Below are 144,179 nucleotides of genomic sequence, written 5' to 3'. Positions count from 1 at the left end.
TTGACCCCAGGCAAAGCCCTTGAACTGACTTGATATATCCAGCATGAAATAAGTGGTCCTCCACTACTCAATGGTCTGAATTACTTAAAATATTTTACCATATGATGCACAGACAAAGCATTTCAGATGTCCCTGAGAACCTCAGTGTTTGTATAATTTTCAATATATTTGTTAGGCAAATGCACAGTGCCAAGACAATTGGCAAGCCTCAGTGTGTTCTGTGTAAATTTGTTGGAGATAAACCACTGGGAAGCTGGTGCCACTGGATGATAGCCCAGTCAACAGCCTACTTCGTCATGGTTGAATGGCCTCTTTGTCACAGTTAATGTTAAGATATGGATACCATGAATCTTCCAGAATCACAGCAAATTTAGTACTGGAGATTCTATCATATATCTCCTGGTCTTCTCTCAGACAGAAAATTGCCTCACATTTTTTATGTTAAAATTCTGTTTTGTATTGGTGGGTTGGAGAGGAGCCAGAAAAGATAAGCTTGATTCATGCAGGAAGTTCAGAAGTAAGCCTTTCAGATAAGAGTGGTCAGAACTAAAATATTCCATTCTGCAATCCATCTCTTGTTTCTTGCAGTTTTATATTCTCTAGTATTTAATGCCAGTGATTGACTCACAAGGGCTCTCTGTGGGAGCAAGTGCTTCTAACACTGTCTGGAAGTTGGCCTATGATGTGCACCACAGTTCTTGTATTCAGAAAGTAATGGAGCTCTTTTCCCAATAGACAGAATCCAAAGAAATACTAAAGTAGTACTAGAGTTCTGTCCTATTTTTTGTTCTTTGTCTTTGACATAAAAGCTTTTGATCAAGCAAGACTTTAGATCTAAAACCCCTTGATAAGTATGAAAAGAAATGCTAGAAGTTACACATTTCATTTCATGATCCTACATTGTAGGTGCTCAAAAGATTCCCTGGAAAGAATTGAGCCTAAGGAGAAGTAGGAACATTGGCATGGCAATAGGAACAAGGTAGCCAGGGGGTTTGTACATTGGGAGACAAATCTCTACAAGTGATCCCTTTTAAAGGCAAATATATATATATATATATATATATATATATATATATATATATATATATATATATATATATAAAACAATATGAAGTACACAAACACAAACAGCTAAACTACACTAATAGTTGGTAAAATAATAAAAAAGTATCTTATATTTTAAACTCTGGTTTTATTCTCTTTAGTAATCAATACCAAAGACAATGCTAGGTCTCATATTTCAACTTTGAAGAAAAATTAAGAGTTTGTTCATTGAAAAACTGATACCATGGTAAAATTGAAGTGATTATTATTAAAATTATTATTAAAATAGAGGTGATTATAATTAGAAGAAGGCTCAATGATCAATTACTACAAGAGTTTAGCTTCGTTGTTGTAGCACCTCTAATGTTTTAATGTAAACTCCCTCCCTACCCTCTGCCATCTTAACTCAAATTGCTAAATGAAATCTGTGCTTCAGTCCTTCTTAAAAGAGGGGACAAAAATATTCACAGAAGAAAATATGGAGAAAAGTTTGGATCAAAGACTGAAGCAAAGGCCATCCAGAGACAGTCCTACCTGGAGATCCAGCCCATATACAGCCACCAAACCCAACCAATATTGCTGACACCAAGAAGTGCATGCTGACAGGAGCCTGATATAGCTGTGTCCTGACAGGCTCTGCCATAAAAACAACAATTTCAACCAAACAGAGCTCCCAGGGATTAAACCACTATCCAAAGAGTACACATGGAAAGACCCATGGCTCCAGCTGCATATGTAGGAGAGGATGGCCTTATTGGGCATCAATAAGAGGAGAAGCTCTTGGTCCTGCCAAGGCTTGATGCTCCAGTGTAGGGGAATGTCAGGGTGGGGAGGCAGGAGAGGGTAGGTAGGTGTGGGAGCACCATCATAGAAGCAGGGGGCGGGAAGATGGAATAGGGAGCTTATAGAGGAGAAACCAGGAAAGGGGATAACAGTTAAAATGTAAATAAAATATATCCAACAAAAACTTTTAAAAAACTGTACCAGATTATCTCATCTGAGTACAAAGGGAGGAGTGAGGATACATTAAGATAAATTATTCCTTCCATACAGACAATAAAAGGCCAGAAAAAAAAAAAAAAACTAATTGACTTAAATGTAGCCCTTAGCTCTATCACTTTCTCTGCTGTTCAGTTTGTACTTCAGCCTTGAGTTGTCCAATGACACAGAATCATCAACAGAGTTGGCCTACTTTGCAAAGTCAGTTTTGTAATAAGAAAAAAAATTCTCAAGTACCTATTACACAAGATGGTAAGTCTAATTATGAGATTTTCACATATATCACTGAATCTCAGTAATACCTTCATAACTTCTCTATTCCCTTCTTTTCACTTTTAACTTCTTATTTTCCTGCCTGAAAACACACACACACACACACACACACACACACACACATACACACCCCTGTGTGAATCTGAGTGCTTTGGTTTGGAATATGAGAAAAAGCATCACACTTTGCCTTTCCTCTATACTATATTACTTTCTCTTATCTCCTTTTCATTATTTCTCCCCTTGCAGAGACCTCTGTTTGTCTACTTGCTTGTCTAGACTCCATATATAAAAGAAAATATAAAATTATTTATCTTATAAAGAGTCTGTCTTAAGGCTGATGACTCATGCTCCAACATTTTGAAGAATGAGGGACTGTCCAGGTGATCAGTGGTCTCTATAAGTTGGTTTAGTTTTGGAAACTGTGTTTTGTGCTTCTCAGAATTTCAGATGATATTAGTCATTCTCAGATTCTTGATGGAACTGAAGATTATTTTAGTCTCATAGCCTATCCAAGCTAATTAACTTTGAGAAAACATAGTCATTTCTGTGATTTGTAAGTGGTAATATTTTGCACAGCTTACATTTGAGAAGAAAGAGTTTTTTTTTTTTTAATTAAACAGAAAGGGTGAAGTGTAGGTTGAGGTCTGTATGCAGGTGAGGCCTGGCACCAGCCAGGTCAAGGCGATATGTGATGGAACAGTAGAGAGTAGGCAGTAGCAAAGCTTTGGTAAGGGGGGAAGGAGAGAAAATAAAGATGGAGACAACAGAGGAGGATGGTTCAAATTAATGTGAACTAGATCGATTTTGTCTTGTTTAGGTGGGTGGTTTATATCTTTATTAGTTAGCAGTGAATTGATTATTTAACATATAAATCTAATTACAAGAGAAAAGAGAAAGAGACAGAGACAGAGACAGAGACAGAGACAGAGACAGAGACAGAGACAGAGAGTCTATCTTAGACTGTGAGCCAATTCAGTTCTGTTTAGGAAATTTCCCCCTGTGCCAGTGAGGTCAAACCTTTTCCCCAAGTTTCTTTTTTTTTTTTTTCTTTTTTCCTCAATTTTATAGGATATTCTCTGTATTTACATTTCAAATGTTATACCATCCCCTGCTACTCTCCTCCTTCCTCCCCCTCAACTTGCTTTCCTGAAGGCTACCTCTCTCAATCACTTTCTCCACCTCAGTGCCTTGGCTGGTTGATGATATTGTTCTTCCCATGAAGTTGCAAACCTTTCAGCTCTTTCAGTCCTTTCTCTAGCTCTTTTATTGGGGTCCCTGTGTTCAGTCTGATGTTTAGCTGCAAGCATCCTCATCTGTATCTATATGACTCTGGGAGAGCCTCTGAGGAGACATCCAGATCTGATCCCTCCTAGTAAACACTTCTTGGCATCACCAATAGTGCTTGGGTTTGGTGGCTGCGTATGGGGTGGTTCTCCAAGTGAGTCAGTCTCTGTAGATCTTTTCTTCAATCCCTGCTCCTCTATTAAAACTTGTATTTCCTCCCTGTCTTGTTTTCCCTTTTAAGATGGACCGAGGACTGGCCTTTCATTGTTTTGAGTTTCATAAGTTGTTCTGTGGATGGTTTCATGGGTAGTCAATGCTTTTGGGAGAGTGGAGGGTGGGGCGAGTATCCTCTTATAAGTGAGTGAATATCATGACAGCTCTTTTGTGACTAGGTTACTTCACTCAGGATGATAGCTTCAAGTTCCATCCATTTGCCTAGGAATTTCATAAAGTCATTGTTTCTAATAGCAGAGCAGTACTCCATTGTGTAAATATATCACAATTTTTGTATCCATTAATCTACTGAAGAATATCTGGGTTCTTTCCAGCTTCTGGGTATTATAAATAGGGCTGCTATGAACATTGTTGAGCATGTGTCCTTGTTATATGTTGGTGAATCTTTGTTATAGGTTGGGCATATCCTAAGCATAAGCCCAGGAATGGTATAGCTTGGTCTTCAGGTAGTACTCTGTCCAATTTTCTGAGGAATTGCCAGACTTATTTCCAGAGTGGTTGTACCAGTTTACGATACCACCAACAGTGGAGGAGTGTTCCTCTTTCTCCACATCCTCGCCAGCATCTGCTGTCATCTGAGATTTTGATTTTAGCCATTCTGACTGGTAAGAGTCAGAATCTCAGGACTGTTTTGATTTGCATTTTTTTAATGACTAAGGATGTTGAGGATTTCTTCAGGTGCTTCGCAGCCATTCAATATTCCTTAGTTGAGAAGTCTCTGTGTAGCTCTGGACTCCAATTTTTCATAGAATTATTTGATTGCGTAGAGTCTAACTTCTTGAAATCTTTGTATATTTTGGATATTAGACCTCTATCAGATGTGGGGTTGGTTAAGATCTTTTCCCAATCTGTTGGCTGCCGTTTTGTTTTCTTGACAGTGTCCTTAGCCTTACAGAAACTTTGCAATTTCATTAAGTCTCATTTCTGGATCCTTGGTCTTAGAGTCTAAGCCACTGGTGTTCTGTTCAGGAAAATTTCCCCTGTGCCTATGTGTTCTAAGGTTTTCCTTATTTTATCTTCTAATAGTTTCAGTGTACCTGGTTTAATGTGGAGGTCTTTGATTCACTTGCACTTGAGCTTTGCACAAGGAGATAAGAAAGGGTCTATTTTCATTCTTCTGCATGCTAACTGCCAGTTGAACCAGCACCATTTGTTGAAGAGGCTGTCTTTTTCCATTGCATGTTTTTAGCTCCTTCGTCAAAGATCAAGTGACCATAGGTGTGTAAATTCATTTCTGGGTCTTCAATTTTATTCCATTTGTCTACGTGTCTGTCTCTGTACCAATACCAGGCAGTTTTTTAAATAACAGCTTGAGGTCAGGGATGGTGATTTCCCCAGAAGTTCTTTTACTGTTCAGAATGGTTTTTGCTATCCTAGGTTTTTTATTATTCCAAATGATTTTGCTAATATTTCTTTATAACTCTATGAAGAATTTAGTTGGAATTTTAATGGGGATTGCATTGAATTTGTAGGTTGCCTTAGGCAAGATGGCCATTTTTACAATGTTGATCCTTTCAATCCATGAGCAGTGGAGATCTTTCCATCTTCTGAGGTCTTCTTCAATTTACTTCTTCAGAGACTTGAAGTTTTAGTCATACAGATCCTTCACTTGCTTAGTTTGGGTCACACCAAGTTATTTTATATCCTTTGTAGTTATTGTGAAGGGTGTAGATTCTCTAATTTCTATCAGTCTGGTGGTTCCTCAGAAAATTGGACATAGTACTACCTGAAGATCCAGTTATCACACTTCTGGGCATATACCCCAGAGAAGCTACAACATACAACAAAGATGCATGCACCACAATGTTTATAGCAGCCCTATTTATAATAGCCTGAAGCTGGAAAGAAACCAGATGTCCTTCAGTAGATGAATGGATTGAAATATTCTATTTACACAACGGAGTACTGCTCGGCTATTAGAAACAATGACTTTATGAAATTCCTAGGCAAATGGATGCATCTAGAGAATATCATCCTGAGTGCTGTAACCCAATCACAAAAGAACAGACATAATATGCAGTCAGTGATAATTGGATACTAGCTCCAGAAAGGTCTGAATACCCCAGAAACAACTCACAGGTCATATGAAGCTCAAGAAAAACAAAGACCAAAAAGTGAAAGCCTCAGTCCTTCTGAGGAAAAATAAATAAGTGTATAGCACCCTCTCAGCTGTGGTACACCTGGACCTTAAATCATTAATTATCCAAGAGCTAAGATAATAATAGCCTTGTGGCAATTTTTGGTATTCAAAAATCATTGTTTAATCTATACACACCACAAAAACTTTGTTTCCATGTTATGTTCTGTTGTACATGTACTTTATGCTTATGGTACCTAGTGGGATTTTAATGCATGCTATCAAACCTCTAAAAGAATTAAGTGCTGACAAAAATATATTTTTATAGCGTTATGCCAAAAAATTTTAAATTAAATAATAATAATAGTAAATAAATATTGTTAATAGCTAAATTACTGTAAATATTGTTACATTTAAATGACAACCATTCTGATGGTTGGATGGAATCACCACTAATTTCAATCTGTATTCTCCTGTGGCTAAGACAGTTGAACATTTTCTCCCAAATAGTTCCTAGCCATTTGCAATTCTCCGTTCTAAGAATTATGCTCATTCAGTGTTCCTGAAAAGGGTTTTTAAAAACTATATTTTTAAAGTTTTGTGCAGACTTTATAGATGCATTGTTGCCACACTGATTTTTAAACCATTGTCTAGGCTCCCTTCTCTTTGCTCATTTTCTCCTTAGCTGTGCAGAAGCTTTGTATTTTACTCAGGTTCCCCTGTCAACTCTTCATCTTTCATCCTGAACTATTGCAATAATTTCCAGATAATCTTCCCCTATATCTGTATCATGAAATACTTTACCTATGTTTTCCTCTAGAAGCTTCACATTTCTATGTGGCACATTAGAGTTTTTAATGCATTTTAGATTGGTATTCTTGTTCAGAGTTTCAGATGTGTATCTAGTTCATACTAAAAGTACATATCCAGTTTTTCTTCTGTGGAGGAGACTTCCCACCCTCGATTCCCTGCAGTTGAAAGAAAACCAGTTCCAAGTGTTTTAGAATCACATACTTATGCTCCCAATGTTGGATTGCTCCAGGTTTAACCTGGGGATTCACCTTTTGGAAGAATTGGCACTTACTCTGATATGTTTCCTACTAAGTCATTTAGTCATCCTTTATTCAAATAGGTAATGCCATTTATAACTTATATAGAAAATATCTGGGAATCTATTAAATCCTAGGTAAAAAAAAACTTTTGTGTTTGAATTAGAATAAAAATTTAGTCCTTTCTTGTCAGAATTCCTTTCTTTATTTTTATAATATACCTTTTACTCTTCAACAATATTTTAGTGTTTTTTAATTTTTATGGGATATTCTCTGTATTGACATTTTAAGTGTTATCACCCCCACTTTCATACCCACTGCCCCTCCCCATGCTTGCATGAAGGTGCTCCCTTTCATAACCAACATCTCCCATGCCAGTGCCTTGGCTTCCTCTACACTGGGAAAATGAGCCTTCACTGGACCAAAGGCCTCTCCTCCCACTGATGCCAGACAATGCCATCCTCTGCTGCATATGCAACTGGACCCATGGGTCTCTCCATGTGTACTCATTAGTTGGTGTTTTAGTCCATGGGTACTCATGGGGGGGGGGGTGATATTGTTGTTCTTCTCATAGGGTTGCAAACCCATTCAGCTCCTTCAGTTCTTTCTCTAGCTCCTCTGGTAGAGTCCCTGTGCTCAGTCCAATGGTTAGGTACAGGCATCCTCGTCTGCATCAGTCAGGCTCTGGCAGAGCCTCTGAGGAGGCATCTATATCAATCTCCTGCCAGAAGGCACCTTTTGGCATCAGCAATAGTGCTTGGGTTTGGTGGCTGCATATGGGAAGGATCTCCAGGTGAGGCAGTCTCTGGATAATCTTTTCTTCAATCTCTGCTCCTCTATTCATCCCTGAATTTCCTCTTGTGAGTATTTTGTTCTCCTTTCTAAGAAAGACTGAGGCATCCACATTCTGGCCTTCCTTCTTTTTAAGCTTCACAAGGTCTGTGAGTTGTTTCTTGGGTATTCAGAGCTTTAGGGGCTAGTATCCACTTATCAGTGAGTTCATACATGTGTGGTTTTTTGTGACTGGGTTACCTCGCTCAGGATATTTTTTAGTTTCATTCATTTGCTGAAGAATTTCAGGAAGTTGTTGTTTTCAATAGCTGAGTAGTACTTCACTGTGTATATGTACCACAATTCCTGTATCCATTCCTCTGTTGAAGGACACTGGGCTCTTTCCAGCTGCTGGCTATTATAAACGAGACTGCTATGAACATTGTTGAGCATGTGTCCTTGTTATATGTTGTTGCATCTTTGGGGTATATACCCAGGAGTGTTATAGCTGGGTCTTCAGGTAGTACTATGTCCAATATTCTGAGGAACTGCAGGACTGATTTCCAGAGTGGTTGTACCACCAACAATGGAGGAGTGCTCCTCTTTCTCCACATCCTCCTCAGCATGGGCTGTCAACTGAGTTTTTTATCTTAGTCATTCTAACTTGTGTGAGGTGGAATCTCAGGATTGTTTTGATTTGCATTTCCTTGATTACTAGACCTGTTGAACATTTCTTTAGGTGCTTCTTAGCCATTCGGTATTCCTCAGCTCAGAATTCTTTGCTTAACTCTGCACCCCATTTTTAATAGGATTTTTTGGTTCTCTGGAGTCTAACTTCTTGAATTCTCATATATATTGGATATTAGCCTGCTATCAGATGTAGTAAAAATCCTTTCCCAATCTGTTGGCTTCTGTTTTCTCTTCTTGACAGTGTCCTTACAGAAACTTTGCAATTTTATGAGGTCCCATTTGTCCATTCTTGATCTTAGAGCACAAGCCAATGATGTTCTCTTCAGGAAATGTTCTCCTGTGCCTATGTGTTCTACGGTTTTCCCTACTTTCTCTTCTAATACTTTCAGTGTACCTGGTTTTATGTGGAGGTCTTTGTTCCACTTGCACTTTAGCTTTGTACAAGGAGATAAGAATGGATCCATTTGCATTCTTCTGCATGCAGATGGCCACTTAAACCATCACAATTTGTTGAAGAGGCTGTCCTTGCTCCATTGAATACTTTTAGCTCCTTTGTCAAAGACCAAGTGACCATAGGTGTGTGGGTTCATTTCTGGGTTTTCAATTCTGTTCCATTAATCTACCTCTGTAGGTTAATCCTATAGGATTAAAATCCTATCTCTGTACCAATACCATGTGGTTTTTATCACTGCTGATCTGTAATATAGCTTGAGGTTAGGGATGGTGATTCCCCCCAGAAGTTCTTTGATTGTTGAGAAAAGTTTTTGATATCCTGTTTTTTTTTTATTTCAAATGAATTTGCAAATTGCTCTGTTTAATTCTATGAAGAATTGAGTTGGAATTTTGATGAGGATTGTATTGAATCTGTACATTGCTTTTGGCAACATGGCCACTTTTAGTACATTAATTTTTCTAATTCATGAACATATGAGGTCTTTCCATGTTAGATCTTTAGCTTCTTTCTTCAGAAACTTGAAGTTCTTACCATGCAAATTTTTCACTTGCTTGGTTTGAGTCACACTAAGGTATTTTATATTATTTGTGACTATTGTGAAGGGTGTCCTTTTCCTAATTTTTTTCTCAGCCTGTTTATCCTTTGAGTAGAGGAAGGCTACTGATTTGTTTGAGTTAATTTTATATCCAGCCACTGTGCTGACACTGTTTATCAGCTGTAAGAGTTCTCTGGTGAAGTTTGTGGGGTCACTTAAGTAGACTATCATGTCATCAGCAGTATATCTTTATCATATGTAATCCTACCCACCCCCCATTTTCCTCACGGCCTTTCAACTCCTCATTTTCACAACAAGCCCCAGACCCTTGACACATACCCCTCCCTTTTTTTTATGTCTTTCTGCTTTTTGTTAATAGTCCATAGAGTTCAATTAGTTGCTGTCTCTTGTAATGCTGACTGAGTATGTTGCTTTGAGATTGTGTGAGTAACCATAGTTACTGTGAGTTCATGGAGGCAATGCCTATTTCATGTCCTGAAGGTACCATTTTTTATTGCTTCTCCCCATCATATGCCTTTGATAATTTTTTTTTGTTCCTCTTCCAGGATGTTCTCTGAGTGTGGTGTATATAGGGACAGGGGAAGCTTCGTACTGATACACCAGGCTAAACCCCCAATGATTCTTAACTGCTTGATTAAGGTGGTTTTTAATAAAGAAACCACACACACACACACACACACACAGAGAGAGAGAGAGAGAGAGAGAGAGTTAACAAATTAGTATAAGTTAGTTTCTTTTAAAAATCGAATCAACATACTGCTGACTGTATTTGAACAATAAAGGAAGCGGGGGGGGGGGTTCAGGGCACAAGGGGATGGATTATCCAATCTGTTTTGAATCTTGCTCCTCTCAAAGGGCTGGAAACTAATCCTCCAGAGACAGAGATGGATGACTGCTTTAGGTTGTCTGTTTAATGATACCTTGATCTTATAAAAATCTAGCCCCTAAATCACTGGGGGCAAAGGGAAAAAGTAACCCCAAAAAAGTGTCTTTTGTAGGTCAAAGTGTATATGCATTTTATGTAACCTCGTATTTGTAATAGGTTGTGTTGCATTGTTTCCCAAGAGCAGTGTTCGCTGACTTTCTTTGCTTCTGTTAACCCTAAATTTATCAGCACCAGATACTAACCACTTATCTGTCGGTATACTAATATGCAAATCACCGTTTCCTTTGATGTTCCTATACTCGTACTTTCAGCCCCTTGACCTCTCTGTCTTTCAGTTTTATACAAATCGGTCGTAAGCAGACTTATTATACCTCAGCTTGACCTCCTACTATACTGAACTTGAGCAGGACCTGAAACATGACATCTTTTTCTAGAACTCTCAATGGCATGAAAAATTCCTGATGCTTCAGATGCCCTATGGCAAATGTTGCTCCCTGGCTTTGCTCCCTCCATCCTACTCCTGTCTTCTTTGACACTTTAACATGTTATACTAACAGTTCAGAGCATCGATAAATCAAAAACAAATGTAATTTTAGCAAAAAATTATTCAACCAGGGCACCTAGTCCAGAATATTCCCAGAGGCCATTATAATATATATTGTAATTTTTATATGCTTAATATTTTTTACATAAGAAACACGTTGGGATACAAATTGGATCACATAAAATACCTTGGTGTGACTCTATCCAACCAAATGAAAGATCTGTAAGACAAGAACTTCAAGTCTCTGAAGAAAGAAATTGAAGAAGATCTCAGAAATTGGAAAGATCTCCTATACTCATGATTGGCAGGATTTATATAGTAAATGGCCATCTTGCTAAACGCAATCTACAGATTCAAAGCAATCTCAATAAAATTCCAACTCAATTCTTCATAATGTTAGACAGAGCAATTTGCAAATTCATTTGGAATAACAAAAAAAACCCAGAATTGAAAAAACTGTTCTCAACAATAAAGGAATTTCTGGGAGAATCACCATCCCTGACCTCAACTTATATTACAGATCTATCATGATAAAAAACACATCATATTGGTACAGAGACAGGCAGGTAGATCAATGGAATAGAACTGAAGACCCAGAAATGAACCCTCACACCTATGGTCACTTGATTTTTGACAATGTAACTAAAATCATCCAGTAGAAAAAAAGACAGTATTTTCACCAAATGGTGATTGGTTCAATTGGGGGTCAGCATGTAGAAGAATGCAAATCAATTTATTCTTATCTTCTTCTAGAAAGCTCAACTCCAAGTGGATCAAGGACTTCCATATAAAACCAGATACACTGAAATTAATAGAAGAGAATGTGGGAAAGAACCTTGAACTCATGGCCACAGGGGAAACCTTCCTGAACAGAACACCAATGGCTTATGCTCTAAGATAAACAATAGACAATGGGACCTCATAAAATTACAAAGCTTAAACATAATGATTTTTAAATACCAAGGTTTGCCACAAGGCTGCATTCTTAGCTCTTGAATTATTAATGATTTAACGTCTAAGTGTACCACACTCTGAGAGGGTGCTATACACTTTTTTTTTCTAAGAAGGACTGAGGCTTCCACATTTTGGCCTTCCTTCTTTTTGAGCTTCATATGGCTGTGAGTTGTTTCTTCGGTATTCAGCACTTTCTGGGGATAGTATCCAGTTATCAATGACTGCATATTATACCCATTCTTTTGTGACTGGGCTAACTAATTCCATGCTACGTTTTGTTTTATATGTACTTTATGCTCATTGTAACTAGTAAGTTTTCAATGCATACCATCAAACCTTAAAAAAAATCAAGTACTGACAAAAATATATTCATATAGTTTTATGCAAAAATGCCTTTAAAATCTGTACGTTTATCTTTGTTTTTTAAAATAAAGTTGTTTAATTAAAAAATATAAAATTGTAAAGCTTCTGTAAGGCAAAGGACACTGTCAATAAGACAAAACAGTAACAAACTGAGGAAAGATCTTTACCAATCTTACATTCAATAGAGGGATTTAATACATACAAAGAACTCAAGAAGTTACACTCCACAGAATCAAATAACCCTAATTAAAAATGGGGTGCAGAGACCATTTGCCACCGGGAACAGCAAAGATCCAGGGACACAGGCCTGGTGAGACTGCGCTGTGAGTAGCCAAACTGCAGAGAGGGCTAGGCAGAGCACGCAGAAACCTAGGCCCTGCAGATCAGTGGAGCCAGAACTCTGGCATAGGAACTCGGGATCCGCCCAAAAAGACCTGGCTCAAAGTCTAGACACACAGATCCACAGTAAGGCACAAGCCCTTGTCAGTGGGATCCGGGGTTTGCTGGAGAAAGATCTCAGAAGATGGAAAGATCTCCCATGCTCACGTATTGGAAGGATCAACATTGTAAAAAATGACCATCTTACAAAAGCAATCTACAGATTCAATACAATCCCCTTCACAATTCTTCATAGAGTTGGAAAGAGCAATGTGAAATTTCACCTGGAATAACAAAAAACCTAGAATATCACAATCCATCCTCCACAACAAGAAAACATCTGCGGGAATCACCATCCCTGACCTCAAGCTTTATTAAAAGGCAATTGTGTTAAAAACCGCATGGTACTGGTACAGAGATAGGCACGTGGATCAATGGAATAGAATAGAAGATCCAGAAATGAACCCTCACACATATGGTCACTTGATTATTGACAAAGGAGCTATAAACATATAATGGTAAAAAAACAGCCTGTTCAACAAATGATGTTGGTTCAACTGGCACTCAGCATACAGAAGAAGGAAACTAAACCCTTTCTTATCTGCTTGTACAAAGCTCAAGTACAAGTGGATCAAAGATCTCCACATTAAACCAGGTACACTGAAACTATTAGAAGAGAAAGTAGAGAAGAGATTAGAACACACAGGCACAGGAGAACATTTCCTGAACAGAACACCATTGGCTTGTGCTCTAAGATCAAGAATGGACAAATGGAACTTCTGTAAGGCTAAGGACACTGTCAAGAAAATAAAATGACAGCCAACAGATTGGGAAAAGATCTTTACCAACCCCACATCTGATAGAGGCCTAATATCCAAGGCATACAAAGAACTCAAGAAGTTATACACCAGAGAATAAAAAATCCTATTAAAAAATGGGGTATAGAGCTAAACAAAAAATTCTTAATTGAGGAATATTGAATGACTGAGAAGCATCTAAGGAATTGGTCGACATCCTTAGTCATCAGGGAAATGAAAATCAAAACAACCCTGAGATTCCACCTCACACCAGTCAGAATGGCTAAGATCAAAGACTCAGATGACAGCAGATGCTGGTGAGGATGCTGAGAAAGAGGAACACTCCTCCACTGTTGGTGGTATCATAAACTGGTACAACCACTCTGGAAATCAGTCTGGCAGTTCCTCAGAAAATTAAATATAGTTCTACCTATATTTATTATTCCACTTATTATTCCAGTTATTCCACTTCTGGGCATATACCCCAGAGACGTTCCAACATACAATAAAGACACATGCACCACAATGTTCATAGCAGCCCTATTTATAATAGCCAGAAACTGGAAAGAACCCAGATGTCCTTCAGTAGATGAATGAATACAAAAATTGTGGTATATTTACACAATGGAGTATTACTCAGCTATTAGAAACAAAGACTTTATGAAATTCCTAAGAAAATAAATGCATCTAGAGAATATCATCTTGAGTGAGGTAACCCAGTCACAAAAGAACATAGTATGTAGTCACTGATAATTGGATACTAACCCCAGAAAGCTCTGAACACCCCAGAAACAACTCACAGGCTATATGAAGCTCAAGAAAAACAAAGGCCAAAAAAAAAAAAAAAAAAAAAGAAAGAAAGAAAGAAAGAAAGAAAGAAAGAAAGAAAGAAAGAAAAGAAAAGAAACCTGAAAGCCTCAGTCCTTCTTAGGAAATAAAAATGTATAGCACCCTCTCAGAGTGTTGTCTACCTGGACCTTAAATCATTAATAATCCAAGAGCTAAGATAATAGCCTTGTGGCAATTTTTGGTATTCACAGATCATTATGCTTAAATGTATACTCAACAAGAAATCTGTTTCCATGTTACGTTCTGTCCTACATGTACTTTATGCTTACGGTAACTAGTGGGATTTCAATGCATACTATCAAACCTCTAAAAGAATTAAGTTCTGACAAAAAAATATTCATATAATGTTATCCCAAAATACCTTTAAAAATATGTATATGTATCCCTCTTTTTTAAAAAGTAAATTGTAAGAAAAAAAAAGAATGAAAATTAAAAAAAACGGGGTTCAGAGAAATAGAATTCTCAACTGAGGAATATTGAATGGCTGAGAAGCACCTAAAGAAATATTTAACATCCCTAGTCATCAGGGAAATGCATTTCCAAACAACCCTGAGATTCCACCTCACACCAATCAGAATGGCTATGTTCAAAAATTCAGGTGACAGCAGATGCTGGCAAGACTGTGGAGAAGAAGGAACATTCCGTTCACAGTGGCAAGCTAGTACAACCACTCTGGAAATCAGTATGGTGTCTCCACCGAAAATTGGACATAGTACTACTTGAGGACCCAACTATAGCATATATACCCCAAAAATGCTCCAACATATAACAAGGACACATGCTCCACATAGCAGCCTTATTTATAATAGCCAGAAGCTAGAAAGAACTCAGATATCCTTCACTAGAGGAATGAATACATTAAATATGATATGTTTACACAATGGAATACTACTTAGCTATTAAAAACAGTGACTTCCTGAAATTCTCAGGCAAATGGATGGAACTAGAAAATATCATTCTGAGTGAGGTAACTCAGTCATAAAAAACACACATGGTATGTACTCACTGATAAGTAGATATTAGCCCAAAAGCTGGGAATTCCTAAGATCAAATGAAGCTCAAGAAGAAGGAAGACCAGTCTGTGGATGCTTCTGTCCTACTTAGAAGGGGGAACAAAATACTCATAGGAAATATGGAGACAGAGTGTGGAGCAGAGACTGAAGGACAGGTCACCTAGAGATTGCCCTACCTGGGGATTCATTCCATACACAGTCACCAAACCAAGACACTATTGCAGATACCAAGAACTGCACGTTAACAGGATCCTGATATAGCACTCTCCTAAGAGGCTCTGCTAGAGCCTGACAAATACAGAGGCAGATGCTGGCAGCCAACCATTGGAGTGTAAAAGGGGCTTCAATGGAAGAGTTAGAGAAAGGACTGAAGGAGCTGAAGGGGTTTGCAATCCTATAGGAAGAATAGCAGTGTCAACCAACAAGACACTCCCCATTCCCCCAAAGAGCTCTCAGGGACTAAACCACCACCCAAAGAGTACACATGGAGGGACCTATGGTTCCAGTCACATATGTTTCAGTGGATGGCCTTGTTCAGTGTCAATGGGAGGAGGGCCCCTTGGTCCTGTGAAGGCTTGATGCCCCAGTGTACAGAAATGCCGGGGCGGGCAGGCAAGAGGGAGGAAGGTTTTTGGGGGAGCACTGTTATAGATGCAGAGGGAGGCAGGATGGGATAGGGGGTTTCTGGTGGGAAACCAGGAAAGGGAATACAATTTAAAATGTATATTTAAAAAATCCAATGAAGGAAAAGAAAAATATAAATCAGGCATCAACCAAGCTACTCTGAAAAAAAATTTTTTTAAGTAATGAAAATAATTTCATTCACAGTGTTGATCCTGACAGTTCTGATATCTCATAAACAACATTGAATCTGTAAAAAAAAAAATGAAACAAACAAAAACCAGGCTTTAAGTTACATGAATTCATTTTTTATTAGATACTCTGTATTTACATTTGAGATGTTATCCCTTTTTCCCACCCCATTCAAATCCCTTCCTCTCCATTTACCTTCACAAAGGTGCACTCCCTTCTAATCACCCTTTCCACACCATTGCCTTGGCATTCCCCTACATTGGGAAAATGTGCCCTTCCTGGGCCATAAACTTCTTCTCACATTGATGCCAAACACTGCTATATGCAACTGGATCAATAGGTCTCTCAATGTGTGCACAAAGGTTGGTGTTTCATTCCATGAGAGTTTTGGAGGGTTTGGCTGGTTGATAATGTTGTTCTTCCCATTAGATTGCAACCCCTTTCAGATCCTTAGGTCATTTGTTTAGCACCTTCATTGGGGTCCTTGAGTTCAGTCCGATGGTTAGCTACATAGTAATTATAGATATAAATGCTTAGAAACTCTGAGAAATGTGAACTTTTTTTAGATACTCCATATTTACATTTGAGATGTTATCCCTTTCCCCCACACCACTTTCATCACCCCTCCCCCACCAATTTGCCTTCACAAAGGTGCACTCCCTCCTAACTACTCTCCTCTTGGGTGTATCTGCTTCTTTTTGTTCTAGAGATTTCAGGTGTGCTATCAAGCTGCTAGAGTTTCTTTCTAGTCTCTTTTTGGAGGCACTCAGAGCTATGAATTTTCCTCTTAGTACTGCTTTTCATTGCATCCCATAAGATTGGGTAAATTGTCCTTTCATTTTCATTAAATTCTAAAAATCCTTAATTTCTTTCTTCATTTCTTCCTTTACTATGTTAAAATTGTTGTAAAAGGTAGACTTATGTTTCTGTGCTTTTCTTCTTTTGGTTTTCTTGCATGATTATTATTATTATTATTATTTTTTTTTTTTTTTTTTTTTTTTTTTTTTGCTTTTCCTTGGGTGTAGTTCTTTCCTTGTGTTGAATTTTTCCATCTATCATCCTTTGTAGGGCTGGATTTGTGGACAGATATTGTGTAAATTTGGTTTTGTCCTGGAATATCTTGGTCTCTCCATCTATGGTAATTGAGAATTTTGCAGGATATAGTAACCTGGCCTTACATTTGCGTTCTCTTAGGGTCTGTATGATGTCTGTCCAGGATCTTCTAGCTTTCATAGTCTCTGTTGAGAAATCTGGTATAATTCTGATTGGTTTTCCTTTATATGTTACTTGTCCTTTTTCACATACTGCTTTTAGGACTCTTTGTTTGTTTTGATCATTTGGTGTTTTGACTGTTATGTGTCAGAAGGAGTTTCTTTTCTGGCCCAATCTATTTGGAGTTCTATAGACTTCTTGTATGTTCATGGTCATCTCATTCTTAAGGGCAGGGAAGTTTTCTTCTATGATTTTGTTGAAGATATTTACTGTTCCTTTTAGTTGGGAGTCTTCGCCCTCTTCTACACCTATTAGCCTTCAGTTTGGTTTTCTCATTGTGTCCTGGATATCCTAGATGTTTTGGGTTAGGAGCTTTTTGGCTTTTGCATCTTCTCTGATTGTTGTGTCAATGTTTTCTATGCTGCCTTCTGCCCCTGAGAGTCTCTCTTCCATCTCTTGTAGTCTGTTAGTGATGCTTGTATCTGTGACTCTTGATTTCTTTCTTAGGATTTCTACCTCCACGGTTGTCTCTTTTTGTGATATCTTTATTGTTTCCATTTCCATTTTCAATTCCTTCATATGTTTGGTTGTGTTTTCCTGTATTTCTTTGAGTGATTTGTGTTTCCTCATTAAGGGCTCCTATTTCTTTATGTATGTTCTCCTTTAATTGTTTTAGAGAATTATTCATGCTCTTTTCAAAGATCTTTATCATCATCATGAAGTATGATTTCAAGTTTAAGTCTTGTTTTTCTGGTGTGTTCGGAAATCCACTACTTACTGTGGTGGAGAAGTAGATTCTGATGTTGTCAGGTTTCTTGATTTTCTTTGCTTAGTTTCTTTAGCTTCCTCTTGCCATCTTGTTATCTGTGATGTTAGGTGATCTTGTTGTCTCTGGAGCTTGTCTCTCCTGTGGGTCTGAGTGCCTGTGGACTCAGGAAGGAGATCGATCCTGGGTGTTTTGTTCTTTGCAGGCAGACAGTGAGTTGTGATGGCAGTGACTCTGTTCTGTCTCAGTGGGCTCAGGTGGGAGAGCATTTGAGAGGGTGTTTTGGGAGCTCAGCTGACGGGCAGTCCTGAATCCTGATGGCCATCACCAGGGCCTCTCTCTGGGCTGGAAAAAAACCCTATCTCAGAGTGCACCAGGTTATCTGCTGCACCCCTCCCCCCAGAGCTGAAAGAACCCTATCCCAGAGTGCACCATGCCATCTGCCGCTCCTCCCTGCCCCCACAGTTCCAGGTGTTTCCTCCTGGGATAGCTGGTGGGGTGTATGGCTGGCTCCCTCTGGGGGACAGGTTGAGGCTGTTCTGGGTACTCAGCATCTGAAGGCAGGTCCGGTGTCTGGACCGGAAAAATGTGAACTTAACTAAAATACAAAAACAATTCTATTTTTCACTTACTGGATCAAATTTCGCTAAAGGCCTGATACCAACTCAGCACCCAAACTTGTATTCCTCGGTACATCCATTTAAATAATCCGTTTGGAGTGACTTGCTTAGCTACATAGATTGGAAGTGGTAGAGGCAGAGTGTGACCTGTGTGAACTGACCTCTACAACGCAGCTTCCTCTTCAGTCTTGTTCCGTACCTCGTGTCCCCACTAATACCATTGCATGTAGCTAAACTGAATGCCATCTGTATAATCACCCCAATAAAAACATGCATTTTGATAGCCCTTGTCATGTGGAGGAGGCATCAACTCTCTGCAGAGCATAACTGCATGTAAAGTCTTTAGATGTGAAGATGTATACAGTTTATGAAGCTTCTTCCCTGGTTATTGTGAGTAGAGTACTAGTGAACATGCATCTATGGATGAGAGTATCTCAGTCGCAAGACATGGAGTCTTGGAGGAGTGTGTCCAGCAGTTATATGCTGAGTCATGTGCTAGTTCTAGTTCTGCTTTTGGAGGCACCCGATTTCCATGGTGACCACACCAGTTTACATTCCCACCAGTGGTGAATAAGTTCTTCTCTTCCCCCACACCCTCATGAGCTTTTGTTCTTCTTTTCTTGATCTTGGTAGCCATTTGGATTAGGGTAAGGTGCCAGTTACCCCTACTGAATTGATGGCCATTGGTGTCCCATAAACGCCCAAGACAGTACGGATTATTGCTATTGCCTCTGATCATCTTCTAGAAATTGATGGCGAGGCCCCATTGCTGAAGACGTCATATACTTGAGTCGTAGGACAGGAGAAATCAAGCTGATACTGACCTGGAGGTGTCATTCCTAGGGACTATCCTTGAGAGTGTTAGAAGGTGCTGTGCACACTACTTGGGAAGTAGGATACAATCATCAGGGTCGCCCAGCTGTGGACTCTGACTTACAGTAACAACTGGTCTGGCACAGGCTCCTACTGCCAGCATAATGTGACCTCTGTGGTTCAGGAATGAATGCATGGTTATTTTTACTGTGAGATTCTAAGAGATCTTTACATATTTTAGATAAAAGTTCATCGGGAAGCATATAACTCACAAACATTTTCTCTTCTTCTGTAGGTTGATTACTTTTCTTAATGCTACTCTTGGAGCTAAAATCCATCTCGATAATTCTCTCTTCTTTCTCTTCTACAGATGTCAGGAAGTGAATAGTTACCTCCAAAAGTTTTATGCTACAGTCATAACTCTCATATCTCAGAGGCAATAGAGTTGGCAAAGATGAAAATGGAGTATATTAGTCTTCTAGCCCAGTGTGACTGGAATCCGCATAAGAGGGAAATGTGGACACACGTGCATTCAGGGAGAATGTCATGTGAATACAGGGGTCATCTTATTACCAGCCCAAAAATACCGGTATCTTGAAGACAGTTCTGAAACTTATCTTTCTCTAGTATCTTCAAGGGGCACCTGTCCTTGCCAGTGCTCTTGGTTTTCTCTATGTACTATGTGGGTTCCAGGGCTTGCTGGCAAGAAACTTTACATGCTGAGCCATCTTGCAGACCCACAGCTTTAAATAGTGTATTTGTGGCATGGTCTCAGTTTTCCTGATGTTGTGATCATTTAGTACAGTTCCTCACGAGGTGGGTAACCCCCAACAAAGTTATTTTTGTTACTACTTTATTACTGTAATGTTGCTACTGTTATGAGTTGTAATATAAATATTTTTGGAGATAGAGGTTTGCTAAAGGAGATGTGACCCAGGGTTAGGGTCATGGATAACAAACAGAATGATGAGTTCATACATGTGTATAGTGTGTGATTATCAAACAGGGGAATTCACATTTTAATCTCCTTCAATTTAAAACATAAAAAATTATACATATATGAGATACAGTGTAATATTTCAATATATGTATATATGTACTTACAAAATCAGGGTATTGTTCCTGTCTTATTACTTTATATTTGAAGCTTTTGTGTGCTCTTACTTCTTCATGACAAGTGTAATAAGTTATTGTGAGTTAGTTGATCCGTTCATTCTGCTTTTAGTACTTACTGCTTTTATCTTAGAGTGCCAACTTCTCTGTTTCTACCTTCATCCTTCCTGGCCTTTACTAGTCACTATTGTTCTTCAGGTTGACAATTTTTTAGCACACACATGTGGAGAGAATCATTTATAAGCATCATGTGTTAATAAAAAAGCTTACCGCCAATGAACTGAGGCAGCGAGTAGGAAATGGGATGTCCGGCAGGGATAAAGAGAATTCTGGGAAATAGAGTCCGTAGAGACTCAACAGGGACATAAACCAGTAGGTAGCTGAAACCAGATTCGGATAAGAGATAATAAGTGAGAGCAGGTTGGAGAACAACCTGAAGGTTATGGCCTAGGCATTTATTAATAAATACTTAGTCTCAGGGTAGTCATTCCGGGAGCAGGTTGGAGAGCAACCTGAGGGTTATGGCCTAGGCATTTATTAATAAATACTTAGTCTCAGGGTAGTTATTCCGGGAGCAGAGACTGGGAAGTAAACCTTGGATTTATTTTTTACAGACACATATATAAGAAAATATTTTTTGTCATTCTAACTTAAATTAGTATGTCTTCAAGTACTATCCATTTTGCTGTAGGTGGCAGGATATTTCTTTTTATGGCCGAGTGATAGTCATTGTGGATATACAGCCCACTGTTGGTGGGTGTCCTGTTGGATTCCTTACTCAATAGTGCAGTAAAAGAGATAAAAAGTAGGTAGGATTTCTCTTCAATATACATCCAGAAACAAGATAGCCAGATCCTAGCGCAGATCTATTTATAGCATTTTGTGGATCTATTTTTTTATAATGACTGTACTAATCTATGCTTCCATCTTTTTGGTTTTATTATAAACATGTTAGTTATCCAGGGTGCTAATATTTTTCATTTCAAGCTATCAATATTCGTACTGTGTTATGTAATTTAAATGTTAGTAGTATTTAGTGACGATTCTGAAAATGGTAAGATGAGTGTATTAGATAACATTGCCCTCCTTCCTCTGATGATAAATAGTAGTGTCATAGGAACCTGGAGCATTGGACCCTGCAGAAAGAGGAGAATCTGTATCAAAGAAAGAAAACAATAAAGAAAAAATAGATTGCAAGAGCAAAGCCTCTGTTTTTTTCCCCAAAAGGCTTTACAAAATCAAATATAAACAGTATTTGACAGAACAAAATTCACTATTATTCATTTAAGATTAGGTGGGATTCTGAAACATGTTCATTTTATTTACTGTTTTCCTCAAAAAAAAAAAAAAAAAAAAAAAATCCTAAAGTAAATGGTCCTCAGTCTCTTTGCTGATATTCCTGAAGAGCAGAGATGAGATGTAAGAGACTGGCAAAGAAATAGGCAAAAATCATCTCTGATTCTCCCAAATTTATGAATGCAAATTGTGAAACACTTTAGCACAAAGTCTTCAGAGCTGAAAAATTTAAAAACAAAACCCAAGAGAATGTGATTCCCACTTAAAAGCGTGACAGACTGCAGCTTACTGGGGAGGCGAGGCGATTTAACATGTGGAGTTTTAAATAGCTCTGCTACTAAGTGCTCTGGCAGCAAAAATAACACCAAAAGAACATAACATGACCTAATAGGGAAGAGTTTCTTAGCTAAGCAATGTCCATGTGAAACAGGCTCATTTGAACAAAATCCATTAATACAAAAGTTCTTGAGGTTCATTTTTTACCTTTGGTTCTGAATTGCTCCGATATGGGGACTAGCCTAAGAACTCAGCCGATCTTTCACACAGTGAAAAGACAAGCAGCAGCGTTGAGATATGATGTCATGACCGTTTGTACTGAGCACAAACAGACCAACTGGAAACCGATGTAAAGATATTCACTGGAAACGTTCCAATGTGGGCAGTCAATTAGAACTCTAAACATTATACTGTACTTTTAAAAAAATATTGTACAATGGTTAAAACGAATGCAAAGACCTGCCTTCCTCACTGATCTTGCGTTCTTGATAAACAATACGCCTTTGACAGCTAAGAGTGCTCTGAGAATGGCAGGAGGAATCTTTATGGAACCCACTGTACTTGTTGCTATTTTAGGTGTGTGGTTAAAGGATTCTCTACAGGGGTGACATCTGAGTTAAGAAAATGACGAGGAAGAAGTAAGCAAACAAAACACCAAGCTGTGGAACAATATGAAGGGTTTGTTTGGTTTTTTTAATAAAAAAAAATGGTTAACAATGCTGAATGAAACCTGGCAACTTCTAGGAACCTTATGAAAGTCTCAGGGGCCTTCAAAGGACGAGAATGTTAATGAGGACCCAGAGTTAGGTAAGGAGTTGAGTGGTTAGTCCAAGTACAGTTGGTATTATTTATAGGATGTTTGTTGTAAATCAGGAGTGGGAAGTAGTGGGTACGATCGACATCTTAAAAATACTGCACTTCGCTTTTACTTCTTTGATCGTAATTTAAATTTCCTTATCGGTCGAACAACATCACTATCTCCCCTCTTTTGCCCGGGATATTTTTTCAAGCTTAGATTTGTTTGCTCGGGTTGACAGCCTGGGAGGAGTATGTGACAGTTGGCTAGCCAGCGAGGCGCAGGCCTAGCCAAGTCGCCACAGGGGCCGAAGCAGTGCGCAGGAAGGAGAGAGGAGCTGTGGCTGCTGGTGGGAGGGACATGGGGCCTTACCGCCGAGTGTTTGCGTCCGGCGGTTGGAGAGGCAAGAGCTATCAAGGGCTAGCACCTCGCAGGCTGCAGGGGACTGCCCCTGTTTGGCACCGGAAACAATGGGGCCCGAGGCAATGCCGTGAGTGTTCCGGGAAGGGGAGACTTGGCTCCCAGCAGTCTAGCCCCGCGGGATCAGGCTACGTGCCCTGAAGGCTGGGAGCAGTCAACTGCTGGCGTCGAGTTAGGACAGGACTGGGCAGGCGGCCTCTCTGCGCACAGCCTCTGCGCGCACGCTCCGTTCTCCCGCAGCCCGCGCCGGGTTTTGAGGTCTGCTCGCAGTTCTAAGCCCGGCCCTAAGCACAGGGCCCCAAACGACTCCCGGGCCCCTCCCTTCCTCTGGCCTCCGGTTTTGCAGCAGCGGCTGCGAGGCGTCCAGCTAATGGAAGGAAGTGCTGCCGACCGCCGCCGCGGGGCTTGCTCCTGCGGTTAGGAGGAGCGCCGTCCGGGACTAGCCCAGCGTAGAGGCCGACGCACCCCGGGCCTCGCTGTGCTTTCAGATCGCGAACTGGGCGACAGCGTCACGGGCCGCATTTCCGGGCTCGGTGCTGGGGGCCGCCGCAGCCGGAGCACAGCCGGATGCTGTCGTAGGTGTACCCGTTGTCCGAACCGTGTACTACAGCTCTGCGGCACAGACAGGCCGGCGGCTCCCAGGGCGCCGCTGGGGGCGGGGCCTGGCCCCGCCCCAGCCCCGCGCGCTTCTCCGCCGCCTCTCGGCGGAGTGGGCCAAGGGTTGGGCGATGATCAGCGTCCACGCCTCAGTGGGTCTTTTGCAGCCGTTGCGAAAACCCGGAACGAAGGTGTTGTGGCCGTGCGGCGGAGCGGCGCCGCCCCTCGCCGCACCTCCCCGGCAGCCTTCCGAGGCCTTGCTGGGCATGCTCAGTCGTCAGGGCCGCTTCAGTTCTCGGAGTAGGAAGCTTCGGGCGCTGGGCCGGTAAGGACCCGCGGCGGGGCGAAGATGGAGCCCTTTACCAATGGTGAGTGGCTGGCCCGAGTCGCGGATTCCTCGGGCTCTCAGGGTGCAGGTGTGGCACGGGGGTCGGGCTGCAGGCATCCCCACTAAGGGTTTCCCAGGCGGGCCGGGGGCGGCAGAGGGGCCGGGGGTGGCTGGGGCGGGCGTGAAGGTCAGCCCTCTCCCGGGGACCAGCGCGGGACCTCCAGGTGAGCTAGTCCGCAAACTTTGGGATGCTTGCGCGGTAGAGGGGGCGGCGGCAAAGTTGGCAGCTGCGTCGGTCCCTGGGGAAAGTGGCCACGGCCGGGATAAGGTGCGGCCCGGGGGGACAGCCGACTGGTGCGGGGAGCGGGGAGCTGTCCGCCCGTCCTTCAGCGAGCTGCCCGCAGGCCTTTCGGTAACAGGGCTGGGTGGGGCCGCGGGGCTGGCAGCGTGATTTATTTAGTGCACCGCAGGGAAGGAAACTTACCAGGGTCTGGCTAGAACTGCTCCGTGCGACGAAGAAGCCGCCCCGCACTGTCCCCTCGTCTGCCTGCTCCTGCTCCGCAGGACGACTGAACTTCTTTTTCACTAGCATTTTCTATAATTTCCCTATTTTCTGTGAAATGCGCTGCTGGGGTGGCTCGTTTTCTTGAGCCCTGCTCTCTGCCCAAAGTAATATGTTCGTGTATTAATACATATCTTCTGTTCATCGTTTCATCTAGGGATATTGATCTTCTAGAGACCCATTGAATATCAATGGTCCCTGTCTGGCTTATATCATAAGGTGGCATGGGGGTGAAAGTCAAAGTAGTCTGTGTCCAGAAAATAGCCACAGCTATGGCTTTTGTCTGGGCTAGTAGTGCTTGAGTTTCAGTCTAGAGGTGAGATGTCTCACCATTTTATGGTGTTTAAATATATGTGTTTCCCATAAGGATATAAAGTAGGAAAACTGCTAATAAAGGGTAGGACTTATTTGAGATTAGAGGAACCACTTTCTAGTCCGCACATAATTGTGTGGTTGGTTACTTCAGGTAGGTAGAAAATCAAATTAGTGGGAGAGAAGCGTGTTACTGTGTGGGTGGGTTGCTTGCTGCTTAAGGAACTGGGCAGGAGGAGGGGACTCCCACTCTATCTACGCTTAGGCCTAGGCTGTACTCTGCTGTGTACGCTAACATTCTTCACCACATTGCGGGCGCTGTGACCTGCTCATTGTGCTCACCTTTTCCCTGATTCAGGACGCTTTATTCTGCCATCTTCCTGTCCACACTGTTTAATTAGGCTGAGCAATGACAGCTTCAACTCCAAATTTCCTTCTCATCCCAGCTCTATTTGTAATTACCAAGGCTCTAAGAATAGTCTGGTAAACTTAGAGAATTAGGGAAGATTTGAACTGAACGGCAGCATACGGACCATCTAGTTTTTGACTGTAAAATATGCTTAAAAGAGGTATAAAATATGCCAAGATTTTTTTCTTCCTTCGAGGCAGAATTATTGGAGCCTCTTTGTAGAGTTTTTAAATATGAAAGTTAACTCAACTGAAAACAATGTCTATACAAGAATGAGTCATTTATTTAGTCAGGCTTGATTTGCTGAATCTTCCCCTACAGAATTAAAGTACATTTTCACACCTTAAAGTAAAATTTTTTCTCCTTCCATAGAATATCCTTCTTTAGATGTATTTACAAATTTTCTCATTTGGCAGTGCCATGGAAAAATCCTAGAGAAAAGAGGCAAAAGTTCAACTTTCATATAGGAAGTTGTATTTCTAATTCTTTTCCATCTAGCAGTTTTTCTCAGTTGATGTTGGAGACTGATTGGCAGTGTGTCATTTTAGTTCATGTTATCTATCCTCCTATAGCAAGGAAAGTAGGACCTACAACATATAAAGTAAACAACACCTTGGATACTGCTGATTTAAGATGCTTTGAAGATTTTAAGGTGGATTAGGTATTTACATTAAAGCTTTTGCAAGTTTGCTGTAGAATGTTTGGTATCTTTATTATATTATATAGTGGAGACAATATTCACTTTTGTAGTTAGGTTTTTGAGTGCAAAACATCCACATACATCCACATGTAGTTCTATAGATATATTCTCTTACAGACTATCTTATCTTCAAATTTATGATTGAAGGATTTATCAAACTTAATATTGGCTTTTGTAATCATTCCTCCTTTAGTAAATCTTTCTCATTTACATGCTCTTGTATGTCTCTGCATAAAGAGGTATGTATAGATGAATAATAAAGTTTCAGTAACTCTGGACCCTAGGCTTTCTTAAAATACTATCAGCATTCGATGACTGATTTACAAGTTTGTAACATAAATGAATTTAGTCTTATCATTCCAACCTTCAGAACTCAGTGATTTCAGAAGCATTTTCTATCCTGTTTTCTGTGAAATGCGCTGCTGGGGTGACTCATTTTCTTGAGCCCTGCTCTCTGCCCAAAGTAATAGGTTCATGCATTAATAAATACCTTGTGTTCATCAGTTCGGTTAATGACTGTTGCAGCCCATTTGAAATTCATGCTTCTAGAAAAGGCCTATAGAGATGGACTTCAGTGCCAGAAATTCCTGTTTGGCTCAGGAAACATTTTCTGCCTTGCCCTTGAGGGGGACTGTTACCACACTGAAAGCTGGGCATCTGGTCTGGCTCTGGTTCTCTGGTGACTTTTTATAGGTACAGGAATGTGTTGACTCGTACTTAAGATTGGTTTGGCAGTAGCTGCTTGTCCTGTAGGCAGGTAGAGACGAAACTTTTAGGAGTATTTATCTGTGAATTTATAACCACCATAGAAAGTTCATGGAAACTATCTAGGTTTTCTAAGAGATGCTAGGTTAAGAGAGCTAATTATTTGCCTTTATCCTCATTTGCTTGAGATCTCTCAGAATAACTTTAATTTGAATTAAGAGATGCTAAAATTTAGGGCTTAATTGAAAAATCTGGTTGAGGAGGTCCAGGGTCAGGCCTGGACATACCTGGTTGCATTTTTAGGACAGTAGAAATATGCATTTCAAGAGGCTTTGGAAAGTTGTCTATTTGTAAACAAATAGATGATTTTACAGACATAGGAATGAGTTAATTTTCTGTTATTATTTAGTATATATTTTGCTAACAGATACTAGTTTTTGGTGTGGTTTAAAAAAAACAAAACAAAACTAGTGGTTGGAAAATCACCAATATATTGAAGTGCCATAACTTAAAGCTTAGTAGAGATTGTCACTTTGATATGAATTTATAGCCTCCACACAAATCATTTTATTACTGTACAGTGGTATATAATCAAACAGGGGACACCTCCTGTCGTTTCAAAATTGTGTATGTTTGTTTTTACATTAATGTCTAGTTAAAAGTGTTTTCCAGCTTTTAGAATGGAATGCCTTCACAACAAATTCTTTATTTGTGGATTGTAAAGCAGTATAAAGTTAGGATGTCAGTTTTATCCTATAGATAACAGTTGTATAGATGTGTATCTCTAAAAACAACTTATGTATGGTGTCATCTCAGAAACAAGAGCTTACCGTGTACTGTTCATATGCTCACTTACAGATATATTTATACATTTCTTTTTGTTCTATGGTGAATTACTTCTTTGAAAGAAAACTTTTAAAACTTTTTCTGTACTGGAATATGAATTAAAGTGTGTGTGTCTGTGTGTGTGTTTCTGCTCCTGCCTTATCTTTTAAATTTCAGATGGGGAAATTTGATACAGAAATTAAAGGTTAGCCAGGAGTGATATCTCATACCTTAATTCCAGCACTCAGGGAGACAGGCAGATGATCTGGGCTGGCCTGTTTTACTAGGTTCCAGGCAGGCAGGACTGAGAAGTGTGAGACCTTATCTCAAAAACTAACAATAACAAAACAGCAACAACAGCAAGGAAATCAAGGGCTAGGTAGCATCCTTAAAAAGGAAAAAAAAAAAAAAAAAAAAAAAACAGATACAAAAGGTAGCTAGAAAATATTAAAGTTTAAGCCAGGAAGCTGTGTTAGCAAATTATTTTGTCTTGAGAAAGAATAAAAAACAGCATATTTTAGAAACTATTATAGCGATAATTGTCATTTATCTGTCTGTGATCTTTGAGAACTCAATCTGAAAGATAGAGAACTAAAAAGATAAGGAGTTATCAGATGAAAAATACAGTGGTGATTTCCTGTTCAATAATTTAGTCACACAGCTTCTTTTAAATGCCCACTTTAGAGATAGGTTTTCTGCTAGAAGAATTTTGTTAAGCATATCATGAAATAGTAGGAGTCCAAATAAGAAATGTAACTTTGCCTAAGATAATATTCTAATTGTGAAAGAAATGTGCAGAATTGTTTTCCTAACTTGTTTTATTAGCATTTGTCACTAACAAAGATACATTTCACTAATGTCACATTATGCTTTTATTAGAAAACAACATTTTTTATCTTTTTGAAAACTTAACCAAGACCACCATGGACTTGAGTAAAGACAGGTCAGGGCCAAGGTTCCCAGCAGTTAGGTTGTGTGTGCTGCAGCTGTGTTCTGTCAGCCACTTGGTGGCTGGAAAACTGCATGAGGCTGGAGTTGAACCCCCACTACTGAGCTTTTTGTAAGGATCCGTCTCCCACCCTCTCAAGAGACACCCTTTCTGTTAATGGAAACCCAGGAATAAGAATAAAATGAAGGAAAGTTTGGGGCCCTTATGGTGTCATAACTCTTTTTATATCTAGTGACCTTTGCAGAAATGTTATGTGTCGCTTTAGTGGAGAGCAGTGAAAGTAATGACAGAAAGTAAGAGGTATTCTGTCCATGGAGGGCCATGCTTAAGAAATGAAGGTGCTGGCAGGAGATAGAAAGAATTTGTTAGGGATTTAACTGTATTGCCTTTTTTTTCTAGTCAGAAAAATTAAGTCACTTTAAGGTAATGCTATTTACTGTCTAGAATATTCTATGTTTGAAGAAAACAAAAGGTAGACAAGAATATAGTCCCTTTTCTACCACGATAGCAGTCTTTCTTTTCCTGTTCGTATTGCATGATTTTTGTTTCACTTTGCTCTTGGTACTTAGGATTGAACAAAGAGCTGCCTGATTTTAATTTCAATCTTAGCATCTAAACTAGGAACCAAGCCATTTACCAAATAAAATTGAGGCCTCCAGTGAAGTTTTCAAAAACTATGGAGTTTTCAGTTTAATTATAAGGGACTGTTTGAAGTTCTTTTCCTTCTCATATGTACTACAGGGTCCTACTGGAGGAGACTTATTGATGGGGATGAGGGAAGATAGAGAAGGCTTCCTCATGTTTCTTTGGGGAGAGCTTCTTCAATTGAGGGGACAGGAGAGTGGGGAATGCAGTGAAAAGTCACCTCCTTAGGGTTGCTGTATTCCATTTTCTTATAGCAAATGATGGCTTTTTGGAAGTGTTTCCCAGGCAACTGCTTCAGGTATCACAAAGGAAATTCCTGATAGCACAGGAGGCTGAGTATTAGCCTTGTGCTCGTGTGTGTGTGTGTGTGTGTGTGTGTGTGTGTGTGTGTGTGTGTGTGTGTGTTATTGTCCACTCTCAGTCACTACTTTATTTCCCTTGAGATAGTCTCTCTTCTTGAACCTTGGAGCTCACTGTTTTCTGACTGGGCTGGTAGCCAACAAATACTGGGGACTCTCCTGACTTCCCTTCTGCAGGGTTAGAGGCACATGGCCATGCCCAGGGTTTTCAGAGGGAGGCGTGGTTCTGCTTCTTTCTACTACTGGGAGCATGGCATTTCTTTCAGCTGAAATGTCTTTGGAAGATTTTAAGATAACTACCAGAACATTCATTACTCAGAAAAAATGTGAGAAAATGCATAGAGATTAGTAGTAGGGACTTGGCAGAGCTAAATGCCTAAGAGACTATTCTTTATGTTGGTATTGTTAGAGTGATATTAATACAGGATATAATGCTCATCCAGTTTTGGTTATCAAAAAACATTCCGTGGTTTGGTTAGGACAAGTTGCTGTGGCTCTTGAGACTGGGCAGGAAGGACTGGTCTGTTTAGACTTAGCAGGGTCCAGTGAGGAGCTTGGGCTGGTCTGTCTATATACGTAGTAGCTGTAACTCTCTGCTCTGCACTGGATGCTGTGTCAGCCCTTGGGATCCTTGATAGTGCCTTCAGTGTCTCAAGTAGGTGGCTAGATTAGGAAAACGGTTTAGGTTGAGCATACAGGATTGGGTGCTACTCCGGGGAGATGAGAAGTGTGTTATTCTGTTATATAGCAGCTTTACTTGTAGGGTGATTATTGACAGGGTTGGTAAATTTTTCATTTAGAAGTTGCATGAAGAAAAATATCATTGAATCTAAATATAAAAGTCTTAAAGTAAGACTTAAAATAAGCTCAGGTTTATTAGGGTGTGATTAGCTTTGCTCCAGTCTAATTGTTCATTGCACATGAACACAGATTTATGTAATTGACAGTTTTAGAAATACTAAAATATTAGATATTAAAAGTACTAAAAACTGAAGAATTCATGCATCTGTTTAGTTTACAAAATCAAATGACAGTGATTGATTAGTTTTTAAGAAATGTGGTTACATTCTTAGCCTTTTGAATAATTATAGTTTTGGTGGATGGGTTAAATAAGAAAACTGGTACACAGATGATTGTAAATTGGTGAGAAAATTCCTGCTTTAGTGGTTTAAGATTGTCATATACTTTGTATTTTATTAGTTTGATGAATCAGATGAAAAATATCTCAAAGAATTATCACAAAAATACTAACAAATTATCTGCAAAATAATTACTTGGTAAAATCTATTAAAGATTGAGCCTGGCAATTTATTCACCAACTGAAATATCTTCTGTCACAAGCTTTTTGTTTATATTGAAATGGTATTAATTTCCCTTATAGATCCCATTATTGATCTTCGTAAGTACATTTTCCTGTACCTCAGCCTGAATTGTACTTTCCCAGGCTGACCTGTAGAGCAGCATGTTTCAGAGCACGTGAAACTCATTGTGAAATGACTCTTTTTTTTCTTTGATTTCTCCACAGTTTTTCTTAGTTTTGTTTTACTTATTCACTTTACATCCCACTCATTGCTAGGTTCCTGGTTGCCCCTCAGTCCTTCCCTCCATGCCTCCCTCCCCTTCTCCTCTGTGCAGGTAGGGCCCTGGGTATCCTCCCACCCGGTACATCAAGTCTCTGTGGGGCTAGGTGTATCCTCTCCCGTTAAGGCCAGACAAGGCAGCCCAGCTAGAACATATCCCACAGACAGAAAACAGCTCTTGGGACAGCTCCCACTCCAGTTGTTCGAGACCCACATGAAGACCAAGCTGCACATCTGCTACAGATGTGTGGGAGGCCTAGGTCCCGCCCATGTGTAAGAGTAACTCTTGAGTCCATTTGGTTCTGTGATGTGAAACTAGCTTTCCTGAGCATAGCCACAACTTCAAAAGGAAACAGTGAAGAAATAAGATAATGAGAAAAGCAAAAATTTAAAACTTAAGATTTTGATTAATACAAGGTAATTACTTTTGGGGCTTAACTTAAGCCCCATGAATCAGTTTTTAAGAAAACCAGACAATTTTTGTCATTTAACTTTGTATCCAATAACTCCATCAAATTTAAGGTTAAATTTTTTGTTTTAAAAAATACCAGGAACTGCTCAGAAAGACTCCCTTCTAGTATAAATTTTAAAAATAATACTTTTTATTTATTCTTTGAGAATTTCTTATATGTGTATAATGTGTTTTGGTTAAATCCCCTTCTACATTCCAACTTTTTTCAGCACCCTCCATCTTCTTCCACCTCATCTCCATAATTTACTGATTCCTGTTAGTGCTGTCCTTATATGCACGGGCATGGCCCTTCACTGGAATATAGACAACCTTAACAGTAGCCATACCTCCAGAGAAGAATGCCCTCTCAGTAGCTCTCAGTTAGCAATAGCTCCTTGTGAGCCCCTCCCCAGTCCAGCTAGAATTTTGACTGTCTTGGCATGTAGCATATCTGCTGTGAGTAACCATGCCATGTCCTGACCATTGTACAGCACCAATCTCAGGCTCTTCTGCTTTTTCTGCCTCTTCTTCTGTGATATTCCCTGAGCCTTGCACGGTGGATGAGAGGTAGATATTCGATTAGAACTGAGCATAGAGCTAAATTTTAATACAAATTCTTGGGTGCTCTTTAATTTTCTTTAATTGGCAAAAATTCTTAGCATTGTATGGTGATTATACAAAATATAGAATTCATTATGATATTTCTCTCTCTCTCTCTCGATGAATTTGCAAAACTTTCTGGGAATTGTGGCCTAAAAGGAGAGAAACCTTACATCTCCATATCTACTTCTGGTGTAAGTAGGTATTTTGATTCCCTTAAGTAGATGTAATGTGAAATTTATTCAGCAGATACAGAACCTGCTTTAAACTTAGATAATATAGTTTCTATTATATCGAGGGTTAAAATATACCAAAAGAGTGGTCTTTATATGACAATATAAAGTAAACATGCTTTATCAGCTGGCATTGGGCTGTGTCTTTCAGATATTAGAGATGCAGACTTTACTATCAGGGGTAGATCAGCTATCTCCTATTTATTCACAGGAAGCTCAGTAAACTGGTTTTACTGATTAATTTGTGTGCATTCATAACCAACATTATTTTTGCTGAATGATGATAAACTTGGCAGGAGCTTTGGCTCTGAATACATTATGAATTTTGTAATTTACGTCCCTACTTCCACCCTGCCATGATTTTGTATATGTTTTTCTGTCTTGCATTCTTTTTTATTCCCCAAGATAATATTTTGAACTTGAGGAACTCAAAGCTAGTGATTTTGACCAGGAAATAAGATGAAGATATATGTTATTCTCCTATAAGTAGTTGGTGGCTGTGCAGGTATGTTTCAGGGGAACAATATAGAAACTGAAGATAAAGAGATTATACCTTTCCCACAGGAAAAGGCATAATGGTATGTTATGAAAGTAGAGATACTACCTGCTTAGAATTTTATTTGCTAAAGGTTTATAAATATTTGTTTGGTTCAGTATAAAAATGTATGTTTATTCATACAGGAACCATTAATTGCATACAACATATAAATACAAAATTTTTGGTTAAGCATGAAATGTATCCTAGGCCTTCAGTGGCTGAGGCAGGAGGATCATCAGTTTGAAGACAACATCCTTCGATCTTGTTTCAAACAAACAAAGCCACAGTTCTGTGTTTCCATTACTCTCATTGTCATCCCACAGTGTTCCAAACATGCTGCTTATTTATCCAGTGTGTCATTTTAGGCTAAGATTACTTAAAAAGAGAAAACCCTCCAAAATAAATAACTTTGTATCCTTTTAATTTGAAAGTTTGTCTTTCCTTTTTCTAGAAACTTCTCTATAGCAAAGGATGTTTGTTTGTTTGTTTGTTTGTTTGTTTGTTTGTTGAAACAATGTCTCTCTGGCACTAGCTAGCTTAGAACTTGATATCTAGACCAAGTTGGCTTCAAACTTGCAGCAGTCCTCCTTCCTGCATGCTAGGATTACATGTGTGAGCCACCACACCCTTTCTAGAACATTCTTAATTCATTTAACTTCCCTTTTCAGTGAACTTCATTTATTGATGCATGAAAAAGAAATAAGAGTGAAAGGGAAGGACCTGACTCCTCCTAGATATAGTGGTGGAGAAAGTTTATTACACTTTATGGGAGAGGGTAGCCAGGGGCAGACACATCTGGGAGAGTGGTCATGACGCTGAACCATGTGGGGAGAGGGGAAGGGAGAAAGGAGACCTAAGTATAGCCGCCAGGAGGCCAAAGGTACAAAAGGGTGCAGGTAACCAAATGTCTGAATTATATAGGGAAGAGCCTCTGGGGGAAGGGCAGCCCAGCCACTGGGCTGGAAAGAAGGTGTGGTATGCCACCCGTACCCTGTGACAGGTAGGGACTGAGGGATGCTAGGAGAACCTGGTGACCAGGTCTGCTCTGCTGTGTTAAGTAGGCATCTCAGCTGCCTGTCTTGGGCTTGAAACTTAACAATTGATCTCTTGCTGTGAGTCTGTGCTTTATAGAGAGAAGACAGTATCTAATAAAGCACTGTCTCAGTGTTTGGGGAGGTTTTTATCTGAAATATTTTCAAAGTTGGGAAGTGAACCAATATTTTCCTTTTTCATTTCTTATCTTGTATGCTCATTTCATGACTAGAGAGCTGTTGTCCATTTAAGGCCTAAGCAGTGTGGTTAAATCAGCTTCTCTTCCTATGGTACTGTGGGGCCTTCTGGGGAAATTAGATGGGACATTTTGTCCTTCATTACAAGCCACAAAAGCAGTTCCAATCAATTAAATTCAGCTTTTAAAGCTAAACTTTCTAGTATTCTACAGAGCTCATAAGAAGGCATGGGGGGGTCTCATACAACCTTTGATATGGCTTCATGAAAAGGTTAAAGAGAATGAAGCTGTACTGTAGCTGTTGATGACAAGGCCATGGAGAGGCGAGGATGTCAGTGATGTATTGGAGAGACAAGTGGAATCCATTAGTTGGTTTTGAGCTAAGGTATGGAACCATGAGTTTTACCCCTGACCTTCCAGGAGGAAAACTTAGAGGACATTATTATCTTGATGTTAATCTAATGATAAAAATCAGTGAACACTTTGAGAACACAGCCAAAATAGTACCTTAGTTGCCATATGAACCATAAAAATAGTTTGTCTGAGTTGTTGAGATGTACATTCTGGTACATGATACTGTGAAAACTGATTCATCACTGAATTTTACCCTGGAGTTTCCATACCTTCCTGCCTTGGGCTTATGGAGTGGTTATATTGGAATAGAGTAGAGGCAGTATATTGGTCTTTTCTCCCTATAATGAAATGACACACAGTGAATGACTTAAACAACAGATTAGTTTTCTTATAGTGCTGAAGCTTATCTAAGATCACCGGTACCAACAAAGTTAGATGACATTGAGGGTTTTCTGTTTTGCTGCAGATACCCATTTTCTTGCTGTGTTCTCAAGTGACCTTCCTTTTGCAGGTGTAGAACAAGCAAGGAAGCTTCAGTGGTTTTTCTTCTTATAAGTACACTATTTCTGTCAGACTGAGAACCTGCTCTCATGGCCTCATTAAACCTTAATTAGTAGAGCACACTGGTGCACACCTGTGAGCTCAGCATCTGACATGAGATTCTCTGCAAGCTTGAGGTCAGCCTGCTCTAAGTAGTAAGTCTCAGGCCAGCCCTGGTTAAATAAGACCCTTGTTTAAAAAACAAAAACTTCAGGAGATACAAAACATTCAATACAAAGGAGCCTTCACTTGTGCATTCTCTCTCCCTCCCTTCACCCTCCCCTCACACACACACACACACACACACACACACACACACACACACACACATACACGAGAGAGAGAGAGAGAGAGAGAGAGAGAGAGAGAGAGAGAGAGAGAGAGAGAGAGAGAGAGAGAGAGAGAGAGAGAACTATTTGATGCATCATTATCCTTGTTTCTATGTCTGTGGGGTTTCAACATGCTGCTCCTTTCCCAGCACTCTCATACTTCCAACTCTCTGTAGAGCACAGATTATCATTTCAAGTCTTAGCCCCTTTCCAGTTTTTTTTTTCTTGAACTATCTTAGTATGATTTTAGTGAGTTAAAGATCTTCATGGCCAAGTATATTTTTCTCCTCTGCATGTTCTAATAGGGAAACAGGAGTGAAGAATTGTAGCCTCTTTCCACCTGGCCTCTTTGTTCACAGAATAATGACCCTGAGACTTAATTATATATGAATAAATGCTTAGCCCATAATTTAATTACCCGTTTATTCTAGTCTAAGCCCCTACACATGATTGGTTACTTCTCAACAGGTTTTTGCTACTGTCTCCAGAGTTTGGGGCAAATCTCCTGCACTTGACTCTTTTCCAAAACCCTCCTCTCCCCACCCCTTGCTGGATCTTCCACAGCATATTTCCTGCCTCAGCTCATTGGCCATAGGCTTTTTTATTGTCAGGTGATGCTTCCATATAGCTCACAAGAGATTCTCTTTACAGAGAATCATCTTTGTCCCTCTGCTCACACATAATGTTCTAGACCTTTAAGAGGACAGAATTGAATCTCTTTTTTTCTGTGTTCTCAGATATCACAAACTTTGCCCTGAGCTTAACCAGGTCAGCTGGACCTGTCCTGTGAGGTTAGACATCACCTAGTTTAGATAACTAATCTATTTTTATCTTGTCAAAATTACAATTCTCATTTGACTGCCTATAGGAAGAGGAGGATATTTTTGTGAGCTATGAGTTAATTTCATCTAAATACCTGACTAGTGTTTTCTTAATATAAAATGCTGGTCAGGTATATACAGAAGTAGTTTTTTTTTTTTTTAATCACAGAAAGGTAGTCTTTTGTCTACCTTCTTTTAGAGCAAATTTAATAAACGTTTACCATGTAAAACTTGCTTAAGTCCAAACTACTAATTTTTTTCTTTATATCAGCAATACTTAGAGCTGTTCCATCAGCCACATGACTACTACACAATGACTTATGAGGCCCGTTAAAGTTCATTTGGTCCCATATAATAAGACAAGATGGAAAGGGTATTCACTCTCTACATTGGCTTCCCATCTAAGGATCATAAAATATGGGCAAATATTATGTTGCCACACATGGTGTGTAGCTCTTCCATTTCTAGGACTTTCAGGAGTCTTTGCTATAGGTCTGAAAGTTCTCACTCACCCAGTTAGATTTTGGTATTCTTTTTTTTAACTAAAATAATACCTTTGTCAGAAACAGATTAGGCCTTAGTTTGCATAAACTACAGTTTATACTCTTGAATAAAGCAAAAGTTAATAAATAATACTTCTATGCTATAATTTAAAAATTATTTTTAATTCAGCTGATTTTCACCAGTATCGATCAGCATATACTTTATATTGTCAAGGTTAAGAAATGCTCACTAGATAATTAAAAATATTCATTTAGGTCTCTGACTCGATAGAGACGTATTATAGCATAAATAATATTTTATTCTATATATCTTTATTAATGTGGCTGCAACATGGTTGTCAGTTTGTGACAGATACTGTGTTATGACATGATAAATTATGGTCGTTGGGTCTGTGAAGTTGAATTTACATTATCAGTGGCTATTCTAAAATTGTCTTCTTTTCTCTTTCTAAAATTTGATGATATGCTAAGCTGTGTTCAGATGTAAACATGTCAATTCTGTAGTGTATATGTGGGTTCTGCTGACAAAACTAGATTCCTATAAGCAGATGATATGCCTGTCCACTCTGATCCAGCCGTATAAAATACCGACTGTGATGTTTAGACAATTAGCCCTTCATTTTGCTGGTTTTATTCTATCAAAAAAACTTAGACACAAATTTTGTATGGTTTCTTTGTGGAAAAACACACACACACACACAAAATAAATTTTTTGTCATCTAATCTTAAAGAGATTATCTAGAGTTAGCCATTTGAACCCTTTGAACCCAAAGATTTATTAAAATGTTAATATGATATGGTATGAGAAAGATTCAGCTGGCTTTTGCTGGATGCAAAGTTTCCGGGATATGGAAAAGGTAAGGAGATGAGTTCTTCGAAGAGCTTTCAGGGGAGCCTGTTAACAACTGATTTTCCCCTCAGCGTCCCATTGTGAACTCCTTGCATCTAGAACTTCTGAGAATTAGTCTGTGTTGTTACAATAAGCTTTTCAGGTTTGTGGCAAGTGTTGTAGCAGAAATGGCTTAAATGTAATATTTTCCATAGGTTCCTATGTTTGAGCACTTGATCCCAGTTGGTGGAAGTTGTTGAACCTTATCAACATGGTGATAGTTGGGGTGTATTAGCTACTAGGAGTGAAGTTGTGAGATTATAGGCTGGCCCCTGCTTGCAGGCCTGCTCTCGGCCATGATGTGAACGTTGTGCTCCAGCTCCCACTGCTACCACCTAGGCTCCCTTGACACAATCTTTTCTGCTCACGATGAACAACGGTCCTGCACAGTACGCCAAAGTTCATGCTCTGTTGTGTCTGTCAGGTATTTGTCACAGTGGTAAGAATAGTAACTACTGTAAGCAGAAATAGACATTAATGCAGACTGCTTCATTGCAGTTTTGATCTGGGTGTGTGTGTGTGTGTGTGTGTGTGTGTGTGTGTGTGTGTGTGTGTGTGTGTGTATCTGGTTCTCTGGTTATTCTGTAATTTTTGTAGGTTCATAGAAAAGTTATCTTCCCTTTGGCATTCTCTCGACACTGTAGCCTGCAGGGCTACTTTTCCTGGTTCTTGTGCATAGAAATATCAGGCTGGCTCAATGAAATTTTACCTAATTGGCACCAGCACATGATTTTGTGACTAAAGCCTGTCCTAAGGGCAGAATGGTCAAAGGAAACGGAACAGCATTAAAGTAAACACTAGTCCTCATGTAGATTACTTTGCCAGGTTTTTTCTCCATTACCTCCTATAAGGCAAAGTGAACCATGGACAGATATGAAGTAATCTGAGGACAAAGTTTGTCTAGACCTTAGGAGTTTTTACCAGTGTCTTAGAGTTGTCTCTTACCTAATTTAAGAACAGTTTTAGGACATTCCCTTTATTGAACTTTCCCACAGATTTCAGCCAACTTGTCAGAATAGATTTCTTTATGTTTCATAAGCTAGTTGAATTACCTAATAGCTATCCCAAGCATGCATGACTAGAAATATCACTTCTGACTTTGGGTTATCACCTACTTACTGCCCTGAACTGTAAGAGGGGAGTTGACCAGTTGCAAATGTGGATATGCTGTGCTAGTTTACTAGTTTTACTAGTTTTCATTGCCACTATGACAAATAATCACAGATGAGAGAATACAATACAAAATTGTTCCCCTACAACTCTGTAGGTCAAATCCATGGCATGTTTTAGCCAGGTGATGCCAGTAGCCACTCTGTGGGCTCTGAGGAGGAACCATGGCCTTCAGTCTCCCTGCTTCCAAAGGCCACTTACATTTCTCTGTTCCTGCTCCCTTTTTTCATCTTCAAAGCTGCAAAAGGCAAGCCGTCCCCTTTTTATATTACTTTACCCTGATCTCTGCCTCTCATCTTCACTGATAAGGACTGATTTGATTATGTTGAGCCCAGAATTGTTTCTGCCAGTGAGATTCCATTTTTCTTCATGATCATTGTACAGTTAATTGAACCATACCCTGTGTTTTGTTGAGGCGTTCTGTATAGGACTGAAGGAGAGATTATGAGTGGGATTATAGTGATTCAGTTTACGTGACACTAATACTTGATTCTTGGTCGCATTTCCCAAATAGCCATGCAATAATGATACTCATTTAATTCAATAATTTGCTGAAATCTTCATTTTAACTTTGGATAATATATAGAGTCCGGGTTGATTTTTGTTGTTGTTTTGTTGCTGTTGGATTGTTTTATTTTTGGTTTTCGTATGGAACTAGGTGTCAAAACCAGAAATTGTGCCTGAAACTAGGAAGATAGAAAATTTCTGGTGATAGAAATTTCTTCTGTATTTAAAATCACAAACCTTATAAATGTCTCTAATGGTAATAAATAGTAATAATAAATAAATAAACATATATATTACTCCAACCTATTTCTTTTAAATATTATTGTAAGTCAGAGATTGCATAGTCAGTTAATATTTTAAGTATAAGAACTACTTGTTACCTGATACTATAAATCCCCTGAAAAATACAACTGTAGTAAAATTTAGTGCTTTAAAAATGTCTAAAATAAAACTTAAAAACAAACCAACGAAACTCTGCTGAGCTTGGTGATTCATAGCGGTATGCTCAACATTAGCAATCTTAGCCAAGGCGAAAAGACCAGAGCGTGAGTCCTGGACTGAGGCCAGCCATGGTTGCATAGTGACTTGAAAGTCAGCCTGAGCCAACAGTGAAATCCTGTCTAAAGAAAACGAAACAGCGAAAGTCAGTGCAGTATGATTTCCTATAAACTTTAAGTTATTAATTGGAACGAGGCATATGAGACAAGTTGGCCAGATTCTGAGGTTTGGCTGAGAAGGACCAGTCCCTGGGTAAGTTTGCTTTTCAGATAGAACACTGAGTTCTGTGTCTTTAAAAGTAACAGTGCAGTCTTTGATTGCCCCCTACCCCCAGTGATGACCATATGTTCAGAATAGTACTTTTAAGAAATGAAAAATAGTAAAGCGTATTTAAAAGAGTTTATAAAGACACTTCAGAATTTTGTGGAATTTTTGCACTTAGAGAAAAATTAAACTACAGTATCTTTTTCAGATACTTATTTTACTGTACCAGGAGTCAGTCAGCAAGTAGTACAGGAGAAGAAGAAACAACAGATAGAGTTTTTCTAAAAGACGTCAACCTGATGGGGTGAGAGTTCTTCAAAGATATGACCTCCCCATCCCATTGTGTTCAGTCTGTTGTTTAGTTTTACTGGTACTTTGACTCTGTTATTTTTATCTTTCTGACTAGATTTTTAAAAATTTATGTTAATAAGTATGAAAATTCACTAAGAGTTCCCATTGCTTTTTTTTTTTTTTCTTTAAGGGGGAATAAGAATATCTCAAACAGAGTGGTAACTTGTAATTTCAGCAGACTTGTTTCTGTTCGTGAGTTCTTGGATACTTTAAAGATATCCTATTATTTGAAAATAATTATTTTGAAAAATATTTGTGATACAAAAACAAATGTCTGCTCTGAGGTTGCTTAACCATTTCCTGTGACTGAGAAACTGGCTGCTTTCAGAATCACTGTGCTGAGTCTGGGGTGGACAGAACTGTTTCACTTCCATCTTCCTGTAAATGTTACCGATACATACACACACACACACACACACACACACACACACACACACACACACACCAGCAATTAAAGAAAGAGATGCTGTGAATTTGAAAGAGAGTAGGGGGTGATACATGGGAAGGATTGGAGGGAGGAATGGGAAGGGGAGAATAATTAGTTAATTATAATCTCAAAAATAAAAATAATTATGAAAATATTTTTGTTTCTGTAATTCTTAGCAAATATCCTTCAACAATGTAATTGTCTTATTCATGAAAGTTTTAAGATTCTCTTTAAAGGCTTATTTAAGATGCAGATGGTTGTTTTCTTATAACAGCACTTAGTTTTCTAACAGCAAACTTGAAGTGTTAGTACAGGAGACACTGATTATTTCCTTCCCTTTCCTTCCTTCCTTCACTCCTCTTCTTCCTCGACGTCCTCCTCTTTTTTTTTTTTTTTTAATTTGAGACAGTCTTTCTAGATCTGCCTCACTCTGCCACTGCCTTTGTGTCCCAAGTACTGAGGTTAGAGATGTGTGCCACCATGCTCTAATTTTTTAATTTTAATGAGAGAGGGAGAAAGTCCATCTCACTGCTTATGTTTGGTAAGATAATGTATTTAGTGGACAACATAAAGAAACATTTTTGAATATCTATGACTAAGAAATGAGATACCATATAAAATTCTGGTTAGGGCTGGAGAGATGGTTCAGTGGTTAAGAGGTCCTGAGTTTACTTCCTAGCAACTACTTGGTATCTCATAACTATCTGTAATGGAATCTACTGCCTTCTTCTGGTGTTTTTGAAGACAGCTACAATGTCCTCATCTACATAAAATGAATATTTTTAGAATTCTGGTAATAGTGCATGACCCTAATCATTAAGTACTTGTTGTGTACTAGGTTGTATTCTGAATGCTTCTGTCTTATATAACCTACTGAAGTGGCTAGTTGTTCCCACTGATTTTATATATTGTATATTATAAAATATGTATCAGTGATGTGTGTGTGTGTGTGTGTGTGTATGCGTGCATATATGCTATTATCTTCCTCCCTTCAGTGTAGGTATTGTTATTGGTACTGGAAACTGAGCTTGGGGGTTTACCCAGGGTTACTAGGAGGTGGCAGATGCCTGGTGCCTGAGAAGTTCTTAGCTCTCTGTTTTTTCTGTTGATCAGTCCAGTGTTATAATGTGAGAGAGCCCTTAGCTGCTCATTATTGTTTGTTGGGTGATAGGGTGTGCTTGTTGATAATGACATCATGTATATCAAATTTCTTAGACTTGAGGATGAAAGCGTACATCTGTACACATGGGTTTTTGTAAGCAGAATGCAAACTGTTCTAATAACAAATGTTCTGTTTTTTTCCTTATGTTTCTGAGCTGGGTCAGTGAGGCCCAGATGTTATTCAGTGTGTTGCAGTCTCAGATGTGCCATGGAACTGTGGATCTGATATGTACAACGTTCTTCAAGTTTGGTCTTAGGGGATGGATTGTTTTGTGAGAATAATTCAGATGCATGTAGCTCAGTGGTAGAACTGTCCATCAGAACATAAAGTCACACTTATTGGTAGTTATACTATATAAGGAATATGTTATTACAGAGCATTTCACAAAATTTATGGCTTAAAACAGCACCATTTTATTTGCCAATTGTTCTTTAGGTCAACAGTTCAGATTTGGTTTACGCAAATGTGTCTTTCACTCTTCATGCCTGAAGTCACTCTTAAGCAGTCATTGGCTGTTGGCTTGACTTGAGATTAGATATTCCTATGGTAGCTTCACTCATGTATCTGGCAGTAGATGTTTGGCTGTGTGTTTTTCATGTAGTCACCCACCCACAAGGAAGCTAGCTTGGATGTTCTCTAATAGAGCTGTTAGAGTAGTAATAAATAGTGAAGTTTGCACAGCCTCCCAAGGCCCAGCATTAAACATTCTGCCAAATCTTTCTGCTTCATTTCAGTGGTTAAACCAAGTTATAAGGACAGAAAAACTTAAGTAATAAAGGTAAGATTCCACTTCCTAATAAGTGATCCCAAGAAAGAGAAATTCATGATTTCTTTCTAGGCCAACAATATTGTCTTTTTATTAATTGACTTTCTATCTTAGCATATTTAAAACATTATTTGTATATGTCTGTCTCTGTCTCTGTCTGTCTCTGTCTGTCTCTCTCTCTCTCCCTCCCTCCCTCCCTCCCTCCCTCCCTCCCTCCCTCCCTCTCTCTCTCTCTCTCTCTCTCAATCTCTCTCTCTCTGTGTGTGTGTGTGTGTGTGTGTGTGTAACATATATCCCTATGTAATTGATACTCTTCTTTATTGGACTTGGTGGAAACATTTCAGACCTTAATAGTTATTGATGATATGAATTTAAGAATCCTCTGGTATAAACTCATCAGTAGATATAACTTTACCAAGCTGAGTTTTTGTGTTGAGACCATGGTTAAAGTGAAAATTTGAAAAGCTAGTAAAAATGTAAACCATAAAGAAAATCTTCTCTTAACATTTTAGATGAAAGTGTACAGACACAGTTGCTATGTTGGTTGATTGACTAAAATTTTCATTTTGTATATGGATCTGCTGGTGGGAGTTCTTCATCTTGTTTGTCCAGGTAGAAAACTTTCTTCCTCTTTCTATAGGAAATGACTTTTTCTCTTTTTTCTCTTCCGTCAGTTTCTGTTAAGGACTGCATTATGCTGCTCCTTCATGTTCTGTTTGCAGGGCTTCCAGGCACTAAAGCATTGTGTCCCACAGTTGGCTTGCAGACTCTCCTTTTCAACTTCAGTGCCTTCCTACATTGAGGTTTAAAACATGTTTCATAGCTGCAAGGTTAAACCAACTAGGAATTCATCTGCTTCTCTCTAGTACAGAGGTATTAATTTTTGCCCATAGTATATAAAACTACAGAAAATAGAACTTAACTTGTGAATAGACTCTTCATATAATACAGTAGATAATTTGCAAGTGGTAGGAAATTTACTGAATCAGTATATCAGTTTGGTAAATTATACTTGGTATCTGTATAATGCTGTCTTCTAGATTATTTTAACCAGAAAAGTCTGAAAACCATGTAAAATTAAATTGTCTTCTTACAGAAACACCTCACCGTTGAGAGACTTGAAGCACCATGGAATGGGGAGGCCTGGTGTGTGGTAGAGTGTGGGGGTGTGGGGACATCCTCTTGGAGATGGTGGGGGGGTGGGATAAGGAACTGTCAAAGGGCAGAACGGGAGGGGGATAATGACTGGACTGCAAAGTAAGATTAAAGAATAAAAAATGCCTTCTCGAAAATTATAGTTAAGACTATAGCTGCAAGTTACCTATTTTGTTGTAAAGGCAAAGAGCATAGCTTTAGGTACACTAGTCCCTAGGGGATTTGGGAGCAACTAAAGTATGAAATGTAGATATTGACATTTTGTAGAAACAAGTATATAAATCCATATCACTGAGGTCCTATAGTTTGTAGCTCTTAAAATAAATCAATGTGTTGGTATTTGTGGGTCCCAAGGAAAAGGCCAGATTTCTAGACTTTGTTTTTTATGAATTTATCTATTAATATAATGCAATTGACATCTTAGTAGTATTTTTTCAAGTAAAGGTATTGGCAAGATAATTATTCTTATGGACATTGAAAGGAAACACCAGTACAGTTGACTGAAAAGTAAAATGGTATATTTATTTACTCACAATTTTGAAATTTCTATTCTAATTATATAAACAACAATGAACATATTACTATTATGAGACTTCATAGTTTTCAAAGTATTACCTTATTTGACACCTTGATACTCATAAATAGACAGGCTAGTTACCCCACTATGCTATACCTAACTCCTAAACAAGGTTCAACAGTTACTGTGTGCTGGAGCCAGAACTAGATTCCTAGATCTTTTATTATACTTAAGGCCCCATAAATTATAACCAACTTAAATGATAACCAGCTTCTAGGAGAAGAAAAGATGTTGCTGGTGATCTCAAGAGTTGGTGTCCAGTAGAGATGAAATCTGGCTACTGCTCATATGCCCTCAAGTATTATGAGGCCTTCTTTAGGGTTTGGTGTTAGAAGGAACTTGCCAGCGTCATAATTAATGTGTGATCTGTCAGGGCCCAAGTATCAGTAAACTAGGTTCAGTCCTTGAAAAGTTAATGCATAGACTTGGATGGTAACCTTCAGTAATGATGACTTAATTTTAATATGTTTGATGCGGCTTTTTCAGGTGTTATTGCCGGCTTCTCTTAGTTAGGCACAGTGTTTAACAAGGTAAAAGACCCGAATCTTTCAGAGAATTACCTGTGAGTGAAGCAAAATGTCTTAAGTACAGTTCACTTCATAGAAACAGTTCCTGTTCTACTGAGCAAACCAGTCCTTGGAATTTCATTGCTCTTACTTCCTTCAATTTTTCATAAAAAGAAACTTAAGAATTAAAGCGTGCTCATTATTTTAGAACTAAATATGGTGTGGATTTTGAACTAATAATCTACCCTAAACTCTAAAAAGCCATATAGACAAGTTCCCTGTACAGTTCCATTGCCCCAGTTTGACAGGTGGTTAGTGGTGTGAATGGTGGGGAGGGAGGTGACTCATGATCCTGGAATGAGTCTGTTGACTCTCCCTGCATCCTACATAGAACACTGGCAGGGCTGTGGGTATAATTAGCACTGCACGTCTAATTATAACCAAAACTCCATGTACAGTGGTTACCAGGAAATAAGCCTGTGCTGGGTAGTCTTTCAAGTTGGCAGGACTAGTTTAGAATAATGTGAAGTTGACTAAAAGTCAAGTCGCTTTTCTCTGACTGACCACTAGGTTTACTGATTCTGTGGAAATCGTGGTTATCAAGTTTTAGGGCCTATAACTGTTATTTGCCATAGTATTTCTACTCTTTTCTTCCTGTGAATTATGTATTTTGTATTTTATGCTATGCTCATTTAGGCAGTAGAGGAGAAATGTCACATAAAGACATTTCTAAAGTTAGTCGGATTGATTTTGAAAAGAAGCTAGACATATGAAAAGATTACATTGGACTGGTGTAAGTAACTGGTGGAGAAGGAGACGGATTTATGGTATGAGGCGGAGGGAACACGAAACAAAGAGGTGCTGTGGCCATGCTCCCTTCAGAGCCCTTCAGAGAAATCAGTGTCTGAGCACCTGTGCATGTGTGTGCTCACCAAATAGATCAGCACTGTGCGTGCTGTGTGCTTTGTGGGATTCTAAAAGCTCAGCGGAAACAAGACCTGGTTTAGGTAGCTCCCATGTCAGTGGTCTCTGAGACTCAGAGCAGAGATACTAGCTGTGGAGATTATACACATAGCTGTAACCTAAACTTCTGTGTAGGCTGGTCATATATCTGCAAAATGAGCCTCAGATGGAGTAAGAATTTTAAAGCAGATGCACACAAATGAGCCCCTTCTCCTTTTCATATTCAGAACTATACAGTTAAGATTTTTAAATGGACAGAAACACAGTTTCCTTTTATGGAATAAAAAGGTACAAAAATGAAAATGAGAGATAGATGGAGAGAGAAAGTGGGGATAGGAGGGTGGGAGGTGTGTTTTCTTAGCTTGGGTGGATAGCAGTGTCACTGCTGGTTCTGCTTGCCAGATGCTTTGAGAGAAGAGCAAATGCTGCCTCAGGCCTAGGGTTCTGACTTGCCTTGGAGCTGCACCAGTGCTTGACACGTGTGGGCCTTTAGGTCAGCTCATAGGACTTAGAAGCAAAGCCCTGCTTGCCTTGCCCTCAGTGTCATGCTTTGCTTTGACTTCCTGTTGTTTCTGTTTTCTTTATTTCCTCTTCTAATTACTAATACTCGATTTACTGTTTTTTTTTTTAACCTCCTTAAAATGAAAAGTTCTGTTACTAGTTTTGAACATTTTTTTAGACATTAAAAAAAAAAAACCTTAGGAATTTTATGTTTTCATTATTTGCTTTAAATGTTTTCTAAATTCCTTGTGGCTTCTTTGACAAGTAATTGTATGAAATTTTTAGTTCTTCAAATATTTAGAAATTTGCTGCTTGAAATTTTGTTTGCTTGTATTATAGAACAGTCTATAAAAGACTGTTTCCTGCTTTAGGGCCAATGTAGTTTAGTGGTAGAGCCTGTGCTTAGCACTTACGAAGCTCTGTGTTTGATCCCTAACACCATTACCACCACCACTGTTACTATTATTACCACCAGCAATAATAATATCAAGTACGTGGCTTTCTGAAATTTACCGATACTTACTTCATTCCATCTTGCTAAGTGGTTCATGTGCATTCTGCATTTGTTTGCCTCAAAGTTCTGTAGATGTCAGTTCAGTAGGATTAGCTAATAGCACTGTCAGTACCTTCTGTGACCTTGTCTTCTCGCCCTGTGAATATGAAGATAAAAGTAAGAGATTCTTCACATTGCTGATTGATAGCCCTTTTACTTTTTGAATTTCATTTTCCTGGTGGATTTGAGAACTCTGTAATAAGGTATATGCATAACTAAGAAGGGTATGTATGTAACATTATTGGATTTTCAGATTGTAAAATTTCTATGCAGTTAACTTGTCTGTGTCTTTAAATTTAAAATATGACTTACAAACAGCGTTTAGTTGAATTTAGTTCCAAATTTAATGTTTAAAATTAGCTTAATTGCACATGAGGTTAAGACTACCATTTTATCATATTTTCAATTACCTTTTACTTTTCTTTCTTATGTTGTATCTTTTGGGTCAGTGAACATTTTTTAGTATCTTATTTTTTCTCTTTAGTATTTTTTCATTTTTTTATATTACCTAATTTTAGTATTTTATCTTTTTTGCTAACTATACATCTTTAATTTTTTTTTCAGTGTTGCGTGGCTAATAGAATTCATTTTTAACTTACTGAGGTCTATGTACATAGTACATTGAATAACTTATTTTACATTTAACCCTTTTGTTTCCTGCTGCTTCTCTCTTGAAGTAACTCATTTGTCCTCCTCAATTTATACTTTAATTCCCTTATTTAGCTTCTTCCTTATTCCTGCTGTTGTCCCACTTCCTTTCCCAATGTCCCTCCTGTAGCTTTTATTTACAAATATTTTAATTTTTAACACTTCTATGTTATTTCTGATGTTTTGTCTCCCTGCACATCTAACATGGCTGATATCACTTTTGTTCATTCTAAGGCATCTGCTTTAATAAGTCCTTTTATAGTATAGAACTGCTTGAGATGGACTGTATCAGCGCTCATCTCTGTTGAAAGTGCTTATACACTCTCCATGTTTCTGAAGGGTGTTGTTACTACAGATGGAATGCAGAGTTGACATCATAGTTTTACTCTTAGCCATAGAAATGCTGTACTATTTTCTGGCCCAATTACTGAACTTAGAGTTGTTTTCTCTTAAGGATAATGTATTTTAAGATTCTTTTGAAGTGTTTATGCTTCTCTTTGCTTTGGGAGTTTAGTGATGAAGGGTCTAGTATGATAGTTTTTGAGTTTATTCTTTTTGTGGATAATCTTAAGATTTTTGGATTATTATTATTATTATTATTATTATTATATAGGAATTTTAACTACCTAGACATTTCTATCTCATTTTCAAACGTGTCTTAGGCTCTTGTTAACATATTATGATATTTGATATTAACCAACAAATATCTGATGGAGCATTCTTTTTTCTTCAACATTGTATCTCTTTGTTCCTTAAATTGGTAATTTTTAGTGGCCTGTTAAAATCATGTGGCTTTTTTTCCTGCTGTTTCCACCTGCTGTTAAGATCTTACTCATTGATTTTTTTCATTTTAATTCTTGAACATTTCAGTACTATAGTTACCCATTAGCCCATTCTCTCTCTCTCTCTCTCTCTCTCTCTCTCTCTCTTTCCCCCTCCTTCTCTCCCTCCCTCTCCATGTACGTACGTGTGTGTGTGTGTGTGTGTGTGTGTGTGTGTGTGTGTGTGTGTGTGTTAGTTGAAGCAGGTATGTACATATGGGCATGTACAGAGGCCAGAGGAAGATGTTGTGTGTCCCCTGTTGCTTCCTTCCTTGTTCCTTTTAAACAAGGTCATTCACTGAACCTGATGCCCAGTTTTTGCTAGGCTGGAAGGGTTTAGCCTATCTTCTCTGCCTGATGCTGGAGTTACAGGAATGCTGGATCACACCCACCTATTTTGCTTAGGTGTTGGAGATTTAAACCTAGGTCTTCATGCTTTTTGTAGCAAGTATTCTTACCTATTGGGCCATTTCCCCCACCTCTTGTTTCTTATATATAGTTTCAGTTTGTCTGGTGAAATTCTGTTTACATAGTACTCTATTCTACTTTTTAAAGCTTCTTTATTTTTTGGGACAAGAAAATTAAAAGTTAAGTATAGCAACTGACTTTTGATTTTTTCATGGGTCACATTTTCTTGTGTGATTGAATGACTAGTGATTTTCTAATTTCACTTGCACAATACTGAAGAAATATCATAGAATTGTCCCCACCCCCACCCCCATGGAGTGTTGGTATTTTAAAGGAAGCTTAATTACTGATCACCTCGTGATAGGCTTAGTTTTATCTCAGGGCAATTCTCAGGTCTTTCTAGTTTAACAGGACTCATTTTCAAATTATTTTTCTCCTGTGGACTTCTGTAGGGCTTATATACTGGCCCTTACTTGAGAATGTGACTTCTGCTCCCTGGTGTTTCAAATTGATGCCGAAGGTGTTACTGAGTTCTTGCTGAGGCTACTAGGTTTTACTGCCTGTACTGTGTGACCTCTGGTACTTCTGTTTCCTTTCAGGAATATTGTTCCCTGTCTATTATGAGCCTGCGCTGATGTGTGCTGCATTTGACAAAGGACTGTCAGGAGATCCTGCACAAGCCTATGTGGCCCCTTGCACTCGGCTCCTTTTCTCTCCTGCTGCAGTCTTTGTCTTCCAGTCCTGTTCTCCTTGGACTCCAGCTTGTCATTCTGCTATTAGAGAATTGTCCCAAGGCAGAGAACAGGAGTCATTTGGGGATCATTACTATGTAGAATAAAGGTCACAGTCTTGTCGTTTGGATTGAGAAAGAATTCACCAAGAAAGGACAGTGCAGAAGTAGACTTTATTAGCCATACTGTGGTACAACTGCAGTGGACAAAATAGCAAAGAGAAACTGTCTAGAGGCTCTTTAAAGGGCCGCTGTTTGTGGAAGTGGGGTTTCTGGTGGGCAGCCAAGCAGGGTTTCAGCGTCACAGTGTTCTGAAGTACCTGCAGTAGGGGCTGACCTGGAGGCAGTGATGGCCTTCCTGAGCCACAGATGTATCAGCTACTTGTCCTAAATTTACAGCCATACTCACCTCTTTGTTTCTTTAAGAGGCCACATCCTTGATTTGTCTGTTGTCTCATATGTGAAAATACTTCCATCATACGTACAAATGACTAGTAGATTATAAGGTATAATCTTGTACTAAACTAACTAAAACTGTGTAATACCTATAACAGTTTTATCTGATTTGAACAGCAATTTTAACGTGTTGAAATAAACTTTAACAGCACTAGTTACATACACTCGAGAATGCATGTGCGCGTGCACACGTGCATGTGTGTGTGTGTGTGTGTGTGTGTGTGTGTGTGTGTGTGTGTGTATGTCTTCTTTTCCTTTCTCTCTTCCTCACTTTTTTCCTTCTTTCTATAAGGTCTTGTGTTTCCTGTGCGAACTTATTATTCCTGGGGGGATCCTCCTACCTCAGCCTTAGAAATAGCAGGACCAATAGGTGTATGCCAGCCATGGCCACTCAGCTTGGAAAAGTCAACCTTGATTCCCCCATGGCAGAATCATTTCTCCATGATCTTCTTGCTTTATATCTGCAGCCATATACTCTCTTTTTCACAAAAGAAACACATTGGTTTAAAAGAACACAAATGGAGTTTCCAACTGGAGATCATCTAGAATATAGCATGTAAATACTTTTCCTTGTTTACAGCATTTGGTTTTCTATCAGTAGATCATGTGGGGCTGATCTCAGAAGCAGAACAATGGTTATTCACTATTATAGCTTCATTTAAATATAATAAGCCTTGTATTTGCCCAAGAAAATTTGTTTCAATTATGTTTTGGGTGGGATTTTATCGTGTTAAATACATGTATTTATGTCATGTTAAATATATTTTATCATCTAAAAATACATACTATTTTATTTTCTCAGAAAATGAGATGGCCATTTAAAGGGATGGTATTTGTGGAATGCAAGCCTCTTGCTATGTTGTTTGTCATGGCTTGCGCCTCTATTACTCTCTTGCTAGCATCCCCAAACACGACCACCACCATCACCCCTGCGTCAAACACTTCCTTTGGTCTCTTACTGTGTCCTCCTGCTTCTGAGGTTTAGGAGTCATGATTTATTTCTTATATGTCTTAATTTTTACCTACTTTTCTATTTTAATTGTGGTAGGCACAGAGTAGGCGAATGCTTCAGGCTCGACCTTGTTCTTGAGTCAGAGCTCTCTGCTCATGTTTCATGGGACCTGTCCTTTTTTAAAATTAATTTTATTGGATATTCTCTGTATTTACATTTCAAATGTTATCCTCTCTTTCCCCACTACCATCCCCCTCCACGAAGGTGCTTATCTCCACGAAGGTGCTCCCTCTCCCAACCACCATCTCCACCTCAGTGCCTTGGCGTTCCCCTACATTGGAAAAACACACCTTCACTGGACCAAAGGCCTCTTCTCCCATTGGTGCCAGACAATATTGTCCTCTGCTGCATATGCAACTGGAGCCATTATTATTATTATATTAATATTATTTATTATTATTATAGTTTCATTCCTTTATTATTCTCCTCGGATATCTTTGCCTTTTCCACTTTTGCCTGTTGTGCTGAGCTTATGGACTTCTTTCTCCTTTCACAGAGGACACTGGGATGTGACATTTCTCAGTCTTCACTTCCAACCCTCCGGGCTCAGTCATGGTAATCTTCCTGGGCTCCTGTTTCCTCTCTTGACCCCTCAGATGCTGTCCCTGTGTTTTCCTGCAGTGCTTCCTCCACCACCACATTTTATTTTTATTTTTTCTTTCCCATAGCAAAGCATGCTTAAGTTGCTTCCACCTTAAAACACACTAACAAAAACAAAGGATTTCACTTTTCTGCCTACACCACATATATTTTTTAATATTAATCCTGTGTTTCTCCTCAACAAACAGGCTGTGCCTTGCTCATTGTTTCTTTGGGAGATTGGAATAGGACTCGTATTCCCGTATTTCCACTGAAAGCTCATCTTCAAAGTTCCTAATTTTTTAGTTGCCAAATGCAAGGACTGGGAGGGGATATCTAGCCCTTGTTTTATCTGACCTTTTAAATACATTTACTGTCAGTTTCATTCCATATAAACCATATGAAAACGTGGTTTCCGGCATGCTACTCTCTTGATACACTTTCCTGGGCTGCCTGTCTTCCTCTGTCCCCACCTAGAAACTGATACTCATTTTCCTTTCTGTGGTTTCAACTACTTGTGTAATTAAAATTATGATTTAATAATCTTAATCATCTGTCTGCATTGTTCTTTTGAGCCCAAGACTTGCTACCATAGTCCTAATGCAGTCTTATAAAATCATGGTGCCTACATTATTGATACAGAGACTAAAAGAATAAGCCAATAAAAGAGCTAACATTAAAACACTCATCTGAAAATGAAGCTGCAATCTCTGTTTTATGCTGCTAATTAAACATTTTTAAGCAGCCATCTGACAAACATTAAATATATCATGGTCCATATGCTGTATGTACTGCTTTCTTTCATGGGTGGGGCACAGAGGGTCAGAAAGAGAGATGAAGAAAAATGCTGAAGGACAAAGTGAAAACCCATATTTCTGATCTCAGGGTCTGGTTTTCATTCCTAACATTCTACTGGCCAACATGGGTTTGTGGGACTTGATAGACGGGGATTAAATCAGGCCTTCCCTGTTTATCCACGTGCACATGGAACCTCACTTTCTATCTTGTGTCTTTTGTTTCTGGAAAGAGGAGGGAAATGATATAGGATATTCATGTGTTTTTAAAGAATGGATAAGCCCAATATCAGTATAGTGTAACTTTGTAATTATGCTAAAATTAAATTGTATTGACATACAATTCAAGACATTTTAAAGTCAAGCAAACCAGGTTTAAAGTGATGTCTTTTGATTGGCCTGTAATAAAAGTAGATTCTACCAGGTTGGTATTTACGTGAAGATAAATAAATAAATATCTCAAAACTGTGTGCTTCTATTATTCAGTAAAATAGAGCAGTTAGTTTGGTTTGCTTTACTACTGGAAGGGTAAAGTTTTATGTAAATATTAATTTGATGAGGTATTTAATAATAAATGTAAGTTATTTACGTTTTGGCAGAGTACAGACTGGATAGTTTTCAAATTTGATGAAGACAGAGTTTATAGTCAATTGTAAAATATTTCTTGGATTTAAGCAGGTCATGGCTAAGCAGCCTTTTTTTTTTTTTTTCATGTCAACTAGTCACAAGGTATGGTTATCTGGGAAGAAAGAATCTCAATCAAGAAAATTCCTCTATGGGATTGGGCTGTAGGCACGTCTGTAGGGTATTTTCTTGTTTGGTGATTGATGTGAGAGGGCCTGTTGGGGCTTGTGCTACCATGGGCAAGTGGTCCTAGAATGTATAAGGAAAAAACAAAGACAAACAACTGAACACGCCAGGGAGATGGAGCCAGTGAGCACTTTTCATCGCCTTTGCTTTCAGGTTCCTGCACTGGCTTCTCTCAGTGATCACGTGTGACCTCAGTGTTGTCAGATAAACACTTTCTTCTGAAGTTCCTTTCAGTGTGGTGTTTTATCACTGCAATAAAAACCTTAAGACAACACTCAGACTCAAACAATTGTGATGGGTCCTAGTTGATGACTGGGAATGCTCTAGTATTAAGTTCTGATTCTACCCAGTGAGACACTGTTACTGACTAGAGCTCATAGTTGTCTGAATCTAGCATAGGGTGAGTTAGACACTTGAGGAGCATAATTTCATCTCTCATAGGAACTTAAACACATCAGGATGATTAAGAATGTATTAAGGTCTTACAAACAGATTTGAATAGTATTTCAATGAGAGATGGCATGAATGAAACGACCACTTGGGTGGTCTGAGTGAGAAATGACACCCATGGGCTTACGATTAGAATATTCAGTCCCCGTATCTTGGTGCTCTTTGGGTGGTCTTCAGGTAGAGCTATTTTCAATTTTCTGAGGAACTACCAGATTGATTTCCAAAGTGGTTGTGCCAGCTTGCAATCCCACCAACACCAGCATCTGATGTCACCTGAGTTTTTGATCTTAGCCATTCTGACTGGTGTGAGGTAGAATCTCAAGGTTGTTTTGATTTGCATTTCCTGATGACTAAGGATGTTGAATATTGAATGTCCTAATTTTTTAGGTGCTTTTCAGTAGCATAAGTTTTGCCAGTTTCAGAGTGGAAAAGTAGAAAATGGTTGGCCACTTTACTACAGTTTCTTTTCTCCCTAAATGAGAAGTGCACAAAAATATGAATGACAGTTAGCTCTTAAAAGGAAATGAATTTTCTTGATTAATGTTCTAGTGAGTTTAGTTACACAGTAACAGATGTGCCAGACTGAATGAGGAAAGAGGAAATCAGAACATCTGGGCAGAGGAACTAAGTAAAAAAGGCCCGTTGGGGAGAGATATAACCTGAGTTGTTCTCAGAGTAAAACAGTCTGCCATGCTCTGAGTACACCTAGGAATAGTGTGAGTGGTGCTTGTAGAATCTGACCAAGGCTTCTGATGTGCACGAAGGTCACTGAGTAATCTGAGGTCTCGCCTAGAAGGGAAGGAGTGTGCTTTGTAAGAACATGGAGTATGAGTAGTGCTTTATTTTGTGAGTTTTCAGTTACCATGTTTTTTATTGAGCACTATGGTTTTTTTATATATTAAATAATGTCAGTTTTGTTCTACTGATGATGAAACCGTGTTTTTACTTTCATTACCAGATGTTTTTTCAATCAAATTGTTAAAAACTCTTACCTTCATTAAATTAACATGAGTAACAAGATGCATTACATTAATGAGAAGATTCAAATTTAAAATAAATTGTTTTAGATCTGGGCTAAAATATACAATTAAATTAATCCATTTGTTTGTTTTTCGTGCCTTAATTTTAATTTTGCCACTTTATAGAACTTTTGTGAAGATTAAAAATAACTGTAAATTGCCTTGTGAGAACAAGGTAAAGATGATTTCAACGTTAAACTCTTGAAATCTCTTAAAGAGTGTGATTTTTCATATAAAATATCGAATGTCCTAATTTTGAGTTATTGGTAGAAATGTAGTATTATTTGTCTCTTTGCTTCCTGAGATCTTTTTTCTGATTCTTGGCAAGTGTGTGTATGGAGGTAGAACTTAGAAAGCCCCCACCGCTTCCCTACCTTAAGACATGCTGGCACCTATGGTGTCTGTTCTGCTTTTAAAGATGGGATCTGTTGTACTTGTGAATGCTACAGAAGGGTGAAAAAGCAGGTGTTTGAACTGCACTTGACCTGTTTTTTAAGTTTTTTGTCTGTGTTTCTGTTTCTTGCCTACCAAAATTTCATAAGTCATTTTCTGCTTTTAGTTTACTATGGGTCAGAAACGTATATTTTCTTGGATGTATATTAATTTTTTAAACAGCTGTGATTTCATAGTACCTTCCTTTATACAGTCTACCCAACATCCTGGCCAACAATAATCGCCCATTCTCTTACCTAGTAAACCCAGTAAGGCAGGCAGACCAGTTTGTGGTCTGTATGGGAGACAGGAAAAAGATGCACACAGACCTCACAACCTAGTTTTGCAAGAATTTGGCCAAGAATTGTAGGCCTCAGGTGTCCAAGCCAAGAAGTAAGACACTGAGTTTAGGTCCTTGCCTTTTGGCCCCACTTGCTCCTAGCTGTTTAGGGACAGACAGAGATGACTAAAGAAATATCTTCTAAAGTCAAGCCAGGGACCCAGGATGTTGGTGATTAAAAAAAAAAAAAAAAAACTCAAGGAATTAAAAATACAGTAAATTTAGTGTTTCTAAAAATACTATATCATGAGCTCACCCCTACTTCTGTCTTATTTTTATTTCTTAATTTCGTAGATCGACTTCAGCTTCCAAGGAATATGATTGAAAACAGCATGTTTGAAGAAGAACCAGATGTGGTAGATTTAGCCAAAGAACCTTGTTTACATCCTCTGGAACCTGATGAAGTTGAATATGAGCCCCGAGGTTCCAGGCTACTGGTGCGAGGTCTTGGTGAACATGAAATGGATGAGGATGAAGAGGATTATGAGTCATCTGCAAAGCTGCTGGGCATGTCCTTCATGAACAGAAGCTCAGGCCTTCGGAACAGTGCGACAGGCTACAGGCAGAGTCCAGATGGGACTTGTTCAGTACCCTCTGCCAGGACCTTAGTGATCTGTGTTTTTGTCATTGTGGTTGCTGTCTCTGTAATCATGGTGATTTATCTACTGCCTAGATGTACCTTTACCAAAGAAGGCTGCCACAAAACAAACCAGTCAGCAGAACTCATTCATCCAGTTGCTACAAACGGGAAAGTGTTTCCGTGGGCACAAATTAGGCTTCCCACTGCCGTTATTCCTCAACGCTATGAACTTAGCCTACATCCTAACCTGACCTCAATGACATTCAGGGGTTCTGTGACAATCTCACTTCAGGTTCTTCAAGACACACGGAATATCATTCTCCATAGCACAGGACATAATATTTCAAGAGTGACATTTATATCAGCAGTTTCAAGTCCAGAAAAACAAGTTGAAATCCTGGAATATCCGTATCATGAACAAATCGCCATTGTTGCCCCTGAAACCCTTCTAACAGGACACAATTATACCTTGAAGATCGAGTATTCGGCAAATATATCTAACTCTTACTATGGGTTTTATGGCATCACCTACACAGATAAAACTAATGAGAAAAAGTATGTAAAACTGAAATGGTTCTTGACTGTGCTTTTCTGCGTGTAACTTCTGCAGTGCAGGCAGGTCCCCCTGTCCACCAGAGATATTTTTCAGTTTAATTTGAATTTCATAAAACCACAGAGGTTTTTAATTTAGAAAGTTATATACAAAGTAGAATGGTAATGTGGAAGAATGTTCTTCTTTTCATGTCTGTAAGGGGTGAGGGAAATGGGCTAATCTGCTTGCAGGCAGGGTTTAAGGAGGTACATACTGAGCTGGAGAAAGAGAGATGAAATATGCATGTGTATATCATTCTTAATGTCCATAATCTTTACTGATTGACTTTAAAATGTCAGTTTGAGTGGAATCTCTAAAAGTGTGGGAAATCCATCTCAGAGGGGGGGGGGGGGAGGGAGGCAGAGAGAGAGAGAGAGAGAGAGAGAGAGACAAGAGTATTCCACAGCCTGTTTGGATGACATTTTATTGTTTAATCTTCATAGTTGTGTCATAAATGGGTTTTATGAAAGTGCACCTTACTATGGTAATGTTGGCTCTCCTCTGTGAACAAAGACCATTCATATGAGCTTTCTTACATAGTACTCTCATAATATTCTGTAGGCCAGTTTAAGAATTATTAACATGACCATTTGGCTAATATATTAACATATTGTTATGTTCAGTGTTTCTTCAGAGATTTTTTTCAAATTTTCAATTTGTTGAAAGAAAATAAATTTTTAAGGGTAATTTTACTAACTGAACATAAAAACAATATATTAGTTCTTTTCTCTCCACTCAAGAGACATATTTAATTAGCTATAGAATGGGTATTTTCATCCTGGCAAGCAAGCACATGCCTTTAATCCCAGCACTCAGAAGACAGAGGCAGGAAGGTATCTATGAGTTCAAGGCCAACCTGGTCTACAAAGTAAGTTCAGGGATAACCAGGACTGTTACACCAAGAAACTCCGTCTTGAAAAACCAAAAGGGTGAAGGGGGAAAGAGAGCAGTTTTGCTTTTGTTAAACAATAGGAAAAATTACTCTTTTTTTCTTTCTCAGTCATCAAAATATACTCAAGTACTAGATTAATTGTTGAGTATAAAGTTGCAGCCCTTTGCTGGGAATTAAGAATCATCAAAAGCTGCTACTTTTTTTTTTTTTTTTTTTTTTTTTTTACATCAAAGTTTACACTGGTAGTTTGAATTTGAAACATATGGTTATATTTTAGTAACCTCTGCCTACTACAAATGCCAGAAAAGTAACTGTCTTTATATATACTTTTAAAATTAATAGCATGCAGTCTGGATGTTTTAGCTGTTGAATGATTATCTTAAATTGGGCACAAATCTGTGATTGAAATGCCAGCCTTGGAAGTTTTTAGCTTTAGTTTTTGGATTATAATCTTTCTTATTCCTAGGAAATACAGTATTTACCACCCTATTTGCATTATACATTTTGTATGTAGAATGATCCACATATATAGATAGAGAAATGATAGATAAACAAATACACATACATACAGTGTATAGAATGATCCACATATATAGAGAAATGATATATAAACGTACATACATATATACAGACAGACAGACACCATTCATATTATGAAACAATGACTTTTAGTTCCAAGATTACCAAGGGCTACACAGAGAAGCCCTGTCATGAAAAACCAAATAAATAGACAAATAAACAAAAAGAAAAACAGTGACTTAGTATTACAAGCAGAACTCTAAGAGAAGCCCCAGAGTTATTTCATCTAATGCGATTATTTCCCTGAAATCGTTGGCCCTAGTGCTACATAGTGGGAAAATGAGTCCTGTGTGGTAGAATCCAGTGATTTGTTTTAGTACAGACTTATAAATTTTTGGCATGGGCTGAGTTATGTTAGAAAAATGTGGGTCTGTGAAACTAAAAAATAGAGAAATTAAAAAATATCTTAAACTAGAAGTTTAGGACAGACAGAACATAAGTTCATTTACCTGCCTGTTAAAGTGACGTTCCCACATGATTGTCTGTCTTGAGAGTAGATACAAGTTTAAGTCATTCTTACCTCCAGGGTGTCTGAAAACTATTAAGTCTAAGCAATGCTGTATGCTTTTTCAATTTTGCTTTATTTTGCTGGAAACGTTTATATTGGCCCCACTGTAATTAGAATAAGTATTTAAACTGAGAGACTAATTAGGGGACGCATTCCTTCCTGCTTCAAAGGGAGCTCTTCATACCACCAGTGCTCTTGATGCCTGGAACATCACAGTGTCTGCAAATGTCATGTGCTTTGATGAGACACTGCTTGTGGTCAGGAAACTTTACCTACTTTCCACACTGCTACCAACATAATCTATGGCTATTTTTGTCTTTGCACTTGTTTCCGCTAGTAGAGGTGCTCATGATCGCCTTTGTGTACAGACATTTCAGTTCTTTTTCTAACGTTTGATGGTTTTTATTACCTGGCCTTTGTTTTCTTTCGTAGCCCTTCTTCTCCTATCATATTGAACTCTCTGTTTCCTACAACTAAGCATAACAGTAGTCAGTACTTAATGGGAAGTGAAGTACTAGAAACTGCTCTGGACATTTTGTTTCTTTGGTCTTCTACCCTGTCAAACTCACTAAGAAATGCTAATATATTCAAACCAGCCAAGGACAAAAGTCCATAAAGTAATAATTGTCTGGTGGGGCTGGCAGGTAGCAGACTGGGAACTCAAACCTTTCCATTGTATTGAACCACTTCCCTGGTTCATTCTTTTCTTCTGCACATTGTTTTTGCCAGTGCTGAGGATTTTCTTACTTCCCAGCTAATTCCTGTTCTGACTTGAGGACATGCTTAGCAAGTGTTTGTGAAAGCAAATGTAGTCACAAGGAAAGAATAGCTATCAACTTTCAGAATAGAGAAAAGATTGTAATTATCTTCAGAATATAGTCTTCTCATAGACTTGTGTGAGAAAGTTGTTATATTACTTTAACAATAACAAAGTTTTTTTGTTTGTTTTGACTTACAATATTAGTATCTGTAGTCAGGTATGATGGAATGCACTTGTAGTCCCAGCACTTTTGGAAGGTAGAGGCAGGAGGGTCAAGAATGTCAGGGAGGGAGGGAGGGAGGGAGGGAGGGAGAGAGAGAGACAGAGAGAGAGAGAGAGAGAGAGAGAGAGAGAGAGAGAGAGAGAGAGAGCAAGAGAGAAATAGAACATTATGGTGTAATTTTTGTCTGTAAATAGGCCTCTCTAGTGTGAGTAATAGGGATATATTTAGACTTTATCCCATTCTGTTTACTAGGTGAAAATATTGGCAGTGGATGAATAAAAGGGATGGATATTAGAAGTACCATGGTTATCAGATGAAGCTCACTTTTTTACTGGGCCTATGCTTATCAGGAAAGGCATAATGATTTTAGATATGGGAGAGAGTTGTAGTTACCTTGTCCTAGTAATAAGCATCAATGTAGAACCACCTAGGTAGTATACCAACATTTTGTTTGGGTTTATTGTAAAGCTTTCCTGGATTCTGACACAACCCTGGGCTTGGTGCAGGTAAACCTGTCTCAGCCATAATCTATAACATATGAAACTGAGATCTAGGTTACAGACTTGACAGAATCATGTGGTTAATGTAGACCCCAAAATCAAGTCTCTCTTTTCTGCTATCTTCTCAAAGTGGAGTCTAAGGAGTGAGGAGCAGAGGGTGCTGTGCAAAGTGCCTGTGAGTAGTATAGAAGCTGCTAGGAGAGAGGGCCCTGGGCCTGTCATTCTGCTGTGTAGTCATACACACCCATCAGTTTTCTCCTGGCTAAATCTGCCGTTAGCCCTTGCTTCTTTTTGTGCTTTCCACATACAGAACTGAATGTCTTAAGGTCTTAACTGCTGCTGTTGTGGTGTGGAAGGGAAAACCATTTCTGTTCATCTCTGAAAAGAGGAACAATTTTTTTATTGTAGATTCAGTGTTGCAAACCCAGATGTTTGGTAGCAACTAATGTCAATCCTGCCGATGGACTTCTGTTAGAAACTCAAGCACCTACTTTGTGAATCCCACCACACTCAGCAGCTGCTCCAGCTTATAGACACACACTGCCTTCTTTCTCAAGTGTACTCTTCAAGTCTCTGCTTTATCAAGTGTGCTTGATAGTCAAGGACCCAATCAGGCTGTGTACTAGTTTCTCTACAGTGTCTTCAACTCCAGAAGAATTTGTTTCATGCTATTTGATTGCACTAATGTGCTTCCACTGTTAGAATGTAGTTTGAAGCCTGCTAGAAGATTCTGTCCCGTCTAGACCTCTGCTCCCTCCCTCTCCATTAATATTGGGTCTTTTAAAGGCTGGAATTGTAATGTGTTTTTCCTCGTAGCCCTAGTATTTGGTAGGATGCCCTGTCTAGTAGGCACTCTAACTATTGGACTGAATTTGCATTTGTTTTTAGGTACTTTGCAGCAACTCAGTTTGAACCTCTGGCAGCAAGATCTGCTTTTCCTTGTTTTGATGAACCAGCACTGAAGGCCACATTTATCATCAAGATCACAAGGGATGAGCACCATACTACTTTATCAAATATGCCTAAGGTACTGGAACACGAGGGTGAAATATTTGGATAGATCTCTTTATCTCCGAGAACAGTTGGCTTCCTCGTCACTGTACTATTGGTAGGGATATTTAGAAACATACGTGTATATGTTGTTTCTGAAATCGTTAAATAAAAATGGAAAGAAAAGTACTTTTGTCAGTCTGAGGAACACCAGAGGAAGGAAAAGACCCTGCAGGACTTAGAATGCATGGGTAGGAGTTTGAAGTATCTTCTTCCTCTACAGTAGCACAAATACTAACACTATGAACTAGTAAAGCCCAGTAAATTACTTGAGACGTAATGAGTTTGTTCTTGTAAGCACCATAGAGACTATGGAATTGTGATCATTGTTAATGTTTTGGTAAATAAAACTTTGGATTTTTGTCATGTGGAAATGGACAAGAACTGGAGCCTCTTTCTTGAGTTTAGTTGCATGGGAGGTCGTAGGGGTAACACCAAGCAGAGGAGTTTTATGCTAAACAGAACCTGGGTTCCTTTTGTGTCTGCCTAAATGGCTCTTTGCAGCCTGTGTGGTACTCCCTAGAACCTGTATAGCTAGAGGTATAGAGTAGCCACAGGCAGTAGGCAGTGCAGTCTACCCCCATGGACATCAGACAGTATGAGGTGGGCTCCTACTTCTACAATAACCTGAAGCAAAACCCACTTTGTGGTTGGGAAATTTTGAGAGTTCCTGGCATGTCTCCACCTTTAGTCTGTTGTCGAGTTCTCTAGTGACTTAATGCTTTTGATTTCACTAAGTTTTCCTGGAGGCCCTCCATGGACTGCTAGTCATGTCAGGGATGTCTTAGCTTCAGTTCCTTCTTGAAATCAATAACCCTCCGGTTATGGAGGTAGGGATTGGAGACGTATTTGAGTTTTGCTACAATTGGGGAGACAGAACAACTTCTACAGGTAATTTAAATATATTGAGAGTCATGTTGAGGGATTCTCATTATTCTCTGTGTCCTCTTAATCAAGGGTAGTAGAAGAAACTAAAACTAATATACTCTAGAAATTTGTGTTGAAAGATTAAAATAAATAATTACTTCTTACATGAATTTTTAGTTTCTCAGTATATGTGCACTGATTTCTTTGATTACAGACTGTCATCTTCCTTTTCTGTTTATTTGGCTATAGAAGTCATCGGTCCCTGCAGAAGAAGGACTTATTCAAGATGAGTTTTCTGAAAGTGTGAAAATGAGCACATACCTGGTTGCTTTCATTGTCGGGGAGATGAGGAACCTGAGCCAGGATGTAAATGGAACTCTGGTATGTTGCTGTTCTAATTGTCTGAAAGTCTGTGTATAGTAAGGTGGTGGTGGTTCTTGGTGGTTGCTTTATGAGTACAAGCTTTTAGATAAGATTCTAACATTTTATATCAGAAGTGCAGCTCTCACTTGACTCCTATTTACTACTGTTCGTTTGATATCCAAGAGTCAATAGTGCTGAAGTTTGCTATCTAATGAGATTTCTAGTAAGATAGCATATTGTGCTAACATTTCTAGAGCTGGACTCTAGAGTATGATGTCAGTACCTTAAATGGCTATTTCACATTAAACTAACACAAAAGGTAAGATTCTCGGCCTGCCATACTTCAACAGTCTTAGTAATTTGTGTAACTGTTGTTATAATGCTGGATTGGCTGTAAAAATGAGATGAATATTCTTAAAAAAAAAATAGGTGCTGGTCTGGAGATCAGCAGTGTTCTTTGAGCATGTGTAAAGCTCTGGTTTCAATCCCCAAACAAGATAGAAGCAAGTCCTGGTTGAGTTTATCCATGGAGAGTGTATAAATTGTTTAATGGCCTAATTTACTTCTATTTCTTCATAATTTATAATTTAATGATGCTTTTTGGTTTTTTGTATTTATGCATAAATAGGTGTTTGATTTGAATTTTTATTTATAGTAGAGTTACACTGACGATACACAAGTTTCTTTTTAAGTACCTACTTCCTTTTACCTTTCCAAACCTGCCACCTCATCTGCTATGTTAACTTCGTATTGTCTGCAGGATTACATTAAAATTGATCATTTTAATATCTGAGACATTTCTTCATAGGCTCAGCTGTATTTTCATTGTTCTAGTGAATTCTTCCATTTCTTCTAGTGTCATAATTTATTATCACATATATAATTCATCCTCATGCATACTTAAAGTTTAAGAAAGAAGTTTCATATAACTTTTTTGGGTGGATGGACAGATGCTTTATTCATCTGTATTAGGAAGTAGCACAGCCTAACAAGATAAGACCATGGTACGGAATCGCCTCTCCACAATTACTAGCTCTGATCTCTTAATCAGAGTTCATTTTAATGCCCCATATACCTAATTTTCCAGTATTATGATATTATATACAGACACACAAAAGAAAAACCGACTACATGTATGAATGTATTATAAGTACATATATGCATAAGTAAACTGCACATTTTTCCATATGTAACCATATTGTTTAATATTTTGCATGCCAAGACATATAATCTCATTTTTAGTGCTATCTAATACTAAATGTTTTTCTTAGATAGCATGAATAAACAATAGTTTTACTATTTTTTTCCTTTGATTTTTTTTTTTTTTTAAATAGGACATTTTCTTTACTTACATTTCAAATGTTATCCCCTTGCCCGGTTTTTTTTTTCTGGAATTCCCCTATCCCTTCCCTCCTCCCCCTGCTTCTATGAAAATGTTTCCTCTCCCAACCACTCTCTCCCACTTACCTGCTCTGGCATTCTCCTATACACTGGGGTACTGAGCCTTCACAGGGCCAAGGATTTCTTATCCTGTTGATGCCCAACAAGGCCATCCTCTGCTACATATGTTGCTGGAGCCATGGGTCCCTCCATGTGTACTTTTTGGTTGGTGCTTTAGTCTCTGGGAGCTCTGGGGGGAGGAGGAGTCTGGTTGATTGATATTGTTGTTCTTTCTGTGGGGTTGCAAACCCTTCAGCTCCTTCAGTCCTTATACTAACTGCTTTATTGGGGACCCCATTCTCAGTCGAGTGGTTGGTTGAGAGCATCCACCTCTGAAATTCTAAATCTCTGGCAGAGGCTCTCAGGAAACAGCTATATCAGGCACCTGTCAGCATGCATTCTTTGTCATCAGCAATATTGTCTAGGTTTGGTGGCTGTATTTGGGCTGGATCTCCACATGAGGCAGTCTGTGGATGGCCTTTGCTATAATCACTGATTCAAACTTTGTCTTCATATTTCCTCTTGTGAATATTGTTCCCCCTTCTAAGAAGCGCTGAAGCATCTGCATGTTATTCTTACTTCTTCTTGACCTTCATGTGGTCTGTGCATTGTTTCTTGGTAATCTGAGCTTTTGGGCTAATATCCACTTATCAGTGAGTGCATGCCACATGTGTTCTTTAATGATTGGGTTACCTCACTCAGGATGATATTTTCTAGATCCATCGATTTGCCTAGGAATTTCATGAAATCATTGTTTTTAATAGGTGAGTAGTACTCTATTGTATAAATGAACCACATTTTCTGTATCCATTCCTTTCTTGAAAGACATCTGTGTTCTTTCCAGCTTCTGGCCATTACAAACAAGGCTACTATGAACATAGTGGAGCATGTGTCTCTGGTATATGGTGGAGCATCTTTTGGATATATATATATATATGGTCAGGAGTAGTCCTCAGGTAGTACTATGTCCAATTTTCTAAGGAACCGGCAGACTGATTTCCAGAGTGGTCTCACCAGCTTTCAGTCCCACCATCAAAAAAGAGTGTTCCTCTTTCTCCGCATCCTTGCCAGCATCTGCTGTCACCTGAGTTTTTGATCTTAGCCCTTCTGATTGGTGTGAGGTGGAATCTTGGGGTTGTTTTCATTTGTGTTTCCCTGATGTCTAAGGATGTTTTAACATTTCTTTAGATGCTTCTTAACCATTCAGTATTCCTCAGTTCTTTGTCTAGCTTCGTCCTCCATTTTTAATAGGGTTATTTGGTTATTTGGAGTCTAACTTACTGCGTTCTCGGTATATATTGCATATTACCCTCTATCAAATGTAGGATTGGTAAAGATCTTTTCCTAATCTGTTGGTTGCCATTTTGTTCTCTTCACAAAGTCCTTACAGAAGCTTTGCAATTTTATGAGGTCCCATTTGTCCATTCTTGATCTAAGAGCATAAGCCAATGGTGTTCTTTTCAGGAAATTTATCACTGTGCCCATGTGTTAGAGGCTCCCCCATTTTTTCTTCTATTAGTTTCAGTGTATGTGGAGATCCTTGATCCTTTGGATTGAGCTTTGTACAAGCTGATAAGAATAGATCGATTTGCATTCTTCTGCACGATGACTGCCAGATGAACCAGCACCGTTTGTTGAAAATGCTGGGTGTTTTTCCCACTGGATAGGTTTAGTTCCTTCGTTAAAGATCAAGTGACTATAGGCGTGTGGGTTCATTTCTGGGTCTTCAGTTCTATTCCACTGATCTACCTGCCTGTCTCTGTACCAATACCGTGCAGTTTTTTTTTTTTATCATGATTGCTCTGCAATACAGCTTGGGGTTGGGGATTGTGATTCCCCCAGAAGTTCTTCTATTGTTGAGAATAGTTTTTAACATTCTGGGCTTTTGTTATTCTAAATGAATTTGACAATTGCTCTTTCCAACCCTGAAGAACTGAGTTGGAATTTAGATGGGCATTGCATTGAATCTGTAGATTGCTTTTGGTAAAATGACCATTTATACTACATTAATCCTGCCAATCTATGAGCCTGGGAGATCTTTCCATTTTCGGAGATATTCGAGTTCTTTCTTCGGACAGTGGAAGTTCTTGTCAGTCAGACATTTCCTCCTCGGTTAGAGTCACACCCAGGTACTTTGTGTGTGACTACTGTGAAGGTGGCATTTCTGATTTTTTTTTTCTCAGCCTATTTATCTTTTTAGTAGAGGAGAGCTACTTTTTTGTTTAATTTTATATCCACCCACTTTGCTTATCCAGTTTAGGAGTTTTCTAGTGGAATGTTTGGGGTCACTATTCTGTCATCTGTAAAGAGTGATATTTTTACTTCTTCCTTTCCAGTTTGTATCCCTTTCACCTCTTTTTTGCTGATTGTACTTGCTAGGGCTTCCAGTACTATATTGAATAGGTAGGGGGATAGTGAGCATCCTTGTCTAGTCCCTGATTTTAGTGGGATTGCTTCAAGTTTCTGTCCATTTACTTTGATGTTGACTACTGGTTTGCTGTATATTGTTTTTACTGTTTAGGTATGAGCCTTGAATTCCTGACCTTTCCAAGACTTTTAACATGAAGAGGTCATATGCTTTCTCAGCATCTAATGAGATGATCATGAGGTTTTTTTCTTTGAGTTTATTTATATGGTGGATCACATTGATGGATTTTTGTATATTGAACTATTCGGTCATCCCTGGGATGAAGCCTACCTGATCATGATAGATGATTGTTTTGATGTGTTCTTGGATTCGGCTTGCAAGAATTTTACTGTGTATTTTTGCATCAATGTTCATGAGGTAAATTGGTCTGAAATTCTTTTTCTTTTTAGGGTCTTTGTGTGATTTAGGTATAAGTGTAATTGTGGCTTCATAGAAGGATTTGGGTAATGTTCCTTCTGTTTCTATTTTGTGAATTTTCTTGATGAATATAAAATGTACTTTCTTATCTTTTTTGATAACTTTTGGTTGAAAGTCAGTTTTATTCGCTATTAGAATGGCAACTCCAGCTTGTTTCTTGGGACCATTTGCTAGGAAAATTGTTTTCCAGCCTCTTACTCCGACATAGAGTCTGTCTTTGTCACTGAGGTGCATTTCCTGTATGCAGCAAAATGCTGGGTCCTGTTTACGTATTCAGTCTTAGTCTATGTCTTTTTCTTGGTGAATTGAGTCCATTGATGTTGAAAGATATTAGGGACCAGTGATTGTTATTTCCTGTTATTTTTGTTGTTAGAGGTGGAATTATGTTTGTATGGCTGTCTTTTTTGGGTTAGTTGAAAAAAGATTTTTTTTTTTTTTTTTTGGCTTGCTTTTTCTAGGGTATAGTTTACTTCCTTGTGGTGAATATTTCCATCTAATATTCTTTGTAGGGCTGGATTTGTGGAAAGATAGTTTTTTGTCTATATTAATTGAGTGTTGTGCTGGATGTAGTAGCCTGAGCTGGCATTTGTGGTCCCTTAGCATCTGTATATCGTCTGCCCAGGATCTCCTAGCTTTCATGGTCTCTGTTGAGAAATCTGGTGTAATTCTGATAGGTCTGCCTTTATATATTACTTGACCTTTTTTTCCCTTTTAATATTCCTTGTTTTGTGAATTTGGGGTTTTGACTATTATGTGATGGGAGGAATTTCTTTTCTGGTCCAATCTATTTGGATATCTTCTGTTTATGGGCATCTCTTGTTAGGTTAGTGAAGTTTTTTTTCTATAATTTTGTTGAAGGTATTTACTGGTCCTTTAAGATGAGACTCTTCACTCTCTTCTATACTTATTATTCTCAGGTTTTATCTTCTCATTGTGTCCTGGATTTCCTGGATGTTTTGAGTTAGGAGCTTTTTGTGTTTTGCGTTTTCTTTGACTGCGGTGTCAATGATTTCTATGGTATCTTCTGCCCCTGAGATTCTCTCTCTTTTTTCTTGTATTCCATCGGTGATGCTTGCATCTATGACTCATGATCTCTTCTGTCTCCAGGGTTGTGTCTATTTGTGATTTCTTTATTGTTTCTATTTCCATTTTTAGATCCTGGATGATTTTGTTCAGTTCCTTCACCTGACTGATTGTTTCCTCTTTATAGGCTTCTACCTATGTACTTGTACTGTCCTGTATTTCTTTAAGGGACTTATTTACGACCTTCTTAAAGTTCTCTAACATCATCAGGAGTTGTGATTTTAAATCAGAATCTTGCTTTTTCAGTGTTTTGGAGTATATAGGACTTGATGTGGTGGGGGAACGGGGTTCTGGTGAAACCAAGTGGCCTTTGTTTCTGTTGCTTAGATTCTTGGACTTGCCTCTCCCTGTCTGCTTATCTCTGTTGTGAACTGGTCTTGTTGATTCTGACAGTGGCTTGATCCTTCTGTAAGCCTGTGCTCTCAGCTGTTTCAGCACTTCTGGGGGTCCAGCTCTCTCCCATCACGTTCTGGGAATAGAGAGCTGTAGAACATAGCCAACCCCTGGCATAGGCGGAAACCGGAAGGATCCTTTTTCGGACTGCTCCTCTGTTCCTGTGTCCTGAGTGCTCCAGGCAGGTTCCTCTTAGGCCAGGAATTTGTGCAGAAGTTCTGGTCTCACCTGTGTTCTCAGATGTGTCAGCACTTCTGTGAGACAGGCCCTCTCCCAGAGGAGTCAGTACAGAGTACTCTAGGCACAGGTCCCAAAATATTTTGTAAGGAATTTTTCTCCTTTGTACATGGTAGTGAAGACCTGTAATCCCTCCTACTGGGGATGCCGAGGCAGGAGGATCACAGGTTCAAGACATGCCTGAAATGCAAAATGAGTTTAACACTAAGCCTGGAGAACTTGATGAGACCCTCTGTCCAAATAAAAAGTAAAAAGTGGCCTGGGGAAATAGCTCAGTCGTAGAGTGCTGGCCTAATGTGTGTACTGTAGTTCAAATCTCTGAGACCACAAAATGGCAAAAGACATTTCTGCCAAGACACATTATTCTCTTTGCTTATTTTCCACTGCTTTATTATTTTTTTAAGAATGAGGTTGGTAGAAATATAACGAGCATGTGATAAATGTGTATTAAAAAGTTAAAAGCACATGTTCTTTTAAGTAAAAAAAAAAATGGAGATGAAAAAAACTTCCAAACCCTTTCTCCTAATTGTCTGCCAGATCTGAGACTAATTGCATCCCTTGGTCAAATGTCAGATTCTTTTATAATCATATCATATTACTTAAACTATGCACTTATATTTCAAATAGAGAAAGCTTAGGTATTTAAGTAATCTGTGTGATTCTATATGATTTTCTCTGAGTGTGTAGCCTAAGGTGAATGGGCAAGGTGAGACCTGAATCATAGTGAGATTGTTTTTATATTACATGATCCGTAAACGCAAGCCAACAACTGAAGTCAATATTTATTTATGAATATATATTTACTGCCTACTGGATGACAGGCACAATAACAGGTAAAAGGATTAACAACTTGGTTTTGTGCTACATATGAGTCCTCTTCAGAGTTCATAAGTAAGAGTCCTTGTCGGTTACAGGAGTGCAAGAATGATCATTACATTAGGGGCAGTGCTTATGATTTGCTCTTAGATACCACAGTATTTTATTTGAGATATTGGGGAGAGCTTTAAAAAGATTAAAACTCTAAGTAATTCTTCTGTGCAAGTATGGATACGAATGACTTTTTCTGTGTGCCTGGAAGAATTATTAGAATTTGTGGTCCCAACAGTTCTTTCTGAGTGACATGTCATTTTACCTGTCTTTTTACATCATGGATTATGTTTCTCTTTAGGTTTCTGTATATGCTGTACCAGAAAAAATTGGCCAAGTTCACCATGCCTTGGACACAACTGTAAAGCTCCTTGAGTTTTATCAAAATTACTTTGAAATTCAATACCCACTTAAGAAATTGGGTAAGAATTAAAATAGTTTCTTTTATTTTTATTGCAATTTAGAACAAAAGATTTTTTAGAAAAAGCTTTGCCAAATTTTTTAAAAGAAACCCAAGTTAGACTTAAAATTACTTAGGTAACTTAAAAGTTTATGGGATTGTAGAAATTTGCTTAAGGCTCTGTAGGGAGTTTGATAAATTCTAACTTCCAAGGAATTTCTGATTCAGATGATAAACGACTTACTGGGAGCCGGAGTCAGTGAGAAGACTGAGGTTTTGTTTGGTGTGACTCTGCTCCTAAAGAACATATGGGGCTCTGACTAGGCTTTGTCTTGCTCACTCTAATCTGGTTCATTGCGAAGGAAATTGACTGCTTTTGTCCTTGTTAGGGGACAGTGGAATTGCTGATTAGGTTTTCCTCAGTGGATATCCAGCATTTAGACCTTTGAAAAGGAAGATTCCTCATGTTAAGGATCATGAAAGACCTTTTACGGGCAGAATGTCTTGACTTGGGGAATTCTTTAGATGAGAAGTTGATCTCTTCTATCTTGTCATGTCCAGATTTGGTGGCTATTCCTGACTTTGAAGCAGGAGCAATGGAAAATTGGGGCCTGCTTACATTCCGAGAAGAGACTCTTCTGTATGACAATGATACTTCTTCAGTAGCAGATCGAAAACTGGTCACTAAAATCATTGCTCACGAGCTGGCACATCAGGTATTACCAACCAGTACTATTATATCTCCCTCCCTAGAGTTTAGTAAATACCTGTATGTTAATAAGCATTACTATTTGGCACTTCTAGTATTACTGTTATATAAAATGACAAGGGGAAGGATTTCACCTCTAAGTCATTTCATGTCCATTGTCTCATCTCATAAATGTTCAAAGGTGGGCAGTAATTCCATTTTACAGGTGGATAAATTTTGACTTAGCTCTACAAAATGATTTCTTCAGACTTACAACTGTGATATTAAGCCTTGAAGAATAACTGTATATTTAGATTGTCTTTTTCATTTTCCCACTGCTGGGACCAAGCCCAGGACTTTGTGTTTACTAGACAGCACTATATCACTGAGCTAAATTCTCTAAACTTGGGAGATCATTTCTTTTTCTTAATAATATATATCTGTGTCATATCTAACAGCTAGTGGCTTCTCAGTGAAACGTAGGATAAAACATTTTCCCTCACACTAGTTTCTCTTATTAAGCTAGAACCTTCTTACTGTGTAGCTCAATTTTTCTTACCTCAACTCAACTCTTGAGTACCACTTCATAGGTACTTCATTTTCTTTTTCTTTTTCCTGCTACAACTATGTTTTCTAGTAATGTGGAAAAAGAAGCTTTCCCAAATAAAGGAATTCTTTGTATAAGATGGAAAAAAATGTTTGTCAGAATTCCCATTTCCAACACATTATCTCTGTTGAGCCCTTGGAATGAGATGCTTTTCGGTGGTTTCAGAAACTAAACAAACAGTATGTGATAAAGACTAGGAAGTGTTGTGGCCAGTTAACTTTGACTCAAATGTCATCTATAGATGACTCTGTGACCCTTGTAAGAACTTCTTGGCAAGCTGATATATCAAGTATATACTTACTGCTATTAGTGAGCTGAAAGAAAAGTGCTCTTTTGTGAAATTTCTTCTAACTCTATAGAGTATGTCTTTTATTTTATCTTCTGTTTAGGGCTTATAACTAATCTTCCTATTAAGCAGATTTTAAGATACTATCTTTTAAAAATAAATGATTGCAACTTTCAAATGTAATTTTTTGGTTTTATTAATAACCTTATTTTTTGCTACTGATGTGAAATAAGCCCCATACCATCTTGACAATTTTGCATATTCCATGACCACTTTTTATTGCAAGTATTTTTAAAGAAGTTTATTTGTGTGTGTTGCCGTAAATATTAAAAGATGGCTTAACCCTTTATCCTGCACTAGTGCCGGCACCCGATCTATGACATATGGCACTGCGGGGATCTCTCACTTGGCGCTCTAAGCCAGCTCTAAGAACTCAGGCGCGGTCACTCTACCGCCCCTGCTGCTTCTGTCCTGGCGGATGCGACCATCCCAACGTGTTGTTTTCACCCCCTTCCCCTTGGTGTGTTGTTGCCAAGCCTTAGACACACACACCCCAACTCAGTGGCAGGCCTTATGTGTTCTGTCACTACACCCTTTGAATTCAATTAAGTAATCAAAGAACACACCAAACTACTCTGATGCAATAGATATATAATTTGCCTACCTAGATAAGTCAAATGATCTTGTACAATTCTATCCCTAGTAAAACATTCATAACAACCTTATTTATAAAGAGATGCACCAAGAGAAACATACACATCTGTCTCCATCTTTCTTCCTCCCGGAATCTCCTCTCCCTTAATCTCCACTTCCTGCCTCCTCTTCCTGTTATTACCTGTATAGCATGATGTATACAGCATATGTTTAAAAAAAATCATACATATTTTAATAAATAAATAAATATAGTCTTTCCTGCTTTTTTTGAAGTTTTTATTTTACTTCTAAAATCAGTATATACAGCTTTTAAAATTCTTTATTTTGGGGAGATAGTTTGTTTAACTTTGATAAGACTTTAATTACTCTGGGTATAATTTCTTTTAAGATATTTTTAATTTGATTATCTTCAGTTATCCTGATAGTGCATTCAATTAAGAAATTCTGCGAATATACATGTCCTGCTGGTTACTAGTTTGTCTCTTACAGTGGTTTGGTAATCTGGTCACAATGCAGTGGTGGAATGACCTGTGGCTAAATGAAGGCTTTGCCACTTTCATGGAGTATTTCTCTGTGGAAAAAATATTCAAAGAGCTCAACAGTGTAAGTAGTGTGTTTCTTTGTCCTATGAGGAGGGAATAGCCACATTTTAAGTTAGTATTTACCATATATTTTCTACACATTTGAGATAATGAAGAGAATGTTTAAAAGCTGTAGTAAAATCAGTAATTCTGGAGACTTGACAGTGAAAGCTACTCTTGCATAGTGATGAATTTCATTAAACATTAAAATGATTATTTTTTTACTGTAGGATGGATATTTTAACCATGACTTTTTATTTTATTAGATGTAGTCCTTTTGTTTGAAGGAATTTTAAATAAAGTTGGAAAATAATAGCAATCCTTGTATAAAAAATTAAATGAAAACTGACTTTAATACTGCTTTTTATATTGTCACTGAGTTCATTCTTTTAGCAGTTCTTAAATAGCATATAAGTTGCTTAAATATAAAAACAAGGGCTGGAGAGATGGCTTAGCAGTTAAGGGCACTAGCTGCTCTTCCTAAGGTCCTGAGTTCATTTCCTAGCACATGGCTCACAACCATCTATAACGGGATCTGATACCCTATTCTGATGTCTCTGAAGACAGCAACAATGTAGTCATTTACATAAGGTAAATAAATATGTAAAAAACAAACAAATTCCTATAGCTGTGTACAAATCAAATATTTGTTTCAAAGACTCGAATACCTTCCTGTTACAGAGAGGCAGTGTGCTGTGAGTGTGTCATTAGAGTTGAAGGTATTTCCTGTACTCAGGGATTTTCAGACATAGTAGGCCAAAATTTGACAGATAGATATTGCTAAAATAATTTAAGTATTATTGGGAAGCTGAAGGGAAGCGCGGAACATGAGCCCCCAAACTACAGAACAGTCTCCCACATAGTAATGTCTTCAACCGTGAAGTTCTGTGACTTACTATTAGACTCCCTACATACATTTTTTAGGTACTTACAAGAAGTAATCTTGAGAGTTTCCAGTTTGACATTTCTGTGTATAGGGCTTGATTACAAATGCAAGCAATTTTTAGTTGAGATACTAAATAGATAGTTTAATGTTTGCTACTTAGTTAAGCAGTGGAATACACAGTTTCACCACTTGGGGGTGCTCAGAACACTTTAAATTCTAATATACATTCCAGGGACACTCTTGGCTGAGCTCTCAATGCTTTCAGAATAAAAGTTGTATTTTATTTAAAGTAACCTTAACTAAAAATTGTATATAGTTTTAATAGAAAATCAAGGTGAGGACCAAGTTTCCACTCCAAGTTTCAATTTCTATTTTAAGAATCTACTTTAATCTTTGTTGAATATTTATCTTGGATATTCAGGTTTGGAATTTGCTTCTTATAGTCGCAGATTCACAATTTTACAGCTGTGCTCTGTCTTGAGAATTCGAATTCTCACATCCCTCAGTTCTAAGTGCAGTGTTAAGTATAAGGAAATGTGTACAATTTACTTCCATTTGTTTAAATGCTGCATTTTAGTGAACCCAGGCCTTTTCATTCCGTAGCAATTTGTTTAGTTCAAATAAATGCTGTAAGTGCCTTTTTATTGGTCATGACTTCCTGCTGTTTTATTTCTTGCTAGTATGAAGACTTCTTAGATGCTCGATTTAAAACCATGAGGAAAGATTCCTTGAATTCATCTCATCCAATATCATCATCTGTTCAATCTTCGGAACAAATAGAAGAAATGTTTGATTCTCTTTCCTATTTTAAGGTATCACTGTGCACAAAGAAATGTACTTTTGATAGAATTCCAACTCATTTTCAGGGTCAGCAAACAGCATGATTCACATTAAAGACTGAAGAAGTGTTGTCTTTTGTAGCCTATTGAAGTTTAACTGTTTAAATTTTAAACATGTAAATCTGTTTAGAGTTTAGTCTTAACTTTTGTGTTTCTGTCTCCCTCTTTGTCATGTGACTAAATGAAGCAGATCTTGTAAGAATTCATCTTTTGAAGTTAGTTTTCTTCATGGATCTATACATAGACTGTGTTCTCAAAAGAGCATCCTGAGCAAAGCCCTTTATTATGGTGCTCAGAATGTAGGCATCTTCTAGAGTCAAGATCACCAAAGAAATGAAGGAAGAAATGTTATTTTAGTAATTGGTGTTACCCTTCAGAATGGAAGCACAGACTGCGGGTCTTGACAGTGGATGGAAAACAGAGGTCCTGTTGGGATCAGACCAGGTTGGAGAACAGAATAGTGTGGGACTGGTGCCTGAATGTTGTCAGAAGGGTGATGTTAAAGCTTATTAGTCTCTTATGTTTGGGTGTCAGAGTCCCTGGATAGTAAATCCCTGTCAGATAGAGAAGAAAATACATTAAGTGAGAGGATAGAACCCAGGCCACCAAAAAGCTCAAAATTAGGAGGTAAATACATGTAGACATGCAAGAGAGACTGTGTGTGCTGAAATAGTAAAACAAAAAACAAAAAACCTGTATGCATGTTGAAGAGAGAATTCAAAGAGCACAGGGAGCAGGGTAGGGCAGAGATGGAGCTACAGTTTGAAGGAAGAACCAGGAGTGCTGATGGCTAGGGCTTATTCAGAGATGGAGCCAGGGTTAGGAAGGTAAGAAAGGAGGCATAAGCCCCAGCAGGGGCTGAGTGCCATAAGAAACCCATGACTTTTTTTTTTTTAAACATAAGGATGACTTGATTCAACTTCATATTTAGAAATTTTAAATTGGATTCAGTTTATAGAGTAGATTCTGAGACCAAAAATGCAACATGGTACTAAAAATCAGACATGCAGTGACAAACATTTGCAATGACTGGTCATAAAAATGGGAGAAAATAGGTCTAAAACTAAATTGAGTTTTTCACTTGAAGGACTTAGTGATGGGGTAAGAGATAAGGAAGGAAGAAATGTTTTCCACATTAAAGCCGGGTGAAGTAAATAATAGTATTTTTAACAAGAAATCAGGTGTTTAATTTGAATACACACTCGTGTGTGCATTCACGTACACACACTAATTTTTCCTTATCTAAAATTTTTCTTTCTGGTTTCAGTAAACTATTATTAGCCATCTTAGGAAAAATACTAAAAAAAAAAGTCCAGAAACAAGCAATCTGTAAATTTTACACTACATGTCATTCAGAGTAATAGGAAAAGCTCACGCTGTCCTGCGTGGGCATGAGCCAGCCCTTTCTCCAGTGTAGCCATGCTGTGTGTGCAACTGTACTTTCATCTCCTTTACCAGATTAACTGGCTCAACTCGGGCTTGTGGCCAGGTATCTTTATTATTAATGATCCCTAATGTTACAAGAGTTATGTAGTTGCCAAAGCAAAGTTATAAAGTGGTTACTTCAAGTCACTAAGCCAAAGTTCTTAACTTTATAAAGAAAGAAAATCATAAGCCCATCTTGCTAAGACCTGCACCATATAGTAAAATATTTTGAAATAGACATTTACATGACCTATTATAGTACATTGTTATAATTACCTTATCATTAGGATTTATTAATATTACACATGCTTTACTTATTAAACTGTATTGTAGGGGAAAGCATTGGATATATACTTTTGTGCTATGTAATCTACTCGGGGGTGTTGGAAATTATCACCTCTGGATAAGAAACTACTGTATTCCAGCTATTTAGTGATTTTTCAGAGATTATAATAGTGAGTGAGCCTATCAGCTGAGTTCTGTGAATCCTTTTAGTACCGAATCAAACTGGAGCTGATGGTAGGAAGTCCCACACAACTTAAGATGGCAGATTGCTTGTCATGTTCAGGCATAAATAAGGTAGGAGCAGATAAGTAAGCAACAGAATAAAGGACAGTAGGATGACATCGGTAGAATTATGAAGTGAAAACATTATGACGTGAAATATATAAGGATGTTTTAATCTAGGTGAAGAACATGTGGTCCGGAAGTATCATGACTGTTTTAAAATTATGCCCAGTGTTTAGCAGCACATGGAGTCAGGGTGACTGATCCGGTAGTTGCCGTGGATGGACTGTGATGGTAATGAGATAAGGTGGAGTTAGCATTTGCTGGTAGGTGATATGTAGAATGTATGAATAGAGTCAAGCATAACATTAGTAGATTTTTGTTTTTTGTTTTTTTTTCCCCTGAGGGCTGGCTAGACCTGACTTCTAGTCCAGGGGTCCACATCATAAAGCAGAGAACCATCTCCTGAAAGCTAGCCACCAGGCTGTGTGTCTGTGCCCCTGTGTGGGCACACACATGAGAAAAAGTTTGCTCTCAACAACTGGAAATTAGAATAGTCATTTACTAAAATGGAGACTACTAGATAAGTAGATAAGGGACAAGGAAAAAACTGAATTTTTTAAGTGTGAAATGTATATTAGATATACCAGTGGAGATACCAAATAGGTAGCTGAATATGAATCTGAAATTCAGAAAAAAAAATCTAAGTATATATAAATCAGGGGGTCAAAGCCAGTAGAGAACAACTAGAAAGCAAATTTAGGTAGAGAAAAAGAGAGGCCCAAGGATTTAAATGGCAGGGCATACTAAACTTTAGTCATTGGAAAAATAAGATAAATCAAGAACACTATCTCAAGGCTGTGTGCATAAAGACTTTCGAACAGGAGAGGGTAATTAATCATATTAACTGCTATTTGTGCATTATTGATAAGGTAAGAGACTTGAGATGATTCTAGAACCAGGAAATTCACCAGGGACCTTGGTTATGACATTACTGGTAGATGATGGTTTGTCTGAGGTTTAAAAGAACATGGGAAGAGGGTAAATGCTGATGCCTCTGCAGAGATTTACTACAAAGGAGGAGCAAGGACTGGCGTGATAACTAGAGGGGTTGTGAAGAAAGAGTGAGTCAATGATGCATACATAGTATATACACAAGTAATATTTGTCAGGGTTTTGTTGATGGGAATAATATTGGAGAAACTTGGTCATGTAGGAAAAAAGCTGGAACTGTTGAGAAAAAGAATGTTTATATTTATAGAATAAATACAGGTATAGTATAAAAATGAGTGTAATGGTAATTACTGATAACCTTGATGACTTGATATTGCTACATTTTTATCACAAGTGAAATGCATTCAAACATTGTGTTTAGTGCTTGCTGATAGGCATTGTAATAGGCACTGTTTCTGTAGTCACATCTCTGAATTGGTCATTTAACTAGCCTTCATTATAAAATAAAAAATGACATATGCTGGAGATAGAAAATAATATCAGTTGCTAATAAAGCAACCTGATTTCTCTCTCAAATCAGAAGTAGCAGCAAACAGGTAGTTGTGTCCTGGTTGAAATGTGATGTATATGAGGGACTGTACTATTGCCTGAATACTTGCAAGCCCAGTTTGGAGTCTTAGTGTTTGCTTGCTCCTCTATACATTCATTAATATAGTACATTTCTTTAGAAGAAGGAAGATCCTGACTGTTTCAGTAGCATGGAAGACTAAAATTACGATGTAATTACTACTACCACAGAGACTTTCAAAGCTCTGATAACTGACTGTGTTTTCTCATTGTATGCACTTGGATTGTGCACTGGAGATGGGGAAAGGGATGCCATATAAATTTGTCACTTTTCTATTGAAAACACACACATTCTGACTGTTTCAGTGCTGACATGGAAACAGCAGAGTACACTGGCAAGCCACAAAGAATGGCTCATGGTCAGTTTAATGTGCATAGGAATCTAACTCCCTTTGTTAATGTTTATATCTTTAAATATTTGTATTTAAGTATAGTCTACATCTATGTACATGGAAGACTAATAATGTACTATAACTATGTTGTATATATGAACTCACGTATTTTAGAAATAATGGATAATCTTAGATTCTTGATTCTCTAGCCTATAATTGTCTGATATTTTCTCTCTCAATGATTTGAACAGGGAGCGTCTCTCTTGCTGATGTTGAAAAGTTTCCTTAGTGAAGATGTGTTTCAGCATGCTGTCATTCTCTACCTACACAATCACAGCTATGCAGCGATTCAAAGCGATGATCTCTGGGACAGCTTCAATGAGGTAAGTAACAGATAATCCAATCCAGTTAACACTTACAGACATGGTGCCAATGAGAGATGTTTAAGAGAGAAAAGATAGAGCTTAGCATGTAAGTGTTTGTTATCAAAGTCAAGAAATGAAAATATTCTTTGTTGTTATTTTAAAAATGTATCTGGCATGGATGGACATATTATTCTATACCTCAGTCTCCATTCCTCTTTTGCTAAAGAAACATTTTCCCCTCAATATTAATGAATATTACTTATTTTTGATACTTTACTTTTTTGCAAAAAGTTATTTTAAAGTAGTTATATTTTCTAGTTTTTCTACCTTTAATTAATGGTTCTATATGGAGTCCTATGAATCTCTTGATTTAAGGGCCCTAATCCCTCTCAGTCCCATATTGCCTTTGAGTTGTTTGTGTCTTAGCTTTTGTTCCACTTCTGCGTTTTAACAAGCAGTGTAATTAGATAGAAGTTATTCTTCAATGCAGTGTGTGAGCCCAGTTTGCCTGTATCCGTATGTTGGCTGCACAGTCTTGGTCGGCTTTTAAGTTTGTTAATCTGATCTAGATTGATAGTTCTTTGTGCTCTGCAAGATCACAGATGTAGATGAAAATCTGATAAAAGTTCATGTCATCTGCTTCAGCAAAACCACATACATGCAAAACAACACACATAGTTTCAGTATTATAGTTCCTGTGTCAAGAACCCTTGTTTTGGGAGAACAAAAAGAAACCAAACTTGTTTTGGATCTGTCTCATCACTTACTCTGTATGTTAGTGTTTCCTACTATTATCTTTCCACCCAGAAGAAGGACTTTCCTACTGAGTTCTGCTTGAAAGAAGAAATAATTTTTACTTCCTAACACTAGTTTTCATTGTTTTTTTTTTTTTTTTTTTCTTGAGTAAGATGTTGGCACTTGAGTTGAGAGCCATCACTTACTGGTTCCCATCACATGTCTTGACATTTGGAACGTATGCCTGCCTTCATCACTCACTGCCAGTAATGTTCCGTCCCAGCCTTCTTTATAACATTATCCCCAGGTCTTTTCCAGCATCCATATCAAACTACACTAGTCTGGTCTTCTCAGACTACTACTTTAAACTCCTCAAAGTATCTTGCTTTTCTTCCCAGCCACTGGACCTGAAATAAATAGGTTGGAGCTATGAGAAAGATAAGATTAATACCTCAGTGGAATTGGGAAACATTGTTTTCTACGTTTATACTTTAAGCAGCATATGGTCATTGAAGTAGAACCTGTCTTGGTGATGTAATAGTTGAGGTTTTATGGTGATGTGGTGGCTTCAGTTTACATCTGAGTAATCCAGAAAAGTGGGCTAAATCATGAATGTAACCTTCCAGCTTTAAAGAGACCATTTATCCTGAACCACTTTTTCATCATTGATACCAGATGTCTTGGAGGTAGTGAGCTTTCCAGGGTCTAAATAATCTGTGGCATTACATTTTAGATTTTGCAGGTAAAGTTTATACATTTTGGGGAAATAAGATCTATGATCACAAAAAAGAACACTGTTGTTCTCTGAGAGACTCAGTTAAGGGAGCAGAGTTTTTGCTGCTGCTGCTGACATTATCTGTCACCCTTTAGCTGCCCAAGTGACTGGGTACTTAAAAGACAGTGAAGACACAGTAGGGGATAAGGGAGGGTGGAGAATTTCTGCTTCTCAGAACTGACGTACAATGCTTCTATCCTAGAATACTTCTCCCTCATTGCATCTTTGTGAAGTGGAGGTGCTGTGGCCAAATGTTCACTTATACCCTCTGTGAATTCTAATGTTAAACTCTACAGGTTAATAGCATACCTGCTGCTTTTCAACATGGTACCCTTCATGCTGAAACCCCCCTTGCATTACAGGCTAGTTTGCTTAAGCAGCTCTGTACTTAGTGTGATGAAAAGTGTGAACTCAACTCAGTATCAATTTTATGTGGTCTTCATGGAATAGATTAAGGAAAAAAGAAAAGGTACAGGAAAATTAGACTAAAACTTTTAAAGTAATTTATCTTTAAGCAAAACTAATTCTTCTTAATTTAATAGGTCACAAACCAAACTCTAGATGTAAAGAAAATGATGAAAACCTGGACCCTACAGAAAGGATTCCCATTAGTGACCGTCCAGCGGAAAGGGACTGAGCTTCTTCTACAACAAGAAAGACTTTTTCTAAGCATGCAACCAGAAATTCAGGCTTCAGATACAAGGTATCATCCAGTTTCTCCCCACCTCCTGTTGCTTCCACCTTCAGATCTAAGGATTTTAGATGTTTGTACCAACATTCTTGTGAAACCCGCTGAGGTCGTCCCTCTCTAGGAGTTTGGAAGCTTTTCAGTTTCCAGTCACTGTCCGAAACCATGTCTCAATATCAGGAAGAAAGCTAACCTCCAGTCTTTTTCTTCTGCAGCCACCTTTGGCATATTCCAATATCCTATGTCACTGATGGAAGAAACTATTCAGAATATCGATCAGTTTCACTACTGGACAAGAAATCAGGTGTGACTATAGTTAATACCTTTCTAATAAAAAATCATTAATAGTGTAATTTTTAAAATTTGAACATAGATTACATTTTCCAGTATGTACATTCTCTGATCTGATGTCATAAATCATCATCCAAAATTAACTGCATTAAGACTAACTCTTTATATGTATAGAATTGTCTTTTAGTTGTAAGAAATAAGGTTTGTAAAGCAAATAAGTAAAAAAAAATAATAATAATTTTAAATTTTAAAAAGGCTAAAGAAATTTTAAAGAATATTTTGGCAATGTTTTATTTTTAGGTGCTAGATAAATATTTTATGCTTTAAAATGAGTAAAAGAACCAGAGCAATTGCTTAAAATGTTATTATCTGCTTTCAAGGTTTGGCTTGGAGCCAGTGCATTTTAACAAGCATTTTATAGATTATTTATATGCATAATAAAGGTTGATTCATGACCTAACTTTACAGTAAAGCTTATTACAACATATCTTGTAAACATGCACATCCTTTGGTAATGAAAAATGGGCCAAGGAACTATGATAACACAGAGATGATAAATCATGGCAGCAACACGGGCTGAGTATCTCTAATGAGCGGCATTAGAACAGTCAGAATACTTCAGATTTTTAGGTCATTTTAGGTTTCAGATTTTCAGATTATGAATGTTCTAGTAGTAAGATCTGTACAAAAGGTAGAAAAGCTACAATGTTTCAGATTTGAAACATTTCTATCCCTAAGTTTTTCAGAAAGTGGTAGTTGATCATATATGTTTAACCATAAGGAGTCCATAAAAATCTATTGAAATGTAATTTCTAACCATTTGTGAGATAAATCTGTATCTACATATATATCCTTTTAATTTACATCCCAAAAGAACATAAAGCTCTTGTATTACGTGAGAATCAGCAATGAGTACTTCAGATTTATGAAAAAGGAAAGTTCCTGCTTAGATTTGGGCCTGTTTTCAAATCTACATTTTGATGGGTGAGTGAAGCCCAGTTGTCTGGTTCACACCATGGCTCTCCCATTTTCATTTAACTAGATTTTAGAGGAGATGTTTGGCCTTCGTGAGCCTACTCTAAAATAGGGATGTAATAAGGATTCTTAGAGTTTATTTATAATGAAGCACCTAAAATAATGTCTGGCACAGGTTAAGATCGTGTTAGACATTATTCCTCATGACCTTCCTAAAGAACCTTTAAGCACAGTGTAGCCACATTGCATAAGCTGTGTAAATGGTCTTCTAATGCCCTCAGAAGCTCACTAGTGCTTGCCTAGCATTTAATAATTTTTCTACTTGAAATCATGTACAATATAATTTCTATATCTTGCCTTTTTAAAAATATATGGTAATTGACATAGCCCTTCATTCTTATATACCCATGATTCATCAGTTGTCATTATTAAATTATTCCCTAATAAAAATATTAGATGGTAAGTTTTTTCCTATCGTATGATTTTTTTTAATCTTCTCAAAATTGTAGACTGTTAGGTTTGTGATTAGGTACTTGACACTAAGTAGCTCTTCCGTGTTAAGTAAAGATGGAGGCAGCCAGCTGCAGTGAACATGCCATTTTGTTGTAGCTTTACCACACACTACAGCAGAGCACTGTGGCCACACAACAATCTCACCATGTATAGTGTTGGAAAGAGAAAGTGATCCCACCATCTCTTTGATTAATGTGTAAAAAGTGTTGCCTTCCCTGGTGAAACAGAACTCTAAACATTAGAAGTTCCTACAATGGTTTTCTGACCCAAAGAGGAATAACTTTCCCTCCAGGCATCTAGCAGTATAGTCTAAATGCAATGCAGCATTTCAAAGGAGCCAAGAAAGAAAATGTGCAAACTTCAAAATAGTATTTAAATTTTTGCTGGTATTAGAAATAGGCAATAAGAAATCTGCCTCTGTCGGCTCTTTAAAAAGCTCTCTTTATAAGTGCGTTTTTGAGATTCATGCTTTACAAAATAGCTCCAACGTTCCTTATTCCTTACAATAGTCATGTCTCGGTTGCTATAACAGAATAACAAAAATTATTTAATGGGGAGAAATATTTACATTAGCTCACAGTATGACAGGTTTCTGTTTCTGGCATCTGGCGGGAGAGACGAAAACCATTGGCAGGTTATACTTTTATGGAGACATTCAAAAGTAGTAACCTTCTTCCTCCAGAGCCTACCTCCTAGGTGCATATTCTCTTCCAGTTTATCAGACAGATAAGCAGTTCTTCCTCAACAATTAGATCCTCTAGCTTAGGACCAAGCTTTCAACATATGACTGTAGAGAGACATGTGTGAGCCATAGCCTGCCTTCCTTCCTCCCCCTCTGTTCTTCATTATTCCCTGTCCCCTCTCTCCTGCTTTCCCTCTCTTCTTCCACCTCGATCTATTTCTCCCCTTCTCACCCTCTTTCCTTCTCCATTCCCTCTTTCTCTTCTTCCTCCTCCTCCTTTTCCTTTTTCCCTCCCTTTCTCTATGATCCTCTCCCACTCTTTCTCCTTCTACGTCCCTTCGCATCTCTCCCTTACCTGATTTTTCTGCAGAGAAAAATTTCCAGCACCTCAAACAGGCCGTGCTTGTGTCTAAACTGTTCTGTGTGTTGTGGTCTCTTGAAGAACACCCTGACTTCCCACTCCCTGGACCCCCTCCTGTTCATTACTCAGCCCTTAGCTAAGCCATGCCTTGATCCACAAAGACCTCTGCATCCCCCAGAAGGTAGATTTCTAGGTTATAGTTTCAAGTAATAGTTTTTACTTTTTATTCAGGATATTCTGTGAATACTGTGTACTTGTGTCCCCCCCCCCCTTGTTATATTTATCTCCCCTTGAGGGTAAATATTGTGATTTGTAAGTCACATTAGTGAATTAGCACGTAGTAGGTGCATAAACAATTACTAAGTAAATAAAATCGCTGAATTATAATGTTGACTATAAAAACTTTTCAAGAAAGAACACTTAAAGCCAAATGAAATGTCTTATTTTTCTTCATTGGTAAAACTCACAGTAAAATGGAATATGCACAGAAGAATATACTTGTTGAATCTGCAGCTGGAAGTGGCCCAAGTTGCTATAATTGTCACTAATAATGGAGTTCCCCTCTGGCTCTTCTGACTTACTTTCTGTCCGTTCATATTTTAAGAGTATACACTGAAACACTCTGCTCGTAAAAGAAAAGGCTTGACCCTAAAGGCACTTGAACCTTCTTGCCCCTGATACCCCAAAAGTAATTACTCTCAACTTAGGTGCAGTGTTCTAGAGAAGATGGCTTTGGTTTCAGCACTATAAGATCCTCTGGTTTCTTAGGTCTACAGCGGTGCTCTAAGTGTAACTTACTAGTTCAGTTGTGTGTTAAGTCCAATTAGCATCTTTGCCACCTTTTACCATATACATTATTTTTGAATAATTGTTACACATAATAACAGGCTAAAGGGAATCATAGTTTAGGTTATGGTAAATTTTACTTTGTCCACTTTACCTTTCTTGTATCTATATTTTATATATTTTTTTAAATCCAAAATATTTAACTCTAGGAGATAATAAATTTTAACTGGAGATGGTATGTCTCTGAAAACGTATGTATGTCACCATGCCAGAAATATTTTTATGAAACTAAAAGGTGTGTCACTGGAAGGAAAGCAATTACAAAGAAAAAGAAGGAGGTGATTTACTGATACACTTTCAGTGCTGTTATCTTATCTCTGTTCCTACTTAATAACACCAAGAGGAGAGGAAGTGATACAAAAACCGAAGGGCTTTTGCAAAGCTGTAGCTAAACTGTGGGATGGTAACCCCTGGATGTCATATTTCCTAATTTTATAGTAAGAATGTATATTTTTATTTGTTTCAGGACCTCAGCATTTCTTCATAAAACAATAGTTGATTTTCATAGCTTATTGACAAACAAAAAGTCATAATTAGATTACTTTGTCCGGGTTTTTGCCATTTAAGATTAAATTGTCCACTCTTTATTTTACTATATAATAGACCGTAAAAACCAAACTGTCAATCGGTTAATGATTATAATAAATTGAAAACTTTTAAAAGTAGTCTCATCTCCATTTGAGATAGCAACCAGTTTTGTCTTTATATATAAAGCAGTTATTTATTGATACCTATGGTTTTGACGTCCTATGTCCTTGTTCATACTAGTTAAATGACACGTCTCCTGTCTCTGCTGTTGGCTATGTTACTAATGTTCTGCCAACTAATAGCAGTCATCATTTGAAACATACTCCCTACTGTAGTTCTTCTCTCTACCATCTTGAGTTGGCCAGGTTTGCAGGATAGTCCATGCCCATCAGTGAAAATATTCATTAATCCACCATTCATTATCCACTAAACTTCGGCCGTGCTTACTGTTCCGTTTTAGTCAGTGGAGCCTGTGGAATGCCTCTTCCCTGGGCTTTATCTTTAACAGCCCCACAGGGATTGTCCTTGCTAACTCAAATGAATATTATTGGTACTTTTTGGATTAGCTAATGATATAATTATCCTCATCAGTTAGAAGCCTGTTTACAATGGCCCTAACCTGGAACCATGACTTTTTCCTTTACTAATACTCCTCAGAACTACATTTTTCTCTGAAAAAAGAGTAACATGAATTTATTTCATCTAATTGATCCTTCCCATCTGTTACTATGTCAAGAATACAAAAGAAATAAATATTGAATCTTTTAATGAAGAAGTCTGATAGTTTTATTAAGACATAATTAGAAGCATTTCCATCTTCAGAATGTCCACAATATCAGAAAAATTAGAATAATAAAAGGAATCAGATAAATTTTAATTTATGCTTTTGAACTTTACAAACTGTAAGTGAAATGTTAAGTACCAGCATACCTTTCATGTTAGAATATGTTTCTGAAGCAATTTGTATGAAAATAATTCATTATACAAGCATTAACATAAGGAAAAAATTTAAATGTTTTAAAACAGGAGCTTGACTAAAGTGGGGCAGGTTCTGACAGGGAAGGTGGCTGTTCGAGCCTTGCCTAGTAAGACAATGGGAGGGAAGGGGTTGAAAGTTAACGTTGGAAATGCAGGATGAACATTAGCACTTGTAGGACAGCTGTAGGAAATACTCATTAATTCAAACAAATATAGCAAAACATGACAGTAAACATGTGCTACAGTTTGAAATTATTTGTTATGACCTTAGTCATTATTTGTTCGTTCCTGTGATAAGGATTTGTAACCTGCCAGGTGCCTCACCGAACCAACTGAGAAGTTACCAGTGAGAGATCAGCAGTAGGGCTGTGCTTGTCCTTAGTTACCAGTGAGAGATCAGCAGGAGGGCTGTGCTTGTCCTTAGTTACCAGTGAGAGATCAGCAGGAGGGCTGTGCTTGTCCTTAGTTACCAGTGAGAGATCAGCAGGAGGGCTGTGCTTGTCCTTAGTTACCAGTGAGAGGTCAGCAGTAGGGCTGTGCTTGTCCTTAGTTACCAGTGAGAGATCAGCAGTAGGGCTGTGCTTGTCCTTAGTTACCAGTGAGAGATCAGCAGTAGGGCTGTGCTTGTTCTTGCACATCTTTGCCTCCAGCCTTTCCACTGTGACTCTTCCACTGCACCCGCCTCTTTGTCAACTTTTAAGAACATTTTTATTAGTAGTTTTAGTATTTAGTAACATAATTATTCATAATTTTAAGCATGTTGAAAATTTATCAGTACCTTTTGTAGTAGATTCCTTGTTTGTACATTCTCTCCCCTTCCAAAATCCACAGGCCTTTTAAACAATTCTCTTAATACATACATATACACATATGTAGGTGTGTGTGTGTTTTTAAAAAATGTGCCACTATCCTGTTATTTTAACTCAAATGCTTATTTTCTGCCTAACAAAACTTTTCTAATGTTTATTTTGATAGCTTTGAGGTGTTTTCTAAACGACTTTATTCTTTACTGCTAAAATAAAAGACAAAGGTTGAGATGGGACATACGTTGCATAGTACACCTACTGTTTTAGCTGCCGTTCCACTCTGCACCCCATCACGCCCCGTCCCATGCATAATTTATTAAAGAATAACATCTTAGACATTTCTCCTTCCACAAAGCCTCTCCAGATTGCCCTTCCAAGTGAAATATTTCTGTATGCTTCCATGGATGTTGTGTTTTCTTTTCCCATCAGTGACACTTTGTGATATTGTATCTAGATGCTCTTAGTAGACCATAAGAACAGGTCCCTCAGTCTTCTTTGTCATCTGTTCTCCTTTGCCTGGTCCTAGAGTTAACCATGTGTGACGAATAAACAATGTTTAAATGAATGAGTAGCAGCCTTTGTTAAAGTAAAACTTACTGTACCAAAGATCATAGGTATGAAAACATAACTTGTTACCTTTGACAAGACAAAGTCCTCTATTGTCTTCTCTTGGTGTTTTAATTTTTCCTCTCCTTTAGATGTCATCAATCTTACAGAACAAGTACAGTGGGTCAAAGTCAACACAAACATGACTGGCTATTACCTTGTTCACTATGCTGATGATGACTGGGCAGCTCTAATCAATCAGTTGAAAAGAAATCCTTATGTTCTGAGCGACAAAGACCGAGCCAACCTGATCAATAACATCTTTGAACTTGCAGGGTAGAGTGTGCTTGATTTCCATTGTTATTGTCATGTTTTGAAATGTTATTGCTGTAAAGAACAAGTCAGAGCAGGCTGAGAGAACAAGTGTATATTGACTGCTAAGTATATTCATTGTTTTTAGAGATTTTATAAGGGATTAGAAACGTCAGCTATAGACACATTGAATAATAATCAGGATCAATACTAGTTCAAGAATAGATACCAGTGAGTAGTATACATATTTTGTTCAGTAAAAATGTAAGCATTATAGCTTCACATAACTTTTTGAAGAAAAAAAAAATCTCCTCATGAAGCCATTAGCTTCTGCCTAAAGCTACTGCTAACCCATAGGTTGAATAGCATCTGTAGTGACTGGAGCCTCCTTATCCATGTGTGAGTTACCTTCCCGACCACCATATACATTATAGAAGCCCAAAGCCAAGAAATGGCAGTGATATTTTGTAGAGTGCTTCAATTTTAGATTGACTCTAGATTTTGAAACACAAACAATACTCATTATTTTCCAAAGTTTGACTTGTGTGAAGTAGCCTTGTTATGTCTTTCATCCATTACTGCTATGACTTTTACAAACTGCCTAGTTAGTTAGTTAGTTAGTTAGTTAGTTAGTTAGTTAGTTAGCTAGCTAGCTAGCTAGAGACAGGTGTCACCATGTAGCCTTGGCTAGCCTGGAGCAACATCAGGCTGGCTTCAGATTCAGAGATCTACCTTTCTTCCTCTTCAGTGTGGGGATTGAAGGCATGTAACACCATACCCAGCCTAACTGCTTGGTTTATAAAAGGTATTCACTGTAAAAAAAAATCACAGTAGTGTTTACAAATAGAGTTTACAGTTTTGCAAACTGAGTTTACAGCAGGGAATAAGATTTGTCTGTTTACTGAGTCAGTTATTCCAAATCAGATACTAATTTAGATAGGGGCTGTACTACCCCCAGTTTTGTGGTAGGTAGAAGAAATTAGTAAATAAAATTAAGCAGTCTTTTTTCCAAGACAATGTAATGTTTTTACTTAGTCAGTGCCAAATAAGAGATGATGTCTGGATCAAAGGTAAGCTATTTTTGTATCTTTCTATTAAAATGCATCTTTACCTGTGATCCACTTAAAATATTTTTACCTGATTCTAACTTTGTCTGATGCTACTGTAAACCTAAGTGTCATGTCTGTAGAACTCACTACTCACTATAAAATTTTCTGTAGTGAAGTTATGTGTGTCTCAATAGATTTACAGTTTGTATTCATTTATTCTATAGCCTTGGCAAAGTGCCTCTTCAGATGGCATTTAATTTGATTGACTATCTTAGAAATGAGACCCACACTGCTCCCATCACTGAAGCCCTGTTTCAGACGAACCTCATCTATAACCTCCTAGAAAAACTGGGACATATGGACCTGTGCTCAAGATTGGTGGTAAGTCTTTCTTCCTTCAGTTTCTCTTGTGGCCTGCCTTTAATACTGTTATTAACAATTCTATTAACATTCCTTTTTTTTAAAAAAGCAGGTAAATTCCAATTCCTTTATTTCGATGGTTTTTATATCTTTTCTTGATCAAAATGCCAATATTTACCATGAAAAGTTGATGAAGCTTTTATATGAAATAGTATTCTTTCAATATCAAAAAAAAAAAAAAAAAAAAAAAAACCCAGACATTTGACTGCTATGAAATAGAGCATCTGAAAAGAAAATGTCCTTGGGGACTCTCTTTTGTTTTTATATAACCTGTCTTGAGACCAGTCACGTAATCTAACTTTTGACACTTCAACAACAAATAAGGTAATATATTAGTTACCTAGGACTGCCTTAATGTATTATGACAAACTTGATGTACAAAAATAGCAGAAGATTATTTATTTAGCCGTTGGAGGCTAGCAGGCTAAGGTCAAGGTTTTGGCAGGGTAGAGTATCTTGTAAAGAATATCCACCACCTATGTTTTTCTTAGTTTCAAGTGAGTACTAACAAGCCTTGGGATTCCTTCCTTAAATTTATATCACTCCTGCCCCATCTCTGTTGACAAGGCACTGTACTGTCTGTGTTTCCATGCCCAAATTTGCCAGTTGTCATACCAGCCTGTAGGTTAAAGCCCACAATTACCCTGTATAACTTCATTTTCACTTCATTATATCTACAAAGACAGTGTTCCCAATTAAGGTTGTATGAAGTGGGGGAGGTGCACTATTGAATGTAGTGTCAATAGTAGCAGATAAGACTAATACTTATCACTCATCTATATCACTCTTGAAGGACTCTGACTTGGAGGGCTTTAAAAATGCCCTAAGGGGAAGCAGAACATCTGCCTACTCTAAAGCTGTCTAGCTAGTTAGTTTCATGGTAGCAGAAGCCCTTCTTCTATGTGCCTTTCTCTGTTCTAGTTAAGATTATTAGTCTTGGGAAGCACTTGGTAATTACCCCAAGCTATCTCTTTGTTGAAATCACAAATTGGATCTTTGGGATATTTTCCTGGTGTTCAACCCATCTTCTGCTGCTTCTTCATCCTGTGGTTTCAGGTATTTGTTTAGAACATACTGTAAAGGAAGATCCAAGGGACTGGTGAGTAAGGGCGAGGATAGACGGCTTAGTGCCTATTTCTAAGACTTGGGCCTTTAGTGCTATAACTCCTTACATTTGTTTTTTTATTAAATGCCAACTTGGCTGTGGGATGGTAAACCATGCCAGAAATCTTGGTGGGTAGAGCAGGTTGAGATCCTAGGAACTTGGAGGATGCACATCTGAGATGGTACATACCTCCCTGCTCCCTGCCAAATTCCTAGCCTGGAATATGTGCCACTATTCCTACATAAGTGCTAATGAGGTGCCTAAAGGCCCTGAGGGTTTAGCCAATAAGCTGCCCTTCCCAGACATTTCTCCCTGCAAAAGGTATTTAATTTCGGGTCCACCCTGAGAACTGGGTATGGTATGCATCCATTTTCCACAGTGAACAACCAGTAAGCAGTTTGGAACCAAGGACTGTCTCTTTCATTGAGAACTGCCCTGTGGAGCATGGAGCAGGCCTTCACCTACTCCGCAGCATAATTCTCCCCGATTCTCTTGCCTCCCAGCCACAACTGCAGCCAAGCTAAGGACCTTCACTGATGAGCAAAGCTGGAGCTCCCATTCCCCCTGGCCCCAGGCTAGTTGCCATCCTCAGCCCTGACTGTTCTCAACTCCTCGTGTCTCATGTCCCACAACCTTGTCACTAGCCTGGGGACCCCGGACACTTTTTTCCTAACAGTTCTGTGCCTGACTTATCTGTGTGGTTTTCTAGCTGCAAATTAGGGAATACCAGCTTCAGCTTTCTCACATCTCACCCCCCCGGAACCCCAGCACCGCCCTGCTGTGGAATTGGAATAAGCATTGTCAAGCTTCCACATTTCATCTCCTCGGCAGCTGTGCCCAGTAGCAGCATAGAACACGGACCCACACTTGGCTTTAATTTATAAAGAGAAAACCATTAAAATTCTTGTTTTAATCATAGGGGATTTTGATAACATCAAAAGTATCAAACCATAAAACTACTTAGGAAGTAGAATGGCAGGCATTTCAAAGCCCTTGAATTCAATATTCAAGTGTATTGGTATTTAATGTTGGTGCCTGATTAATATTTATATCATTATAACCAAAACACATTTATTTTCTCATGAAAACTATGCATGATGTATACATCACTGTGTGAAATGCTGTGGTTTGGTGGGTAGGGTCTGGAGGTATACTTGAATTGTGCTAAACTGTTCACATCTGAAGTTAGTGTCTGGTTTTAGCCATGTTCCTGTTTAATAACTTACAAGTCTGTCATTCTCTTACATATGAAGCATCAGTGGGATAACCCTCTGCAATAAAACTGACAGTTCTCTTTTAAGAAACTTTGGTAACTTAAATAAATCAAAATGTGTGTGTGTGTGTGTGTGTGTGTGTGTGTGTGTGTGTGTGTGTAGCAAAGTGTCAGTTTCATTTTTGAAGTAGTCTGTCACTGTTGCTGCATTTTCTTGCACATACAGTGTTGGTGGCTAACATAGCACATCTCTTTATGCCCTTTATCTTCTTGCCACTCTGTGTGAAATTAGTGCTAGTTGTTTAATTACCTTAACTTTAAAAAAGGTTTAGAAACCTTATGAAAAATATTTTTTATTTTATTTTATAAAAGGAAAAGACAGCTTAAGGCATTGCTATGCTCTTATTAATATAAATAATATTGGAGACATAACCTGGATCATTTATTTAAATGGTCATATTTAAAACATCATATTCATCATTCTTTCAAATATATTTAACATACTGTGGGATTCTCTCTTAATCACTTGGTGTCAGGACTAGCAGCAAACCGTGCCCTTCGACTATAGCGCATGGGTGCTCAGAGCTTGGTCTTAGATCTTCCAGTGTCAGGCTTTCTCTGCTCGTGTGTCTCAGTACCGTCCCCACTGCTGTTACTGTGGCTCTCCACTGAGATTCTCAAAATAGGATTCTAGGCTATAACTTCCCCGCACATTGTGTCTTGGTTTTCGATTATAAGTACCTTTAATTTTAGTCTCCATTCCTTTGTAACAAACACATCAGGCTTACGGTCTGTGTCTGCAGTCAGGGATAGAGGGGTAGTGCTGTCTTGAAGATTTCAGATGGGTCAGTTGGTTGCAGATAGCAGGTACCACCAGCACAGCCAAGTGAGCCCCGTGCGATGTCCTGCAAAGGACAGCTGGCATGGCGAATATGTTTTGATTCCACGATCACCTTGTAGCTTTCAAGCTCTACCACCTCATACATTCAAGAAGGTGTCCGGGCTTTATTTTACTGCCTTTAAACAAACAGCCAAGTTAATGTGTTATCGAAAGCTTTGAGAGCTTCTTACTTGAGTTTGTTTTGGTTTTAGGGTTGGACAGTGATTTTTAAGAAAAGCATAATACTTCAAAAGAACTTAAATTGAAGTTTGCAGTTGAAAGGGTTTTGTTAGGCTTTATTATTGGGATAAAGTGGTGTCTTAGGGTTTGTATTGCTGTGATGAAATGCCACAACCAAAAACAACTCGTGGAGGAAAGGTTTTTTTCAGAAACACTTCCAGGTAATAGGCCATCATTGAGGAAAATTAGAAACTCAAATGGTGCAAGAACCCGGAAGCAGAAGCCATGGAGTCTACTTACTGGCTTGCTCCTCGTGGCTTGCTCAGCCTGTTGTCTTACAACACACAGAACCAGTCAGCCAACAATAAGCTGGGCCTCCCTCATCACTAATTAAGAAAGTGCCCTACCAGCCTGCCTACAGCCAGATCATACAGACAGTTCCTCATTTGAGGTTCCCTTCTTTCAGATGACACAGCTTGTGTCAAGTTGACAAAAAAGTAGTCCGCATGGGTGACAGTAAAGAGGTAGCTGCTGAGGAGAATCTTGCTCTTGCTAAGATCCTGCAGAGGGGACACATGGGGTTTTGTTTATTTCTTAATTTGACCCTTCTTATGTATAGCTTTAAGATATTCTTTACAGAAAAAAAAAGCATTTTATATGAGTTTTTCCTTCTGGGATTATGTGAGAGCATATTTCTTACAGTATTGTTAAATTTCGTGTACCTTTTCCCTCCCCAGTGAAAAATAGCTTGTAACGTGGAAGGACATCCACATCCCGTGAATAGCCTTCATGTTTCTTCAGAGGAAAAGATGAAAAGGGGCTGCCAGTTCTGTAATACACGAATGTTTCACAGTGTCCTTTCATTCAGAAGTAACTGCAACAATGCATTGGTTAGAATAACAGGTGGCATTATAGAGTAACTGTCCAGTTTCTGAAGTATTATAATATCTATAACTTAGAAACAATTTAGCTAAAATAAAAGTCTATATGCATTGCATGCATAGAAATGAAGAGTTAAAATCTGGTAAACCTGGGTAAATAACATGGATGTGAACTCTACGTCTGTTTCAGCATTTTTATGCAACTTTGACTTTTTTACACTAGAAATGGAAATAAGTAAACTAATTCCTGCAGGTGCCACTTTCTTTTAATTTTGTTAGGTTAATTTGCTAATGACCTAAAATTAGGTGGTATGTTTAATATACTTTTAATAATAGATTTAGAACTTTTTAAAAGTTAAATCATTGGTAAAGAAGTATATTTTAGCAAAAGATAGTGATACTTGCCTATAATCTCAGCAATAGAATTGTATATTCAAGCCCAACCTGAGCTATACAGTTAAACTCAGGAGTTGGGGTAACTCCTTCTGAGTTGCTTGTATCATTTTAAGTCCTACTCATAGCTTTATTATTGGATAATCTCATTCCAGCTAAATTTTGGCTTTATGTGTCAGTAAAAATGTATGTCTTTTTTCCTTATTGGGTAAATGTCGGAGAAAAAATATGTAATAGTCCTGATTTCCTGGTTGATTACATTATTATCAATATCATTTTAATTAATCTGGTTTTTGTCTGTAGACCAGAGTATATAAATTGCTCCAGAACCAAATCCAGCAGCAGACTTGGACGGATGAAGGCACACCATCCATGCGAGAGCTTCGGTCAGCCTTGCTGGAATTTGCCTGTGCTCACAACTTAGAGAACTGTACCACGATGGCCACAAAGCTGTTCGATAATTGGATGGCATCAAATGGAACTCAGAGGTGAAGTACACAACTACTTGAATGTGTCTTTTCCTGTTTCTTCCTAACGAAGGAATGATATCCCACTGTATGCACTTGACCTATTTAATATATTTTTAATAACCTTTGATTTGCATCTACTTCGTAGCCACTGTAATTTATTACTGTAATGTATTACTGCCATGAATTTAAGCATAGAATTTTTAACTCTTATAGATCTGATTTAAATTCTTCTGGCATATATCTGAAAATGATATTGCTGGATTATAAAGAATTTAGTATTTGTTTTGTTTTATCATATATCTGTATATGTGATTGTGTAAGTACCCATGTGTATGGATACTAGAAAACCATCTCTAATGTCAATCCTCAGAAACAGTGGCTTTCATTGGCCTGATGCTCACTAAATAGTCTAGGGTGGCTGGCCAGAGAGCCCCTGGGATCTGCCTCTTTCTGTCTGCTGAGTGTTGGTATTTCATACATAAAGTGCCTCCTTGACTTTATTATGTGGGTTCTGGAGATCAGACTCAAGTGCTCATGCTTGCCTGGCAAGCTCTTTATAGTTGAACTATTTTCCCTAACATTCCATTTTTATTTTTTAATTTTTAAGGAACTTTCATGATATCATGTTTCCCATAATAATTGTGTGATTTTGTTTCCACCAACAGAGAAACATTCCAGTCTTTTTTACATTCTTGCCAACACATGTTTTCTGGTTTTTGGTGGGTTTAGTTTGGTGATGGGGGTCTGCGTAACCCTGCTTGGCCTATCTGACTCCTGAGGGATGACATTAAGACAAACACATTCATACTTGGTGTAGTTTTCTGCTTTGGTTGTTTGTATTTAAAATTCTTTCCACCTATGGGGCTGAGGATCTAACTCAAGATCTCATACTTGCTGGACAAGTGCTCTACCACTGACCTCTCCACCTCTCTCCATCCCTCCCAGCACTGGCTCACAAGTACATGCCCCCATACTCAGCCCAGTTGTACACACAAGTAGCTGTTAAACTCTGGTCTGCATGCTTGTGTGACAAGTACTTTAAATGATGGAGCTATCTCCAGGACCCCAATTTTTTAGTTTTTGGTAGAAGATATTTCTCAGAGGGTAAGAGATATGAAATTTAGATCTTTAATTTAATTTAGCTATGAAGTGACTGGTGAAGTGAGTAGTTAGGAGAAATGCTCTTGAATGTAATTAATTCTTTCCAGGCTCCTTATTGAGAATATTGGAGCAATGATTAAAATATCATTTGGAAAGTTGAGATGGAAATTTTGACAATGGTCTGAAATCTTTCCTAGCTCTGAGACCTTAATAAAGGTAGTTGGCTATGTTTCATCCCCTTCATACACCCTGCCTCCCCAACATAAATTTACTGATTTATGCCATGAAACTTAGCACTCTGGGTTATAGTTCATACACTTACTCTGTATACTTTGGGATAGTGCATAATCTCCTACAGAGAAAGGAGTGTGTCTTTCATTCCTTCCTCTCTTCCTCCCCAGTATACAGCCATGTGTCTGCTCAGTAAATAAATTTAACTTTTATGTTTCTTAAAGTTATAACAATAGGAAAGTAGCATCATTGAATTAACTCTCAATTGTATGAAGTTTACAATTATTATTTAATCTGAACCAGTCAACTCCTTGCCTTTGTAGTCAGACATTTTTCTTTGTTAGTCTTATGCTTCATTACCTCTCTTACAGCCTGCCTACTGATGTCATGATCACTGTGTTCAAAGTTGGAGCAAGAACCGAGAAAGGCTGGTCGTTCCTCTTAAGCATGTATTTCTCCATGGGCTCTGAAGCAGAAAAGAATAAAATACTTGAAGCTCTTGCCAGCTCAGAGGATGTACATAAACTTTACTGGTATGGAACCACTCAAAGAATATGATAGAAAGAAACCAAATTTAAAAGCACTCTGCTGTTTAGAACAGGAGACCATTTTCTCTTGAGTTCTCACTCTGACTCTGTCCTGACTTGGACATTGTGGTGAGGAATTTCCTTGAGCTGGACTTTATCTTGGGGACTGTATCTTAACAGATGTACAGAGACACTTGGTTTGACAGACGTGAAGACGTCAGTAACCACAGACTCTGTGTGCTCTGCTGGGATATGTCCTCCCTTGGCATGATATTCTAAACTCTGCTGGTGCTAGATATTGATCTGTTTGTGCTGTCACTTTGAAAATACCAACACTTTAGAAAAAGACAACTAGAGAAGTTTGTGTATTCCTTCTTCCTATGAATTTATTGCTTATACATCTTAATATCCAACTGCATGGGCTAGAAACAGGAGCTGCTTGTGGGTGGGGGGAACAGGAACAGGAAGAAGCAGAGTAAAGGTTCAAGTGAACAATGCTACTTAGGACACTAAAAGCCATGCAGAGGGTAGAGGGAGCATCTTAGCCTGTTGCTTCTGTAACATAAATTCACTCGGCTACATCCTAACAGCCTCCCAGAGACATCCTTGGGCCCTACCCAGTTCTATGTTCTAAATGATACTCTGTAAATAAGCATTACCTTTTTTTTCCTCTTCATTTTTTTCTATCCCTGTCCCCGCCATCTCTCACCCACTCCCATCCTTCATCTGACTCTGGTATCTATTTTCTCCCATCCTGAGTAAGACTCAACCATTTTCCCATGGGCCCTACTCCTATTGTTTACTTAGCTGCTCTGAGTCTGTGAATTGTATCCTAGTTATTCGGTACTTTATGGCTAATATCTACTTATAAGTGAGTGCATACTGAGCCTGTAAAGACAGGGTCTGGGTTACCTCACTCAGGAAGATATTTCTAAGTCCATCCATTTGCCTGCAAGTTTTATGATGTCTTTGTTTTTAATAGCTGAGTAGTATTCCATTGTATAAATATACCACATTTTCTGTATCCATTCTTCTGTTGAGGGACATCTAAGTTGTTTCTAGGTTCTGGCTACTACAAATAATTTGCTCTGTACGTAGTTGAGTCAGCCTAGTATAATGGAGTATCTTTTGTATATGCTCAGGATTGGTATAGCCAGGTCTTGAGGTAGAACTATTCCCAATTTTTCTGAGAACCTACCACATTGATTTCCAAAGTGGTTATGCAAGTTCACGTTCCCACCAGCATGGAGGGGTGTTCCCCTTGCTCTACACACTCACCACCATATGCTGTCACTGTGTTTTTGAGTCATTTTGATTTGCGTTTTCCTGATGTCTAAGAAGGTTGAACCCTTTTAGAGCTTCTTGGTCTTTAGAGATTCTTCTGTTGAGAAGTCTTTGTTTAGTTTTGTGTCCCATTTTTAATCAGGTTATTTGATTTGTTGGTGTCTAATTTCTCGAGTTCTTTATGTATTTTGAATATAAGCACTCTGTCAGATGTAGGGTGGGTGAAGATATTGTTCTATTGTGTAGGCTACGGTTTTGTCTATAGATGGTGTCCATTCCTTACAGAAACCTTTCAGTGTCATTATGCCCCATTTATTAATTATTGATCTTTGTGTTTGAGCTATTAGTGTTCTGTTCAAGAATTTGTCTCCTGTGTCAATGGGATAAGGCATTTCTCCACTTTTTCTCCTATTTGATTTAGTGTGTCTGGTTTTCTGTTGAGGTCTTTGATCTACTTGGACTTGAGTTTTATGCAGGGTGATAGATATGGGTCTGTTTTTATTCTTCTACATAACAGAAATCTATCTAGACCAGTACCATTTGTATTTTGAAAGATGCTTTCTTTTTTTCATTGTATGGTTTTGGCTTCTTTGTCAAAACTAAAGTTTCCATAAGTGTGTGGGTATATTTGGGTCTTTGACTCTATTCTGTTGATCAACCTGTTAGTTTTTATGCCAATACCATGTGATTTTTTTTTTATTACTATTGCTCTGTAGTACAGCTTGAAATAGAGATGTGATACCTGATTTTTTTATTGTATAGGATTGTTTCAGGTATACTGGGTTTTTTGGTTTTCTATATAAAGTTGAGAATTGTTCTTTTCAAGTCTGTAAAGACTGTTAGAATTTTTTTTTTTTTAAATGGGGATTGCATTGAATCTGTAGATTGCTTTTGGTAAGATGGCCATTTTTACTATTGTTAATCCTGCCAATCCATGAGCATGGGAGATTTTTTTTGTTCTTATAATATCTTCTTCAGTTTATTTCTTTGGGGACTGTAGGTTCTTTCCATACAGGTCTTTCACTTGCTTGGTAGAGTTACACCAATCTTTTATGTTAGTTATGACTATTGAGAAAGGTGTTGTTTTCCTAATTTTTTTCTCAGCCCTATTCTTATTTATATAAAAGAGGGCTACTGGTTTTTTGGTTTGTTTTTTTTTTTTTTTTTTTTTTTCTTAAGTTAATTTGGCATCCAGATGCTTTGCTGAAGGTGTTTATCCACTTAAGAAGTTCTCTGGTTGAATTTTGGGGGTCACTTATATATACTGTCATATCATATGCAAATAGGGATACTTTGACTTCTTCCTATTTGTATCCCAATAATCTTTTTTGGTTGTCTTACTGCTCTAGCTATAACTTCAAGTACTATATTGAATAGATATGGAGACAGTATGCAGCCTTATCTTGTCCCTGATTTTAGTGGAAATGCTTTAAGTTTCTCTCTGTTTAATTTGATGTTGGTTATTGGCTTGCTATAAATCACCTTTATTGTCTTCAGACATGTGCCTTGTATCCCTGATCTCTCCAAGACTTTTAACATGAAGAGGTGTTAGATTTTTGTCACAGAATTGTTAACATCTAATGAGATGATCATGTGGTTCTTTCAGTTCATTTATATGGTGCATTACATTCATAGATTTTCATGTGTTAAACAATTGCTGTATCTCTGCGATAAAACTTACATGATCATGGTGGATGGTTTTTGATGTGTTACTGGATTTAGTCTGTGAGTACTTTATTGAGTATTTTTGCATCAATATTCACAAGGGAAATTGGTCAGTCTTTGTGAGGTTTGGGTATTACTAGCTTTATCAAATGAATTTGGTAATGTTCCTTTTGTTTCTGTTTTGTGGAATAATTTGAAGAGTATTGGTATTAACTCTTCTTTGAAAGACTGATAGAATTCTGTGTTTAAACTGTACGGCCTGAGCTTTTTTTTTTTGGTTGAGGAACTTTTAATGCCTGCTTCTATTTTCATAGGGACTATCATTTTACTTAAATTGTTTATCTGATCTTCATTTAACTTTGGTAAGTGGTATCTATCAAAAAAATTATCCATGTAACTTAGACTTTTCATTTTTGTTGAGTACAAGTTTTTGAGGTAAGACCTAGTGATTCTTTGGATTTCCTCATTGTCTGTTGTTATGTCCCACGTTTCATTTCTGATTTTGTTGATTTACTCTGCCTTTAAGTAAGTTTGGCTAAGGATTTGTCTATGTTGATTCCTCAAAAAAACAGCTCATGGTTTTATTAATTCTTTGCATTGTTCTCTTAGTTTCTAATTGATTGATTTCTTGCCATCTACATCCTGTTTTCATATTCATTCCGTTAGCCTGTGTCTTTTTACTGAGGATTTGAGTCCATTGAGTCCATTGATGTTGAGATATTAATGACCAATAATTGGTGATTTCTGTTATTTTGATGTTGGCAGTAATTTGTGTGTGTTTGCCTCTGTGTGTGTGTGTGTGTGTGTGTGTGTGTGTGTGTGTGTGTGCATGTATATGTGCATTTTTGCTGATTTGGGGCTATCTATTTCCTATATTGTCTTGGGTTGGAGTCTTCTTTCTAGCATCTTCTGTAGGGTTGTTTTTTGTGGATAGATATTGTTTAAATTTGCTTTTTGTCATGGAATATGTTGTTTTATTTATCTATGTTGATAGAAAGTTTTGTTGGGCTGGACCGATATCTGTAGTCTCTCAGAGTCTGGTTTTTAGAGTTTCTGTTGAAGTCAACTGTAATTCTGAGTAGGTTTGCCTTTGTGTGTTTCTTGGCTTTTTTCCATTGTAGCTTTTAATATTCTTTCATTATTTTTGCACATTTAGTGTTTTGATTATTAGGTAGCAGGAGGATTTTCATTTTTGGTCCAATCTATTTGATGTTCTGTAAGCTTCTTGTATGTTATAGGTCTATTGTTCATTAGGTTAGGGAAATTTTCTGGCCTTAGAGCTGCGCCTCTTCACCTTCTTCTATTCCTATTATTCTTAGGTTAGGTCTTTTTATGGTATCTCAGATTTCCTGGATGTTTTGTGTCAGGAACTTTTTAGAATTTAACATTTTCTTTGACGTATCAGTTTCTTCTATAATATCTTCTAAGCCTGAGGTTCTCTCTTCGTCCCTTGTATTCTGTTGTGATGCTTGCATCTGTAGCTTCTGTTCTCTTTCCTAGGCTTTCCATTTCCAGGATTCTCTCAGTTTGTGTTTCCTTTATTTCTGGTTCCATTTTCAGGTTTTTAACAGTTGTATTTCTATCTTTAACCTGTTTGATTCTATTTTCCTGTATTTCTTTAAGGGATTTATTTATTTAAGGTGGTGTTCTTGTGCTTTGGCTATGTTAAGAATTACAGGGCTTGCTGTAGTAAAATAGCTGGGCTCTGGTGTTGCTGTGTGGCCCTGACTCTTACTGATTATGATATTACCCTGGCCGTTAGCCATCTGCTTGTCCCTGATGTTGACTGGTTATTCCTGATTCTAGCAGGACTCCTTGGAGACATGCAGACAGAGCTGTGGGCCTGACAGTGTAGCTCACAGTGACGCTCACCTCTGCAGGCAGAGCTGTGGGCCTGACAGTGTAGCTCACAGTGATGCTCACCTCTGCAGGCAGAGCTGTGGGCCTGACAGTGTAGCTCACAGTGATGCTCACCTCTGCAGGCAGAGCTGTGGGCTGGACAGTGTAGCTCACAGTGACGCTCACCTCTGCAGGCAGAGCTGTGGGCTGGACAGTGAAGGTCACTGTGACGCTCACCTCTGCAGGCAGAGCTGTGGGCCTGACAGTGTAGCTCACAGTGACGCTCACCTCTGCAGGCAGAGCTGTGGGCCGGACAGTGTAGCTCACAGTGACGCTCACCTCTGCAGGCAGAGCTGTGGGCCGGACAGTGAAGGTCACAGTGACGCTCACCTCTGCAGGCAGAGCTGTGGGCCGGACAGTGTAGCTCACAGTGATGCTCACCTCTGCAGGCAGAGCTGTGGGCCGGACAGTGAAGGTCACAGTGACGCTCACCTCTGCAGGCAGAGCTGTGGGCCTGACAGTGTAGCTCACAGTGACGCTCACCTCTGCAGGCAGAGCTGTGGGCCGGACAGTGTAGCTCACAGTGACGCTCACCTCTGCAGGCAGAGCTGTGGGCCGGACAGTGTAGCTCACAGTGACGCTCACCTCTTCAGGCAGAGCTGTGGGCTGGACAGTGAAGGTCAGGGACATCTCACAGTTCACTTCTGCTAACTGCCCCAGGCAGGGATAGGTGGGGATGGGTATTTCTGGGGCTCAGTAGGGCTTCTGAGGAAGGCGGGCAGAGCATGCCCTGACAGTGGTCAGTGGACAGCATGCAGTTCACCTCTAATGAGCATTATTCTTAAAGCAGTGGCTAGCCTTTAACCTTAGCACATGTACTATAACTTGTCATTATAAATATTCAACCTAAACATAGAAAGTAAAATGACAAAATAGTTTTAGTGTCCTTTACTTTGTCCCATTTGTATTTGTCTTTTAGTAAGAATTAGTACTGGTCTGTGTGTTTCTGTGTAGTAGGCTGAGTATTCCTGACCCGAAAAAAAAATAGAAAATGTTTCCAAAATTGTAGTAAGTTGCAATTTTTCCTTTATATATCATAAATCATATGTAACAAATGTGAATGTGTATATCATGACTAGTAAAATAATCAAGTTTTAACTTGTATTCTAAGCCTAGTCCAACCTGATTTACCTTGAATTGATTAAAAGCTTTACATTGGAACCCAACACTAATCTAAGCTTAGTCACAACTTCAAACACAATTATCTTGAAGGCTAAATCTGTTTTCTTCTTCAGGTTAATGAAAAGTAGCCTTGATGGGGATCTCATCCGAACACAGAAGTTGTCACTCATCATTAGAACAGTGGGCAGACATTTTCCTGGACATTTGCTGGCATGGGATTTTGTTAAAGAAAACTGGAATAAGCTTGTACATAAGTAAGTTTCTTGGGGAATGACTGACTTTCATACTCTCAGGCTGTGCATTTGCAGTGTTCCTAGTGCCTCATCCTCAGTGGGGAAGCACTTGTTATGTGCCCGCTTCCTATTTGATATCCATGTTCATAAGCATCACAGCCCTTAGCAGTGGGTTTCATTGGAAGGCTGACCAAGGCCCAGTACACCTGACAAGCTAGGCACCCAACCTGGCTGTGGACTATTTCAGAATATTTGTTTAGTTATACATTAGAAATATTTTTTGATTGCCAAGGCATATGCTGGGTACCACATATAGGTGTTTTTTTCTTTTAAAGCAGTAATGACTTTTCTGGGTATAGATGATTTTTGAGAAACAAATTGAAATTCTGTCAGAGTACACCAAGCTCCGACCTCCTTTCCTGCCACCGGCAGTGTGTAAAGATGCCCCAGCTTCTGTGCAGGTCCAAGAGGAAGACTGTACTCTGCCTGTACGGTGGGTCACTGCCTTCATGCTCTTGGTGTCAGCAGTTGCCTCATTTTTTCTCTAATATTTGTGTTTCTTCAGGTTCCATCTGGGCTCCTATACCATACAAAGTATTGTTGCTGGATCTACTCACTTATTTTCAACAAAGACACATTTATCTGAGGTTGGTAGTACAAAATGCTAGCAGGGAAATTGCAAGACTCCTCTGTTGAGGTGAAGTAGAGGCTTTTCGAGCTAATTCTAGTCCCTCCTATCTTCTTTCATAAATTCTAACAATTCTGCATTGAGGTTATTTTTAAATGATTACGTGTGTATCAAGGAGATGAAGTTGTGATTTACTCTCACCACTACTTGCTGTCTCCTCAATACAAATACTTTAAGTAGTAATAAAATTATTTTGAGGAATCCCATTCAAAAATGTGAGTTTATCAAGCCTAATGTTAGATTGACTCATTTTTCTAGTTTAAGAAATGATAAGGAAAGAAGTACAGACATGGTAAAGGCACCAGCAGGGAAGAAAGGGTTGCTTTCGTTTTTCAGACCACTTCAAATATTACCAGGCTTGGCTGAGGCAAATAGCTTGGGTATTAATAGGGCTGCTCCTATACTTTACCATACTCCTCTGCGTCCTAAATGCCAGACCTTGGAGCTACCATCACACAGTTAGGACGTATTTCCAAAGGCCAGTCAGGGAGCCTCAGCCTTTCTTTGTCTAAAATACTTTTCTGTGGAACTTGCAGGTCCAGGCCTTCTTTGAAAGTCAGTCAGAGGCAACCTTGCAGCTTCGGTGTGTTCAGGAGGCTTTTGAAGTGATTCAGCTGAACATCCAGTGGGTGGCCAGGAATCTGGAAACTCTGACGTGGTGGCTGTAATGCTCACAGCTAATCTGCCGGTGCCCATGGCTCTGCTGCTTTTTCAAAGTTTGAGTGAAGGCCAGCCTGCCGCTGAGTTGTTTGCACTGTTAGCTCAGGACCCAGTTGTGTTTTTCATATCTGCTCTGAAATGTCTTTAGGCTGTAGTTATTTATTACAAAATTATATTCACCTGTATGTCAACCATCTACAATTACAATGAATAATTTTTCTTTGATACACAAATGGAGAAAAAACGTCAGATTTGATATTTTGTTGTATTTCTCAGTGTCTAGATGTCATTGTTACAGTGCATCCAAGGAGGGTCTACTGCAAGATCCACGGCATCTGTAGTTTGCTGGTTGCTCGGCTCTTTGCTGCTTCCTGTTAAATACACAGATCTGGGTGTTAGTAGGTCCCCTGAAGAGTGCAGTGACAAAGACATTGAAGGTGCAGCTCTAGAAGATGACCTCCGCTGTTCTTTAAACCTTTAAGGAGTTTTATGTCCAAATTATAATTTTTCCTGCAAAATAGCCAAGTTCTAAAGAATTTGTCATATTTCTGTTAAATTGAACAAACAATCAGGCCCAAAATTTCAGTTTTGCAAGTATTTAACACTTTCTGCTTCATCTTTATGGCACTGTGTAGGAAGTGTTTTGAACTGAGTTAACATTAATTACTTTACTCATGAATTCCAGTACTCCCAACTTTGTATCCTGGTAAGGCCTTCCACAGAGGAGTGCCACGCTTGGGAGGCGGCCTATGAGCACTAGCAGCTTTGTCATTTCTTTCACCCAAGAATGTCATTTGTTTAAGTTGCCTTTTGACCTAACAAATCGTACCCTCCTCTGCGAATCATACCCATGTGTGGTTTTTACTTTATGTTACAGTGTATATAAGACGCATTTCTTAAATAGGGTCTTCAAGAAATTAAAGCTTTTTATTTTGATATTCACCATAATACCTTAAAGGTGCAAGGAGAACGTGGGACAGGAGGAAGTTGAAAATATGGTGGGCTATTAATTCTTTTTTCACTGTTAAAAACCGTGTTTTTGTTTAGTTCGAAAAATTATAGGGTTTTTTTTTTCCCTCTCATTTATTGTAGCCAAACTCTGTTAACCAGCACGGCCAAGGATCAAGCAGAGGACAAGGAAGGGAGGGCCCGGGGCAGGATGTGGGCGTCCACTCCTTCTCAAGGAGGCGCACTGTACTTGAATTTTTTGAGCTATGCAGACTTATTCCTAGATTGTGTGTTTCTTTGATTCTTAGGAGAGAAGCTTTCTTCTTAATAACTTATGAGAATTCTATATTTTATTTGAAAACAGTGTCCATGTACATAAAAAAGGGAATTACTCATTTGTGAACACTGAAAACACTCCACAGAGTCAGACCATAGAAAGGCCACTTTTTTTTTTTTTTTTTTTATTCAGCTGTTGTAAAGTTAGAATATGTGGAGTTATATACAAAGTTATAGTTTATTTTATGAGAATATTTTTATATAACAAAATTTTAATGGCTGGCAAGCTGAAAAATAGCCTGCTTTAACCCTAGAGTTTGTTCCCAATTTAGTCTTTTCTAAAAATCTTTTGGTTTTGGTTTTGGTTTTTTGGGTGGTTTTTTGTTGTTGTTGTTGTTGTGTTTTTTTTTTTTTTTTGTTTTTTTTTTTTTTTGTTTTTTTTTGTAGAAAATGTTATTCCTGAGAGTCATGGGGTCATCTTGATACTTTAGTGAATGGGTAATTGTAGATCTGTTCCCTTGTGCTTTTGGTAAATGAATGACAGTTCAGTTGATAACTGGTTAATGGGGTTTTATATTTTTAGAGTGAAGGAAAATGTTCTTGTGGGTTTGGTTGCCCCTTTTTGTTGTTTACCATGTTGTATTACTAAATAATTATACTTTGATAACAGAGTTGAACTTTTGCTACTTCTCAGGATCAGTTCAGTCTTGAGATTTACCTGCCCATCTTGGTGTTGACCTTAAAAGTCTTTGTATTTCTGCATATGGCAAATCTTGTTTCAAATAACACTTTTTTCCATGTGTGAGTGTGAATGTTTGTGGTGTGCTGTGTGGTAAATAAAGCCTTATAGACTTAAAAAGAGATAACTGTGTGTGTGTGTGTGTGTGTGTGTGTGTGTGTGTGTGTGTGGTGTATGTGTGTGCATATTGATTTTATTATAACAAATCAACTTGTATACTTCAACATTTAAAATGAGCATCTTTTTCCTTCTAGTAAAAACAGAAAAAAAAAAAAGAAAAAAATTAAAGATAAAGTTACAACAGAGAATGCCAACTCCAAATAAAACCCTCCAGGTTCTACTGATTCTCCCATTGAGTGGCAAGGCTCAAGTCATTTTATTTTAAGTGTCACCTTAAACTGCAAGGATATATGTTAAATATCACAATTAAACATGCCAAAGGAGAAGCCATGTTGTCAAATGCCCACCTACCCCTCCCTGACCCCTCAGACCCACCCTTTCACACCATCCCCCCCCCCTTTTCTTTTTATTGAACAAGAGAAAGTAGACAGATGCATGTTGGTAAATGCTAACTGTCTGCATTCACATAGAGATGCAGTGTAATCTCTGAGCCCAATATACAGAGAAAATTAAAACGTTAGGATTCTATGCACTACTCCACAGGGCCCAGCATCCTCCAGCCTCCAGCAGAACCAAGAAAGCTGGAGGGCTTTTCTTTTTTTCCCACTGAGCACGGTGGAGGTGTTGAATCCACAGTTTTTGAAACAAGAAAAGATAAAAATGAATTTAGAACAGAAATGTGGAGGTTCTTTTCCTGTTGTATTTTGCTCAAGATATTTTCCCCCAAATTAGTTGAGGGCCATGATGTTGAGACCTCAAAACAGGGTGACCGAGCACCGGGGGGACAGGGAGGAAAGGATGCAGCTTGCTCCCAGGGACTGGGGATGTTTAAAAAATGCAAAGAAAGTAAAAAGGTGGGATCCATCAGTCTTCTGTGCTAGTCATCCTCACCTTCATCTTCCTCTTCTTCCTCCCCTTCGTCCTCCTCTCCTTCCTCCCCTTCGTCCTCCTCATCCTCATCTCCTTCATCAGTATCTTCAACCCTTCTTCCTCTTCATCGTCATCATCATCCTCTGCTTCTCCTTCTTTATCATCTATATCTGGAACCAAATAGTACTGCAAGGGATTTGGCCAAATACTGTCTTGATGACCTCTCCTAACACATCACCACCTGTGTCTGTATGGTCAGTAGACCAGGAAAAGAAGCTCAGAAGAGGTCATTCTTGATCCAGTGCTATTTGTAGCTGCTTGTTCCCAGGATACCGGAGCCATATTTTAAGTCTTACCTATAACTTTCACCTGACTTTTAAAATTTTAGTAGGCTTCTTAATTTGCCCACAGAATTCTGTATGTTTTCATGTTTCGTTAGCTCATCTATGTGCAGCTTAGCTAACTCAGAGTCAGTGCTATTCGGCTGAAAGTTAGCATTTATAGTCAGAAAAATAAAGCACTCAGATTTTCTTCCTCTAAAATTTAACTTTTCTCTCTGTACTTTTAGGAAGGAACATTGAAGCACAGGGGTCAGCTTGTGCTTTGGGCATAAACACACAAACACTTGCACCATTGGGTAGCAGTTGAATGTGCATTCTGCTCAGTACAGATAAATGGTGTTGTTGAATGTAACATGAAAAGTACATCTTGATTATTAAAACAGAATTAGAAATTTAGACTTGACGACAAGAGTTGATTTGGAGATCTGAGAGTTTATTAAAGTTAGGAATTGGCAGAGACAGTACTCTGCTAATATGAAGTTTGCTATTATAAAGTAGTGGCACTTCCCCACCCCTGTCTCATTGTACTTGTCTTTTAAAATGAAACTGTATTTGTCATTGCTTCAGAGTGTTCACAGACTTTCTTGCTATCACAGGTTCTACGTAATTTTCTTTGCCATATGTGGTTTTATCTTATGAGATTTTAGCCACTATTAGAGCAAAAGCTGCCAGAAGAGTCCTGGGTATAAAAGCAAAGCCAGCTGCATGAGGTTTAGTAGGTACCCAGCAATCCTTTCTGATTATTGGGAAGAGATTAAAATTAAGTCTTGTGTTATGTGATTGTTAGTCTGTTATTAAATTGGATTTTTAAACATGGTTCCTTAATCTAAAGCTCCTGAACTGGTGCTGAGCACTTATAGAAGACCATGTGCTCTGTGGTTCCAGGATGGCATGTGTGTCAGGTGCTTTGTTGCCAAGGAGTGCAATGAGTTTGCAGCTGGGAATGGGTTGTTTTACATAGGCCTCTAAGAACTGGGACCATGGGTATAACGTAGGCTTTCTCACCTTTGCCTTACTTCTGTTTATGTGGAATTCTGTTTTGGAAATGTTCTGTCTCCTTATGTTTATATTTCTTGAAACTCAGGTATATATTTTTTCTGGGTTTTTTATTCTTTTATGTAAATCTCTAAAATATCAAAAAAGTACCAAATAAAAATGGAAGTCCCAAAGTATGACAGATGACTCTTTTCCCATCTCTATTGACTGGTTAGTGATAGACTAGCCATACATAATAGACCTTTAGAACATTTGTAGAAGTTTGGTTTTGTTTTTCTGCATGGGTGGGTGATACATATTGTGAAACATATACATATATTTTTAGATGTTTTTATATTTTATAAGCTTTGTGCTGTTAAAGAGTGAAATACTGCTCTCATAATCTTTCTTCTTCCCGTATTGTTTACTGTAGGCAATAGTTATAAAATATTTTGATTTTAATTTTTGAAACGATGTGGATTTCAGGAGGGGAACAAGGTAGCTTCTTTTAAGAGTCTGTAGAAGTAATTTTGCTGCTATTTGGGGCTTATTTAATGCTGCCCTCTATACATTTTTCATGTGGGCGTGTACATAAACCATGCAAGGTCACAGAGATTTAGCAATAACAGAACCGTAGTACCTGTTGTTTTGTTCTAGTCTTAGGAACGTAGGCTGTCTCTCATCCTTTCAAACATGGCTTAAATGAAAAGCTACTTGTATTTCACTTAGGATTGTCTCTTTGCATAGACACTTAGTTACCATTGTGATTGAATATGAAAGATTCTTACCTTTTTCTTGTTGCTTCTTAGGCAATGTCTGTGTGGCAGAGTAGGGTAGTGCTTGTTGTGGCCTTTTATTACTAATTCACTTAGTCCTATGACTTCAAACACATGTGAAAATACCTGATGAAATGTGGAAGACTACATGTGAACAGTCCTCTTTTCTTCTCACCTCTTACAGCCTGTTAGCAACAGCTAGAATGGCTGAGTGGAAGACAGAGGGAAATGTACTTAATGTCTGTATATATGTTTTTACTACTGTATTGTATTAATTCACTGCATGGTCAGAGTGGAAGGGATCCAGTGTACCATGGAGTTTAGATGTATAACTGCACCCTCTTTCCCTTTATTGCCTCAGTACAATACCTCTTACCGTATTTTGAGTGTTTGAAAGTTGGGTTTGGGGTTCGGGTGGTTGTTTCTTTGGTTGTAAGTGTATAAACATGTTGTTGCTGAGTTTTTACTTTCTTGCTTTCCCTGTCCTTTCTACGGCTTTATGAGTGAAGTTAGGGATCTCTCTAAGAGGTTCCTTCCTTTTACGTTGACCATGCAGTGAGTATCTGTAGCATTGACAATGACTCCGAGCTGCCTCTGGGGGCTGAGGAGCTGGCATATGCTGTGTGTTGCCCTAGGTGCTTTTGCTTCCTAGTCATGGTGTTTCATTGGGTGCCTGTCCTGATGAACTGTGGAGCTCTGAATTTAATATCCTCCCATTCCCGTTCCAGCTCTGTGAATAGGTTTCTCTGCTCGGTCTTTTCTATTAGCTTTAGTGGGGACTAAGGGCAAGAAATATATTCTTTACAAATATATATAATTTTGTTAATATACTGTGTTATTTCATTTGGTACTGAATCTTTTAAATCACAACCTTTATTGAAGAGCAAGTAAACACAGTATTGTCACAGCCTTAGACAAGTTCTGAACTAGTGTACAGTTGAGCTGTGCCACAGTGCTGATCTTAGCATGCTTAGATGGTGCACACTTGTTCTTGATGGTCATGTGCTTTGTAAGGCCACGGTTTCACCATGACTGTTCTTCACCAGGCGCTGCATAGCAGGAAGCAGAGGGCCTTCAGTGTAGGGCAGGCAGTGCTGCAGAGTGGTCCCATTCCCCGTTGTCAGGAATTCCCAGTGCTAAGCAAAAGACCCCCCGCTGCAGTTTGAGAAGGAGCAAAGTGCTCCAGGTCATAGTCCAGCAGAGAGAGCTCCATGAGGTATTTGGCCAAAGTGTGCTGCTCAACATAAGCCTCTCCAATTTTAGATCTCTATGAAGGAAGTGCAGAGGCAGAGGGCGGCCCAGACTGGAGTTCGGAACTCTCAGTCTTCATCTCCATCTGTCTGATCTGGTGCTTAGTGTAAGTGTTGTCAAAAAAAAAAGCAAAGTCAACTATTTCTGGAGGGTACATCTCCTCATGTTTGCTTGCAATAAACATGGCTATTACCCCAACCAGCTGCAGCATCTTCTTGGGCACATGACCGTTCTGCATGAACCGATCAGCATAAATTTTATCTGAGCCTGTATTAGCCAGTCAATTAGGATGGCTCTCATGTTTCCAGTGACTTCACCACCCACCAGGTATTGTGGTCTAACTGACTGCTCTTCCTGCAGTTGTCTGAGATAAGCATAAATACCTTTCACATATCCACTGCAGAGGTTTGGATCAGCTCCATCATCTGCATCTATATCACACACTGCAAGAATTACATCAGGGAAAGCCTGACACAGATCCTACTGCAGTGCACATCCAAATGTTTCCACTGGAATTTGAGAGGAATTATCAATCAAGATAGGTCCAGGAAAAAGCTTCTCTTCTCTAACAGGTTCAGGCTCAGGCACGGGCTCAGCAAGTTCCACCTCTGGTTCACACACAGGCACCTTCTCCACAGGTTTTGGTAGAGCTGTAACAGTAACTTTTCTAGTACCTAACTTTTGCTTCCTTTTTCAGAGGCATTCTTGCCTGTACCTGTTCACTGACTTTATTACCAATGTCTCCAAGAGCAGTTCTCCATCTCAGCCCAGGTTTGGTGGCAGCAGTTGCCACAGGCCTGCCATACTGACCTTAGCCTTATTTTCTGTGTTAATTGTCAAGTTCCTAGCGACCCTGAGCGCCATGGCTCCTTGTGAAGCAGAGGTTTGCGGATCAGAGAAGGCAACCCAACCTCTGGCTGACTGCAGCTAAACGCTAACAGCCGTTCCTCCGTAGCACTGGTACTGGATCCTTTCCATGAACATAAAAGTACCTACTGAGACACGGAGGTCCGGATGTACTTCCGCTTTTCCCTTTTCCTCTTTGCCTCTGTGGGCAGTAGTTATAGAGTAGTGTAGATTTTCTAATTCTCTTCCACCCAGAGGGGTGGAGTATGTATATACTCTAAAATGTAAATATAAATTTTTTACTCGTTTTGTTGTTACTTTATTTGTACCTAAATCTATTTGTGGACACTTAGGTACATAAGGAATATTGAGGTTCATTCTATGAAAAATCTCCCCTTTCCCTTCCCTCATTGCCTGTTTGGGCAGTGGCCTGTCGGGTAGTTGCGTGGCTTTGACATGGGGGTGCAGGGGAAAGAGTTCTGGGTTTTTACTTTGTAGATGTGTGTGGAAGCCTGTCAGTTATTTCAGTTTCCACTCTCGGTCTGCATTTGTGCAGTCAAACAAAGCAGCGGTCCGTGTGTAAGCCCAGAAGTGTGAACATCTGCCCCTCCCTCTCCCCTGTGCCATACCACAGTAGTGTGTGCATATTGTAAGGCTTGAGTTCTTGTTTTGTCTGTTGCTTATAGTACAGCTTGTTAGAGACACAGGTAGCCATATAATATATATGTACATATGACTGTAAATGCCTTATGGTGTTAAGTTCATTTTGAACATGGTCCTTGGTGCGACTGTTTTACTGTGTACATAAGGAACACTGAGATTGAGTCTATGAAACCTCTCCACACTCCCTGCCCCTCACTGCCTTCTGGGCAGTGCTAGACTAGGTGTTTTATTTGCTTATCTTTGCTTTGCTTTGTGGGGGTCTGGGTGTTTATATATTTTTAATGTATATACAAGATTGCTATGTTCTGTATATTATTCCACATAGCACCAGTTCTTTGCTGGGATTTGTATATAGAAAGGAAACATTGAGGTCCAGAGGTATGATAACTTTCCCCTGTTCCCTTTCCCTCGTTGCCCACGGAGGCAATAATTTTATAACTTGTTTTTTTAGGGGGTGGGAAGGGGATTGCTTAGGTGGGTGGTGGTTAGGGGGAAGGGGTGAGTGCATGATTTTCAAATATATTTTTTCATGGTACTGATTAGGCCCCTAGTCCTTTGCATGGATAGATGGTACCTAATCACACTTGAGGATCAGTGTATGACAAGACTCCATTCTACCCTTCTTCCCCTGCGCCTGCATTGGCAGTCGTGAGGAAAGCAGCTGTGTGTTGGTTACTTGTTTTGGATTTATATTTTGATAGTAGACTATTCTTAATATAAAGTTTCTATTTCTTTATTTCATTTTGTGTTCAGCCCTTTGTCTTACTATAAAGACCATAGTGAAGATTGGTTTTATAAGACAACAGGCACATCTTTGTTCATATTTCCTCACTTAGTAGGTGCTAGTACAGTTGATTTGTGTCTTTCCTGGCTGTTCTGTAGAATCCGTATCTTTAAGGATACAGATGTTGTGCACACATATTTAATGTTCTCCCTGCTCTCACTATTTCCCTTTAATATACTTATGCCCTTGAAGGTTTTTACATGCACTTGGAGGGCGTTACATGTTGACTATCTGACCTAAATGTAGCCCTGGGACCCTATGTGTAACAAGGACAGTCGGCTGAAGGCAAATAAGATGGGAGAAGACAGTCAGATATGGCTTTGTTGTGCAAATTCATGAGACCCGGCGTTTCTGGTGTTGATTTAAACTGAGATGGTGAAGGGCAAGCTTTGGTTTTGTAAATACCAGAAAAGTAGAGCATTGCAGAATAAAACTGAATTTAAATGGCCTCAGTGGTTGAGGCAAGCTTTGAAGCCAGGGAAGAATATCAGTGTTTCCTATAACTAATTTGAAGAGCCCTGATGAGTAGTGTTTCTGGGACGCCTGAAATTCACATCTCTTCAATAGGTGTCTTGAACGTTCTTATGTACCCAGGAGAAGTCACTGTGACTCTTAGAATGGACCGTTTGGGTGACTGCTACTCCTCTGCTGGCTCACAGACAACCAGGTCCCAAAGGAATTTCAGGGGCAAGCCCTTTCCATTTTGAACACCCACATGTGGCAGGCAGGGCACCTTGGCCCTTTTTTACCCAGAACTCTTCTGTGTGGCTGCATCTCTTTCTCTAGTTCTCTCTTAACTGGGACATTTCTGTTCTTTTTCCTTTGTCCTTCAGTACTTCTGCTGTTGTTAGATGCCATCTGAAGTTACACTCACAAGTTTAAGCAATTGCACGTTCTCTTCCACTTTGGGATTCTGTTTGCATTTCACGCACCAGAGCCTGTCTGTTTGCTCTCAGCATTCCTATATTTCGTGTTGTCTCTTCTTCCACCACATGGTAAATGTTATGACTATTCATTTGTCACATCAAAGAAAGTGCATGTGAAACCTCCCTGCCCTTCTTGTATCTTAGCTTTGTTTTGTTCTCACATTTTTACTGATATTCCTTGAGGTAGATTTGCCATATCCATTTAAGAAACATTGAGTGATAGATAGGGCTCCTAGAAATTCTCAAAGACATGCTATTTACCATATCAAACTCAGGAATGTGTTGTAAAATTTCCTAGTAACATTGCTGTTACTTATACCTGCTGCTGGAGGGAAAAGTTTATTCATGACGAATTTACCTTTGATCATAAATAAAAGAGAAAGGGCCACCTTTTTGGAGTTAGTCATGGTAGTCATTAGTGATATTTTTGAACCGTTTTTAATTTGAAATACTTCAAAGAAAGTAAAGGTCATGGCTTAGTTCAAAGAAATGCTACAGAAGTTGGGCTGTATAAATCATCAGTATAATAATACACACACACATACACACAACACACACACACACACACACACCATCCTCTCTCCTCCCTTTCTCTCTCCACCCTCCCTCCCCCTTCCTTCTGTTCTTCCCTCTGTTCTTCCCTCCCTTTCTCCTTTTCTTCCTCCCTAGCCCCTCCCCCGAGGGTGTGTGTGAGTGTGTGTGTGTGTGTGTGTATGAAATGAGAATTGCCACATAATTGGAGCATTTGCATTCATCAGCAAATCATGTTGAGACAAACTTTCAGCCGTCTTGATTAAAGCCAAGTGTTCCCTGTGGCTGTAAGGAAGAGTTTTTCTTGCAAATACTTTGGAAAGTGATTACTTGGAAAGTTACAAAGCTATTGCCTTTTTTTTTTTTTTTAACATCAGTAGAGATCTTCAGTTCCTTCTGTCTGAGTTTGAGGGTAGAATTATAAATTTGTATTCTAATCTGTCTTTTGTGGAAATTTTTGAAAATAGTATGTATGTGTAATATTGTATATGCAAATTGTGTTGTTTCACTTGTTTTGCATATGACCAGCACTGACTGAAAGGCATGTTTAACTAGAAACACTGTTGCTTTTCTTTGTGAAATGAAAATAAAAGTATTTAAATACAAATATTGTATGGATTCATCTTATTAGACAGATTATGTGTTAGAAGTATTTCATGCAGATTCAGTTGCATCAGAGCTATTCCCATATACATTAAGTTACCTGATTTGCTTCTTGACTCAGTCCAGTGTCCTTAACACATAAAACTCAAAGGAGCCAAACTCACTGTGAACATTTTTGGTTTGGGCAGTTACTTGCTTTAAGAGATATCAGCTGTTACACATCTGAACACTTAGGAAGTATGGAACACTTAATTCCATTAGATAGGGGGGTATCGAATTGATAAACCTCTCTCTCTTTTTCAAAATGACAATGCCGAAAAATTTGATGTTAGCCTTGGGCCTTTCTTTCCAAAAAGTCTTTCATCTTGAGAAACACAGCCTCCAGAGTTTACTTAGATTTGTATGTGGATTGAACAGTTGGCATATGCTATAGAGTGGTTTGTTTATTATCAGAGCAAAGTCATCCCTTTAAATTACCAATTTCACTCACCTCGACCCTGGAATTGGGTAAGTTTTCAGTGCCTTGTGCTTATGAGCTGTTATTTTCCTTTGTGTATGACATCCAGCTAATGGGCCAAAGTCCAGTTGAGGTTAAACGCAACTTTGAGATCACATATTTTTGGTTTGGGATTATCAAACAATATATTACACTAATATTCAGCCTTTCCCTCTCACTTTTATAAAAGAACATAATGTAATTAAAATAGGTATCAAAATTAAATTGTGGACAAGCACTAGGTGGCAATAGTTTGAAAGAGAAGTCTGGATCTTTAAAAGAGGCTAAACACAAGCAGGAGAAGCCTAGGGTGTCAATTGCTTATTAAGGTGACAAGCTCTTCTTGAGTGACAGGCCAACTCTGGGAATTGGGAAGTCTGTTTGTTTCCAGTGTCTCTTCATGCATGTTGCTGCCACATGCAGGTTTGCACAGTAACTAACTTTGGTATCATTCTGTGTATCTCAAATGTGTCTAATTTTTTAACAGAAATTACTAAGATATTACTGTTACACATGATTAACAAAAGTTTCAGGATTTGAAGAAATTACAATATTGAAAAGCTTCAGGACAGAAAGGCACCTTTCTCAGCTGTTATTTTCTACTTAAAGATGTTTTTAGTTCCACTGGCTCTTCCTCCTTCCCCTGTCTTCCAGGAGTGTTAACCTGAGATAAGAATGCCTGTAAGCGTATGCTGGTGCCCATCCCTGACAGTATAAATCCAAGTCTGGTCATTAAAGTACCAACTGCTTCCGGAGATGCCTGTGTGTGAAGATGATTCTTATAAATTGTATGTTATGCAACATACCAGCTAGGAAATTTATAGAAATAAAGTCTGGTGTGCTTTTTTTTTTCAAATTTCAGCCTTAAATTTGCTTATATTTTATTCACAGAACAGTATTATGTTAGAAAACAGGCCAGCAAGATGGCTCAGTCAATAAAATATACACCATCAGGCCTGATGACCTGAGTTTGAGCCACCTCATGGAAGAGAACTGACTCCCACATGCTGTCCTCTGACTTCCACATGTGCTGTAGTATGTGCATCCAGTCCCAACACACATAAATAAGAGAAATTTCAAATGCATGTGGTTATATTGGTTTTATAACTGAAATAAAACCCTGACTGTTGGTCAGTTTTGATTAGTTATAAGGAAACTGCAAACTAAACTTTTGATTGATTTATAGTGGAAATCGTATTTACTTGGAGGTAGTATTTGCTTGACTATGTATGTAACACAAATATGTCATATACAGAGAAATTGATCAAATGTCTTAAGATCTCTGATTGCTAGTGCTGGCAGGAACCTTCTAATTGATCTAGTCTACCTCCAGTATTTTATAGACTAGGGGTAATAGATTATTCTTTAGACGAAATCTTACATAATATGTTTAATTTATGTGTATCTAGCTTGATTGTGTGCACTTAGTTACCCATACAACACTTCAATTTGAAGCAATTCAAAGACTTGCTTTCATGAGAAAAAAATCCTGTTATAAATTTACTATCAAAAAAGGTGGTACATTTTTATAAAATTAAGCTTAGAGTTAAATGGTTTTAACTTATTGATAATGTAAATGACCCAAATACCACAACCTTGAAAAGGGAAGGCTTTCTATAAGTCTTGATGAAGTACATTGCACTGAAGTAGCACTGTCTCTGTTGAAGGCAATACCATCAGGAGGTTCTGACTGTCACCACCAAATCATCTATAGGAAGGAGACTGGTCACCACTGGTGAAATGACAAGTGCTGTGACAGGCCAAGCAGAACAGAAATACTACCTTCACTAACCAGGTTCTTAAAAGTCCATTTTCCTAAAGCAGTTTGACTTCAACCTCAAGTAAGGCATGTACCCTCAGCTGCAGATTCCTGTGCTGTGCTTTCTGTTCTAGGGAGGTAGCAGCTGCACAAAGTTCTAAGAAAGGTGTCTCCAGGTCATGTTTGGTTGGTTGGTTTGTTGGTTGGCTTGGTTTGGTTTTGAGAGGGTATAACCCAGGTGTCAGATGTTCAGCTGCCTTGTGTGCGTGCTTGTAGTCTCTTGTCTGCCTTTAACAAACCTGGATTCAAGATCCCTTCCTACATAATGTGCTAAAGCCAACGTGTTGCTGAACAATGTAGGATTTCCTAGGCATCCAAGTGAAGAAATCTAAAAGAAAATTTACCTTCCTGAGCCTCTTTATTTTTTTTTCAGAGCTTCTCCCTTACCTGTCCATTTCTATGGTATTTTCTTACACACACACACACACACACACACACACACACACACACATACACACACAAAACTCAGTGTCAAAATCTATATCCACAAGGCCAGTATATCAGGAGCTCAACAAAATTGGCTTCACAACTTAAAAGGCTGGTTTGTGGCCTTTTGTATTGTGGTCATATCTCACAAGTCACTTCTCACAAGTTACTGAGTATTTGTTATGAGGGAAACTATTGTTATAAAAGGAAACTTTAAATCTGTATATTAGCAAATATTTTTGTTAGGATTTTTAGGATAACCTGAAAACTGTCTTATAATACCCGGGCACACAGAAGCTTTGGGTAAGAGAAGCCAGCCTCAGTCTGGTGTGTTTTCCATGGATAATTTATTGAATAACTATTGTGATATATCTTATGTGCATAAGCTTAGTGAAAGAGGCTTAGCTGCAGTGTGAGTGGCCTCCTGGGTTTTATAAAACAGCCTTTGTAGTGGGTAGATATCCAGAGGCACTTTGTTCCCCATTGAGTACACCACATAGTGTTCGGGTTCCTAAAGGTGTTCCAAGTGAGTGACAAGAGGCAATGCTTTCATATTGCCATTTCACCCCAGGGTTCCCTCAGTTCCCTTCAAAGGCACCCTTTCTCTGCTTTCTTCTGTGTGGCCAGGTGACACCAAGGACAGCTTTTCAAATCTGAGTTCAGAGGAAGAGGGATCTACAAGCAGTTGAAGCCTAGAGTAGATATAGTTTGTTAAATGACTCAAACAGAAAATGCAGCTGTTTATCAGCTTGGTTTCTAGATGACAGGCACAACTGTCTGCCTTACTTCATTGACCTCTAGCCTTGGTAGTCATGGAAGGAATTGTGATATTCTATGTCTCCAAGATCCTGTTCTAACAACACTCTGTTTGCAATATAGCTAAACTGGGTAGGAAGATGGGAGTGGGGGGAATTGGTATTTTTTTCTCCCTACGCAATTCTCACCATATATAGACATAAGATGGCTTAGAGTTTACGTAGTCCTCATGGAAGCAGCACCACATTCAAATGGAGACCAGGAAAACTCAGAGACTGAAAGAATCCTGAAGAAAGTGCTCATGTATGTATTTTTATTCTTTTCTTAATTTATTTTATTTATTTACATTCCAGTCATTACCCACACTCAGTCTCCCCTCCCACAGTTTCTCACCCCATTCCTCCTCCCCCTTGCCTTTAAGAGGGTGCTTGCTCCTGCTCCCCCAACAGACCTCCCTATCCCTAGGACTTCAAGTCTGGAAGATTAGGAGCATCTTCTCCCACTGAGACCAGACCGGACAGTCCTGTGTATGCTCCTGGTTGGTGGGTCAGTCTCTGGGAGCTCCATGGGGTCTGGGTTAGTTGAAACTTGATCTTCCTATGGGGCCACTTTCCCTTTCAGCTTCTTCAATCGTTCCCCTAATTCAGGAGCCCCCAACTTCAGTCCAATGGTTGGGTGTAAGAATCTGTTTCTGTCTCAGTCGGCTGCTGCTAGGAGCTCTCAGAGGACAGCCATGCCAGGCTCCCATCTGTGAGCACATCATAGCATTGTAGTGTCAGGCCTTGGTGTCTGCCCATGAGATGGATTCCAAGTGAAGCCAGTCATTGGACCACTTTTCCTCCAGTCTCTTCTCCATTTTTGTCCCTGCAGTTCTTTTAGACTGGAACAGTTCTGGGTTAGGAATTTTACCTGTAGTTAGTAACCTTATCCCTCCACTTAAAGTCCTGTCTATCTACTAAAAGTTCCCTTTCCCCAATTTTGGTTATTTTGGCTAAGGTCACCCCCAATGAGTTCTGAGAATGTCAACCTCCCAGGTCTCTGGTACTTTCTAGAGGGTCTCTTACCATCCACTCCCCAAGGCTGCTTATTTCCATTCATGTATTTTTAAATAAAACTTTAAAAATATTTTAAAAAATAAAAGCAGTGCTCTTGATTGAAGATATGCCAAAGAAGGAGTTGCAGGTATAGTGGTCTAAAATAGAAACTGCCCCTTTTATATTTAAAGGGGATCTAAAGGATAGCCTAGTTCTTCCTAGGATGTAGCTGAACTAACGTATAGTCCAATCTATGTAGCTTAGATATTGTCACCAGCCAGAAGATGACTAGTGATAGAAGCAAAGCATCTTGGATAAAGTTGCGTTCAGCAGGAACTATGCTAAGTAACACCTCGGGGGAGCAGGAGGGGTCTCTGAGGAGATAGGGCTGGTTTGGAACCACTACAACCCAGAACAACAAGAGGGAAGTAGCAGCTTTCAAAGTGAAAACTTATGACTTTGGAAAGTAAGTTGTGTTAGATGATGCTTTGCTGGGGCAAACACATGAAGGAACATTCATTAAAGTAGACACAGATGAAAGGCTAAGACAAACTCATGAAAGAAACGCTTTACTGAAGCAGACATAGGTGGAAGGATGTTCAGTTAAAACAGTCACAGAAAAGGATTCTTGACTAAACAACGCACATGTATTTGTCTACCTTACATTGTGTAGTTGAGTTCCATTTGTCAGGACTCCATAGAGAAAAACACCAAAAACCTCCTGGTGATGTATTGCAGCATCTCGCTGTTTCTGTGGACTCAGGCTGATTACCTAAGTGACGATAACCAACACAGACACACATGCTAAGACACGTGTGAGGCAAGACGCATGGAGGACACACGGTGTTTTCAGGAATATAAAAAAGACCCAATGGACAGTGACAGGAGCTTGGTTGGTTTGCTAACAGGTAAATTGTTCTTAGTCTCATATCTTCGCTGATTTTCTCTTCACTGAGAGAGGCACAACCAAAACTTTTCTTGGCATTCCTGTTGGTCCTGGTCTCTCCTACTGACTCATGCCCAGGCTGAGGCCTGGCTGCCTCTGCTGGTAGTGCTACCAATGCTGATTTGTGTTTGCTATTTCGATTCCACCAGACTGGACTGCCAGTATATCTATGGAGTGTTTGCAAATGGATCAAGCTACCACTGTTGACCTGTGAACTGAACTCTTGATTTCCTGACAGTGCAGACAGGATTTACTCCTAAGAACCATTTCTGAACAGGTCCATTTCCTCCATATTCTTTTCTTTCCACTACCTCTGGTGGATGGCAGACTAGAAAGGAGGTTAAGGCATTTAAGAATCATTAAAAATAGACACTAAAAAAATTAAAGTTATAAACCTCCTGTCTTCGTCAGGGTTTCTATTCCTGCAAAAAACATTATGACCAAGAAGCAAGTTGGGGAGGAAAGGGTTTATTCATCTTACACTTCCACATTGCTGTTCATCACTAAAGGAAGTCAGGACAGAAACTCAAGCAGGTTAGTGAGCAGGAGATGGTGCAGAGGCCATGGAGGGATGTCACTTACTGGCTTACTTCCCCTGGCTTGCTCAACTTGCTTTCTTATAGAACCCCCAGGTCTACTAGCCCAGGGTTGGCACCACCCACAATGGGTTGGGTCCTTCCCACCCCCTCTTGATCACTAGTTGAGAAAATGCCTTACAGCTGGATCTCATGGAGGCATTTCCTCAACTGAGGCTCCTTTCTCTGTGATAACTCCAGCTTGTGTCAAGTTGTCACAAAACCAGCCAGTATCCACATGATAAAATCCCTTGGAAGGTAGCTGTTTCTAACCAAAACCATGTAGACCAAAAGAAGTGTAATGGCATACTGGCAGTGTGATAAAGGAAAATAAAAATCTTGAAAAGGAACTGTACACTCCACAAAACTATTCTTCAGAAACAAGGGCAATAAATTCCCAGATGATCAAAAATTGGGAGTTTTTTGTTAGCATAGATGTTGTATGTGAATCAATAGCAGGACTTTTGGAGTTGAAATAAAGACAACAGATAATAAAGCCAAATCTCTAACAAGCAGGATCCAAGCATTTCACACATACACATATATACTTGTTTACATATCTACATTTATGCATATGTGTAGTGTATGATTTTTCATAACCCTTCTTTAAGTTCCAAGCAAATTGTGCTACCAGTCCTGTCTAGGTTCCCTCAGATCTGCAGATGAAGCACACACACACACACACACACACACACACACACTTATTTTCAACCTGCCTTATTGGATCAATTGTTGGGTACTTCTAATCTTTCATGGCTAGTATGCCCGTCCCAATACTCTTAGTTCAAAATCTGCCCTCAGCTTAGTCATGTTTCGAACCTCCTGCCTGGAGAAGTGGCTTATGGCGGCTCCACCTGAGATCTTACGTGGTTAGTCATCTTTTTCCCTCCAAAGCATGGCAAAATTTTACTTTCTCTTCCTGCTTACCCTTAGCCTACTGCAGGGACTCAGAAGTCCCACCTCTCCCCTTCCACTCAGCAATTGGCTCCTGGCATCTTTATTGATAGATCAAAAACCAATTGGAGAATTGGAGCTTAGCATCAGGACCACCTGGTGCACACAGTATGCACATAGACACACTGCTGGTGGATGGAACAGACTCCAACACACACTTAATTGTGGAGAGCCTTTTGGTGCCACTGGACAATTGGTGGCAGGAATTTTTTTACATCACCAGGACAATTAGAAGTTAGTCAAGGCAAAAAATCTGACTCTGACTCTAAACTCAGAAAACTGGACCAGATTAAGAACATTTACATCTGTAGCTCAGGGCAGGCTTAGCAGATGTAGGTGTGACAGTTCCTTTGTCTCTTGGAAGCCCCTTTTGACTCTGGTCTCCCTACCTAGCCCCCAGAAAGATGTTTACAGGATTTTTGATTATTGACTTGCTTGTTCCTAGACACAGAACTGATCGTATCTTTCTGCATGTAATTAAAGTGGTTTAAAAAGGATTGAATAAAAAAGACTTTGCTTCAGCCTCAGAACTGGCTGGAGTCATGTTATAATTTTTGTCTAATAGTCTCTCTTTTCTCTTAATCTTTGCTCTTGCCCTGGGGAACCCGTTGTTTGACTAAGCTGGCTTCAAACACCTAATGTTTTTCTTCTATAGTTTATATATCCCAACAAAATATTTTAAACAGTATAAAATTACAATAAAAGTACAATATTATTACATTTTATTTTTCTTCTAATGGATGACTATGAAAAAAATAGTATGTTCCTAATACCTTTACATGGAAAATATTACATAAACAAAACAAATTATTCCCAAGAACCCACACATATTTGTAATTAAACAATTTGTTATAGATGAACAAAGTGTGAGTAAGCATTGTAGTTTGAAACCAGTTTCTCTTACTAGCAGGGAGCAATTTGTGATTACAAAGAAAGGAATAATTATTTTATTATTTATTTTTAAAAGTAGTCTTATAAGAATATTAAAGAAATTACAAATCTAAACTTTTATTTAAAAAACAATGATATATATTATAAATCATCAGGATGCATATCTACTTATCAACAATTTTTATCAAATCATATCAGGAAGCTGAAGGCAAAATGGGTATAAAAAATTAATCATCATCACTACAGCCTCAGTGAGAGTCACATCAACCAGTGCTGTCGTTGTTCCCTAAACTTAAAAAAATCCCTAGCTTAGCCATTAGGAGTATGCCTTTCTGAACTGCAAATTGTTTCCTAAGATTTTCTATATCAGAGCTAGCTTCACTAGCAATTTTATTTTTCCAAATGTTTTCTAAGGCTGTTGTTCTTTGCTGATAATCTACATTTCTAAGTTATTTTCTAGGATGACGACTGAATCATTAATCTGATCCAGAAGCAACGGCTTAAAAAGATCTATTATTATTGTCAGTGCCAGAGACACAGATATCCAAGAAATCCAGGACACAATGAAAAGACCAAACCTAACAATAATAGTAAACAAAGAGAACAAACTTATACCTTGGTGTGACCCTAACTAAGCAAGTGAAGGACCTGTATGACAAGAATTTCAAATCTCTGAAGAAGGAAACTGAAGATCTCAGAAGATGGAAAGATCTCCCATGCTCATGGATTAGAAGAATAAACATTGTAAAAATGGCCATCTTACCAAAAGCAATCTGCAGATTCAATGAAATTCACAGCAAAATTCCAACTCAATTCTTCATAGAGTTGGAAAGAGCAATTTGCAAATTCATCTGAAATAACATAAAAGCTAGAATATTGAAATCTATTCTCAACAACAAGAAAACTTCTGCAGGAATCACCATTCCTGACCTCAAGCTATATTACAAGGCAATTGTGTTAAAAAGCACATGGTACTGGTACAGAGATAGGCAGGTAGATCAATGGAACAGAATAGAAGATGCAGAAATGAACTCTCACACATATGGTCACTTGATTTTTGACAAAGGAGCTGAAACATTCAAAGGAAAAAGGACAGCCTTTTCAACGAATGGTGTTGGTCCATCTGGCAGTCAGCATGCAGAAGAATGAAAATACATCCTTTCCTATCTACTTGTACAAAGCTCAAGTGCAAGTGGATCAAAGATCTCCACATAAAACCAGGTACACTGAAACTATTAGAAGAGAAAGTGGGGGAAAACCTTAGAACACACAGAAACGGGAAATTTCCTGCACAGAACACCAATGGCTTGTGCTCTAAGATCAAAAATGGAGAAATGGGACTTAATGAGATTCCAAAGTTTCTGCCAGGCTAAGGACACGGTCAAGAAAACAAAACATCAGCCAACAGATTGGGGAAAAAAAAATCTTTACCGATTCCACATCTGATAAAGGTCTAATATCCAATATATACAAAGAACTCAGGAAGTTAGACTCCAGAGAATCTCGTAACCCTATTAAAAAGTGGGGTACAGAGCTAAACAAAGAATTCTCAATTGAGGAATATTGAATGGCTGAGAAGTATCTAAGGAAATGTTGGACATCCCTAGTCGGCAGGGAAATGCAAATCAAAACAATCCTGAGATTCCACCTCACACCAGTCAGAATGGCTAAGATCAAAAACTCAGATGACAGCAGATGCTGGTAAGGATGCAGAGAAAGAGGAACACTCCTCCACTGTTGGTGGGGTTGTAAGCTGGTTCAACCACTCTGGAAATCAGTCTTGCGGTTCCTCAGAAAATTGGACATAGTCCTACCTGAAGACCCAGTTATTCCACTTCTGAGCATATAGCCCAAAGATGCTCCAATATACAATAAGGACAGATGCACCGCCATGTTCAAGCTAGAAAGAAGCCAGATGTCCTTCAGTAGATGAATGGATACAAAAAATTGTGGTATATTTACACAATGGAGTACTACTCAGCTGCTAGAAACAATGACTTCATGAAATTCCTAGGAAAATGGATGCATCTAGAAAATATCATCCTGAGTGAGGTAACCCAATCACAAAAGAACAGACATAATATGCAATCACTGGTAATTGGATACTAGACCCAGAAAGCTCTGAATACCCAAGAAACAACTCACAGATAATATGAAGCTCAAAAAGAGAAAGGCCAAAAAGTGGAAGCCTCAGCCCTTCTTAGAAAAAAACAAAAATAAAAAAACCAAAAAACAAGCGTATTGCACCCTCTCAGATTGTGGTACACCTAGACCTTAAATCATTAATATTTCAAGAGCTAAGAATTGTGGCAATTTTTGGTATCTAAAAATCATTATGTTTAATCTATACATACCAAGAAAACTTTGATTATTTCCATATTATGTTTTGTTTTACATGTACTTTATGTTTATGGTAACTAGTAAGATTTCAACACACAGTATCAAACCTTTAAAAATATCAAGTACTGATACTCATATAGTTTTATGTCAAAATCTTTTAAAAATTTGTACATGTATCTTTCTTTTTATTTAAATGAAGTTGTAAGAAAAAAAGACATATAATTAAATATAAAATTAGGTACATATGTAATCTATTTGGAGATTAACTAATCAGATTTTGATAAAATAAACAGCTTATATGGAAATCCAGAAGAAGAAGAAAAAAAGAAATACAGGAAAACCAGGAGAATCCATGAAAACAAGTTGAAGAGGAAACACAAAAAATTAAAGAGCTATAAAAAAGCACAAACAACTACGTGAAGGAACTTGTTGGAAGCCATTTGTGCCGCACCCAAAGATGGCACCGGTTTTCCGCCAATGACTCAGCTAACAGAGCCATTGCCCAGCCGGAGAGACTGGTAGTGCGCATGTACCACAGACATCACAGCCCGCTCTCGGGGCATGCTAATGAGCTACTGGAGGGTGCACCAATCAGGTAGCAACACGAGTCTCCTGAGCATATATAAGCAGTGCATTTTTCTTCCACGTGGTCCCCTGCTCAGAGTACTGTACAATAAAGGTTGTTCGAAGAAGAATCCTGTTGTAGCACATCGTTCTTGCTGGCTGGACGAGGGGCGCGTGACAGGAACTGAAAACAGAAATAGAAACAATAAAGAAAAAAATAAAGGAGACACCCTGAAATTGGAAAAACCTAGAAAAGACATCAGGAGGCAATGCTAGCATCACCAACACAACAAGAGATGGAGGAGAGAATCTCAGGAGCAGAAGATACCATAGAAATCATTGACACAACAGTCAGAGAAAATGCAAAAATCAAAAAGATTCAAACCCAAAACATCCAGGAAATCCAGGTCACAATGAGAAACCAAACCTAAGGATAATGGGTGTAGAAGAGGGCAAAGAATATCAACTGAAAGGCCCAGTAAATATCTTCAACAGAATTATAGAAGAGAACTTCCCTAACCTAAAAAAAGAGATGACCATAAACATACAAGAAGCCTACAAACCCCAAATAGACTGGGCAAGGAAAGAAATTCTTCCCGACACATAATAGTCAAAACAACAAATGCTCAAAACAAAGAACGAATACTAAAAGCAGTAAGAGAAAAAGGACAGGTAACATATAAAGAAAGAGAGATCAGAATTACAACAGACACAGAGACTATGAAAGCTAGAAGATCCTGGACTAACATCATACAGACCCTAATAGAAGACAAGTTCCAGCTCAGGTTGCTATATCCAGCAAAACTCTCAATCACCATAGGTGTAGAAACCAAGATATTTCAGGACAAAACCAAATTTATACAATATCTGACCACAAATCTAGCCCTTCAAAGAATAATAGATGAAAAACACCACCACAAAGAAGGAAACTTCACCATAGAAAAATCAAGAAACTAATCCTCTTGCAATAAACACCAGAGAAGAAAAGCACACAAACACAACTCTACCTGTAACAACAAAAATAACAGGAAACAGCAGTCACTATTCCTTAATATCACTTAACATCAATGAAATTAATTCCCCAATAAAAAGTCATAGACTATTAGACTGGATATGCAAACAGGATCCAGAATGTTGCTGCATACAGGAAACTCATCTAATCAACAAGGACAGGTACTACCTCAGGGTAAAAGGTTGGGAAAAAAAGCAAATGGTCCCAAATATCAAGCCTGGTAGCCATCCTGATATTAAATAAAATAAAGTCATCAAAAAAGACAAGGAAGGACACTTTTTATTCATCAAAGAAAAAATCTATCAAGAGGAACTCTCAATCCTGAACATCTATGCTCCAAATACAAGAGCACCCACATTCATAAAAGAAACCCTACTAAAGCTCAGAGCATATATTACACCACATACAATAATAGTGTAAGACTTCAACATCCCACTCTCATCAATGGACAAACCATGGATGCATAAACTGAACAGAGACACAGTGAAACTAACACAAGTTATGAACCAAATGGATTTAACAGACATCTATAGAATATTTCATCCTAAAACAAAAGACTATACCTTCTTCTCAGCACCTCATGGCACTTTCTCCAAAATTGACCATATAGTTAGTCAAAAAACAGGCCTCAATGATACAGGAAGATCAAAATAATTCCATGCATTCTATCAGATCACCACGGATGAAGGCTGGTCTTCAATAACAACAACAACAACAAAAAAATAACTCACATACACATGGAGGTTAAACAATGCTCTACTCAATGACAGCTTTGTCATGAAAGAACGAAAGAAAGAAATCAAAGACTTCTGAGAATTTAACAGAAATGAAGGGACAACATACCCAAACTTATGGGATAAAATGAAAGCAATACTAAGAGGAAAACTCATAGTTCTGAGTGCCTCCATAAAGTAACTGGAGAGAGCATACACTAACAACTTGAAAGCACACCTGAAAGCTCTAGAACAAAAAGAAGCAGAAACACCCAAGAGGAGTGGATGGCAGGAATTAATCAAACTCAGAGCTGAAATCAACCAAATAGAGACAAAAAAGAACTATACAAAGAATCAACAAAACCAAAAGCTGGTTCTTCAGAGGGAGTATCCAAATTTATGAAATTAGAAATGAAATGGAAAACATAACAACAGAAACTGAGGAAATTCAAGAAATCATCAGATCTTATTACAAAAACCTATACTCAACAAAACTAGATAAATCTAGAGGAAATGGACAATTTTCTGGACAGACATCAGGTACCAAAGTTAAATCAAGATTAGATAAACCATCTATACAACCCCATAACCCCTAAGAAAACAGAAGCAGTCATCAGAAAGCTCCTAAACAAAAAAAAATGGGTTTAGTGGAGAATTATATCTGACTTCCATAGAAGACCTAATACCAACACTCTCCAAACTATTCCACAATATAAAAACAGCAGGAATCCTGCCCAACTCATTCTTTGAAGCCACTATTACACTCATTCCTAAACTACACTTTCTTCTCAGTGTGTCATGGTAACTTCTCCAAAATTGACCATATAGTTGGTCACAAATCAGGCCTCAACAGACACAACAAGAAGGAAACACTCCCATGCATCCTATCAGTTCACCATGGACTAAGGCTGGTCTTTAATAACAAAACTACAAAAAACCCACATACACATGGAAACTGAACAATGCTGTGCTCAGTGATAATATGGTCAAGGAAGATATATAAAAAGAAATTAAGGATTTTTTAGAACTGAATGAAAATGAAAGGACAACATACCCAAACTTATGGGATACAATGAAAGCAATACTAAGAGGAAAACTCATTTGCTCTGAGTGCCTCCAAAAAGTAATTGGAGAGAGCATACACTAGCAGCTTGACAGCACACCTAAGAGCCCTAGAACAAAAAGAAGCAGATACACCCAAGAGGAGGAGACAGCAGGACATAATCAAACTCAGAGCAGAAATCAACCAAATAGAGACAGAAAATAGAAGAGAAAAAGGAACACTCTCCACTTTTGGGTTTGTAAGCTGGTACAACCACTCTAGAAATCAGTTTTGTAGTTTCTCAGAGAATTTGACACAGTACTACCTGAGAACCCAGCTACTCTACTCCTGGGCATATACCCAAAAGATGCTCCAACATATAACAAGGATGCATATTCCACCTCGTTTATAGCAGCCTTATTTATAATAGCCAGAAGCTGGAAAGAACCCAGATGTCCTTCAACAGATGAATGGTTACAGAAAGTGTGGTGCATTTATACAATGGAGTACTACTGAGCTATTATAAACAATAACTTCATGAAATTCTTAGGCAAATGAATGGAAATTGAGACTATCATCTTGAGTACATACCATGTGTGTTCTTTTGTGACTGGGTTACCTCACTCAGGATACTAGCCTCAGAAATCTCTCAATACCCAAGAAACAGTTCACAGACCTTATGAAGCTCAAAAAGAAGGAAGGCCAAAATGGGGATGCCTCAGTCCTTCTTAGAAGGGAGAACAAAATGCTCATGGGAGGAAATGCAAGGTTAAATAGAGGAACAGGGATTGAAGAAAAGATCACTCAGAAGCAGCCTCACCTGGGAATCCATCACATATGCAACCACCAAATCCAAGCACTATAGCTGATCCCAAGAAATACTGGCAGGAACCAGACAGAGCTGTCCCCTCAGGGACTATGCTAGAGTCATATAGATATAGCTGAGCTTGCTTGCAGTTTATCATCAGACTGAACTCAGGGACCCCAATGAGGTTGCTAAAGGAAGGACTTAAGGAGCTGAAAGGGGTTGCAACCTCATGGGATAACAATATTATCAACCAACGAAACCCTCCAAAACTCCCATGGACTAAAACACCAACCTATGTGCACACATTGAGAGACCCATTGATCCAGTTGCATATGTAGCTGAAGGTAGCAGTGTCTGCTATCAATGTGAGAAGAGGCTTTTGGCCCAGAGTGGCCACGTTTTCCCAATGTAGGAGAATGCCAAGGCAATGGGGTGGAGAGAGTGATTAGGAGGGAGTGAACTTTTGTGAAGGCAAATGGAGGCGGAGGGGGCATGGGAGCAGAGCTGGAGGAAGGGTTAACATCTCAAATGTAAATACAGAGTATCTAATAATAAAAGAGAACTTACCATGTCAACTCTACAGTACATTAATATAATAAAGTATTATTCGGTATGAGAAGGAATGCTACAGTGAGGATGAACCTTTAAAAGTTCTGCTAAATGTAAAAAGACAGACGCAAAAGCCCACATGTTCTTTGAAACTATTTTAAAGCCATTTTGTGTTCGCCAGGTGGAGGGAGGAGGTGTGAGTAGAACGATTTTTAATGAGCATGGGGTTTCTTTATGGGGTGACGAAAATGTTTCTGGAATTGAACACAGGTGATGATGTTACAATGTTGTGAACTGACAATGACTGAATTTTCTACTCTACATTTTGTAGTGTGGACTATATCTCAACCGAAACTAAAATTATGTAGAGCAGAACACTGATTCTCAGACTTTTTGTTCTCTGGACTGCTTTACACTATTCAAGTTATTGTTGACCACAGTAAGATTTTATTTATAGGCATTAGAACTAATAGTATCCATATTTGAAATTTAAACTGACAATTTGGAAAAAAATTGAATCAGAATCTTATTTTATAACAGAAGAATCAGATTACCTATTAACATAAATTATATTTTTATGACAAATAACCACATTTTCCAAAACAAAAAGCTATTGTTTTACATTTTTGTAAATCCCTTTCAATGTCTGACCTAATAGAAGGCAGCTGGATTCTCTAATCTGCTTCTTCATGGGTCTGTTGTATTTTTGTTGTTATTGTTGTTGCTGAAACGTAAAACAAGATTTAGTCTCACATAGATATGTAATTGGATATAGGGGGATTCAGATAACTTTTAATATTTCTTCTGCATCACCAAATACCCACAAGTTATAATTTCTGAAATACTAATTACAGTATTAATAGGATAAGAAGCCATTTCTGTGGCTGCTGTTTGCTATTTTGTGGGTTCTTTTTTGCTTCTACTCTTATCAACTCCTTCAACTCCCTAGCACTAGAGAGAAGGGAAAAAAGGATAGAGGGGAAAGGGGGCCATGTTATTGTTAGACTGCCTTCTGCTGAGTAAAGGTGAGAAAGTCCTTCGGGCAAATGTGAGCTTCGCTGTCAGGATATCAAGTTTCTTCTTTCTTTTCTTTCTCTTCCTTCTCCTTCTCTTCCTTCTCCTTCTCTTTCTTCTCCTCTTCTTCCTCCTTCTCTTCCTTCTCTTCCTTCTCTTCCTTCTCTTCCTTCTCTTCCTTCTCCTTCGCTTCCTCCTCCTCCTCCTCCTCCTCCTCCTTCTTTGGGCATGACTACTTAACGAAGTACAGTCAACAACAACTCACCAACAATGGCTAACAATACCGTTGAGGACCCTATCTTTTATACACCCCCAGAAAAGTTCCCAGAATTCCAAGTCATATAATTGCAGAAACAATTTGCAGCTGGCTATCCGCACTTCGACTAGAGCATGAGCCAAATTAGAGTCAGCTGCTGAAGCAGCCCCATATGCCACACCTGGGGTTAAAAGAAAACTATATTCCCATAATATTTATAATTTTTAAAGAAACCAAAATTTTCACTATACATTTTAATAAATATTTTTTGTCTTCTGCTTGTTTAAAGACCATTTGTGTATTTAAATCTTTAGCTTAGCCTAGTACTCATGAATACTTTGAAGCATCATGTAATAATAATTAATAAATAATAAATAGAAAAGTTTTGTTCAAAATTATGAACCTCAAGATGGCTATTAGTTTCATTATATCACCAGAAAGGAAGAGACATTTCCTATTGTTACTCTCCTTATTATACAATATTAAGAGATAGCTTTTCACCTTTGCTCTTTTCATTCATCATACTTTCCTTGAGTCCCATCCAAGCGGTTCATCCCTGCCTTTTGTCAGACAGCACTGGACGGTACAAATGCACTGCAGTCTCTTTAACCCCTTCGGGGTCTCCATTTCTTTACACATTTGATCAGTTGATTTCATCATCACTTTAATTCACATTTCCTTAGTGCAGAGCAGCGTTTGCATGTAACATCTTTTATACATTATTAGTCCATTCATTTGTGAGACATTATCCACTTAATACTGACGACTGGGAAGCCAGGATGTGTTAGCGTTCTCCGTTAGCAATGGTGTTTCTTCACCAGTTCAGATCACATTTTAATTGTGCAAGTAATCTGCCCTTGTAGCTCCATCTGCTTCAGAAAAGAGCAGAAACAGCTACATTGTAAATGTATTATAGCCCACTATGCAAAACAGTTAAAATACACAAACTTAGAGGTTTAGATTTGGTAATACCTGTTACTATGCTAAGAAACCAATATATTTTGTTGTTTTTAAATAACTTTTACTTTAAAACATTTTAGGTTTACAGAAAAATGTGAAAATTGTTTAGAGAATTTTATATCCATAGCCATCCATTTTCTTTTTCTTTTCTTTTTTTTTATTATTAGCATATGTTTTTGAGAAATAAAATGACTACTAGAATGTTTCAGGGTTGCTCCCTAACTAATTTTAAAGTACCAGTAGCTTTACCCACCAGTGACTTTAGACTATTAGCAAAATCATCAACATAGTAAAAATTAAGAGTCAGGACTTCCCTGAAGAACCTTTTGTGCATTCTTAGTTTCTTGTAGCTGTAATAACAACATATCCTGACAAACACAACACAGGGGAGAAAGAACTGATTTTAGTTCACAGTTCACGGGTGCAGTCCACCGTAGTGAGGGAAGTAAAGGAAGCAGTAACTTGAAGCCACAGATCATAATACATCCACAATAAATCTGCACAGAGCAATGGACATTTGTTCTTAGCTCACTCTCGATGCAGTTCAGAATCCCATCTAAAGGATTGGTCCACCCACACTGAGTGAGTTTTCCTGCTACAATGAAATTCAACTAGATAATCCCACTGCATGCATGCCCAGAAGCTAATTTAACTAGATAATCCCTCAGAGGTGTGTCTGGAGAATTATCTTCAGATTCTAGATCTCACATGGTTGACAATCAGGATCGCCATTGTTAAGTAGGCACAAAGATCCACATACTACTTCTCCATTAGGAAAAAGTATAAATACCTGGTGTTCATTGTTATCAAATACATCAAAATAAAGGTAGATCCATAACAGGAGATAAAAGAAGATGAAGGAAGAAGGAAGCGGGGAGTTATCTCGGGAAACACAGCTATCTCAGCATCTTCCTTATCCTTTCCCATGATCGTGGACAATAGCTTTTGTTGGGAACCTCTGAATACTATGCTAGGTTATGTCTGTGGATTATTAGTGTCTACAATGTGTCAACAGCCCCTTCCTAGAGAACTTGATACACTGAATTGTGGGCGGGGTTTGTGTCTGCCTGTAGCCTTTACCCATCTCAAACAAGACTGATTACACCAGGCCTAAAATCCAGGGGGAAACAAACCAATTTGTGCTGACCCAGTGAAGTTCACTAGATATCATGACACTGTGTCATAATATTAATGTCATGACATTTAATTAATTCAAGGGGACTATAGATATACATTTATAAAGTTAATTTGTAAGGCACCCTGAGGCAATGCATGAAAAGAATGCTGTTTTACAGGAGACTTTCCTTTCCTTATGTCAGCTTTAAAAGTCCCATTATTTCAGGATCTCCATCACAGGCCAATGGACAAATCAATCATTGCATAGAAGAACCACAATACAACAGCCATCCACAGCTATCAGAAATGGACACAGAAAGCTGATGCATGTAAGCAGAACTGTAAGATTACATGGGCAAACCTAGAGCCAGCAGGATCATCTACCTTGATTTCTGATGGGTCTCTCTGTCCCTTCATATACCTACTCATTTGCCCATTATACAAAAGCTTACCGAAAAGTGCCTTAATGCCAACAAACGTGGTAGGATAGGAAGATCTTTAAGGCCTGATGGTACATTTCCCTTTTCCCAGTACCTATTGCCCTTCCAATAAGCCTCCGTTTTTCATTGAATGGGTCTTTACCCATCATACCCATGCTATGTCTTAATAAAAAAATAATTTCTCTATTAAGATCATAGAATGCTCAGGAAATATGAGTTGAAAGTTTCACAACCTTTTGAATCAGTACATGAGGACTCTTACCTGTGGTTTATGCTCTGTTTGTAGCACATGTCAACTAGTGCCTTCCTGGGAGGCCATGCTTTGGAACAGTGACAGTTGTGTGTCTTAATGGTTGAGAATAGCATAATTAGGTAGTCGGTATAGATGAGAAAGAGTTCCCTAAGGAATCCTGGATGTGTCTACTGAACCACTTATATCAAACCTTTTTTAGCCTCCCCTAGAGAAGGTAGACTAGAAATATGTCAGATACCAACATGGACTGCTCTTCAGCAATAAAGAGGTATTAAGCAGATGTACACATATCGTGTTTTAATTTGCATAATGGTTTGTAAATTATAAAAACTATTTTTGTGCCAGGTGGGTGGCTCATGTCTTTAATCCCAGTCCTCAGGAGGCAGAGCAAGTAAGTTTCTGAGTTTGAGGTAGCCTGGTCTACAAAGTAAGCTTTAGAACAGCAGAACAACACAGAGAAACCCTCTCTCTCAAAACAAACAAACAAACAAACAAAAAGCAAGCAAAAAAAAAACAAAACAAAAAACAAAAAACCAAAACCAAACCCAAAACAAAACACCTCCCCAATGAAAGATGACAGAACCCACACACAGTCAAACAGATAACATGTTAAACAGTTGCCTGGGGGGAAAGGAAGTGAACTTGTGAAAAAAAGAAAAAAAAAAGGAAATTGTGCTGACTGACATGAAACCATAAAATAAGTTAACTAATAGAACTTTGAGTTTTTTAAAAAATTTATTTCACCTCCCAATTCAAAATACAAATAAATATACTTAACGTAACGACCATCTCATAATTATTGGCCTTTACTCTATAGTGTTTTCTAGTCTCCTTTTCTCTCTTTCTTCCTTTTTTTTCTAGTCGCCTTTTGTTTCTGTTTTATTTTGTTTAATGTGTGTAGAAGTCAGAGGATGACTTACAGGAGTCTGTTTTTTTCCTTCAATGCTATGGATACCAAGGATCGCTCCCAGGTCCTCAGTCTTAGCCACAGATACCTTTAAACGCTGAGCCATCTTGGTGGCCCCTATTCTCTTATTGAGTACTTACGACCCAGTAAATGAATGTGTTACTTTCATAGTGTCACAGGATACATATGGATAAAAATTTCTGTACCTCTCTTTAGCAAAAAGTACAGTCCTAGGTAGTAATGAGAGACCAAACCTTTTGAGTTCAGACTCCATCTTAGAGAACCTGATCTAATCAAGGTTGAACTCTAGTTAACTAACAGGCTAGTACCTAGCACCAGTTTCCAGGCTACCCCACAACAGAACCTGTGCTTAGCACTAGTTTCTAGGTTATTCCAACAAATCTGCACCCCCAGGTTACAAGCCTGCCCCTGACACTTTGCTTCCTAACAACCACCAATCAAGAGGAAAACAGAAGTCGAGTTTACGGTTTGGTTCCCAGCTCCAGCCAATTGTGTTAAAGGCCTTAATGGCCCCCAATCAGATGTGCATCAACTTTAGGTAACCCCTTCTTGCCTCTATAAATGCTTGCCTAAAACTAGACTCAGGGCTCTGCCTTCCTGCTGTGTCAGGGTTGGTGGGAGCCCAAACTTGACAAAAGTGACCCAATGGGATTGCATCAGAATTGGCTCCTTGCTGGTCTTTTGGGGGTCCAGGACCATTTCCTGGCACAACAGTAGCTCTTCCTGCTAAATCAGTTTGACACGTACTCCAAAATCAATTAAGCACATGAATGTTGAATGTTCACAGAGAAGGAGCAAAACTGTTGTCACTTTGCTATTTTTATGTAGGTACATTTCGGGCTCAATTCTTTCACCTTTCCTAGTGCTGGAGATTGGACCCAGGGCTTCAGACATCCTAAGTACATGCTGCAGCACTAAACAGCACACTCGCCCTTCTCATTTCTATTTCTGATTGAGATTTGGCGCTACTGTGTGATAAGCAAACAGTTCCATAAAGATGTTTGAGGTTGGTTATCTCAGGATTTGTGATGGCCCAAGGTAGCTGCTAAATATTTTAAATGGCTTTCTATCACTCTGACAGAACACTTAAACAACTAAAGAAGAAAAGATTTTTGTCTTAGCTCAGGTTTCCAGAGATTTCACTCATGCTTTCAAGACTATGTAGCTTTGGGTCTATGGTTGAGGCAGATCATCATTGTGGGAACTCAAAACAGAGGTGGCTGATGATTTCATGCCAGCCTGGAAGTAAAAGAGTGAAAGGCAGAGACTGGAATCCTCAGTATGTTCTTTAAGAACATGTCCCCAATTGTAGGTTGATGTCAAGGCGATACATGATTAGACAGTAGAGAGTGGGCGGGGACAGAGTTATGGTAAGGTGGAAGAGAAGGAGAAGCAAGAGATTCAAGATGGAGGTGGCAGAGGAGGATGGTTCAGATCAAAGTGAAATAGATCGGTTTTAGCTTATCTAGGTATGCAGTTTATATCTTTATTAATTGACAGTGAATTTATTGTTCGGTTGTATTGTGGATTGAGAATTTAACATATAAATCTGTTTGATAAGTTATTGATTGTTGAGTCATGTTTTTACCAGGCTGTCGAGAACAGTGTACGAAAGCAGTGGCTAACAGGCACCTGGAGCGTGCAGTTACAGCTCTGTTGCCCTCATGAGGTGAGGGCACGTGGGGCCCTTGGAACAAGATATTTGGGTACCAGGCTTGGTAACTAACTTCCTAGAGGACCGCATGGGACTGGATGCCTGGCTTCACACTGGAACGACTCCTATGGAGTGAAACCGCAGAACTGGAAGCAATAGAATATTTTTTAACAGTTACTGCAACACCCAATGACCTAACTTCCTTTCAAGTGGCCCCATCTCCTAAAAGGTCTTTGATCTTCCAGGCACATGGCCTTTGGTGAACTTAAGGTCCAAACCACAAGCTGGTGGGAAGAAATAGGAGCCTGTTTCTGAGAGTGAGAAGACGTGAGAACAGACAAGCAAACAGATAGATTTAAAACCAAGTCCTGAGACCAACATTTATGAACAATTGTGAAGTACTACATGTATCCAAAAGAAGTAGTTGCTACTTGTGGAGCTTCCTGGGGATCTTGCAGATTGTTTTGCATATGAGTAATCAAATATGTTTTTTCTTTTTTAAATGCTGGTGTGTATGGCTTTAGCTGGGTGTCAGTTGTATAGACTGAGAGGCTAATGTTAGACTGAGACAGGAACCATGATACCTAAGAGCTACTCTGCAGGCTACTCTTGGTTCAGAACTCCTCCAGATCTTTCTGTTAAGTGCATGAAACTCCTCCCCTTACAAATAATTTTTCAAATTATGGCCGCATTGTCCCTTTAAGGGAATAATTTACAAACACATATAAACTCATTCAATTGGAGAGAAAGCTTTTGTGAATTGGTACTAACTACCTTAGCACATTAGTTCATTACTGCTTTTAAAGCAGACCTCTGGGGAAAACTTTTATTTTTAATTAGGCACAAAAAAGAAGTGCCTAGAATGATAGTTCTAAGGACTCCTTGTAGAAATCTCTTTTACTTATGCACACTTCTCATCCCTTGCAACATAAATTAACTATAAAAAAGTGTGTAAATTATTCACTTAATAAAAATTCTACCATTTTTAATCACATCCTTCCTCCACCATCCTCTGGATGTCCAAGACCTTTGCTTCAGCACCTTCATGTTAATTTGATTTGGAAGAAATAAGTAAATCTTAGTTGGAGCAGTGCATCTATAACACAAAACTACAGTTCACGTGTCATACTGTAGGCAGGAGCTGCTCATCTGTGGAGATCGTTGTGATAGAATCACGGCTCTCATCTAGACGGACCACACCAGGCCAACACAGTTCCACGTGGGAGAGGTTTACGGGAGGCAAAAGGGACACAGAGGAGAAAAGAGAGAGAAGAAGGGGCAAAGGTCAGGAAGGGTTTGCTTTTTATTAAAACTGTGATATAACTGCTCGAAGGTAAACCAAATGGATGCTGGCCATTACTATGGCAACAGATGTGCGGGACCCTGTTGATTCTGGGTGATGTCACCGTTGGGTTCGAAGGCAAAAGCCGGTTCCTGATACCAACAATCATCAAGGCTGCAGTGGAACCTGAAGGGCTGTAGTCTCTCAAGGCAGCAACAGTTCACAAGTTGGGTCCCTTCCGTGAAAGCTGCACTCCCAGTCCTGTGGTAGCTCCTGGTTTAAAGCCACTACCTCTGCTGGCCACTTTCCAAAACAGTGGCCTCTCTCTTCAATTTCAGTGTATAACCTGGCTACTCCTTAAAACCCCTGTGCGGGCCAAGTATTCTGCCATCTGAGAAAGGGCTCACACTTTTGGGTATTCACACCAAATGGCTTAGTTTGAAAATTTTTACTCTTGACAGTTGTTGCATACATACTTTTTTCATGTGGAAACTTAAAAAAAAAATTAGTAAACTGAAGGAGAGAGACAGAGACAGAGACAGAAAGACAGAGATTTCCTGGCATAAAAATATTTAAATATCTCAGTTTTCTAAGAAGTTAGGTGATGTCCAGGAGTAAAAATGTCAGGTAAGCCTGGAAAGACCAAAGTCCACTGATTCAAGTCATGCTCCACAACAGGGCGTAGGGGTGGGAGTGGGGTGTATGTGAATCTTTCCGTTACCATTCCATGGCAATACTGGTGAGAAACTAGACGCAATTTGTGCACAGAATCTGATGCTTTCCCTGTCTCCTCCCTCCACGTACACATTTGTTTTTCGTGCCACGAATATCTAATGCTGATCGTTTCTAGTGAGGCCCAAATGCCCACAGGATTTTCACTTCATAATATGCTGGCCTGTAAAAGTTCCCAAGAGCTACAGAGATTTACAGAGGAAAATCTCGCGCGCCGTCTCCAGTCCTCTGAGTCCAGCTTGTGCGGCTCAAACCGGCGCCTTAATTGAGCTGATGCAGCCCTGCTTTCCGGTGCCGGCCTCCGGAGTGATCCAGTAACCTGAGCTTCTCAGACTATCCCATACAGCGGAAGGAAGCCATTTCCTTTCCCTCGGAGGCAATGCTCAGCCACTAGATAGGACCACATGTTCAAAGGTAGCCATTTGCATGGGGGGCTGGGCGGAGACCCAGGCAGGCCTGGTAGGAGCCCTTTGATATGCCAGGACAAGCTGCAGGCTGACTGAGCAGGCAACCAACCATGCAACAGCTGGAACCCATTAAGGTTGGCAATTTTGGCCCAAGGGGATAAAGCGCCTTTACATACGCAGGGCCAAGGATTTGGCTTACACTTGACCATATTTGTAAAGGGATGCTGAAGGGAATTTAAGGCAAAAAGGCTTGAGCCTTTCCTCCGGGGCTCTGCGGCAAGCTGGAGCAACCTGCCTGTGGAAGCAATTAGGTGCTGTGCTTGATAGGCTCTCTGTCAACAGCACATCACAATGTACAGGAAAGGTTGTCCCCAGTGCGGGCCTTTGTGCACAGGGATGGTATTCAACCAATGATGACAATGTGGCATCCTTCCTGTTCTTGTTATTGGTAGAGCTTGAACCCAGGGCCTCATGCATGCCAACCGTAAGCTGAGTTATACTCCTAAGGCAGTATTATTACTGCTTTTAATATCAATACCCGTAACATAATGCTTCATGTAATTTATCAGTACATTTCTGCCTAATTTTTGCTTAGAAAATGTACTATATGGGCTGAGGAAGTCCCTACCCTATTAAGTGCTTGCCTTTCAACTACAGGACTTGAGCTGGATCCCAAAAACCTGGTGGAAGATGCAGGGCATGATGCCACATGTTGATAATCCCAGTGCCAAGGAGGCAGGGATGCGCAGACACTCAGTGGTCAGCAAGCATAGTTTATTTAGAGACATTCAGGACAGTGAGTGATTTTTTTTTCATGACCTTCCCACACACTGTGGCACACTACTCATCCTAAATAAATAAATAGCATTTAATGTTTAATAAAATGGCCAATTGTTGATGAATTAGGCCGAGGAACTGCCTAAGCCCTGCCCTAACAAAGGAGAAGACTAAGAGCTCCCAGTTAAACTTCAAAGACACTTTTGCCATTTTGCTTTGCCACTATACCTTTTTGAAGAATTTGGCTCTCTTTAGCTTAATTATACAAATGCAAGACTTGTGCAGACTGAGTTAAGTCAGGAGAGAGCAGTGGGTATTCACTGTAGCAGGTCCAGGGACAACAGACACAGAATGGCTCTGGAACCTAGAGTTCTGAGAGGGAAAATTCATTCCCTCGGTTAACACCAACCCATGGTGTCCCTAAACCCCCAGTGCAGAGGCAGTTTCTTCCATGTTAGAGTTCAACTTCAGTAGTCTGATCCTGGATCCAGCAGATGTCACTGCCACAGGCACATCCTCAGCTCTCTGGCAGTAACTGGGGCAGCAGTTCCTTAGTGTACAAATTTACCAGTTTCTCTGAAAAACACTCTTTAAAGTCCAAGCTAGAGCCCTTTTCTAGCCAGTCCCATGAGTCCCTGGATTAGATTCCTTTCTGCATTTAAAGACCAGAATGCTGTCTCCTACCTGTTTTGCTGAGCCTGTAAGGTTCTCTTCCATGAACATTTGGGAAACATATCCAGCCCTTGCCATGTGAACTTTACAGTTGTTGTTTGTAGCTGGTGTTTGTTTTCCTGCTTTTCCAAACAGCAAAGCCTTTTCATAATTCACAATATCTCATCTTTGTCTTACACCAATCTGGTCAAGGCTGCCATTTCTCATGGAGAATTTCACTCCCTGGATAGGATGAGCAAGATTCTAAGATTTTAAAATGGTTCATTCTTTTTATATAGTCCCTGACTGCTGTACATGATGGGAGTTCTTAAAAATTAACTTTCAGAAATTAAAAAAAAAAAGACTTTAGACTAGTTTCTGAATGTTTTCTAGAATCAAGGGAAATTACATTGTGACTTTATGAGTCCATGAACCCTTTACAAAGGGTTTCTGCTTTATGGATACAGTAGTTTCAAATCATAGGTCATGCCCGCTTAGCACCAAAGAACCTCTTGGCAATTAGCAACCTAGATCTTCCCTTGAGTGTTAAAGAAGACAAACATGTACAAAATGTATAACTTTTTGACTATTATACAACTGTATTTAGCAAACTCACTAATTATAGTTATAAGTACTTTATTACATAAAGTGATAAAACTTGGAGCATAAGAAACTAACATCCAGGAGAAACATTACACACAGTTCTTAATTTCCCCTACACAATATAGTTACAAAAGAATACAATGTGTTGTGTGTTCTGGGCTGGACTCTGGTGTATATTGGGATATTAGACAATGTCCTGTAACAAATACTGATAATAAATCAAATTAAACAATGAAGAGTTTGTTTTGGATCACATTTCCAGGGTTACAGCTAAAGCCAGTTGACCCCATGGTATGTATTATATATATGTTATATATTATTGTAAATACATTTGTATATAGTTATAGCCTATGGTCATTAGGGAGAGAACAAGTGTGGGAGGAAGCTGCTTACCATGTTACCTTACCTTTAAAATGCTATTAATTGAAGCTGTACTTCCCTTTAGGTTAGCTTGGGTTTCCTTGCCGACTAGGATATTTTTTTTCTTCATAGAATGATTCCTACATAAAGGGGACAGACACACAGAACCTCTGAGATGACTGTGGTGCTGCTCAGTGGTGTGTTAGCCAAGAGCAACAACTGTAAGAAACACCAGAAACATTGAAGGCCAAAGAAAGAAACGGAAGCAATCTTTATATGGAAACATGTCTGAGCAAATGTGTTTCTGTGAATTATTTTATTCCTCAGATGGAGAAGACTGTTATAATGACTTAGCACGGTACACAGGCACATCACTGAATGATAATCATTTGTGTATTATACTCACATTGCATTTGAGGTGAAAACTTGGGAGAGATTGACCCAGAGTTATTTCCTTAAAGAATTTTGGCTAAATCTTGGATGACGTTTGTGAATTTGAAACCATGTGATTTGAAGACTAAGTCTGTGTTCTTTAATTCACCTTTATTTAATTTCCATCCCCTTAGCTGAAACCTGACTCTGAGGAATGCAAGCAGAAATGGGCAGGAGAGGTACCTCTGAGTAGTGAAGCCCCTTTGAGACAAAATTGTCTGGTAAACATTTCCCTCAGGTCTCTGATGCTGGACCTTCCCTGAATGGACATGTGTCTCTTTGCCCCAGATATTTTAATAATAATCAGTCTTATTTTATGGTACGTTTTTAAAAAGGAACAAAATAAAACCAAAAAATAAGAAAGGGGGAAAAAGTAAAAACTACCCCAAACATGTTATTTATTTTTCTACTTAATTTTTGTATCTTTTACTTGAAGATGCAGAAAACTGCAAATAAGTAAGTTATACAGTGAATAGCCCTTTCTTTCTCTTGACAAAAGCTAGGCTAGGCAGTGTGCCACTAAGACTTCACAATAAGGTTCATATTTTAAAACAGTGTCTCCAAACTGTTTATTAATTTAAATAATGGATCTATTACCACATTCCGGTTTCAATTCAGTGTGGAAAACGAGTGTGAATGTGCCTTTTAATAATAATAATAATAAAAAAGAAACCCACCACCTTCAGGAGTACAAACACCTACTAAATTTTGCTAATTAGCAAGAGTCGACAGATGACTTCATTATAGTGACCATAATGAAGTATATCGGGGCTGTTGAGGCAGAAAAGGAAATGATGGAGTGCCACTTAAAACCACACCGTGGGCAGGGAAAGAAAGGAAGAAAGAAAAAAGTGGAGGAGTGTTTGTTATTTTGCCCATTGTCTGTCTGTCTGTCTGTCTGTCTGTCTGTTTCTCTCTCTCTCTCTCTCTCTCTCTCTCTCTCTCTCTCTCTCTCTCTCTCTGTCTGTCTCTCTCTCTCCCCCCCCCTCTCCTCTCTCTGTCTATATATCTCTTTGTGTCTCTGTCTGTCTGTCTCACACACACCGCATCAGCTGTGCAAACTCTGAGTTTCCTTACACCATGGTTATGACTGTTTATCACACTAGGCAGCTACCATCCATTCTGAATGCTTTAATGAACAAGTCAGGGTGTGATTTGGAACCAGACTCCTCGAAGCCAGCCTTTGTTGTTATGCCTTATTCTACCGTCTATGAAACTTCTGAGACTCCTGGGGAGGCACTCTAACTTTCCCCATCCTTTGTATTTCAGGCACCTTTGTCTTAGACAAAATGATACTTGAAGCTTTGATTTCCTTAGAGTTCTTTAATGAATTTTGAAGTAGAATCCGTGAAACATAATAGCCTTGAAAAACCCTGGCCCATTTACTCTAATGGTTCCTTACTAAACACAGACAAACTAATTTTCTAACTGATGTTCCTTTTTCCTCTCAGCTCGTTAAATAATCTAATTTGAAAGCTTTTAAAGTTGAACAGAATCCCCAGGTAACTGCTGTCTTTTCCTTGTACTAAATGCTGGCTCCTTTGTATGACTTTTCAAGAGGGTAATGGTTTACATTAGCCTGAAATATATTTTATCCTATATTTTGTTTTGTGAAATGATTCTTATGGCAAGAGAACATGTGGAGAGAGGAATGGGTTTTTAAGACAAAGGGGAAAGGATGGGGAAGACAGAGAAAGAGCCTGGTTTTCCAAGGGTGGGTCGGTCCATGTGCTATAATCTATACATAGCAATCGTTACACTTCCTGGCTTTCTTCCCTGCCACCCAGAGCAGCCAAGACTATTACAAAATTCACTTGAAGGGACACTGAATTAAGTAGAAAAGAAGCAGACAGTTGAGTCTGACAGTTGGTTTTGACCCCCACCCACTAAGAGGGGGAAGTTTATAGTTTCAGTTGATACCTGGTTTTTTGTGATATATTGTTTGTTGCTGTTACTTTAGAGTGGTTCGGTTACTTTATTTTGAAAGTTGGGTGTGAGAAAGGCCCTTCTTATTCCTTGGAATAAATGCCCCGGATAGCCTACAAGCAAGAGAAACTGTTCTGTTTCACTCATTTTCTGGTCCCAACATGTAAACGAAGCCTCAGATGACTTACCCAGCAGCCCCAGGAACTGGACATCATTCATGCCGGCAATGTGGCCCTCTCCGCAAGCAGTGTGTTTGTTACTGAAAACCAAGAGGGTGTAATAATCCAAACCTCTAAGCAGACAGTACTGTGAAGCATATGACATGTCTCTGAAAATATCTTCAATGTGGGCTGGTTCACAGCGTTAATCCCAGCACTGGGGAAGGAGACACTTGCAGATCTTTGTGAGTTGGAGGTTTATATAATGAGTTCAAGGACAGCCAGAGCTACATAGAAAGATGCCATTTTAAAAAGGACATATTCAAGTGATATACATTTTTAAAAACCTATGTTTAATTTAAATAAAATATTGGACACAAAATGTTTTTATTATATTTCGGATGATATCCAGTTGTTTGACTTCTATATCATTAATTAGGTTATTATTGATATAATAAATTACTTATAAAGTTCTTTGTTCATATATTTTTTCAGTTCTTATATTTCCATTCAACTCTGTTTACATATAAATTCTAAAGACATTAATTTACCACTGTCTCCTCTATTTCACTGAACATATTAACTACTTAAAATGTTTCACCAGTTATGCCAATGTTTTGAGTGAACTAAAGGTCTGTTTCTACAAGTTTTTTTTTCTTTTAGTTTTAAATTATATTGGTCTGTGTCATGATGACTCTTAAAATCTAAATTTAGGGCATCAAATTTTCAAAATTACTGTCAATTCCAGCGATCTTCAGCTTGTAATCTTTCCTTGCTCTAACGAATCGTTAGGACTGAAGAGGTGGCTGAGTGGGCAGGTGTTCTTGTGGTGCAAACATAGAGACCTATGGGACCTCAGCACCCATGTAGGAAAGGTAGGTGTAGCAATGGGTTTGTATAACTCCAGTAATTCAGCTGAGCTGACAGGAGAGGCTCTGGGATCCCTGGCTGCAGGTCCAGCTTCCAACAGAAAGAAGTGGTTACCTCAGTGAT

General features: G+C 38.6%; 1 protein-coding gene and 1 pseudogene across 2 annotated transcripts; one reads left to right on the top strand and one right to left on the bottom strand.

Moving 5' to 3' along the window:
* The first annotated feature begins 24,114 nt into the window (after positions 1-24,114).
* LNPEP (leucyl and cystinyl aminopeptidase) lies at positions 24,115-103,849 on the top strand. The gene is made up of 18 exons (XM_080941805.1): positions 24,115-24,305; positions 55,991-56,831; positions 61,219-61,357; positions 62,497-62,628; positions 69,777-69,897; positions 70,437-70,591; positions 72,600-72,713; positions 74,258-74,389; positions 78,513-78,644; positions 80,679-80,839; positions 81,040-81,128; positions 87,503-87,686; positions 88,936-89,092; positions 94,087-94,271; positions 95,957-96,118; positions 102,196-102,336; positions 102,881-102,962; positions 103,540-103,849. Exons 1-18 carry the CDS (start codon positions 24,287-24,289, stop codon positions 103,669-103,671), a joined length of 3,078 nt encoding a protein of 1,025 aa, XP_080797931.1. The 5' UTR covers positions 24,115-24,286; the 3' UTR covers positions 103,672-103,849.
* A 1,575-nt stretch (positions 103,850-105,424) lies between these two features.
* Positions 105,425-114,310, bottom strand: LOC308439921 (G2/mitotic-specific cyclin-B1-like; annotated as a pseudogene). The gene has a single exon. The product of its transcript is annotated as a G2/mitotic-specific cyclin-B1-like (transcript).
* Positions 114,311-144,179: the final 29,869 nt, after the last annotated feature.

The sequence above is a fragment of the Micromys minutus genome (assembly GCF_963924665.1).
Source record: "Micromys minutus genome assembly, chromosome: 30".
NCBI classification, from domain to species: Eukaryota; Metazoa; Chordata; class Mammalia; order Rodentia; family Muridae; genus Micromys; species Micromys minutus.
This window is presented reverse-complemented; position numbering and strand designations above follow the sequence as displayed.

Excerpts from the sequence above, each read along its gene's own strand:
- LNPEP (XM_080941805.1), top strand. Across the intron at positions 102,337-102,880 it reads TGGAATAAGCTTGTACATAA|GTTCCATCTGGGCTCCTATA; the intron begins GTAAGTTTCTTG and ends GTGTTTCTTCAG. Across the intron at positions 102,963-103,539 it reads CAAAGACACATTTATCTGAG|GTCCAGGCCTTCTTTGAAAG; the intron begins GTTGGTAGTACA and ends TGGAACTTGCAG.